The following is a 124,801-nucleotide window of genomic DNA, read 5'->3' as shown; positions in this document are numbered from 1 at the left end:
CCCAGGGGTGGCCCCGGCCAATTAGAGGAGGGGGACAACACCTTCCTGAGACGGCAGAGGAGACTCTGCCGAGGGAAAGACACGGGCTCGCCGTAGGGAGCCGTACCATGGAAGAATACCAACCCGATCTCACGGCAATTCGTACATATTATATGAGGTGGCTAATTCGTACGAATTTGTACGACCTCACTCGTACGAATGTGTACGATTTTTGCTAATTCGTACGTATTTGACCAGTTGCCAAGAGTTGACAAATTCGTATGAATTCGTACGAATGACCTACCTCAAACTCCGCCCCTAAACCTACCCGTCACTGGGGTTTAGACAAAACGTACAAATTCGTACGAGTGAGGTCGTACAAATTCATACGAATTAGCCACCTCGTAAAATATGTACGAATTGGTCGTGAGATAGCGTTGAAGAATACACATATGGGACCACCGTGGGGGTCACAACATATGGAACCCAGCCTAACACAAGTTCCACCAATGCATACGAGTGTTAGACCTGGCGTCGAATGCTCCGCCACGTCCGACTGCCGCGGGTTGCGGAGGACACAACAGGGTTCGCCGTTCTGGGGAACTCGACTGGAGCAGATAAGCGCACATATCAGTACCATAGGGGAGGGAAAGGCGCAGCAAGCCGACACTAGAACGGGCACTTCGGTGTTACTGACTAGGGGAAGTGAGCACACAGGAAGATACCGGCTCTACACGGAGGCTATAGAATCTAGCGAACGTGTTAGGTGTCGCCCAGCCCGCAGCTCTAAAATATCTGTCAGCGAGGCGCCAAGAGCCAGCGCCCAGGAAGAAGCAACATCCCTAGTGGAGTGGACTCTTAACAGACGAAGAGCTGCTCTGAGGTCCTGAAGCTTTGCGTTCTGTCCACGTAAGTCCGGAGAGCACGGACGGGACAGAGAAAAGCTAGGGCTGGGTCTGCCTCCTCCGAAGGCTCACCACTTGGTCCCGGAAGGGAGTAGTGGGAACCTTGGGCACATATCCAGGCCGGGGTCTCATGATCACACGAGAGTTACCAGGCCCGAATTCCAGGCACGATTCGTCGACCGAAAATGCCTGCAGGTCCCCTACCCTCTTGATGGAGGCCAACGCAGTCAGGAGTATTGTCTTTAACGACAAGATTTTCAACTCTGCTGACTGCAAAGGCTCAAAGGGCGCTCTCTGTAGTGCAGTTAGCACCAGAGTTAAGTCCCAAGAGGGTAGAGAGGGAGGAACCTGACAATCAGATCGTGCTTACCTAGAGATTTTCCATCTACTAGCACATGATTAGCGGCAACATATACCTTGGGGGGTAGGGTGGAGAGAGACAGCCTTCGCTCCAACCCATTTTGTAGAAAGGAAAGCACAGACCCGATCGAACATCTTCGGGGGTCTTCTCGGCGAGAAGAGCACCAATCGACGAACAGGTTCCACTTCAACGCATAGAGGCGCCTCGTAGAGGGGGCTCTAGCGGAAGTGATGGTGTCAACTACCGCTTCCGGTAGGTCACCTAGAACCTGTGCCATAGGGTGCCCCGTCTCTGAGTCAGGAGGTCCTTCCTCAGAGGAATGGGCCAAGGAGGTGCTGTCGCGAGGAACCGCTGCGCCACGCCCATCTCAGGACTCGGTCGTGTAGCCAGCGTTGAAGCGGTCTCATATGAAGCAATCCCAACGGCGTTACTGCGGCTGCGGATGCCATATGCCCAGGAGCCTCTGAAAGTGTTTCAGTGGTGCCGCCCTCTGAACGAATTCAATCAGTTCAACACTGACTGGACGCGCTCCTTGGTGAGGCGCGCTGTCATCATGGCGACCGAGTCTATCTCCATACTGAGAAAAGAGATCATCTGTGTGGGACAGAGTTTGCTCTGCTCCCAGTTGACCCGAAGTCCCAACTGGCTTAGGTGACTGAGCACCATGTCCCTGTGTTCGCACAACTGCTCCCGCGACTGGGCAAGGATCAGCCAGTCGTCGAGATAGTTGAGAATGCGAACACCACGCTCTCTCATGGGAGCAATGGCCGCCTCCGCAACCTTCGTAAAGACAGGGAGAGGCCGAAGGGTAAGACATGGTACTGATATGCCCGTCCCTCGAATGCAAAGTGCAGAAAGGGCCTGTCGAGGGAGAATCGAGACATGAAAGTACACGTCCTTCAGGTCGATCGCTGCAAACCAATCTTGGGGATGGATGCACCTGAGGATGCGTTTCTGCGTTAGCATTCTGAACGGCAGCCTGTGAAGGGACCGGTTCAAGAACCGCAGATCCAAGATCGGCCATAACCTGCCACCTTTCTTGGGTACAATGAAGTACGGGCTGTAGAACCCGGACCTCATATCGGCTGGAGGGGCCGGATCTATCGCGTCCTTTGTCATTAGGACTGCGATCTCCGCCCGGAGCACGGGGGCGTTCTCCTTCGCTACTGTCGTGAAGTGAATGCCCCCGAACTTAGGGGGACGCTGGGCGAATTGAATCGCATAGCCGAGTCTGATGGTACGGCACCGAGACGGGCTGGGAAGTGATAGCCAGGCTCCCAGACACCAAGCAAGGCAGCGACGCGGAATGCAGGGATCCGACTCAGACGGCATGGGAGCGGCCCGAAGTGGGATCTGAGTGTGCTGTGCAACACTTACCTGCGTCCGCGGAGGGGGCGTGCGAGTGTGGGGAGGCCGCTTGAGTGCATTCCCACAGCCGGCCCCCCCTGCTGGTGAAGGGAGAGGCGTCTGAGGGTGGCGAGGCATGGGAGTGTCGACCACCGCCAAGCGTGCTCTCCAAATGAAGGAGGGGCTGAGCGTGGCAAGGCTTTGTGGCGTTGAGCACGGTCTGCCTCACCTCCTTCCTCAGCGGGGAACAAGAGTGGCGAGGCATAGCGTCGGGCACTGTTGTCCACGCACCGCTGAGAAGAGGGGAATGAGAGTGGCGTGGCTTTGTAGCGTCACACACTGCCATTCTCGCCCTCTTGTGGGGAGGGGAATGAGAGCGGCGAGGCTTTGTAGCATCACACGCTGCCATTCCTGAACTCCCGAGACCAAGAGGTATTGGAACTGCTCTTATTATTATTTTTTATTTATTTATTTAATTTGGGTACCACTGGCTACTTTTAACACCAGTGGCGGAACAGAATTACTAATGGTTTTCCACCCGGCCCTCCTCCGGGGAAAGAACAGTTCCAGACCAAATCCGAGTCAATGGTGTTTCTGGACCAGGGTGGACATCGTCTGGCCAAGGGCCAGCGCTATGCGCTGCTCAACCTCGGCTCAGAACTACCCTCGTGCACTAAGCAGGGCGGAGGTGGCCTGCCAGTGGCACTGCCACCCCACCGATGAGGGTAGTGAGAGAAAGGAAAACTTTATATAGATTATGGCCCTTAGGCCCTATTGGTGTTCCATATTTAGCCACCAATAGTTCCACAATGCCAAAGCCTTCCAATGCACATCCGAGAAAAGGCAAGGGGCAGGCAAGGCGATTTATGCGTTGCACTATGCCTCAGCCACCTGGGAAAGCATGGCTGTCAAGTATGAATCTAATTCAGCACGAGCGCCCAATCTTACGGTGGGAATCTCAGCATCATCTTCATTTTCACACATAACAGCCCTCTCTCTGCTGCAGCGATTGACATCTGTCCTCTGCTAGAGCCCCAAATGAAACGTTAGGTCCCCTTTTAAGGACCAGCAATCCCATCTGTAAGCTACCAGCAGACATGTGAGATAGTGAGCGTGGCCGTGAGACGGCACACGGCGCGCTGAACACTTAAGCCCTTATGAAAAAGGCAAGATGAACAACGTGCCGACTTTGCTATGGTCTCATGAGAGAGCATAGACCACCCACGAACACAGTCTCAACATGCTTGCAATGCGATAGAGGAGTGAGGGGCCCACAGAGGTGTACGCGGCGGGGAAGCCTCACTGTAATCCTCAGGTCACCCAGGCTTATCAGACAAAATAGCCTCCTTTCTGGTGCACCAGAAAAGAGACTAGATCGGTGTATAAGCGAAGGGACTCATCCCCGCTTGAGGTATCATAGTCTCGACCGCGCATTGGAGGCGCCGAGTGACGCACGCTGAGTTGCTGTGGCAACCCGCACGGTCACCCGGCAGCTAGACGGCACACGGCGCGCTGAACACTCAAACCCTCACGCGGAAAGTGAGATGACCAGCGCGCCGATGTGATCCCGTTCCCCTGAGAGAACACGGATCACCCACGAACACAGTCTCAACATGTTTATGCGAGAGGGATCGTGGCCTTCAGGACAGGAAACAACCGCATCCAGAAACGCACGAGTGGAAGGACGTCTTGAAAAAGATGCAGTGTCACACCCGTGTTGCTCTTTTATGAGGAAACGCTCTTTCAACAGTGCTGAAGCACCCAGGGGAAGACCGCGGCAGCACACAGGCGGTAAGTGCAGTCCTGTGTTTGCACTCACTGAAACAACTCCCTCACCAAACCGACAGTTGCTGTGAGAACAGCAGTTTGTTATGCTGATGCAGCGGTGAGCATGGGGTCGCGCTGATTGTGCCTTTTCGCCAACACAGAGCGTCCTTCTCGTTCTCTGGAGCATCTCTCTTGCAGATAGGCTCTCTTTTAGAAAAGCAGTCTTGCTTCATCAACGCCGTTCGGCTCCGAAGTGAATGACAGCGTGCATTCGCTCTCGCTTCCTGTTTATAACCGCGGCGTGTTTATACCCAATGGCCCATTGGCCTGTTCTCTATATCTCGAAGCTGATAGGGGCTCCCTAAAGTGATCCCAATTCGTCGGTACGTCCAACGTACGTCGAACGTGACCGACTGAAAGGAAACCCCAAATTCAAAATCTCCGAAAATTTGAGTATTGTGAAAAGTTTCAGTATTGTAGGCTCAAAGTGTCACACTTTAATCAGCTAATTAATCCAAGACATCTGCAAAGGGTTCCTGAGCCTTTAAATGGTCTCTCAGTCTGGTTCAGTAGAATTCACAATCATGGGGAAGACTGCTGACCTGACAGTTGTGCAGAAAACCACCATTGACACCCTCTATAAGGAGGGAAAGCCTCAAAAGGTAATTGCATAAGAAGTTGGATGTTTTCAAATTGCTGTATCAAAACACATTAATAGAAAGTTAAGTGGAAGTGAAAAGTGCGGAAGAAAAAGGTGCACAAGCTGCAGGGATGACCGCAGCCTGGAGAAGATTGTCAGGAAAAGGACATGCAAATGTGTGGGGGAGCTTCACAAGGAGTGGACTGAGGCTGGAGTTACTGCATCAAGAGCCACCACAGTGAAGCCACACAGACGGATCCTGGACATGGGCTTCAAATGTCGCATTCCTCTTGTCAAGCCTAAAGAAAAAAAGAACTGGTCTGTTTCTCAGTGGTCCAGCTCTCTCTTCTGATGAGAGCAAATTTTGCAATCTCATTTGGAAACCAAATTGCCAGAGTCTGGATAAAGAATGGAGAGGCACACAGTCCAAGATGCTTGAAGTCCAGTGTGAAGTTTCAACAGTCTGTGTTGGTTTGGGGAGCCATGTCATCGGCTGGTGTTGGTCCACTGTGCTTTATTAAGTCCAGAGTTAAGGCACCCGTCTAGTCTACTGACACATTGAGGCAGTAATTCATGCAAAAGGGGCCCAAACCAAGTACTGAGTACATGTACATGATTATGCTTTTCAGAGGGCTGACATTTCTGTTTTTAAAATCCTTTTTTTTATTGATTTCATGTAATATTTAAATTTTCAGAGATGTGTTTTCATAAGCTGTAAGCCATAATCATCAAAATTATAACAAATAAAGGCTTGAAATATCTCACTTTGCATGCAATGAGTCTATATAATATATTAGTTTCACCTTTTAAGTTGAATTACTGAAATAAATTAACTTTTTCACGACATTCTAATTTATTGAGATGCACCTGTATATATGAAATGTTGTACCTCAGATCAGTTGATGTGTGTTTTCCCTCAAAGTGCACTGGCTTGTCCATAGACCGGTCACTCTTCATTGACACACAACTGGGCTCCGGTGAGATTGATCCGTCACCCTCAAACTGACTTTAATAGAATACAGACATCAGAACAAAGAGACAAAAATAAATTTGGTTGTCAACAAGACACTTGATGAGTGCTGAAGAGTGATGAGACTGTCCAAGGATATTGTCATACTGTATATCATATAGCTGTCTACTGTCTCTGTGTGTCTTTGGACAGTGTTTAAAGACCCAGAGTGGCTCCAAATACTGTATATCCGGCACCAGAATTTGATAGAGACAACAGATCACTATACCAACCCTGGCAAACACCCTGTTATGAGCAGAAAATGTGTATTCTATAACATTAAGATCATATGAAGATTGAAGTACCTGCATCCTGGAGAAGAATCTCCATCTCTGAATGTGTGTGTGTCGTCCATGATTCATTCAGTCTTCATGAGCTGCTCGGGTACAGAAACACATTCACATACACTCAAATCTTGATGATTTTGTATGTTATATAAATCTAAAAATAACACTAAAGTCTCATATTTGCATTCTCTTTCCATCATGGCATTTTCTCCCATTATGTTATAGGTAAATAGTAAATTAAAATAATAAATAATAAAATAAATAAAAATAAAGACGTGGTAATGAAGTTAAAATGTGTCATAAAGCAGGGGGGAGACACAGAGATGAACTGAGCAGGATCTTTATTCACAGATAGGTTTGTGATCTTTTGGACCACCAAGCTGGTAAGTGAAGAATGATAGTTCAACGGACAGTCACACTTAACTTAGCAAACTGAAGGGTCGATGGCTTGAGTAATCACAGGTTGGTAGCCAGGTAAGGATCACTCTCATGTTGAGACTAACAATACTGGACAACTGGTGAGTGTGTGCTGTGTGCTTATGAATATTTTTTTAAAATCTTATTTTTATTATAAAATATTACAGCTGGTGGATTTTTTTAAAGCACACTCACAAACTGGTGGAAATACGAATTTGCAGGACATTTTACTTCTGGTTTATAAGTTGATTTGGGATCATGTAAATGGATGTTCAAATGACAAAACCTGCAGGTTCCCAGTTTAATTTGATTTATCAATAAAGAATTTTCACAGGATTTTTGACTAAATTTCCTGCATTTTTTTCCAAAAGATTGTTTGGGCTATACATTACGATTAGATAATGTCACTTTCCCCCCTTAACATTGTAGTATTATTTTATTTCTATAAGCAATATATTACGGCAGAGCAGACGGGTGGGTTGGAACACGACTGGACAATGGACTTCTACTGGACACACAAATACTGCACTGAATGGACTTATAAAATCACAAACTGTTGGCAAGTCAAGTCAAGACACCTTTATTTGTATAGCGCATTTTACAATGCTGATTGTTTCAAAGCAGCCTCACAGTGTTAAAAAGGAACATAATGCAACAGAATTTGATTCGGCTGTACAGCCGCTCTGGAGAAAACAGTGATGTCATCAGCTCATTTCAATTATCATACAGTGACAATCTGGGCAGATCAGTAATTTAGTTGATGCATTTAATTTAGTTTAGTAATTAAATTTATTTGGATATTTAGTTGAAAATTTTGTGTCCCCAACTGAGCAAGCCAATAACAATAGCATAAATAACAAACATTGCAACACGCAATGTTTGTTATTTACTTTAAAAGAAAATGTTTCGGTAACACTATACAATAAGGTTCGTTAGTTAACATAGTTAACTACATTAGTTAACATGAACTTATGATGAACTGCACTTATAAAGCATTTATTTATCTTTGTTAATGATAATTTCAACATTTACTAATACTTTATTAAAATCTTGCTAACATTAGTTAATGCACTGTGAACTAACATAAACAAACCATGAACAGCTGGATTTTTATTAACTAACGTTAACAAAAGATTATGAACAGAGGTGTTGTTCATGGTTAATTCATGTTAACTAAAGCATTAAACTAATGTTAACTAATACAACCTTATTGTAAAGTGTTACCAATGTTTCCTATTTCTTTACATGTTCTTTAAATGTTTAATGAAAAAGTTTTTTTACTTTAAATCATTAACAGAATAAATTCAAAAAATGTAAAGTGTTTGCTATTTCTAGAAAACCCTCCTCACCTGATGTTATTTTGGTACTGAGGCAGATTGTAACAGAACTCCTTATACTTGACATTACATTTACACAGACAATTGTATTGAACTATGTATCCAAAAAATACTTTTAGTATTTGAAAAATAAGATCAAGAACTTTATATTACATTATGAACTTTAGTATTTCCTGGTTACTTCATGTAATGCAGAAATCTCATCTGAAGACTCACCTTGATCAAACTCTAAGGTTTTTTTCTTCAAGAGCACGTAAATCCCGGCATAAGAGACTGCAAACATCACTATTAGACACTTTGATTCTAATTTTATTCAGATTCAAAGAATATTAGCTCAGAGAGTAAAATGGAACCGTAAACTGTATATGCCGTATATGTGTATATACTTTCACTTTGGAAGCAAATCATGGTTGCCAGATCTGCTCGAGCTCATATCCTCTGTTTCACACACAGTTCAGTTGAGAGAGGCTATAGGGCACCAGTTTTGAAAATATAAACATTTAAAAAAAAAATTAAAGTAGCTTGGAGTGAAAAATCTAGCTCATTTTATCCTTTTCATACTCACAAAATTGTGGCTGTTTGAATTGAAAAGCGGCATTTGTCATGATGACCAATTTATACCCCAATATACAATATCATGACAAAACAAATTTCATATGGTTAGACGTTAAAGGTTTCTCATTAAACGCAAGGGTACTGGTTTGGCGTTAGTTTTAGTTTAGTCAGTATGAGCTCATTTCTCTTGCACATATCGGTCGCTTGGAGAGTGAGAATGGCTTGACTTTTGAAGAGCAAGAGGGGAACAGCCGGCCCGTCAGCATGTTGAGACAGGAGCTCTGCAATGCCAGTCTCAAACCCAGCTCTTGTATCACCTCTCTGTGTGATTCACAGACATTACTCTAGTTCCCTTTCAGTCGGTCACGTTCGACGTACGTTGGAACTGACCGACGAATTGGGAGCTGTCTTCAGAGACCAAACTACTTTGAGTGTATTAGAAACGAGCCAATCCGTATTGGCATGCGGTCCACGCACCGCCCCTCACTGCGGGTATAAATACGGAAGTGGAATACTTCATATTACTTTTCAACTTCGGAGCCGAACAGTTTATGAAAAAGAGTGTTCTGATGAGTCTCTAAGAGAAGCTGCTCTTACCTGGTGCTGGCGTGACGGTGCAGTTAGCGAGTGGTCGCTTCAACACTGTTTCCTGTGTGTCGGTTTGCTGGGCGTTTCGTCCCCTTTGAGTGCTCACACGCGGGCTTGCACTATATAACCACTGTGAGCCGCAGCCATCTCCCTGAGTGCTTCAGCACTATAAAAGAGCAAATTTCTTCTAAAAGAGCAACACGGTTTGACCCTGCTTCTTTTTCAAGATGTCATTCAAACCGTGTGTTTCTGGATGCCGTCGTTTTCTGTCCCCAGTTGACGGTCATGATCGTTGTCTCACTTGTTTGGGCGTTCAGCACGCTGAGGCAGCGTTCATGAATGACTCATGTTCCCACTGCGGGAGCATGACCATCGCAGTGCTTAGATCTAGGCTCGAATACCTCAGACGGGGTGGAGTCCCATTGCGCATCCCCCGATCTAGTGGTCCCCCCGCTGCAAAGCAGAGGGCTGCTACTATGGCTGATGCCTTTGGTGGAGGTCTAAGGGTGACGGTCAGGGCTTCCCAGACGGGCCAAAAAGCCCCTTGGGCCCCTCCCACCCTCCGCTGCACCGGTGGAGCTTCCGGTGGAGCTTCCGTTGGAGCTTCCGGAGGAGCGCGCTGGTCCTTCCCATGGGGGGCCAGCCGTTTCCTTTGGGGCTCCGGCTGAGGATATGATTTCGATAGCTGCATTGGAGGACGAGCTAATGGGTTCCGGAGATGAGGATTCAGCTGCGTTACCCCCTTCGGGTGTGATAGCGTTGCCCGAGTCTGATCCAGAACTTATGGCTATGCTTTCCCGGGCCGCCGCGAGTGTCGGGCTTGAGTGGAACCCTCCACCGTGTCCCGAACCCTCGTGGTTGGATGATTGGTTTCTCGGGACGGCCCGTGCTGGTTCTCAGCACCCCGCCATTCTTCCCGGAGGTGCATCAGGAGCTTACGAAATTGTGGTCGGTGCCCTACAGCGGCCGCCACCGATCTAGTGCTCTCTCGTCAGTCCACACTTCCGGGAGAGTGGCGACTCCACCCCCGGAGCGTCCAGCTGATATGGGACCTTTTCGGAGCCGCGCAGGTAGACCTGTTTGCCTCTCCGGACTCGACCCATTGCCAGTTGTACTATTCCCTGACCAGGGGCACCCTCGGCACGGATGCACTGGTGCACAGCTGGCCCTGGGACCTACGCAAATATGCGTTTCCTCCAGTGAGCCTTCTAGCACAGATTCTGTGCAAGGTCAGGGAGGACGAGGAGCAGGTCTTGCTAGTTGCGCCCTACTGGCCCAACCGGACCTGGTTCTCCGAACTCACACTCCTCTCGACAGCCCCTCCCTGGCCGATTCCCCTGAGGAAGGACCTTCTTTCTCAGGGACGGGGCACCCTCTGGCACCCGCGTCCAGCCCCCTCTACGAGGCGCCTCTATGCTCTGAAGTGGAACCTGTTCGTTGACTGGTGTTCTTCCCACTGCGAAGACCCCCGAAGGTGTTCGATTAACATTGTGCTTTCCTTCCTGCAGGATGGGCTGGAGCGAAGGCTGTCTCCCTCCACCCTCAAAGTGTACATCGCAGCGATAGCGGCGTATCACGATGCAGTAGCTGGTAAGTCCATTGGGAAGCACGACTTGGTCGTCAGGTTCCTTAGAGGTGCGAGGAGACTAAATCCTCCTCGTTCATCCTCGGTACCCTCTTGGGATTTAGCCCTGGTGCTCAGAGCACTTTAGGGTCCTCCATTCGAGCCTTTGCAGTCTGTAGAGCTAAACATCCTGTCCATGAAGACAGTTCTCCTGATTGCATTGGCCTCAATCAAGAGGGTAGGGGACCTGCATGCACTTTCGGTCAACAAATCGTGCCTAGAATTCGGACCGGCTGATTCTCACGTCATCCGTCATCCGGATATGTGCCCAAGGTTCCTACCACTCCCTTTCGAGAACAGGTAGTGAACCTGCAAGCGCTGCCCTCGGAGGAGGCAGACCCAGCCCTGGCTTTGTTGTGTTCCGTCCACGCTCTTTGCGCTTACATCGACCGGACTCAAAGCTTTAGGACCTTAGAGCAGCTCTTCGTCTGTTACTGAGGCCAGCAGAAGGGAAAGGCTGTCTCCAAGCAGAGGTTAGCCCACTGGAAGTGGATGCTATCGTCTTAGCGTACCAATCGCAAGACGTGCCTTGCCGGTTCGGGTTGCGAGCGCACTCCACAAGGAGTGTAGCTTCCTCCTGGGCGCTGGCTCAAGGCACCTTGCTGACAGATATATGTAGAGCTGCGGGCTGGGCGACACCTAACACGTTCGCTAGATTCTATAGCCTCCGTGTGGAGCCGGTTTCTTCCCATGTACTCGCCTCCAATGGCCGGTAGACACGAAGTACCCGTTCCTGTGTCGGCTTGCAACGCCACTCCCGCCTCTGGCCGGATACGTGCGTTTATCTTCTCCAGTTGTGTTCCCCGGAAACGGCTAACCCTGTCGAGCTCCACCCTCACCCCTTCGGTGTCAGACGTTGTGGTCGTCTGACGCCCGGCCTGCACCCGTATGCTTGGGAAACGTGTGTGTAGGCTGGGTTCCATATGCATTGGTTCCCTCACGGCGACCCCATATGTGTATTCTCCACGGTACCAGCTACCCTACTCGGCTAGCCCCGTGTCTTTCCCTTGACAGAGCCCGCTCTGTCGTATCTGGGTGTGTTCTTTCCCCCCTGGGATCAGGTTGGATCCACCCCAGAGACTGTCATATGTTGCACTACCCTGCTAGGTTAGTCCTTATGTGTATTCTCCACCTCTCCTCCCCTGGAGGACGTGGCTCTGCAGCATTCCGTCTCCCTCGAGACGGGCATGCTTTCCCTGCATTATCCAATAGTTACACTGTATGAGTCTTGCAGAAAACCGCAGTGACTGACCTTCCCTGCTTCAGCCCTGACTCCTGCTCCAGCTGGAGCACTCCAGTAAGCGCAAGCAGGGCGCTGGAAGGGCCAGCATCTCTGGCGTGTTGGTAGGGACCCCAATTCGCTGGTCATTTACGACGTACGTCGAACGTGACCGACTGAAAGGGAACGTCTCGGTTACGTATGTAACCCTCGTTCCCTGAAGGAGGGAACAGAGACCTACGTCCCGTTGCCAGTTGCTGTGCTTCCGCTGAAGGGCCGAGTCACTTCTTTGGCTCCTCAGTTAGAAAAGCAATTTGCGGTATTCCACTTCCGTATTTATACCCGCAGTGCGAGGCAGTGCGTGGACCGCATGCCAATACGGATTGGCTCAATTCTAATACACTCGAAGTAGATTGGTCTCTGAAGACAGATCCCAATTCAGTTCCGACGTACGTCTCCATTCCGTCCTTCAGGGAACGAGGGTTACATACGTAAACGAGACATTTTCATTCCAAAGTGCGGGTCAAACATTTATCATTTGGCCCAAGAAAACTGACATTTTTAGATATTCATTTGTGCATTTTTAATGTAAAATTTGAATATATATATACATTTTTGTGCATGTTAAATAAATGTGCAAAACGTCAAACAAGAAGAAAAGAAAATAAGTCAATATTTTATTTTCTGTGTATTATGATTATGAGTTTAAGATAATTATAATTAATACAAAATAAGATCAAAACATCTTATATTTCTGAGATCAGTAGTATCATACAAAGTCAAAACTTAAATTAAATAATAACATTACAATTAAAAAATACCCAGAAATTGTTTATCCTCTGTAACAAATTGAGTTGCTATTTCCGACATCTAGTTATCAGTGTGTTGATGTGAGGGATCAATCGTTCTCATTTATGAACTTGTGACACTCAGATATGCTGTTTTTTTTATTTTCTACAGTATTTGTGTAAAGTGTCTAATATCTGAGCTTTTCTCAAACTGTGTGGTGTTCTGAACAGGACATAGAGGCAGTAGAGTCGAGCGATGGTGTCCTCCTGAACCATGTCATCCAGGGACAAAACATCATCTACAGAAAGAGCAAACATCCCAACATCACTATCAGCATCAGAGAAGCTCAGAGCAGCAGTAGTCAGCTGATGACACATGGGGGCGCTGTTCTACAGCAAAACACATCAGCATTAACATAGAGAAACACTGGAGCTGACAGCCAGTCCAGCATTAAAGAAATATGATGTTTCACTCAGATATTTTTCAGCAGCTTCAACTCTGTTTGAGAGCTCAAGATTGCAGGAACAGGCCAATGATCTAACTGGACAGAAAGAGAGAGACCTGCGGTCAGTGTGTGATAGTGACGCTTGTTCTTACCGTTATAATGGAGAAACACATGAGGAAATGAACATCAGAGATAAGCTGTTGTGATACCACTTCTCTCCAGGAAACCTTTAAAGATCTTTATGTGAGGTGATGTTAAAGTCACCAAAGTACCATAAAGGCAGCAGACAGGTCCAGTAGGATAATGACGGATGATCTGTGTGTGAGTGTGGTAGAGAAGTGGATGATGATGCTTCACACTTTATCAGTCAAATAAGTGGCCGTCATCAGCAGTCAGAGAAGAAGTGGGAGAAGATGGAGGAGGATAGAGAGGAGAATGTGGTGAAGAGTTTTCAGCTGTCTGAAGTGTGTCTGATTGTGTTCTGGTAGTAAGAGACCTTTGGCAGCAGAAACACTATATATAGTTGCCGCATGAGGATGGTCGTATTTGGGGCTCTGTGGATCTGAAAGATTGAGATGTGCTGATCTAGAGTTTCAGAGGAGATCTCAACTCTATTATTTATAGAGCACATTTGGAACAAAAATGCTTTAAAACACACAATCACAACATAATAAAGCTTAATATAGACTTGAGAATGAAAGCATGAAAGAGTCAGCAGTGAACCAGACGTCACCATCAGACGATATATTACACAAGTATTGCATCATGTTTATTGCACTAGTCAGTGTCAGTAATCAGCCTTACACACTTCATCACACACACACACGAGCTGATTCATGACTGCTGTTTGTGTGTGTGATCTGTGTTTGTTAGGATTGTGTGTCCTCTAAAAAACGCTGGGTTGCCAAATAACCCAAATTGAGTTAATTTTAACCCTGTATTTTTTTGAGTGTACCATTCAGATTGCCTTTAAAAGTCCAATTCAGTACTGCAAGCTAGACACAGGAATAATATGCAGAATTATAATTGGATTAATTTCATTGTGGTTGGATGATCATAGCACCCCTCCAAATTGGCTCCAAATAGTCTGTGATCAGTGTTATCCCTACAATACAGGAGCAGTGATTCTTTCCCCTATAACATTAAGCCACTCAACCTTCAATAATAGTATTGTAACTCGAAATATACTGCGTATCTGGAAACAGATAAAAAAAACACTTCAAGGCTTTCCCTTTCGTTTTTAACCCCCATCACTAAGAATCCATCATTTAAACCTTCAACATTGGACAGGACCTTTATGCAATGGAAAGAAATGGGTCTATGTACTATTGTGGACCTTTTCATCGATGGAGTTCTGGCATCCTTTAGTCAGCTGCAAAAGAAATTTAAACTTCCCCAAAATAATTTTTTTAGATTTCCACAGATTAGGAATTATATACATGCGCATATACCTTCTTCGGATAATACGTCACCCTCAATTATTGATAAGTGTCTTGATCAATGTAAAGGAAGTAAAAAAGCATAACCAATAATTTATGATCTGCTGCAATCTTGTAATTCCCCCTCTACTAGATTTATTAAGGAAGACTGGGAGAAAGAACTCGGAGTGGAAATTTCTGAGGAAATATGGCAAAAGAGTCTAAAGGATATTAATGAACATTCTATCAATTCTAGACACTGCCTTATTCAGTTTAAGGTCATTCACAGACTACATTATTCAAAAAAAGAAACTGCACAGAATTTTTCCAAATGTCTCACCTCTTTGTGACAAATGTAATTCTGTAGATCCAAATGTGTCCCATTGTTTTATTTTTTGCTCAAGAACACAGAGTTACTGGAATGGAATTTTTGATGAGCTTTCAGAAATTTTTAGGGTACAAATGCAGCCTGACCCAGCATTGATCATTCTTGGACTTTCTGAACATGGGCATCCATTATCAAGAGGACAACACAAACTGCTTGCATCCAGTGTAACTACAGCTAAGAAATTACTACTATTGTTCTGGAAGAAGGAGGAGGTACCTACGGTCAAGTTATGGCTTAGAGAGATGACTTCCAAAATTTGCTACTGTTTGAATGGCAAAATTGAGCAGTTTGACAAAATCTGGCGCTCTTTTCTGTTATCTTGATGGAAACCTTATGGACTAACGCATCATTTCATATTGTAATATGTCATATTCTTTCACCATATTTAACAATTTAATGTAAACAGGTCTGGTAAGGGATGGTTATGTGTTTTTTTGTTTTTGTTTTTTTTACTCTTGTATCCTTGTATTTGCAATCCTTCTTTAAAATCTGTCTTTAATAAAACTTATTCGATACAGAATTATAATTGAATTGAATTGACATGTTCTTCATACAGACACTGAAACTTCAGCAGATTTGATCTGATCTGCTTTGGACCAGTTGAACGTCACAAGTGAAATATTAACAGAGTCATGAACAGAAGATTAAAATAATAATTAAAGAGGTAAAGCTATAAGAGCTGGTACAAAGAATAGAATAAAACCGAGATCATAGAATTGAGACAGTAGATCATATACTGTAGTTAGTTTGAAATAGATAAACATCACATATAAACATCAATCTAGTTATTTCGATCTACTGTAGTTAATCTTGACACATAGATAAACCTCACATAGAAAGATCAATCTATCTAGTTATTTCTTTCTATCTATCCATCCAGACAGAAATGTTTCTAAGATCAGTTGATGTGTGTTTTCCTTAAGTTTCACTGGTTTGTCCAGAACAGTCACTCTTCATGATTTGATCTCTGACTGTTGAATTGACTTATAATAGAATACAGTCAATAATTTATATAGAAGATTTAATTTGGAGTTACCAACACTGCATGAAAAGTGGGATTTTCGACCCCGTAAATGCCTGTAGACTCCCGGAAATCTCCCTAATTTTCGGCAGTTTTCGACAATTTAGAGGCAGCGAACGTCGCGTATTTAGCATATGAATAGCAGCGAAACCAGAGAGTCAACGGCCTGACTTGAATTTACTCACTCAGTATTGGCTGAGGCCACTACTTTTAAACAAGAAAAATTCCTCGTGATTGGTTGGCAGATCATTGCAAACCAATCATTATTGGTCCCCCTGGGGCCTGTTTCAGAAAGGAGGTTCAACCAACTCTGAGTTTAAAGCTGAACTCTGAGTTGACTTACTCTGAGATGGGAAACTTTGAGTTTTGGGTTTCAGAACAGCTGAATTGAGGTTGTTCAATTAACTCTTGAGTAGACTGACTCTGAGTTAAGCTCATGCACTCCAACTATGAAAAGCCACGATCAATGGAGCTCCGAAATTACGATTCACCATGGCAACAGCACCCAACAAAAAGACGTTTGCATACTTCCGGGTCAATACACAAGTTTAATTCTTAATTATTTTAATTAAGTTTAATTTTCATGGTATCCAAAAGGCAAACAAAGAATGTGGCAGCAGCTAAAAAAAATAATTAAAAAAAACATAATTCAATCAGGAAAAGCTTTAAGCATAAAATGTTCATGGGTGTTGGTTTAATGACTTTACAAACATTTGACATATTAATTAAATATCATTCAGTGTCCAATGTGCACCAGCTTTTCCCACATAGACCCTTTTCACAGTGATGACGTGTTTTAATGGTCATCAATATCGTAAATCCTGCAACGTTTTTAAAAAAAATTTTTTTATGTATGTACATTTATAACACTAATACTTTGTATTATATTACTTTTGCATCAAATTACAAAAATCAAGTTACCGCTGCTGTGAGAGTGTTTCTAATACAGTGTCTATGGCAGTGATAGTTAAAATTAACACCTTTCTCTCTTTTCACTGCAGTTATCAATCTTAATTTTTCCATCTTGTTGAAAGTTGTTAAATCACTATTGTGGAGTTTTTCTTTTGCTATTGGAGCAAATGGGGACACAAAAATATATATTTAATGTATTCTCTCATTCACCGCTATAAAAGTTAACCCTATGACGACTTCAGCTTCGGAAACCCAGAAATGTGAAAAGGGTCTATGCTCTTTTCACATAATGAAATGTTCTCTGATCCCACTTGTTACATTTATTAATCAGGGTAATAACATTAAACAGTTTACTTCTACTCAGGCCAGCCAAACACCAGCACCACTGACAGATGAAGAGGAGATGGAGGAAGAATATTAACATCCAACAGGAAAAAGAATAAAGTATTTGTAGGAAATAAAGATGACTATAAAATTGTAAATAAATGTATTTAACAGCTGTGGTGGTGGTTATGGCATATATCTCGTATACCATCTGGCATTCTTCCATTCCATACAGTAATCAGTTTTCAGAAAGTGTGATGATGGGTATATGAGTGTCATCAATGCATCCAACCACTGGAAATCCTAAAGGAAATTCTAATTATTAGGATACTTCTAGAGGATTATCAAGTGAACGTCAGGATCCTGTATAAAAGGACATGCCATTTTTGTCACTTTGACAGTGTCCTCATGATGAAAATACGAGCAATGAATGTTCCTGCAAAGAATGCTTTTCTTACTTTGTATTTTTGTCAAGTGGCAGATAATTTAATTTGTTTTAAGTAAACTTTGCTTACTTTAGATTTAGATTCAATTTATAATTTTTTTTATATTTATACTTGAAATAAGACCAAAATACTAAGTAAGAAAAGCATTTGTGGCGTTTGAATGAATGAATAAAGTATTTAAACACTGCTGGTGCTTTAAAAAGGGGGAGGAGAACGAAACAAACTCTGGGTTTACCAAAGAAAACCTGCTCCTGACCAGGTTAGGTTCACAGAGTAAGTGACCCTGGTAACTGACTCTGAGTATAAGTTACCTCTCTTTCAGAAACGGGCTTGACTTACCCTGCTTTCTCAGGTTTGACATACCTCCCATTCTGAAACAGAAAACCCAGAGTTTCCCTTATTTCAGGGTTAACCTACTCAGAGTTTTCACTTAACCTCCTTTCTGAAACGGGCCCCAGGCTCATTATAAATGTAAACCCCAATAATAATAATAATAATAATAATAAATATATATATAATAAATATATAATTTATGTTGTAATAATTTATGTTTTATATTAATGTTATTGTGCTATGAAGTATTCATACCATCAAGGAATATATGGGAAAATGATACGGACCGTGCCGTTTATTCAAAGAAAGAGCTTCATTTATAAACACAGCTGTTCATTCAAAGAAAGAGCTTAATTTATAAACACACAGCTGTTCATTCAAAGAAAGAGCTTAATTTATAAACACACAGCTGTTCATTCAAAGAAAGAGCTTAATTTATAAACACACAGCTGTTCATTCAAAGAAAGAGCTTAATTTATAAACATACAGCTGTTTATTCAAAGAAAGAGCTTTATTGTTAAACACACAACAACAGTGCAGCAGTAATGTCTCGAAATGTAATGTAAAGTTCGGAGAGCTCCAGGCTGCGAGAGGGCGGTGATCGCACAATCCATCCAGACACAACGTCAACAAAGCCGTCTTCCTCGTCAGACATGAGTTCAATGGTCGCGGACTTCCAAATGTCCACCTCATCCTCAGCCAGCACACTCTCGCTTCCAGCAACTGTAATACAATCCATAAAGACAATAAGCAACCTGAAAAATACTCACATTGACAAAAAACGGATCTAATATAATAAATCTTACCCTTTTTCTTCTTGATCGACTCCGAGCTAAACTTTCTGCCTGCTATGTAAGTTCAGGTTGTTTGTATCTGAAGCTCCGGCGTGTCGATTCATAATACGTCTTACAGGCAGCTGGAAAACAATTACATGAGACTGGTATTAATAAAAACAGTCACGGTAAAATTAAACAAGGAATGAGAAAAACATTAGAAGTTATACTTACACACAATTTCATCGTGATCAGCGGTTAAATCTGGACTCGCGGAAATCGTTCCAAGCAGATAAGAGCTCACGGCTTCGTTATGAGGCGAGGATAGTCTGTGTAAACAAAATGTGCAGTTTTAAGCTCGGATCTATTAACGCATCCATTTCCTTATACAGCTGAATAAAAGCATATTCTTTAAATCGTAACGTTACATTACCCATGCTGTGGTTCATAGCGCCTGCAGTTTGCCTCAGAGTTGTGAAGACGAAGACAGCCTCCTGAAAATGAGTCCAAAAAGTTGGTCACGTCCATGCAGAGATTGAGTTGAAGACGGCGTCCTGTCATTGTTGATCACGAAAAAGGAAAGCAGCAAAAACATAGGAAATGTAAAAAAAAAAAAAAAGTTTAAAGCTCGTCTTCTACGCGTCATGGCCATGACCTCGCATGTTATTGGACTAGGGCTCTACTATGGAACGCGCCCGGTGCCAAATCTCTTTATACGAAATTTATACGTGACTTTTGACCGTGTCCACACGCACTGTTTGTCCGTGTCAATGCAGCAATTTTTTACGTGTTTCTTTTGTATGTGTAGACACGCACATTCTGGTCATGTAACAGGCATACACGCACAGTTTTAACATGTTAAGAAGACACATTTGAATGTGTTTCTTAACGCGCACATTCTGTACATGTCGAAGTGTAATATTTTTTTTTTTAAAGCAGACTTACCTTTAGATGTAGCCTAGGCTACATACATATTAATATAAGATATTAATTAATTGCTTAACTGACTACTGTGCTAGAGTAAAGTAGCCTAATGTTACAATGTATATTAAGTAAATGCTTAATATTATACAATTATTATAATTTATCTATATGGGTTATTGTTTGTTTTTTAAAGTTAGGCTATATATAATTTCTAAAAGTATATATAGGCTAATTTACACAGCACATATTTATAACTGAAAACACACACACACACAACTTTATTCACTTTCACATAATAATGTTTTTGTAATTTGGTGTTTAGTTTGTTGTATAGTTTGTTTATACTGTTCTGTCTCTGTTTTGTTCCCAGGAACATCTGATGAGTGCGATAATAAAATGACTTCATTATATTTAATATATGTTTTGATATTCATTTTATTTATATTATTAATATTTTATTTACCCATAAACGTGTCTTTAGGAAGCCATAAGTTATAGAGACAAGAATAACTTTTGCCATTTAAATGCCACATTAATTTACTGAGGACCCATACAGCCAATGATCATGTGTGAAAACACTTATAAATAAATTGATCACTTAGAAATCAAAACTAAGGTTTGAGAAAGAAAGAATATGCATACAACAAAATATATTGTTTCATAGCAGCTTCAGTAACAAGTTCAAAACAAATTCTGCTGTAAACCGGCTCTAACAAGCCAATATAGTGTCAATATTCAGCTCACGTGACTTCAGTGTTGATTCAGTTCAGTTGATTTCAGTTCAACTGTAAAATTCCTCAGTTGTGCATATTTGTGTGTAGTTAGATATATGCAAAAACAACATTTTTGGAAGAGTTAAAATAGTTTTGCACAAAGTGTTGCTTTTGCAAGCGATGTCTGATGTTTTGCATGTTGTGTGTTTTGTGTGTAGAGTTACAAGAAATGGAGTCATATTTTCAGAAATTGTGTGTAAGCAATTAGATAAAACTGTAAATGAATCCAGTTTATTTTAGTTCAGGACTCATAGTCCAGGTGTTAGTAATATGTGCTTAATCTTTGTTCCAGGCAACAATTTTTTAACTCACGATTAACTAGATTAAGGCCTACTCTTGGCATAATTTAAACCCTGTCCAGGAAACCACCTCTTGAAAATCTGCATTGATAATTCATAAAATGTGGTGTGAGCTCAATTTAAATGACAATTACAGAAAAACCCAATCTGACTTAACTATTAACACACAAACTTGTACTTTTCACATTTATGATTAATAGCCATTTAGAAATCGTTCAATTTTTCATTATCAAATCATTAATTTTGGTATGTAAACTGTATGCTTTACTTGATTTATTTGTGTGCTTTGGTTCATTGTCTTGTTGCATCACATAACCTCTCTAAAGGTTGAAGACATGAACTGCTGTCCTGTATTTTTTTTTACATAACATTGGTTATTGCTAATGACATACAGAGTAATTAATCTACACTGTGAGCCCGGACAAGTTGAAACTACTTAAAAAATTGGAGCAAACTGGTTGCCCTAAAAATGTAGTAATGTGAACTAAAACGAGTACATTTAACTTAAATTTAAGTTAACATTTTAACTTAAACTTTAAACTTGTTTTAGTCAAAAAAATTCAGAACCTAGATAAAACTCCCCCTGCAGCTACTCTGATTTGCATTTGTGTAGCTCACAGCATGTTCATTTACATGATAAAGCCTCCCCTAGAATTAAGGGGAGGGGGGGTCATGGGGGGACAACTGCCAAGCAAGGCCCACGTCAATTTCCGACAATTTACGGCAGTTTTCGGTGTTGCCTGCAAATTGCCGTGCACAGTCGTAAACCTGAAGTTTCACGGCAATCTACAGTGCCACATACTGACGAAAGTCCCACTTTTCATGCAGTGCAATAAATGAAAGACAACATATGGAATGTATATTCTGCCACTCTAAATGAAAATAAAAACTTTATAAACTGAAAAAACTCCAGAGAAGAATGAATTGAATAAGAGAAGAATTAATTGAATAAGAGAAGAATGATTTTAATTAGAGAAGAATGAATTGGAGGAGAATAATTAGAAAATATTAATTGAATTAGAGATGAATTAGAGAAGAGCGCTCCTGCGATGGCTTCATTGGTGTATTTATTATGAATGAATAATAAAAGCATATGCATATAACTAATGCTCAGCACATTACATTATCAACACATGTACACTTTTTTGTACAGTAATGATTGGCAGTAAACATAAGAGACTTCAAACTGTTTTCATCACATAAAATAAATGCTCAGAACACTTTTTTTACATAATGTACAAATAAGCAATTAAACATTTTTTAGCAATATTAAGCTGGGCATACACGGTGCAATTTTCGTCCGATTTCGAGCCGAATTCTGACTTGTGCGACTCTTTTTTTGGGTCGGGCCGATTTTCAGCTTTATTGTGCGTCGTTTGTCGTGAGGTGTTCGTGCAGTGTACAGGGGGAAATTAGACGTGATAAACCTCTCACGATCGGCAGTCGGATGGTCGAATGAATTACTGGCATGTCAGAAATTCTGGTTGCTCCTCGTGAGGTTATTAAACAACTGAAGCAGAGCTACGAACTGATTGCCATATTTCTCATCACTGCGCCTGCGTAAAAGCAGAAGTTGAACCATTTCATCTTTAATGCAGCAAGAAAGAAAACGAAAAGAGGGAGATCTTTAAGTTCTGTAGGCAGTTATCAAATAGCAGCAATTTAGCAAACTGTTGCTTGCCTCCAGTTCGTGTTGTAAAATGGATAATCTAAGACATTCAAACCACCGTGTTTAGCCTATCAGTGCCTCTTTTATTCATTTAACTTTGAACATTAATTTACTTGTTTTACTTTCATAAATTATTTTATTTACTATTATTTAATTTTATTATCATGGGAAAAATGTGAACCGTTGTCCATCATTTGACAAAAAAAAGAATGACAAAATGTCACAGCACAATATAGATTTTTTTTCTTTTCGTTTTAAATCATGAAGGCGAGTCAGTGGATATCACGCAAAAACGCAATGTGTGCGAAAGTCGTTGAAAGTGAAAGTAAAATCTGACGAGCTCTCTGCGCATATTCTCACAGAGACAAGATACATCTTCTTTAAAATATGCTGATTGTATGTCTTAATTTATACTCTTAATATTTCTCTTGTGTCCCATATTGTGAAACAAATTAGAAGAGAAGTATAGGCCCATTTTGTGTTAAACAAGTTGTTTTTGAAATAAAGCTGCATATACTTTCTGATAATAATACTGATATTATTGCAGTGTTCTGACATATTATAGACTGGTAATCATTTTAATTATAGGCCTATAATTCCTTGTTTAATTGGGCAAAATGTATTTAAATAATGAGGAGTAAGCTAATCTATCTATTATTTTATTATGCAGAGTATCATGCATTGATGCGTTATAAAATTAGCGCGGGGGCAAATTAAATATAATATCATTTTAATAATAAAAGTAGGCCTACCCTAATTATAATGTTCATTTATATACATAAATTGTAAATGCTAAATGCTCTTGATATCGATAGCTGATGCATTTGATAGGCTATCTCTCTATTATAGGTTTTTTCGCGCATATTTCACTCGTACAGTGTGAGCAGACAAGTCGCGCTCGACGATCGGACCGCACAGTGTGAGCACATAAATTGTGAGCTTTGGCTTTACATCGCATGCGATCTACTCGTACAGTGTGAGTAGATAACCTTGCTGAAATCACACAGAAATCGCACAGTGTATGCCCAGCTTTAAACAAACACATGTGTGTGTGATGATCACTATGGGTTTGTGTCTGTTGATTCTGTTGAATGTGATGTGTCTGTAGTGGCTCTTTATTCTCCATCAGCTGATCCAGAGAAGGTCAGACTAACATCTAAAACCTGTAAGTAAAATACAGACAGTCAAATGTGTGTGACATTATTGCATTATACACTTTATAACAACTAAAAGAAACTACATTTACTATTAAGTGAGAGATTATAATATAACACTGTGACACAAGATTGTTAAAGCGGTTTTTAAAAATTCAGATTTTAATTTTGCATCCAAATCACCATGAATGATGACCCTTGACCCTTATCTATAATCCTGTATGAATGTCCTCATTCTGTCATTGGGTCAGTTTTATTTATGACAAAGAAAGTAGTGATAAATAGTTATTTATTCAATTGAATTAAATATTTATTTGTTAAAGGTCCCGTTTTTCGTGTTTTTTTGAAGCTTTGATTGTGTTTACAGTGTGCAATATAACATGTGTTCATGTTTTGCGTGTAAAAAAAACACAGTATTTTTCACACAATTTACTCATCTGTATTCCGCTGTTTTCACTGTCCTCAAAACGGCTTGAAAGATTTCCCTGTTCTATGAAGTCCCTCCTTCAGAAATACGTAACGAGTTCTGATTGTGCCAGCGGTTCCCGTGTTGTGATTGGACAGCAGGTTAGCGCACGCAGAGCGCACGTTACCGGAAAGGTCACGCCTCTCACCATAACGGGGATGCATGCGCTCAATGATCTCTCAGTGCAGCGGCCCTGGGAAAGCCAAACAAAGGTGACTTGACTCCGGGATGAAAATAACAGCGTCTCGACGACATGGCAACAAACAAACTATACGAACGCAACCGAACGCAACACTTCCTATTCTCCACGCGGGAGCAGCAAGACCACGCCCCCTTTTTCGCGTGTTCTTGTGGGCGGAGGTTAGCCGACAAACTGCTCTACTGACGTCATTAAAGCAGGAAATACAGGATGTAGAACAAACCGGCCGTTCGCTGTAGGCTTTGAAAGGGAACTTCTGTTAAATAAAATATCTCGCTTGGCATTGAACTTTGAGCTTTATAATTTTACAGGTATTATAAATGCTCTAACAGCAACATTACACACTAACTAAAGTTTGAAAAATGGGATCACGAAGAACAGGACCTTTAATATACTATAAACTATTATATTAAATAAATAAATGAATATAACTCTTATTAAACATGTTTATAGTGTGTAAGTCACCATTAGCAGTAAAGTAACCTCAGAAGAAGAAACTAAATTAACTTTCAATTAAAATATTAAAGCTGCAAGAAGCGATGAAAGGGCCCTCGCACATGCACCACCACCCAGTGGCCTCAGGAAAACAGCGAATAGTGGGCGACATGCATTTAAGTGGGTCAATATAGGAGAAATATGGCAAACTCGCTTCAATGTGCCACACTTCCTGCTGCCAGCAGGTGGAGCTTTGACTATAACTGAATATTGGCATGTAGATGTCTTCAGGCCAGGACTCTTATCAAACATGTGAAGTTTGGGGCAGATTGGACATTGTATGCCTGAGTTACAACAATTTCCTGTTTCTTGGCGAAACATCGAACTTTGTCAGGCCACCACGGACACGGCCTACAGGGAAAACTCAAGATCTTCGCAATTTAACGTTGCAAAGGCCTTTAGATTAGACTGACAAAATTTGATGATGATCTGATTAAATCTCTAGGCAGCTGTTACATGTGTCTACCGAATTTCATACCTGTATGTGGAACGTAGCGGGAGGGGCACTTCGTTGAAATTTTGTAGGTGGCGCTATCGAGCCATTTTGCCAAATGTAAATGTAAATGTACAAATGTAAATTTTCGCCACTTCTGATGCATGTGCAAAGTTTTGTGAGTTTTCTAGTGTGTTTAGGCCACAAAAAAGCGATTCATTTGGGAGACTAATAATAATAATAATAAACAAAGCAATTCCAATAGGGTCCTCACACCATCGGTGCTCAGGCCCTAATGAACAGTTTTAATCATCACTACTCACCAAATCTTCTCCAGTTTATAATGTGGATCTTCCTTCAGATCAGAGACTAGCTTCACACCTGAGTCTCTTAGATTATTTCCAGACAGATCCAGTTCTCTCAGGTGTGAGGGGTTTGATCTCAGAGCTGATGCCAGAGCAGCACAACCGTCATCTGTAACACCACAATCACTCAACCTGTAGAGAAAAATGACACTCTTTAGTCTCTTAGTTCAGGATCTACAGCTCAGATAAGCAGGAACTTCACAATCAGAAAGAGAGACTTAATCCACAGCACCATTAACAAGTCCAGTCTAAGGTTCAGACCCGCTTCTACATGATGCTTGGGTGGGTTAGTTTGAAAAATGGAAGAATCTTATTTTATCTGGGTACCTCAAAGCGATAGAGCCAGTCCTAGACCTATTATGATCAAGCTCCTTAATTTCCAGGACAAAGTGAAAATTATTCGCATTGCGAGAGAGAAAAAGAAGCTCGAGTACAACGGGACATGCGTATATATCTATCCGGACTTCAGCGCTGACCTGATGAAGAAGCGCAGGAGCTTTGATCCTGTTAAACGGAAGCTTCGCGAACTTAATATGAAATACTATCTTAGATATCCTTGCACGTTGTGTGTTTTTGTTGATGGCAAACAGCAGCGTTTTAGCTGCCACAAAGATGCTGAAGCTGTCTACATGTCACCTTAGACTTCACCAGAATAATTTAATGTTTGTCTGATGAGAGGCTTGATTTTTCGGATAACTGAAGTTTGTCAGTAGCATGATTATTATTATTGTGTGGAGGTAGTTTTTGTGATGTGAAATACTCTTTTGGAGCATTGGATTCTGTATTACCTCACACAGAGCTACTGTGTTTAATTTATTATTATTGCTGTTTGAGTTGAGTTGATGAGACGGTTTTTGACCTATATTATTTGGTTTACTCACTGGAATGCCCTGGAACATGGTCTCTGGGGCAGCTGGGTTAGTCTTGAAGGGTGTCATGTTTTTATGTTTATATGTTTTGTATTTAAATGTCCTGTCTGTTTGTTTTGTTGTGATCAGTTTATTTGATGAATTCTTGGATTCAGTTATTTTTGTTCTTATATTTGACCAGTGACAGTATCATTGTTAGTTATTTTCCAAGCTGGATAAAGTTAAGGGATTAAAAATCATTCACTTGAATATTAGAAGTCTGGTGTGTAAAATTGACTTACTTTGTGTATGGGTTGATTTAAATAAGCCTGATATTATCACTCTTTCCGAAACATGGCTCAATAGCAATGTTTCGGATAATGAAATTAACTTAACCAATTATGTTGTTTACAGATCGGATAGGTGCTCCAGGGGTGGAGGTGTGGCTGTATATGTTTCTACAGGTCTTGTTTCTGAATTAATTATACCTTCGATTGATCCTTTATATTTTGAATGTATTTTTGTTAAGGTGGTTTTCCACTTAAATAAATGTATAACCATCGGGAGCATATACAGGCCACCCTCTTCACCAGTGGAGTCCTTTAACTGCCTGATATCCACTATTAATTCAGTTTTTGGTAAAAATGAGTTAATCTTATTAGGTGATTTCAATAAGAATTTGTTGGATATGTCATGTAATAAAGAGAAAAAATATATTTAATAATTTAAATCTTACCCAATTAATTACTGAGCCTACTAGAATTACTTCTCGTACACAATCTCTTCTTGATTGGATACTTGTCTCACACCCAAATAGATTTTTAAGGTCCGGTGTGTTGTCTGACTGCTTTAGTGATCATTCAATTATATTTTGTGTATGGAAAATTAAAGTACCTAAATTGCCACCAAAATTAATTAAAATCAGACAATATAAAAAACTGAATTTAGATTTATTTATTCATGATCTGATTTCTATAAATTGGAATAGATTTAATTTAATTCCTAATGTACAAGACGCTTGGGATTTTTTTTATACTGAGTTTATAAATGTTGTAGACAAACATGCACCTTGGAAAATTGTTAGGGTTAAGGGCAATCATCTTCCTTGGATTAATTCTGAACTTATTAGTCTCTTTAGGCAAAGGGACAAAGCATGGACAACATTTCGTCAGACAAGAAGTGATGTTGATTGGGAAGTCTATAGGCATTTAAGAAATTTGAGCAAAACAAAAACTCGAAATGCAAAGTCTAATTATTATAAAGAATGTCTTTCTTTCCATTATAAAAATCCTAAACAATTCTGGAATAAAATTAAAAACATTATTAATACATCGAATAAACATTCAGTTAATCAAATTAGAGTTAATAATAATAATAATATAATACTTCATGACTCCTTATCTATTGCGCAATAATTTAATCAGCATTTTTCTTCAGTTTCGTCTACTTTAGTGTCTGCCTCTTACTTGAATACTGATATTTGTAATGAGACTGCATCATGTAATAGCTTATTTTCATTTGAGAAAATTGCTCCTACTGATGTTCAGAGTGCTATTGATGAATTAAAAGTGACTAGTGGTGAAGGATTAGATGGAATTGAAAATAGGTATCTTAAATTAACTTCACATATTCTTATGTATCCATTAGCTGATTTATTTAATCTTTCTTTGTTACATGTGAGTTGCCGGTGATCTGGAAATGCGCACGCATTACTCCGCTTTATAAGGGAGGTGATGTACTTGATATTAATAATTATAGACCAATATCTATTATATGTTCCATATCTAAAGTTTTTGAAAAATTTATTTATAAACAACTTTCAAATTATTTATCTATCAATAATATTCTATCCTCATCTCAATCTGGTTTTAGGTCTAATCATTCCACAACTACTGCATTAATTAAGTTTACAAATGATGTGTTTTCAGCCTCAGATAATGGAAAGCTCACAGGTGCTATTTTTCTTGATTTGACTAAAGCTTTTGATTTGGTTGATCGTTACTTGCTTTTAGATAAACTTCATGCTATTGGTTGTTCAAAAAATACAATTTTGTGGTTTAATTCATATCTGCACAACAGGAAACAATGCGTTGTCCTAAATGGGAATAAATCTGATTTTCTGACTCTCCAGAGAGGTGTGCCTCAAGGTTCAGTTCTGGGACCACTTCTTTTTTCTATTTATGTTAATAATTTACCATTACTTCTTAAAAATTGTCAGGTTCAACTTTATGCGGATGATACTGTCATATATACATGTAATTCTGATCCTATACAAATTCAATTATCTCTTCAATTGGATTTTAATAGTTTACAAGACTGGCTTTTGGCTAATAAATTAGTGCTTAATAAGACCAAGTCATATACTATGATTTTTGGCTCCAGATATAAACTTAATTCTAAAAGCTGTTCTTGTGTTATATCATTTAAAGATGGTACTCCCCTGCATAGAGTTGACACTATTAAGTATCTTGGTTTATGGCTTGATTCTAAACTCTCCTTTAAACCCCACATTAATCATGTTTTACGAAAAGTCAATGTTGGAATGAGTATTTTGCATCGGTCTCGAAATTGCTTCACTTATAGTGTTCGTAAGAAACTAGTTGTTCAATTAATTTTTCCGTTTTTTGATTACTGTGATGTGGTTTATCAGACGGCATTAAAATCTGATCTTGTCTTACTTAATTCGGCATATAATAGAATTTGTAGATTCGTTTTAGGATGTTCTTTTTCCACTCACCACTGTACAATGTATGATGCACTCCAGTGGCCATCTTTGAATGTGAGAAGGCAGACTCACTGGCTCCAATTTATATTTAAATGTATTTACTTTCATTATCCTACTTATCTACAACAATACTTTGTACTCTTTTCTTCAAACTACCAAGTGAGGCATTCTGTCCAGACTTACTTTTTAGTTCCTTGTGTTAAAAAAACAATTGGTAAGAGAGCATTTATGTTTAAAGCTGTACTAGACTGGAATAATTTGCCTGTAGATATTAGATCCATTACTTCTTTTCGGTTGTTCAAACAATCTTTATTATCTTACTTTAAAGTAGATTGCACGTGCTATCATTGAAACTGTCGTTGTTATGTGTACTGTTGTTGTTGTTGTTTTTTTCCTCTCTTTTTTATTTTTTATTTTTTTATTTTTATGTATGTATTGTTAATAGTTTTGTTAATTGTAATCTTATGTTTTCTAAGTTGTAATTGTATTTCATTGTAAGGACCCCCTCGAAAACGAGATGATACATCTCAAGGGGTTAATCCTAATAAATTCAAATAACCTCAAAATCCTAAACACATCTGTATGATATAAGCACAGTTGTCACATCTTTACATCATCCAATCGTGTTTATATTATCATTAATATTGTAAAATTATGTCAAACTTTGGAAACAATCTAATGAAGATCATCTTCAATAATCTGACAGGTCATTTTTTCCGTCTTTAGTTTTTGTTTTAATTTTGTTAATTGTTTACCACAAGAGGAAAATGGAGGTGAATGTTGAAACATTTATACAATCTTACCTCAGTTTCTCCAGTTTACAGTGAGGATCCTTCAGTCCATCAGAGAGCAGCTTCACTACTGAGTCTCCTAGTTTATTTCCAGACAGAATCAGTTTTCTCAGGTGTGATGGGTTTGATCTCAGAGCTGAAGCCAGAGCAACACAACCTTTATCTGTAACACCACAATCAATCAACCTGTAGAGAACAATGACACTCTTCAGTCTTTCAGTTCGGGATCTTACAGTAATTTTTCAGTCTCTACAATGGTAAGGCCTTTGTTTACAGCCCCGCGTGACATATTTTTATGTAAAATGCTGTATTTGATGCGATGTGTCTCCCTCTTTTGGAATCATCTCTGATCAATCTGACATCATTTTTTTTTATTGTTTCATGTACTCTATTTTGCTCTGTGTTCACAAATAGATTTACCAAATGATTCACTGATTAACCATTAAGATCAGTTGAATTAAATCATAGACAAACATATTAAGCAAGAGGCGAATTTAAAATATGATAGTAACAGGATTAGATGAGGCAGTTACTGTGAATAAAAAAATTTGTAGATGAAACACTTATTTTGTGTTTTATACTTACACAATTGAAAACACTTTTCAGAGACCAATCTACTTTGAGTGTTTAAAAAACGAGGCAAGCGGTTCACGCATTCCACGCTCCACCCCGCAGCGCAGGTATAAATAAGGAAGTGGATGCACCGCATCTTTGCTTTCTACTTCGGAGCCGAACACTGCTGTTATTCATTTTGTTGTTTTTCTACGAAGAGTGCTTATAATCAGCGTGTCTGCTCTGAAGAGGTGAGACAGCACGTGACAGCAACTTTGTCCCAAGACCACTACCACTTGGCGGGGTAATCTGCGTCTCCCCTCCCAGGCGTGTAAGTTCTCGTCCGCTCTCGCGGGCAAGATTTCACAGTCTGTGGAGAAGCTGTGTCGTCTTGGCATGCCATGGCACTCCTGCAGGTCTACCAGGCCAACGCACTCAAGGAATTACACACGGGTAGTTCCGACCCAGGGGTTATGCAGGAACTGCATACGACGACGGCCCTCGCTCTCGGGCAACGAAAGTAACCGCATGCTCCCTGGGTCAAGGGAAGTGAACACTAGTGGTCCAGAAGTGCCCCCTGTTGCTAAACCTGGCGAATGTGCGTGAGCCAAACAAAGTTCAGTTCCTCAACGCCCCTGTCTGCCAGACTGGCCTCTTTGGCAACGCCATCGAGAACTTCGCCCAGCAGTTTTAGGTGGCTCAGAAGCAGACGGAGGCGATTAAGAACATCCTGCCCCGACGACCAGCTGCTGTCTTCACTTATTCGTCGGCCACAGCGATTCCGCATACCAATGTTCATTAGCTCGTTTTTAAACACTCAAAATAGATTGGTCTCTGAAAATGGTTCATTATTGACCATATGAAGAAAATGGAGGAGGATATTGATATATTTATACAATCTTACCACAGTTTTTCCAGTTTACAGTGAGGATCCTTCAGTCCACCCGAGAGCAGCTTCGCTCCTGAGTCTCTTAGATTATTCCATGTCAGATTCAGTTCTCTCAGGTGTGAGGGGTTTGATCTCAGAGCTGAAGCCAGAGCAGCACAACCTTCATCTGTAACACCACAATCCTTTAACCTGTAGAGAAAAATGACACTCTTCAGTCTCCCAGTTCCGGCTCTACAGCTCAGATAAGCAGGAACTCTGTACCACTGTTAGGGCTGCTCGATTATGGAAAAAATCATAATCACGATTATTTTGGTCAATATTGAAATCACGATTATGTAACACGATTATTTCACATGACTTTGGGAATGTGTTGCATTTATTAAAAATACACCTTTCAACAATTCAATTGAAATTGTAACATTTGTTGTACTTTTTGAACTATTAAAATAAATAATATAACATGTATTCAAATCAAAGTATAAAAGTATTCACGTAAAAATGATAACCACAAATAAATAAGATCAACAATATGGTTCGGCTAGATATGCTTTTCAGGTACGCCTAACATTAGTTTTCAGGTACAGAAATGTATCAAATGTAAAATAACATTGCATATTTGAGTGCATAAATTAAAGATTAATCCTATTAAACTTACAAAAGCTATTCAATCAAGAGCAGTGAGTGATGTCCTTGTCTTTTGTTGTTTGACATTAAACAGACAGCAGTAAAGGCTACTGCCCCTTTAAGCGTAAAGCATGGATATGCGTCGTCTTTATCGACTGTATAAAGTTTACTCAAGGCATATACAGACTATGTCTGCTAGGATGCTCATCAAGATGGACATGTTGACATACGTTTTGTGTGAGTTTGTCCGTTCAAGAGCAAGACTTGAAAGATAACTCAATATTTGCGCACTGTGAGATGTGTGCGCGCTCTCGGATGAGTGAACACAGACACATTTTCTCACAGCGAGCGCTACTTCTCATTCGCGTCTTCTGGCACTAAACCCGGGTGATGACGTGAAAACGACTGGTCATATTCGAAAATATGGCAGCACTCGCATGCATTGAACAAAGTTTACAAAGAGAGAATTATTTGAAAAATATGAAGGAAAAAAAGGACGTTTACACGGCACCCCTGCTCTCGTCAGTTTTTGTTTCTTTATTAGATTGTCATAGGTCACTCTGTGTTTAATTTTCAAGTGGTTAAACAAATTTGTGGTGTTCCCTTGCGTTGCAGCCACTACCATGTAGCAAATCTTGCACTTAGCATGTTTCTGCTCGTCGTCTGATTCCTCGAAGCCAAACTGTTCCCAGACAACGGAGTTGGTTTTGCCTTTTTTGCTCACCAAACGCTGCTGAAACTGCCTTCCTTCTGCCATCTTTACTCGCGCCGAGTTTTTACATTCCAGCAGATGATATGCACACGAAACTCACGAACTGAGAGAGAGTTTGTGGCTTCGGGAGGAGCGGATGTGCGCGTTTCATTCAGAACGCAAGACAAAATGAGAGTGTTCTTGCAAAACTGAACATGGCAAAATAATTGTTTTTTCTCGATTGTACTATTTTGGTGATCGTTGGGAGGAAAAATCGAAATTCGATTAATTGCACAGCCCTAACCACTGTACAGAACCACTGTACCATTAACAGGTCAAGCCTAAGGTTCAGACCCGCTTCTACATGCTGATTGAGCGGGTTAGTTTCAATATCATATACATTATGATTATGCAGATTAAAATAGTTTTAGGGCTGTGTCATAATTTGTGTGCTTCGTTCATAAAATAATTCTGATTCATTGAATCCTTTGTTCTACATCACTATAGAATATCTATACATCAGTGTTTGTTTATCTGTAAAACACAATCCACTAAAAACACGCTTCTACATGCTGATTGAGCGGGTTAGTTTCAATATCATATACATTACGATTATGCAGATTAAATGTCAGTTTTAGGGCTGTGTCATAATTTGTGTGCTTCATTCATAAAATAATTCTGATTCATTGAATCCTTTGTTCTACATCACTATAGAATATCTATACATCAGTGTTTGTTTATTTGTAAAACACAATCCACTAAAAACACACTACTTCATTATACAAATGAATAACAAGATATAATCCTAAACTAAGGCAAAAATATATTAAACTAGATGACCGTATAATTCAGCAACAAAAAGCTAAATCCTTGGTGCACAGTAAATTTATAAAATCTAAAAATGTTTTATTAAATTACTATTTGTATTCTTATAAAATACATTCATGAAAAACTATTTATTTTATTATATTTAAATGTATATATGAATGTAATTAATTATACATAGGCCTACACAAATAATATAAAATTTAAAGTATATTTAAATGTATTGAGCTTTTTAATGGGGAAACACCAGATGATAGATATGACAGTTAAAGATGCATGGTGAACTGATACCAGCAGCAATTATAGAGTAAAATGTGTAAACTACAAATGTGATTTCTGTCACATTCAATCCTTCATTACGTCTCACACACTGACCTCTACAATCATCAGCTCTCACACAGACACACAAACCTCCTCAGCTGCTTTAGTAAGTGTGTCTCACACACTCTCCTGCTCACTGAAAGTTATGGGATTATGCACATGCTAAAATCATATATGTGGTGTTACATTATAGTCCACTGGAGGGAAGTTGCAGAACCCAAGTGCAGTTTATTAACAAAATCCAAACAAAAAAAAAAACACTTGGCAAAACAATAAACAAAAGACTTAGCTTTACTAAACTAAACTTGACAACAGACTTGACTGCAACAGAAACTCACCAACAGTGGTTACATTAAACAATCATTCAATACTAGAACAAGACAAATCATCTTCTTCTTCTAGTTTTACGGCGGTTGGCAACCAGCTTATTGGTGCATTACCGCCACCTTCTGCTCCTGAGTGTGAATCAGATAATAGATTTACAATAAACTTTTTCCTTACCATCATTCCCCCTTTATACATTCAAATTACCCATTCACTCATAGACATGCCCACAAACAAACAAACAAAAAAACTATTCAATTTTCCAAAATACCTAGCTCTGTTATTCTATACTCTACTTATATCCCTGTACAATACCTCTCACATTCTACCAATTCTTCTTCAAATCCTATTGAAAACCCCTTGTAGCGACTGAGACAATTCAGACACAATAATTTGTCCAATTTAACAAGTAATCCGTAGAGCTCACTCTGAAAGTCTATGGACCCATCCCCCGAAAGGGCCCTCTGGTTACAGGACACCTAGAAACTGAAAAGGTTTTACGACACCAAAGGAATGTGGCCACATGGAAAGTCCACAGGGGAAAGACACAGCCTGTGAAAGACACAGCCTGTAAAACACACGCTTTTGCCTCAAGTTATAGACAAACCGTCTATAAATGAACAAGCACCCTAGGACCTTCTATGTACACACATAACTGTCTTGTAAAGGGTCGGTTGCATTGTATGTAACTTAAAGGCCTGTTCACACCGGGACGATTTTCGCGTGCGTTTATCGCCGACGTTTAACGCCTCGTGACTAAACAATGGGCGCCAATGTGAGTGTGCACACCGACGCGTAAAACGGCAGGCATAAAAGCGTCATTTAAAAAAAAACGCCTCGGGTTCGTTTTTTTATTTTGACGCGGCACGTTAAAAACTGACAGACCAATGAGATCAGCGCTTTTGTTCACGTGCCTGGAGCTGCTGAAGTGACACTAAAACACGACTTGGTGGCGCTCAAGCACAAAATCGGTCTTGCTGAGCACACATTGATACGAAGAAGAAGTAGTAAGTAGACAAAGAAGAAGATGGGCTGCTAATGCTGCTTGCCAGTTAGCAAAGAGTGTGTGAATGGTTTTGCCATAGACATAATATATCTGTGGTTTTGGCAAGCACGTAAATACTGTCTCTCCTTTTCTTCTGTGTGACAAGCGAGTGTCAGAAGCATAAGTGCCACAGCACCATCTTGTGTACCGGGAGCGCATCTACTGAATGTGCACGTTCACTCTGCGCATCGCCAATGGAAATCGCTTGGGTGTGAACACTCAAGATGCGCCGAAAAACGTCACGAAAAACGCTGGCGATAAGCGCGTGCGATATTCGTCCCGGTGTGTACAGGCCTTAAGAATGTCTTATGAACAACTTACTATTTCAGGTAACCTTATATATGTCGTGTCTCCTATCAAATTAATGCTCGCTTCACAACTTACACTTTCATGTATGTCACGTTCTCGTAAGAGGCAATATGTGTTTGTTGCACTAATTAGAGTATAAATGAGCACAGACCCTTTTGAATCCGGTTTGAAACAAAGACCCGTAAATCTCCAGAGGAGATTTTCCCCGCTTGGAAATCCCAACAAACTCATTGGTCAAGTCTACTTCAGGAGGTGGTGACCTCCTGCAGACTTCTTAAGGAGCAAGGCACTCGTCCCTCCTCTCTCTTCTCCTGCTTCACGGACAACACGCTGTGTCTGTGGGCTCCCGCCCCGCAGGCCGTGCACATGGCAGGCCTCTACCCACACCGAGCCAAAGGCCTCACAAGGCCATGGACCAGAAGGCCCAAACTCTGCACGCCATGTGCAATTTTCTCATCCTCAATGAATTCGAAGCAACCACACAAGCTCATCATTCAAAGAAATAATTATTTTTCTGTGGCCATGAAAAATATCCTTTTCATAAGAATTAAATTAATAATCAATACTGAACGTCCTTAGGACAAACTGATTGAATGATTGTAATGTAAATGTAGCTACATCAAGTTAATCTAGTTAAATTATTCAAATATTCATAATTAATCATAATGAATAATCATAATGAGTTATGAATAATTATTAATATTTCTCCTCAGAGCTAATTCGTTACACCCTGATTCTCTTAAAAAACAAATCTGTATTCTGATCTGTGCCCCATCTTTTTGTGCTCAGTAACCTTTTTAATATGAACTCCTGCACCCCTATACCCCTCAAATTTTCTCTCTGAGTTTCATATCTTCTACAAATCATGACTGCATGCTCTTCTGATTTCTCTTCTTGACATCCCTCGCACCTTGATACAATTTTCTCCCTTTCTCCTCTCTTTTCCACCGTTCTTGCCACCATTTATTTTCTCCCATATTTTGCTTTTAACCTCTGCTTTACTAATTTTTATTTGCATTTCTGTGTTATCTTTCAATAATGTGGAAAGATAACTCTCTTTGCTAGTTTATCTGCCACCTCATTTCCCCTAATCCCTACCCCTACATGTGCTGGAACCCACATAAATATTACCTGACTTCCTTTATTAACTATATTTGTAATTAGCTGAAGTACTTCATACAGAATATCTTGTCGGCTTTATGAAAGAAATGATCTTAAGATAGCTAAAGCTGATGAAGAATCAGAGCATAGCAATGTTTTGTCCTGTCCCGTCTTTTCCACCCACCTTAATGCAATTAACATTGCCAACATTTCTACAGTATATACTCCTAATTTATCCGATGTTCTTCTATTTATACCAATTCCTTTTCCTGGTATTACCACCCCAAACCCTGTTATCTCTGTCTCTGGTTGTTTAGCACCATCCGTATAAATTGGTGTAAATTCATTATATTTTTCTCCTACTCAATAATTAAAAACTGATATTTGGCTGCAGATCCAACCACTATGCTACCATAATCCAAAACCGATCTAATCAATGCCACATATACAGGTGCAGGTCATATAATTAGAATATCATCAAAACGTTGATTTATTTCACTAATTCCATTAAAAAAGTGAAACTTGTATATTATATTCATTCATTACACACAGACTGATATATTTCAAACGTTTATTTAATTTAATTTTGATGATCAATACAGACAACTAAGGAAAATTCCAAATTCAGTACCTCAGAAAATTTGAATATTGTGAAAAGGTTCAATATTGAAGACACCTGGTGCCACACTCTAATCAGCTAACCAGCTAATCACCTGTATACTCTTTAGAGATGAGCGACTAGCTCCCCATTCTCTTTCTGTCAGACATCTAATCATATTTATTACTTTTTGCACTTAACCTCCATTTTCTTAATTTGCTCTACAAATGTCAGTCTTGCATCAAATGTCACTCCCAAAAATGTAAATGTACTGACTTTCTCTAACTCTTTCCCGTACATCCTTAGCCTCATACCGTCATTAATTATTTTCCTTGTAAAGAAGACTGACTGCGTCTTTTCTACTGAAAACCTAAACCCCCAATCATAACCCTATTCTACCACCTTATCAATTGCCTCCTGTACCTTCCATACAACATATTCCACATTCCTTCCACTTTTCCACATCGCCCCATCATCTGCAAACAAAGACCTTCTTATGTCTTCTGGGTTTGACATTTCTGCCCCAATTTTCACTTAAATTTTCCTTCCAATCAGAAAGTATTTTATCCAATTAAATGTTCTCCCACCGACCCCCCCATCTTATTCAGCTTGATTAATAATCCCTCCTTCCACATCATGTCGTAAGCCTTTTTAATATAAAAAAATACTGCAACTACACTCTCTTTATTTGCTTGCGCTTTTCTTATCTCAGTCTCTTATCTTAAAACCAAATCCATAGTATTCCTTCCCCTCCTAAAACCACTCTAACAACTTACAAGTAAACATCTTATGTCAAGTTCATATGACATCCTATCTGTTATTATTTTTTCCATTATTTACCACAAGTTTGATGTTAGAGCTATTGGCCTATAACTCGTGGGAATAGTTGGATCCTAGCCATATTTCCTAATCTGAATCACTATTGCTTATTTCCATGCATTTGGTAATATTCCCTCCTTCCAGACTTTATTGAATACCTCAAGCAACTTTAAAAGTGATCTTTTCCCTATTTGTTTTAACATTGCAGAACATATTCGATCTTTCCCTGGAGATGTAGGTTTTGCTCTCTTAATTGCGCTTACCATCTCTGCCAGAGTGAATGGTTCATCTATTCATCTATTGCTTAACTGTATTTTTCTAAATCTATATCTGTAAATGCTGATTCAAAGTTATTGCCCTTATCATTCTCTCTTCTTCTGACAGATTTTCTGAACCGGAGTTGTTTTTCCTATCTCACTACAAAAGTTTCTCCAACTTCTCCTCATTGCCTGTCTTATCGTTCACCTCACCACTACCTGTGCTATCTTATATTGGATTAGATTCTGTAGATTGTGGGTTCTTTTAAATAGTCTGAATTAGGGCTGCACGATTCTTGCTAAAATGTGAATCACGATTTTTCTCCATGGGAATTGAGATCACGATTCTCTTACACGATTCTAATTTTTTCTTATACTTAAAAAAAAAGAATCAATTTTAAATAAAAGTAATTAGTTACAATTAAATTAAAATGTAGAAACAACAAATGTAGACAGACTAGATGTAAATATATGCTTATTACTGTTTATTTCTATTTTTATGATTATTTAATATCTTGCCTTGTGGAGAGAGGGTTTTTGTTGTCTTATTTCGTTGTTTTGTTTTGTTTTTGTAAAAAATGAAAACTATAAATAAAATTGTTATAAGAAAACGCTTAACGTAATGTACTAAGACAGCGTTATTAGGAGACCAAACTCAGGAAACATGACAAAAATACTGTTCGATAGAACTGCGTGTGCTTGGTTTGTTACCACAGTTATCTGCGTGCTTCAGCGATGAACTTCCACATTTGCGGCTATTTTTTTCTTCAACTCCTCAGGATCCATCTCGACGACTGCAGTGCAGGCAGATCGCGCACGCGATTGTGATTCTCCTGGGAGGGTGCGCGCGCTGTGCGGGCACAAATAAACTAATATGGATTTGAAATTATTTTATCATCTTGAAATACAGGTGGAGAGAGCATTTTCTTGTGGTGCCCCCCTCAGCACTTGGTGCCCGACGCGCAGCGCATGATGCACGTAATGGGAGCGGCGACACTGTACATGCATATATTTTTTATATATATTCGTTTGCACGTGACTGTTTAAAACCCGTGTTCTCCCTTGTCCGACCCGACCCGCACCCGTATCCGACACAGTTGGGATGTTTTTCACCCATTTCAGCAATATTCGCAGTACCCGCTCTGCATGGCACTTTAAAAACTGGATAGTTTATTTATAGTTCGATTAAGGATATTTCACATCATGTTCGAATGCATATTCGAATATCGAATAAAAAGTGACAGCCCTAATGGCTTTTGTTATATCTTTGTGCCGTACAACGTCTGAGTTATGGAAGTTTGCGTGGTCTGGCGGCTGGTATTTTGTGGTGTGGCTCCCTTGTCTCTCATGGCTAACTCGTACTGTATTTTGTGGTGACGTTTGAGGTGATTGTATAGATTAGTGATGTTACTTGCTGTGCTGCGACGATGCAAAAGCACTGTTTGCAAATAACTATTTGCGCATCGTCTTTAGGTTTAAACCCGAAAAAGCTCCACACGGTGGAATGTGCTCCTTTTTTCTGTACCAATGTTGTTACAACATCCTCACTCTCACCGTCGCCACCGGGATTTTCCACACTGGGGTTCATTTTTACCTCTTACCGCTACAAATCTGACTCCGTTTAGGTCTGCCGCCTTCTTACACGTCAGTAAGAGCGGAACTTGGCCAATGAGGGAGAGGAGAGAAGTGGAGATTTATGATTGATTGGTTAGTGTTTTGTTTTTGTGTGAATGTGACAAGCTCTGGTGGGACCAATAACGCGTGAACGCAGCATGATCTGAGGGAAATACACGGAAGTGAATCACCAACATCAAGAAATGAGATCGCATTTATGTTTGAATCGAGATCGTGAATTTTTTCAGATTAATCGTGCAGCCCTAGTCTGAATGCTTTATTTCTATTTCTTACTGCCTGATGACACTCACCAAGGAACCAATTTCTGATTACCTCTGATTTTCCCCATTGGAAAAGATTCCACTGCTGCTTTAATAATTGCTGATGTAACCTGATTATTTACATCATCTATACTTCCAGACACATCAATCCTAGCCACCGTTGCATCACTTATTTCCTGAAATGTATGTGCGCTAAACATGCTGATTGGTTGAGCTAATGCAGCATTTTATTTAAACCGGCATGTTTAAAAGTCTTTTGCTAGGTTTGTTCTGTGTTCAGTAAATATCAGTCTTGCTCTTTCTGTTCGATGGCGCGCGTTGTCTCAGCAATCGCACGGTCAATGTCCAAAATAGCGGATAATAGCATGTGTTGTCTTATTTTAAATATAGCTTTATGAGCTTTCAGAATACGCTTTAGTATCGGTGCTAGACTCTTTTCCGCCGTTTTGTTAATTACCTCTTTAGTAAACCAATACATAACCAGCAAAAGCAGCGCTGCTTGAATCCCCTCCATACTTGTTATTGTTGCAGACAGTGTCGCACAAAAATGATTACTGTCCGTCGCTGACTGGGAGGAACAGTCGCGCGCAGTCCCACGTCTCTGGACTAATTTGCCTAAGCTTCACTGTATTTTAGACCGCGGTGGAAACGCAGAGAGTAGCAGGTCTGGGGGGGGAAAGTTCCTGTAAAAAAAAGTTCCTGGTACAAATTTTTCCGGGTAATTTCGGTGGAAACGGGGCTTAAGAAACATGAAAAAAAAAAAAAAAACACCTGTGACGTGATCATGCTTTATCAGTGTAATGATTGCTGTCAGTGTGACTTACTGAACTGATCTGGATTCTTTAACCACAGGAAGCAGCTTCTGAAGAACTTCATCTGCTGTATTTTGTGCTCCAATAAACTGTTTTATATCAAAAACATCCATCTTCTGCTCGGATGTCAGTAACACATAAACCAGAGCTGACCACTGTGAAGAGGAGAGTTTGGTTTCTCCTATTTCTCCAGATTTCAGATAATGTTGGATCTCCTGCATCAGTGAATTGTCACCCAGTTCATTCAGACAGTGGAACAGATTGATGGATCTCTCTGGAGAGCGATTCTCCCTGATCTTCTGTTTGATGTACTGAACTGTTTCCTCTTTGTTGTAGGAGCAGCTTCCTGTCTGTGTCAGTAGTTCTCGTAAGAGAGTCTGATTGGACTCCAATGAGAGACCCAGAAGGAAACGCAGGAAAAGGTCCAGATGTCCATTCTTACTCTTGAAGGCCTTATTTACAGCTCTCTGATGCAGCTCAGATAATGAAACCGATTTCATCTGGTTTAAAACCTTAGACAACAGACGGTGTTTGGTTTTGTCAAACACATTTCTGTTCTTGTTTGTACAGGAGATGTGTGCATATAGAGCTGCTAGATGTTCCTGAATGCTCAGATGAACAAAGCAGAAGACTTTCCCGTGATACAAGCCCAACTCCTCTCTGAAGATCTGAGTGCACAATCCTGAGTACACTGATGCTTCTGTCACATCAATGCCACACTCTCTCAGGTCTTCCTCATAGAAGATCAGGTTGCCTTTCACAAGCTGCTGGAAAGCCAGTTTCCCCAGTTTGAGAATCATGTCTTCATCTTTCACTTTCTTCTCATAGTCCTTCTCATGTTTGATGTTGGTCTGAATGATCAGGAAGTGTGTGTACATTTGAGTGAGAGTCTTGGGAATCTCTCCTCTCTCTGCTTCACTCAACATCTTCTCTAGAACAGTGGCTGAGATCCAGCAGAACACTGGGATGTGGCACATGATGTGGAGGCTCCTTGATGACTTCAGGTGTGTGATGATTGTATTGGCCAGACTCTGATCACTGGTTCTCTTCCTGAAGTATTCCTCCTTCTGTGGGTCATTGAAGCCTCGTACCTCTGTCACTCGATGGACACACTCAGAGGGGACGAGATCAGCTGCTGCTGGTCTGGAGGTGATCCAGATGAGAGCAGAGGGAAGCAGATTCCCCTCAATGAGGTTCATCAGCAGCACGTCCACTGAGGCTGATTCAGATATATTAAACAGTTTCACTTTTCTCTTAAAGTTCAGAGGCAGACGACACTCATCCAGACCATCAAAGATGAACAACACTTTATATTCACCACTGGATATTTCCATTTCTTTTGTTTCAGGGAAAAAGACATGAAGAAGATCTGAAAGACTGAGTGTTTTGTCCTTCATCAAGTTGAGCTCTCTGAAAGGAAGTGGAAATATGAGCTGGATGTCCTGATTTTCTTTCCCTTTAGCCCAGTCCACAATGAACTTCTGCACTGAGACTGTTTTTCCAATGCCAGCGACTCCCTTTGTCAGCACAGTTCTGATGGGTTTGTCTTGTCCAGGTAAAGGTCTAAAGATGTCATTGCATTTGATTGGTGTGTCCTCTGTTGCTGCTCTCCTGGATTGTGTCTCAATCTGTCTCACCTCATGCTCATTATTGATCTCTCCACTTTCACTCTCTGTGATGTAGAGCTCTGTGTAGATCTCATTCAGGAGTGTTAGGTTTCCCTGCTTTGCTGTTCCTTCATACAGACACTGAAACTTCTTCAGCAGATTTGATTTAAATGTGCTTTGGACCAGTTGAGAATCAAGACTGAAATAATAAATCATTAGATTACAACATAAAGGAGTAAAAGTGGTAATTAAAAATCTTTATGACTAGACAGAAATGCTGTACCTCCGATTAGATGGCATATGTCTTCCCTTAAATCTTCCTTGAGTGTCCATAGACTGGTCACTGATTATAGACAAACATGGACAGAACAGAGACAATACAATTGAGAAGAGAAAACAGAGACAAGAATTCATACCGTCATTCCGTGTCAACTCAACCAGAGATTCCCTGGACAAAATGTTTCAATATGATTTATTTTTCTGGTGAAAGAAATTCATAAATGAATAACTAAATTTGTATATCTACGTGTCTATCTATGAAACGTTGTACCTCAGATCATTTGATGTGTGTTTCCCCTCTATCATAGACGCAGCTGTACATCAGCCGGCTACATGGAGTTTGTGAGTTCTTTGTAGCAGCTGTGTCTCAATTGACCTCACGATAGCAGTTAATTAACCAAGCTCAGCACTTTTCAAAGGCGGTTCTGTGTCTGTCCCTCAAACATCAGGACTGAAGCTCTGGAGCTGCTGGGGTTCTCAGTAAAGACAGTATCGTTCTCCCCCGTGCCCTCGCACTTGCACTTCATCTTAAATCTGACGTTGCCTCCATAATATAGTTGATTAAAAATACACATAACAGACAGACAAAGTTTGGCTCATTTTATGTTAATGGATGCATTCTGGCTTCCCAATAAGTTAGTTATATCTGTGACATCTCTCTGTCTGTCTAAAGAAAAGTTTTGTACCTAAGATCTATCAAATGTAAATGTTGCACCTCAGATCAGTTGATGTGTTTTTCATCATAGACTCCATCATAGACCGGTCACTCTTCATGGACCAACAGCTGGGCTCCGGTGAGATTGATCTGTCACCCTCACATTGACTTTAATTGAATAGAGATAATAGTGAACAATAATACATGTGAGTTTATGTAGATTTCACATTAATATAAATACAACATATGGAAGGTATAGTGAATATTTGTAAGTGGATATATGCCGAAATCCACTATACATGCAATATTTGTGTGTGGTCTCTCTGTGTGTCTAAAGAAAAATGTTGTACCTCAGATCAGTTGATGTGTGTTTTCCCTTAAACTTTATTGGCTCTATCATAGACCAGTCACTCTTCATGGACACACAGCTGGGCTCCGGTGAGATTGATCTGTCACCCTTAAATTGACTTTAATAGAATAGAGATAATAGTGAACAATCATACATGTGAGTTTATGTAGATTTTACATTAATATAAAGACAACATATGGAAGGTATAGTGAATATTTGTAAGTGATATATGCCGAATTCCACTATACATGCAATATTTGTGTGTGGTCTCTCTGTGTGTCTAAAGAAAAATGTTGTACCTCAGATCAGTTGATGTGTGTTTTCCCTTAAACTTTATTGGCTCTATCATAGACCAGTCACTCTTCATGGACACACAGCTGGGCTCCGGTGAGATTGATCTGTCACCCTCACATTGACTTTAATAGAATAGAGATACAGAGAGAATAAGAAAAGTGTGAGCCGGTAAATAAGGTTTTAAAAAAGAAAAAGAAAATGAATTACCTCTTTCACTCTCTCTCAGCCATTAGAAGCAAAGTGGGCAGATTTAATGCAAGCGCACAGTAATAATTTACTTATATTTAAATAATACATTTCAAATCAGCAACACAATCTCAGGCGAACTGTTACATAAATGTTTTCTATGACACTTAAATTGCGTAAAAAAAAGCTTATATTTGAAAAGCTTCAAATATTTCAGGTTCAGCACGTGTCATGTTTCTATGGCAACCCGAGCTTCCGCAGTGACTGTAATGACTTTAAAAATAATATGAATGAACCGTCTTGTTTAATCTTAAAGTTTTGGTGGTCAGACTCGGCTCACAGTCTCAAAAGGATATCACAATATTTCAAGAATATTTAAGATAACGATATTTATGACGATATATAAAAAAAAATGTATGGAACAAAGTTTTATTGGTTATTGCAGCTGGTAGGCAGCAGCATTTATTAGTGCAAACACAACCATAACATAACATTTAAGTTTAACAATAATGTAATTTATGCCATGGTCTGTCTGAATATTTGATTCTGATTGGCTGGAAGGTGTGCAATAAAATCGTTTAATGCACAGGTAGTTCCAAGTCAGATGAATCCTTGTTCTATATTAATGCGCTGTTTTCATTTCAGGTGTGTTTAGATGGAGCACTGTAATCTTTCATAAAGGATACGCTAATATTTCTGAAGTGTAAAACTTTTTATTTTGTAACAAGTTATGAAGATGTTGGAATAATGACACAGACATAGCCTGGCTATGCCATCTCATCTGACAGCGTTTGTCTACTTCAACACCAGATCGGTTTAGATAACGTATCGTGTAAACTGTCCACAGAATCGTTCAATCGGAATGATTTTAATCGGAATGACATAAAAGTGTGCATGTAAACGGGACTATTGAAGCGCAAGCACACACACACACACACGCGCGCGCGTCACTCGCATTCAGAGAGCAGAGATCGCGCCGCACATTCATGAGCACAGAAGCTTGTTATTAACGCCACCCTGCGACTTAGCAATAAAATAGCTAAGTCGGACAGAGACTGAACAGACGCAGTCACACAGGTACGTCTCTCTCTCTCTCTCTCTCTCTCTCTCTCTCTCTCTCTCTCTCAAATAAATGCTATAATCCATTCATTCAAATAAATGTAATCTTACGCACTACTTTATCTCTGTGTCTGTTTCAAAGAAGGCAGAATGCTAGATCTAACGAGCCGTGACTGATGAAAATAACTGTCAATGTTACCCTTCCGGTCAAATATTGCGCTGCAAACATCAATAGCAGCTTTAAGTTGTCAATGTTTAGTCAGTTGTCAAGAGGGCTGACCTCTTGTAACCAAGTAGCTCCCTTTTTAGGTGCTAAGTCGTTATCGGAGGCTGACATGCTGCTCTTCGTGTATACTCTGACAGGTGTTGTTGTTGTGCGCGCTAGGGAACGTAAATGCGCCATACGCATATCATTGATATCGCGATATGACACTTTTTTATCATGTAAAAATGTATACCTGTATTATCGTGGACGGTATGATATGGCTCCAAATACTGTATATCCGGCACCAGAATATGATAGAGACAACAGATCACTATACCAACCCTGGCAAACACCCACAAGCATAAACAACATCTGTAAAGTTACAACGTTCAAAGTTTAAAGCAAAGGGAGATATTTGCTTTTAAATAAATCAGTTTCTAAGAACTACAGCAAACGGCCAGTAGGCGACTACAGACATTCCTCCAGGGTTGGTGACATCAACAGGCTCAATATTTACATAAACCCCCTCCTCCGAGAATATTAAATAAGGGGGGGTGAGGCCATTTTGTATCGCGGCGCTGTTGTGGTATAGTTAGGCTGGAGTGGTGTTGCTGCAATGCCGACGAAACGCTGTTATTTTCATCCGGATTGCAGGTCTGGGGTACTTGCTCTGTTCAGCCTTCCTTGTGGGACGGGGGTGCGTTGCAGAGCGTTTAACATACAGCATGTTATATGCACATGTGTGTTTGAGACTGAGGGGAACAGGCGCGCGCGGGGCTCCCGCAGCACATCTCACAGAGGAAAACTTCCACAATCTTCGCGAGTTCAATACAGGATTCGCACAACGTCAGCTGCGTGAGACAAACACGGCCAGTGTGAATCATGCACAACGCGTGCGGGGCTCCCTCCCGCAGCACATTTCACGGAGGAAAACTTCCACAAACTTTGCGAGTTCAATGCAGGATTTGCACAACGGCTTGTCCTGAAAGCTCGATTTACAAACAGAAGCTGTTTACGGGCCACAACCTGTAAGTCTGATTTATTTTTCATCGATGTGTTTTCCTGTAATGGGTTGTAGCAAGGAAGTAAACAGATGACAACGCTGTTCTGCAAACCAGTCTGTTAAATGCTCATTCATACTTAACGTTATCCGACGAACACCTAACGTTACAAACACTAACGTTAAAATCTCAACAGCGAACTTGGCATTAGTGTAAATTATTCTTTGAATAATTGTTTGTATTGTTGTATTGTTTATCTACAGGCATGCTAAACATGGTTCTGTGTGTGATTTGGCTAACTTACTAGTAAAGCCAGTGCTTAGTGTTCGTTTTGGGTTAATAGTTCATGCGACAGATATTTGGCTATAATCGTTCTAAAAATACAAAAGTAACAGTGCCATTCAGTAGCGATCACTTTAGATCCGCAGTCTTTACTCTTGAGGAATGAACAGGTTCTGCTCGATCATCTTCACTAAAATGTTCTGGGTCTGATTCGGGCTCAGATTGGTATAGTTTTATTGATACCATTGTTTCTACTGACCAAAGCACAGTCTACCGGTAAAGGTAAGGGGCGTGGCGTTTCCGATAAACGTGCACTGCGGTTAACGAATCAGAACACACTGGGCCAGCTAACCAATCTGAGCCCATCGCGTATTTTTGAGGGACTGGCTTCATACAACCCGGAAACCATCAGACCGTTATACAAGGAGGGACAGAGCAGTGTAGAATAAAGGTCAAATATATGACAAATAAATGCAATTTTTTTTTTAAACGAAGCATGAACACATGTTACAATGCACCCCACAAACACAATCAAGCCTTCAAACGAATGTGTTTTACCACCCCTTTAATACATCTGTGAAACTGACTAACATGCACAGATATCTGATCAAGATTTTTCCAACTTTTAAAATAAAATGTTTTTGCTCTGGTCCCCTTCCTGTTCGTCGAAGTCATTAAATAGTTAGCAGACTATCATCACTCAATGGCTGGTTGTCTAAGTAGTGTCAGCAGAATAACATAGGGTTCATAGACAATTACCCTCCTAGGGTGGTGCCGCTCTTCTCTCTAGTAATCTGGCACATAGTCTTAGAGTTGAAACTTGAATAACTGGGGCCCAGGTCAGGAAGCAGACGCACTGGCTAAACTGACCGTCTGCTAGTTGTCTCACATTACAGAGGTCACAGAAGTCAGAACCTGGATATTATCACATAGAGACTGTGTCTGTTCCTCGAATTAGTAAATACACTCACCTAAAGGATTATTAGGAACACATACTAATACTGTGTTTGACCCCATTTCGCCTTCAGAACTGCCTTAATTCTACGTGGCATTGATTCAACAAGGTGCTGAAAGCATTCTTTAGAAATGTTGGCCCATATTGATAGGAGAGCATCTTGCAGATGATGGAGATTTGTGGGATGCACATCCAGGGCACGAAGCTCCCGTTCCACCACATCCCAAAGATGCTCTATTGGGTTGAGATCTGGAGACTGTGGCGGCCATTTTAGTTCAGTGAACTCATTGTCATGTTCAAGAAACCAATTTGAAATGATTCGAGCTTTGTGACGGTGCATTATCCTGCTGGAAGTAGCCATCAGAGGATGGGGACATGGTGCTCATAAAGGGATGGACATGGGCAGAAACAATGCTCAGGTAGGCCATGGCATTTAAACCATGCCCAATTGGCACTAAGGGGCCTAAAGTGTGCCAAGAAAACATCCCCCACACCATTACACCACCACCAGCAGCCTGCACAGTGGGAACAAGGCATGATGGATCCATGTTCTCATTCGGTTTACGCCAAATTCTGACTCTACCATCTGAATGTCTCAACAGAAATCCAGACTCATCAGACCAGGCAACAACTTGTCTTCAACTGTCCAATTTTGGTGACCTCGTGCAAATTGTCGCCTCTTTTTCCTCTTTGTAGTGGAGATGAGTGGTACCCGGTGGGGTCTTCTGCTGTTGTAGCCCATCCGCCTCAAGGTTGTGTGTGTTGTGGCTTCACAAATGCTTTGCTGCATACCTCGGTTGTAACGAGTGGTTATTTCAGTCAAAGTTGCTCTTCTATCAGCTTGAATCAGTCGGCCCATTCTCCTCTGACCTCTAGCATCAACAAGGCATTTTCTCCCACAGGACTGCCGCATACTGGATGCTTTTCCCTTTTCACACCATTCTTTGTAAATCCTAGAAATGGTTGTGCGTGAAAATCCCTGTAACTGAGCAGATTGTGAAATACTCAGACCGGCCCGTCTGGCACCAACAACCATGCCACGCTCAACATTGCTTAAATCACCTTTCTTTCCCATTCCGACATTCAGTTTGGAGTTCAGGAGATTGTCTTGACCAGGACCACACCCCTAAATGCATTGAAGCAACTGCCATGTGATTGGTTGATTAGATAATTGCATTAATGAGAAATTGAACAGGTGTTCCTAATAATCCTTTAGGTGAGTGTACAAAAATATCTTGAAGGGAAAAAATGCAATTGATGAATATTCAATCCCTTTCTCCAAAATCGCTTATTGTTAATGATATGATTACAGATAATAATCTAGATGTGCTGTGTTTGACAGAAACCTGGCTAAAACCTGACGACTACTAGCCTGACAAGCCAGAGCCACATCAAGATGTTGGGTCTGGGAACTCACCGTTGGCAGGGCTCAATCCGAGGGGCGGGATAAACGGTTGTCTTTCAAATTCCCTCTGCACGCAATAGGATAGCGCTACAACCAACCAGAGCAACGAAGAAGGTGAAGGGGAGCTAGTTGATGGATTAAACTTTCGCTGTATCCAGTCGGCAAAACGCTGAACACATCTTCCTTTCTTAAGAATGACTTCAGTGCCGTTCTTTGTTAATTTCTCAAAGAAAAGCTTAACTCCAAGTCTTCCAGAGTCGCGGCCAAAGCCGACTGGAAAGACCGCTGTTCGCCAGCTTCATTTTTCTATTATTTTATAATGTTTCCTGAGGTGTACTTATATTGTTAGTATGATTTTTACATCAAAAAATTTCATAATTTAGAAATAAAAGGCATTTTTTCTATACTGATGTTTGCCCTGTGGCTGAATGCCCTGTTTCAAGGGGCGTGTCTGCGGTTAGACTTCAGTGAAAACGCCCACTGTTGTGATTGGCTGACATCTTTACATTTGAAATGAGTGTTAGATTATGTTGCGGAGGGGGCGTGGTTTAGCGAGGCACTGCATGCATGAGAGAGAGAGCGACTGACTGGGCACTCGTGAACCACGGAGAGCTGGAGGAAGTTTTATTGTAACAGACTTCATTATAATATATCTAATTTGTTTTTGTGTACATTTTTGACACATCTGTGTGTTTAAATAGGTTTTAGATCTGAATTATCTGTGTAAATCAGTAGGGACTTTTATTTTGACGGGTGTTGCAGTAGTGTTGGGCGATATGCCTAATTTTCCAATCGCCATATCGTCAGCCTGTGAGATCGTGATATACGATCTTATCGCGTGGGGGCGGAGCAATTAGTTTACTTATTTGCTCATTTATTTAATAATTTATAAAATTATTTATTTACTTGTCTGCATATTTTACTTTTGTTATAATTTACTAATTATATATTTAATGTACATTTACATTACTTTTTATCTTGGGAAATTACACACCGTAAATTGTAGGCTAATCGTTGTTCACAAAAGTGTTAATAGCAAAGATGGAGTTGGTTAACAAGAAAAACGTGACATCACCTATTTGGCAGTTTTTTGGATTTAAACCAGATGAGAAAGGAGAGCCCAAGGACATAAGTCAAGCAATCTGCAAAGTTTGCATGAACGTTGTGTCTGTAAAAGAGTCTCAAACGACAAACTTGTTCGTACATTTGCGAACTCACCAACCTGCCGAGGCTGCTAAACTAGCACCAAAAGAAGCTGCTGCAGTAACGTTCAGCAAAGTTCCGACTCAGCAATCCATCGTTGGAGCTTTTGCGAAAAGCACCAAGTACAAGCGAAACAGTGAAAGATGGGCCCGATGCACGGCATATATCGCGAAGGAGATGGTTTCCTATCATACCGTAGAAAAGGAACGTTTTAAAGAACTACTTCAGACATTTGACAAACAGTACGAGTTGCCGGGCCGCAAGTACTTTGCTAAAACTGCTATCCCTGATCTGTACAATAAAACGAGGGAGATCATCGCAAAAGATTTGAAAGTGGTTGATTTTGTCGCTTTGACAACAGACATGTGGTCAAGCATAAATATGACCCCCTACATGGCTGTTACAGTCCATTATACTCGAAACCACATTCATCCCGGAGAACCACACTGCATGTGTACTGTTCGAGGTGCTGAAAGTGGTTGCGCTCGATTGGGACATAGAAGAAAGTAAAATTTCCTGCATCACAACTGACAACGGGGCCAATATTGTTGTGGCCATACGAGGCCTCAAATGGCCATGGCTAAACTGTTTTGGCCATAACTTGAATGTGGCAGTGAATTATTCACTACAAAAGGAAAAACCAAAAACTGACCGTGCTTTTGGCATCTGTCGTTCAATTAATGGCGCATTCTCTCACAGCTGGCAGAGAAGACAAGAGCTCCGCAAGGCGCAGGAACAGCTCAATCTACCTCAAACTATGCTGATAACGGTGAGTCAACAAGCAAATCTTAATTCATTGGTTTAATGTTTCCCTAGAAATATCATAATAAATAGCCTAATCCTAATGATTAGGCTAAATAATAAAAACTTTAATAGCTAATAGATTAATTCTTCTTTATTATTATTATTAGGGGCCAAGCACCGAAGGTGCGAAGGCACCTATTGAAACCGTTCCCGTTCTTATTATTATTATTAGGGGCCAAGCACCGAAGGTGCGAAGGCACCTATTGAAACCGTTCCCGTTCCTATTATTATTAGGGGCCAAGCACCGAAGGTGCGAAGGCACCTATTGAAACCGTTCCCGTTCCTATTATTATTATTATTCATCTTCTTCTTCTTCTTCTTCCGCCACGAAGTCTATGGCAACCCATAGAACCGTATGGTAAAAAGTTATGAAATTTGGCACACTAATAGAGGACAGTCTGAAATGTCACCATAGCAAATTTTGAGTCTCTAACTCAATCCCTCTAGCGCCACCATCAGTCCAAAATTAGACTCATGTTTATGCTAATAACTTTTGAACCATAAGGGCTAGAAACGAAATTCTTTTTCCCTCTGATTCCTTGGCTCAAGACAATTCGATTGCACCCTATGACGTCATTTTCCGTCATAATAATTTTCCCGCCATTTTTAATTAACCGAAAAACCTACTTTTGCGAACTCGTCCTAGACGGTTCATCCGATTTGCACGAAAATTGAACCAGATCATCTTCAGACCATGCTGACAAAAAATCTTGCAAATCAAGTTGATTCGTCAAATCATTTGCGATAAACGCGCAAACAAATTTTACGTAGCGGTTGCAAAAGCACTCTTAAGGCAATATCTCCGCAACGCTTTATCGTATTCAAACCAAACTTGGTACATGTCATCACAAGCATGACTTGAGGCAACATGCAGTGTCTCGGCGCAGCGCCACCTGCTGGTCCGGAGATACAAAAAATGGCTGTTTTTGCTTATAACTTTTGAACCGTTTGTCCAAAAATCATAAAAGTGGTCTCGTTAGATTCAGGACGGCATGCCAAGTCGTCTGATATTCAATTTTACCATATCGGCCATTTTGACTGTCGGCCATTTTGAATTATGTGCTAAAATGCTATATTTTACAAATGCATTAGTGTATTGTTACTAAACTCGGTATGTGACTTCCACTCCATGCCCTGAAGGTACTCAAAAAGTTTTGGGGCAGTGCCACCTTGTGGTCAAAAGTTATAACAAACTTGACAAAAATGCTAATAACTTTTGATTTAATTAGCTTAGTATAATGAAACTGGTCATAATACATTCATTGGCTCATGCCGATTCAATTGCATCCTATGACGTCATTTTCGGTCATGATAATTTCCCCGCCATATTTAATTTTCCAAAAAACCTACTTTTGCGAACTCGTCCTAGACGGTTTGTCCGATTTGCACGAAAATTGAACCAGATCATCTTCAGACCATGCTGACAAAAAATCTTGCAAATCAAGTTGATTCGTCAAATCGTTTTTGATAAACGTGCACACAAATTTTACGTAGCGGTTGCAAAAACACTCATAAGGCTATATCTCCACAATGCTTTATCGTGTTCAATCCAAACTTGGTACATGTCATCACAAGCATGACTTGAGGCAACTTGCAGCGTTTCGGCGCAGCGCCACCTACTGGTCCGGAGATACAAAAAATGGCTATTTTTGCTTATAACTTTTGAACTGTTTGTCCAAAAATCATAAAAGTTGTCTCGTTAGATTCAGGACGGTATTCAGAGTTGTCTGATATTCAATTTTACCATATCGGCCATTTTGGCTCTCGGCCATTTTGAATTATGTGCTAAAATATTATATTTTACAAACGCATTAGTCTATCGTTACGGAACTTGGTATGTGTCTTCCGCACCATGCTTTGAAGGTACTCAAAAAGTTTTGGGGTAGTGCCACCTTGTGGTCAAAGGTTATAACAACATTTACGAAAATGCTAATAACTTTTGGTTAAATTAGCCTAGTTTAATGAAACTGGTCATAATACATTTATTGGCTCATGCCAAGAATATAGATACTAATTTTGACATATTTGGTCAAACATCCTGTCCGCAATGTTCTTATTTGATCAAAATCTACTTTTTCAAACTCATCCTAGACCGTTTGTCCAATTTCCACCAAAATCGAATCGTATCATCTTCAGACTGTGTCAACAAAATGTTAGGGATTTTGCATCAATAGATGAAACCGTTTTTGTAAACCTCAGTGACGAAGTTGAGGCATGATGCCAAAATGACTCTTGAGGCTGTATCTCTGCAATGCTTTGACATATTGGCATCAAACTTTGCATGTGTCATTGTTCCCTTATTCTGACCACACCACATCAATTTCGTAACTGTGCCACCTATTGGTCAAAAGTGATAAACCATTAACTTATATTATCAGTGACTCTATATATGATATTTCAGCCATTTTGCCTAATCTTCTTAAACTGTATAATTAGGGGCCAAGCACCGAAGGTGCGAAGGCACCTATTGAAACCGTTCCCGTTCTTATTATTATTATTCATCTTCTTCTTCTTCTTCTTCTTCTTCTTCTTCCGCCACGAAGTCTATGGCAGCCCATAGAACCGTATGGTAAAAAGTTGTGAAATTTGGCACACTAATAGAGGACAGTCTGAAATGTCACCGTAGCAAATTTGGAGTCTCAAACTCAATCCCTCTAGCGCCACCATCAGTCCAAAATTTGACTCATGTTTATGCTAATAACTTTTGAACCATAAGGGCTAGAAACAAAAATCTTGTTTCCTCTGATTCCTTGGCTCAAGACGATTCCATTGCACCCTATGACGTCATTTTCCGTCATAAAAATTTTCCCGCCATTTTGAATTTTCCGAAAAACCTACTTTTACGAACTCGTCCTAGACGGTTCATCCGATTTGCACGAAAATTGAACCAGATCATCTTCAGACCATGCTGACAAAAAATCTTGCAAATCAAGTTGATTCGTCAAATCATTTGCGATAAACGCGCAAACAAATTTTACGTAGCGGTTGCAAAAACACTCTTAAGGCAATATCTCCGCAACGCTTTATCGTATTCAAACCAAACTTGGTACATGTCATCACAAGCATGACTTGAGGCAACATACAGCGTTTCGGCGCAGCGCCACCTACTGGTCCGGAGATACGAAAAATTGCAATTTTTGCTTATAACTTCTGAACTGTTTGTCCAAAAATTATAAAAGTGGTCTCGTTACATTCAGGACGGCATGCCGAGTCGTCTGATATTCAATTTTACCATATCGGCCATTTTGGCTGTCGGCCATTTTGAATTTTGTCAAAAAATGCTATATTTTACAAATGCATTAGTGTATTGTTACTAAACTCGGTATGTGACTTCCATGCCATGCCCTGAAGGTACTCAAAAAGTTTTAGGGCAGTGCCACCTAGTGGTCAAAAGATATAACAAACTTGACAAAAATGCTAATAACTTTTGATTAAATTAGCCTAGTATAATGAAACTGGTCATAATAGAGTCATTGGCTCATGCCGATTCAATTGCACCCTATGATGTCATTTTCGGTTATGATAATTTCCCCGCCATTTTTAATTTTCCAAAAAACCTACTTTTGCGAACTCGTCCTAGACGGTTCATCCGATTTGCACGAAAATTGAACCATATCATCTTCAGACCATGCTGACAAAAAATCTTGAAAATCAAGTTGATTTGTCAAATCGTTTTTGATAAACGCGCACACAAATTTTGCGTAGCGGTTGCAAAAACACTCATAAGCCTATATCTCCACAACGCTTTATCATATTCAAACCAATCTTGGTATATGTCATCACAAGCATGACCTGAGGCAACATGCAGCGTTTCGGCGCAGCGCCACCTACTGGTCCGGAGATACAAAAAATGGCTATTTTTGCTTATAACTTTTGAACTGTTTGTCCAAAAATCATGTCTTCCGCACCATGCTTTGAAGGTACTCAAAAAGTTTTGGGGCAGTGCCACCTTGTGGTCAGAGGTTATAACAAAATTTACAAACATGCTAATAACATTTGATTAAATTAGCCTAGTTTAATGAAACTGGTCATAATACATTTATTGGCTCATGCCGAGAACATAGATACTAATTTTGCCATATTTGGTCAAACATCCTGTCCTCAATGTTCTTATTTGATCAAAATCTACTTTTTCAAACTCATCCTAGACCGTTTGTCCAATTTCCACCAAAATTGAATCGTATCATCTTCAGACTGTGTCAACAAAAAGTTAGGGATTTTGCATCAATAGATGAAACTGTTTTTGTAAACCGCAGCGACAAATTTGAGGCATGATGCCAAAATGACTCTTGAGGCTGTATCTCTGCAATGCTTTGACATATTGGCATCAAACTTTGCATGTGTCATTGTTCCCTTATTCTGACCACACCACATCAATTTCGTAACTGTGCCACCTATTGGTCAAAAGTGATAAACCATTAACTTATATTATCAGTGACTCTGTATATGATATTTCAGCCATTTTGCCTAATCTTCTTAAACTGTATAATTGTTCATTGATGCAGTTGGTCTGACACTCTCAGACTACAATGCATTTTTCAGCCTTTTGCCTAAAATCATCTTAAAACGTGATTAATTGCTCATTGCTCCAGTTGATCTGACACTGCCAGCCATTTTGGCATGTCTTGTCTTCTTCTTTGCGCTTGGCCCCGGTATTGCTGCTTGCAGCTATATTTGTTCATTGTTGCAGTTGGTCTGACACTCTCAGACTACAATGCATTTTTCAGCCTTTTGCCTAAAATCATCTTAAAAGGTGATTAATTGCTCATTGCTCCAGTTGATCTGACACTGCCAGCCATTTTGGCATGTCTTGTCTTCTTCTTTGCGCTTGGCCCCGGTATTGCTGCTTGCAGCTATATTTCATCTTCTTCTTCTTCTTCTTCCGCCACGAAGTCTATGGCAGCCCATAGAACCGTATGGTAAAAAGTTATGAAATTTGGCACACTAATAGAGGACAGTCTGAAATGTCACCATAGCAAATTTTGAGTCTCTAACTCAATCCCTCTAGCGCCACCATCAGTCCAAAATTAGACTCATGTTTATGCTAATAACTTTTGAACTATAAGGGCTAGAAACAAATTTCTTTTTTCCTCTGATTCCTTGGCTCAAGACAATTCGATTGCACCCTATGACGTCATTTTCCGTCATAATAATTTTCCCGCCATTTTTAATTAACCGAAAAACCTACTTTTGCGAACTCGTCCTAGACGGTTCATCCGATTTGCACGAAAATTGAACCAGATCATCTTCAGACCATGCTGACAAAAAATCTTGCAAATCAAGTTGATTCGTCAAATCATTTGCGATAAACGCGCAAACAAATTTTACGTAGCGGTTGCAAAAGCACACTTAAGGCAATATCTCCGCAACGCTTTATCGTATTCAAACCAAACTTGGTACATATCATCACAAGCATGACTTGAGGCAACATGCAGTGTTTCGGCGCAGCGCCACCTACTGGTCCGGAGATACAAAAAATGGCTGTTTTTGCTTATAACTTTTGAACCGTTTGTCCAAAAATCATAAAAGTGGTCTCGTTAGATTCAGGACGGCATGCCGAGTCGTCTGATATTCAATTTTACCATATCGGCCATTTTGGCTGTCGGCCATTTTGAATTTTGTCAAAAAATGCTATATTTTACAAATGCATTAGTATATTGTTACTAAACTCGGTATGTGACTTCCTTTCTATGCCCTGAAGGTACTCAAAAAGTTTTAGGGCAGTGCCACCTTGTGGTCAAAAGATATAACAAACTTGACAAAAATGCTAATAACTTTTGATTAAATTAGCCTAGTATATTGAAACTGGTCATAATAGAGTCATTGGCTCATGCCGATTCAATTGCAACCTATGATGTCATTTTCGGTCATGATAATTTCCCCGCCATTTTTAATTTTCCAAAAAACCTACTTTTACGAACTCGTCCTAGACGGTTTGTCCGATTTGCACGAAAATTGAACCAGATCATCTTCAGACCATGCTGACAAAAAATCTTGCAAATCAAGTTGATTTGTCAAATCGTTTTCGATAAACGCGCACACAAATTTTGCGTAGCTGTTGCAAAAACACTCATAAGCCTATATCTCCACAACGCTTTATCGTATTGAAACCAATCTTGGTATATGTCATCACAAGCATGACCTGAAGCAACATGCAGCGTTTCGGCGCAGCGCCACCTACTGGTCCGGAGATACAAAAAATGGCTATTTTTGCTTATAACTTTTGAACTCTTTGTCCAAAAATCATGTCTTCTGCACCATGCTTTGAAGGTACTCAAAACGTTTTGGGGCAGTGCCACCTTGTGGTCAGAGGTTATAACAAAATTTACAAACATGCTAATAACTTTTGATTAAATTAGCCTAGTTTAATGAAACTGGTCATAATACAGTCATTGGCTCATGCCGAGAACAGTGAAACAAATTTTTCCATATTTGGTCAAACATCCTGTCCTCAATGTTCTTATTTGATCAAAACCTACTTTTTCAAACTCATCCTAGACCGTTTGTCCAATTTCCACCAAAATTGAATCGTATCATCTTCAGACTGTGTCAACAAAAAGTTAGGGATTTTGCATCAATAGGTGAAACCGTTTTTGTAAACCGCAGCGACGAAGTTGAGCCATTATGCCAAAATTACTCTTGAGGCTGTATCTCTGCAATGCTTTGACATATTGGCATCAAACTTTGCATGTGTCATTGTTCCCTTATTCTGACCACACCACATCAATTTCGTATCTGTGCCACCTATTGGTCAAAAGTGATAAACCATTAACTTACATTATCAGTGACTCAATATATGAAGAGTTTCGTTGCAAAACGAGATATATCCATTTTGAGAAATGTTGGTTATTTGACATTATTATTTAAGACATCAACAGTCAAGTTCATTCACAATTTTTTGTACATTAAACTATTACTTGAGCTCAGTGAAGGCCGGGACACAATATTCTTCAAATCCAGGATATTTTTTATTTAATTTTATGTCCATAAATAAGTCAAAAACCATGCCAAAATGCAACATATCTATCTTAACATTGTCAAACATCTTAAATTGGTTAAAAAAACAATACATCATAAATATATGGAATAGTATATACAAAGATTGATTAATAATAATACGATTCCGAGTTAGTTTTGGTCAGAACATACACAACATAACGTTTTTTTTTTTTTTTTTTGCAAAACGCTATATATCCACCTTAGGCTATATTCTACTACTGTAATACCATTAAGAAAAGCTAGTGAATCAATGTTTTCTGTGTGTGTGTGTGTGTGTGTGTGTGTGTGTGTGTGTGTGTGTGTGTGTGTGTGTGTGTGTGTGTGTGTGTGTGTGTGTGTGTGTGTCGGCATGACAGACCAACATTACTCGCAGTCGCACGATGACAACAATTAATCTTTGGATGTTTTCCCTCCCCTGAATGCCTTGCCCGTTTGTCTTCTCCCTTTGATGATTTTCTTAAGATGCCTTCCTCTTTCTCCCAACAGCAGCTGGAATGACCGGCTCCAATCCGTCATCGAAATCCATAACGTTAGCTTGACTCTGAAGCTTTGATTCTCTGACTGACAGACAGCTGTTGATCAGTGACGTAGCCTACGTGACTGACAGCTCGCCTACAGTATAAACTGGTAAACGTTTTTTAGTTAGCCTATTGAATCCTCTTTTTAAAAATATGTTTTTTTGTTTTGATATTATCGTTAAATCACTGAGCAAACTCGGAGCACTTCACCGGCGGTGACTCTCTCCTCGCGTGACATCCTGAGCTTGCGCGGCATCCTGAACGTTCTATATCGCACTTTGTAAAGAAACTGGGCTGGCGGATATCGCGTTTTGTGAAAAAATACATTTTGTAGTTGGCTTAAAATGTACATTTTCAAATCTTATTAATGGCAGCAATTCACACATAGATTAAGGTACATCTAAACAGTGATTTCCAATAATAAAATCCAAATGTCAAAAAATGGCGTTTATCGCGTTTTGCAACCAAACTCTTCATATGATATTTCAGCCATTTTGCCTAATCTTCTTAAACTGTATAATTGTTAATTGTTGCAGTTGGTCTGACACTCTCAGACTACAATGCATTTTCAGCCTTTTGCTTAAAATCATCTTAAAACGTGATTAATTGCTCATTGCTCCAGTTGATCTGACACTGCCAGCCATTTTGGCATGTCTTGTCTTCTTCTTTGCGCTTGGCCCCGGTATTGCTGCTTGCAGCTATATTTATTATTCATCTTCTTCTTCTTCTTCTTCCGCCACGAAGTCTATGGCAGCCCATAGAACCGTATGGTAAAAAGTTATGAAATTTGGCACACTAATAGAGGACAGTCTGAAATGTCACCATAGCAAATTTTGAGTCTCTAACTCAATCCCTCTAGCGCCACCATCAGTCCAAAATTAGACTCATGTTTATGCTAATAACTTTTGAACCATAAGGGCTAGAAACGAAATTCTTTTTTCCTCTGATTCCTTGGCTCAAGACAATTCGATTGCACCCTATGACGTCATTTTCCGTCATAATAATTTTCCCGCCATTTTTAATTAACCGAAAAACCTACTTTTGCGAACTCGTCCTAGACGGTTCATCCGATTTGCACGAAAATTGAACCAGATCATCTTCAGACCATGCTGACAAAAAATCTTGCAAATCAAGTTGATTCGTCAAATCATTTGCGATAAACGCGCAAACAAATTTTACGTAGCGGTTGCAAAAGCACTCTTAAGGCAATATCTCCGCAACGCTTTATCGTATTCAAACCAAACTTGGTATATGTCATCACAAGCATGACTTGAGGCAACATGCAGTGTTTCGGCGCAGCGCCACCTACTGGTCCGGAGATACAAAAAATGGCTGTTTTTGCTTATAACTTTTGAACCGTTTGTCCAAAAATCATAAAAGTGGTCTCGTTAGATTCAGGACGGCATGCCGAGTCGTCTGATATTCAATTTTACCATATCGGCCATTTTGGCTGTCGCCCATTTTGAATTATGTGCTAAAATTCTATATTTTACAAATGCATTAGTGTATTGTTACTAAACTCGGTATGTGACTTCCACTCCATGCCCTGAAGGTACTCAAAAAGTTTTGGGGCAGTGCCACCTTGTGGTCAAAAGTTATAACAAACTTGACAAAAATGCTAATAACTTTTGATTTAATTAGCTTAGTATAATGAAACTGGTCATAATACATTCATTGGCTCATGCCGATTCAATTGCATCCTATGACGTCATTTTCGGTTATGATAATTTCCCCGCCATATTTAATTTTCCAAAAAACCTACTTTTGCGAACTCGTCCTAGACGGTTTGTCCGATTTGCACGAAAATTGAACCAGATCATCTTCAGACCATGCTGACAAAAAATCTTGCAAATCAAGTTGATTCGTCAAATCGTTTTTGATAAACGTGCACACAAATTTTACGTAGCGGTTGCAAAAACACACTTAAGGCTATATCTCTACAATGCTTTATCGTGTTCAATCCAAACTTGGTACATGTCATCACAAGCATGACTTGAGGCAACATGCAGTGTTTCGGCGCAGCGCCACCTACTGGTCCGGAGATACAAAAAATGGCTGTTTTTGCTTATAACTTTTAAACTGTTTGTACAAAAATCATAAAAGTTGTCTCGTTAGATTCAGGACGGTATTCAGAGTTGTCTGATATTCAATTTTACCATATCGGCCATTTTGGCTCTCGGCCATTTTGAATTATGTGCTAAAATACTATATTTTACAAATGCATTAGTGTATTGTTACTAAACTCGGTATGTGACTTCCACTCCATGCCCTGAAGGTACTCAAAAAGTTTTGGGGCAGTGCCACCTTGTGGTCAAAAGTTATAACAAACTTGACAAAAATGCTAATAACTTTTGATTTAATTAGCTTAGTATAATGAAACTGGTCATAATACATTCATTGGCTCATGCCGATTCAATTGCATCCTATGACGTCATTTTCGGTTATGATAATTTCCCCGCCATATTTAATTTTCCAAAAAACCTACTTTTGCGAACTCGTCCTAGACGGTTTGTCCGATTTGCACGAAAATTGAACCAGATCATCTTCAGACCATGCTGACAAAAAATCTTGCAAATCAAGTTGATTCGTCAAATCGTTTTTGATAAACGTGCACACAAATTTTACGTAGCGGTTGCAAAAACACACTTAAGGCTATATCTCTACAATGCTTTATCGTGTTCAATCCAAACTTGGTACATGTCATCACAAGCATGACTTGAGGCAACATGCAGTGTTTCGGCGCAGCGCCACCTACTGGTCCGGAGATACAAAAAATGGCTGTTTTTGCTTATAACTTTTAAACTGTTTGTACAAAAATCATAAAAGTTGTCTCGTTAGATTCAGGACGGTATTCAGAGTTGTCTGATATTCAATTTTACCATATCGGCCATTTTGGCTCTCGGCCATTTTGAATTATGTGCTAAAATACTATATTTTACAAACGCATTAGTCTATTGTTACGAAACTTGGTATGGGTCTTCCGCACCATGCTTTGAAGGTACTCAAAAAGTTTTGGGGCAGTACCACCTTGTGGTCAGAGGTTATAACAAAATTTATAAACATGCTAATAACTTTTGATTAAATTAGCCTAGTTTAATGAAACTGGTCATAATACATTTATTGGCTCATGCCGAGAACATAGATACTAATTTTGCCATATTTGGTCAAACATCCTGTCCTCAATGTTCTTATTTGATCAAAACCTACTTTTTCAAACTCATCCTAGACCGTTTATCCAATTTCCACCAAAATCGAATCGTATCATCTTCAGACTGTGTCAACTAAAAGTTAGGGATTTTGCATCAATAGATGAAACCGTTTTTGTAAACCGCAGCGACGAAATTGAGCCATGATGCCAAAATGACTCTTGAGGCTGTATCTCTGCAATGCTTTGACATATTGGCATCAAACTTTGCATGTGTCATTGTTCCCTTATTCTGACCACAGCACATCAATTTCGTAACTGTGCCACCTATTGGTCAAAAGTGATTAACCATTAACTTATATTATCAGTGACTCTATATATGATATTTCAGCCATTTTGCCTAATCTTCTTAAACTGTATAATTGTTAATTGTTGCAGTTGGTCTGACACTCTCAGACTACAATGCATTTTTCAGCCTTTTGCCTAAAATCATCTTAAAACGTGATTAATTGCTCATTGCTCCAGTTGATCTGACACTGCCAGCCATTTTGGCATGTCTTGTCTTCTTCTTTGCGCTTGGCCCCGTTATTGCTGCTTGCAGCTATATTTCATCTTCTTCTTCTTCTTCTTCTTCTTCTTCTTCTTCCGCCACGAAGTCTATGGCAGCCCATAGAACCGTATGGTAAAAAGTTGTGAAATTTGGCACACTAATAGAGGACAGTCTGAAATGTCACCGTAGCAAATTTGGAGTCTCTAACTCAATCCCTCTAGCGCCACCATCAGTCCAAAATTTGACTCATGTTTATGCTAATAACTTTTGAACCATAAGGGCTAGAAACAAAATTCTTTGTTCCTCTGATTCCTTGGCTCAAGACGATTCCATTGCAACCTATGACGTCATTTTCCGTCATAAAAATTTTCCCGCCATTTTGAATTTTCCGAAAAACCTACTTTTACAAACTCGTCCTAGACGGTTCATCCGATTTGCACGAAAATTGAACCAGATCATCTTCAGACCATGCTGACAAAAAATCTTGCAAATCAAGTTGATTCGTCAAATCATTTGCGATAAACGCGCAAACAAATTTTACGTAGCGGTTGCAAAAACACACTTAAGGCAATATCTCCGCAACGCTTTATCGTATTCAAACCAAACTTGGTACATGTCATCACAAGCATGACTTGAGGCAACATACAGCGTTTCGGCGCAGCGCCACCTACTGGTCCGGAGATACGAAAAATTGCTATTTTTGCTTATAACTTCTGAACTGTTTGTCCAAAAATCATAAAAGTGGTCTCGTTACATTCAGGACGGCATGCCGAGTCGTCTGATATTCAATTTTACCATATCGGCCATTTTGGCTGTCGGCCATTTTGAATTTTGTCAAAAAATACTATATTTTACAAATGCATTAGTATATTGTTACTAAACTCGGTATGTGACTTCCTTGCTATGCCCTGAAGGTACTCAAAAAGTTTTAGGGCAGTGCCACCTTGTGGTCAAAAGATATAACAAACTTGACAAAAATGCTAATAACTTTTGATTAAATTAGCCTAGTATATTGAAACTGGTCATAATAGAGTCATTGGCTCATGCCGATTCAATTGCAACCTATGATGTCATTTTCGGTCATGATAATTTCCCCGCCATTTTTAATTTTCCAAAAAACCTACTTTTACAAACTCGTCCTAGACGGTTTGTCCGATTTGCACGAAAATTGAACCAGATCATCTTCAGACCATGCTGACAAAAAATCTTGCAAATCAAGTTGATTTGTCAAATCGTTTTCGATAAACGCGCACACAAATTTTGCGTAGCGGTTGCAAAAACACTCATAAGCCTATATCTCCACAACGCTTTATCGTATTCAAACCAATCTTGGTATATGTCATCAAAAGCATGACTTGAAGCAACATGCAGCGTTTCGGCGCAGCGCCACCTACTGGTCCGGAGATACAAAAAATGGCTATTTTTGCGTATAACTTTTGAACTGTTTGTCCAAAAATCATGTCTTCCGCACCATGCTTTGAAGGTACTCAAAACGTTTTGGGGCAGTGCCACCTTGTGGTCAGAGGTTATAACAAAATTTACAAACATGCTAATAACTTTTGATTAAATTAGCCTAGTTTAATGAAACTGGTCATAATACAGTCATTGGCTCATGCCGAGAACAGAGATACTAATTTTTCCATATTTGGTCAAACATCCTGTCCTCAATGTTCTTATTTGATCAAAACCTACTTTTTCAAACTCATCCTAGACCGTTTGTCCAATTTCCACCAAAATCGAATCGTATCATCTTCAGACAGTGTCAACAAAAAGTTAGGGATTTTGCATCAATAGATGAAACCGTTTTTGTAAACCGCAGCGACGAAGTTGAGCCATCATGCCAAAATTACTCTTGAGGCTGTATCTCTGCAATGCTTATACATATTGGCATCAAACTTTGCATGTGTCATTGTTCCCTTATTCTGACCACACCACATCAATTTCGTATCTGTGCCACCTATTGGTCAAAAGTGATAAACCATTAACTTACATTATCAGTGACTCAATATATGATATTTCAGCCATTTTGCCTAATCTTCTTAAACTGTATAATTGTTAATTGTTGCAGTTGGTCTGACACTCTCAGACTACAATGCATTTTCAGCCTTTTGCTTAAAATCATCTTAAAACGTGATTAATTGCTCATTGCTCCAGTTGATCTGACACTGCCAGCCATTTTGGCATGTCTTGTCTTCTTCTTTGCGCTTGGCCCCGGTATTGCTGCTTGCAGCTATATTTATTATTATTATTATTATTAAAATTATATTATTGTTATTATTATTGTAGGATTGTGCAACTCGTCTGGGATTAACATATGCCATGATAATACAAATCCTGGAACAACTCAATCAAACGGGTTTTTGCTGATGACAAGAGTTGTCGGACACTCCCAAACGTAACTTGGCAGGACATTGCGGTACTAGAGGTTGTCAAAGATGGTTTGAAGCCTGTAGCAGAATTTACTGATATTTTATCAGCTGAGAATTACGTGACCGTATCATCTCTGCTGCCGATGCTGCGTCTAATGACGAATATTCTGAAGGAGGAGATGACTGATGTAAAGATGACGGCAGAAATTAAAAGTGGAATCTTACAGAAACTTGATTCGAAATATGATGACAGCACACTTCAGTTGTTGCGCAAAGCCACCCTCCTTGACCCACGCTATAAGGTGGACCATATTGATGCCGAACACCTTGATGTGCTCAAAAGTCAGCTTGAGGTTGAGATGGTAACATTCTGGAAAGAAAAAAACAAGCCACCTGTACGCATCAGAGTGGAGGAGGAGGAGGAGGAAGAAAAAGAAGTAGATGGTGCAGCAGCTGAGATGCAGCCGGCTAAGCGGCCCAAAACACTGGGACGTCTTCTGGGCAAAGTAAAGCAGTCTACGACCACAATACCCGCAGACAAGCGAGCAAAATTGGAGATCACATCCTACTTGCAAGAGGAAGTCATTGATGGGGATGACAAGCCACTAGAATGGTAGAAAGAAAACAGAAGCCGCTTTCCTTTAATGGCAAACATGGCTAGAAAATACCTGTGCATTATCGCAACCAGCACTCCATCGGAACGCGTGTTCAGTGCAGCGGGCAACATAGTAACTCCCCACCGCAACCTTCTCAAACCTGAGAGAGTAAACTAGCTGGTTTTCTAATCAAAAAATCTGTAGGCAACTAGGCATAGATACCTGAACTGCATAACAATAATTGTTGTCTTAATTGTTTCTGGCCTTGTGTTTGTTTTAGCAATAAGTTTATTCGAGTAGCCTACATTTGAGGTGATTTAATTGTTTTGCTGTTTTATTTTAGTTCTTTCATTGTGTTTTTTTATTTATTAAAGCCTATTTTGTTATGTATTATTTTTAGGATACCGTCAACCTGGTGTCGCAGCCTGTCTATTTTAATGGACTATTTATTTCTGTAGCCCATACAGCGGGCAAGGGCTAAAACAAATATTTTTACTATAAAAATACATTGTCTGCTGACATTTAAGTATTTCACTGCACTTTAACAAGAAATCTTATCTTAACGGCCTATGTGCAATATTTTTTGTTCATTGTTGTTCAGTTGTTAAGTCGTTTGAAATAAAGCTGCTTTTACTTTTTGACTGATTGTTCTGTTCGGATCTATATAGCCAATAATTATAATATAGCAATTTGTTATTGTATTATTATAAGTATAAAATAAATGTACATTTATGAAAAAAAAACAAAATGCTTTAGCCTGATGATGATAGCCCGTTTTCGCCATGGCTCATGTGAATTTGTGAATGTAGGGCTAGGTTGATCACCTTGCAATTAAATTCTGAAACTACACGTAGTTTTGTAGTCTTTAAAAAACATTTTTTCACTGAAGAGTAACGCAGTATGCGGCACATAGCCTGCGAGTGCAACACCACACGCTTTGATGTTGATGTGAATAAGGCTAAGCAAAATAAGTACAATTAATAATAATAATAATATTATTTTTATTTAATAATGAAAAATAAATTTTTTAAATTACATTCATGGGGAGCGAGCCAAATATCGTCTTGAAATCGCCAACAGCTTTCGGCGATCTCTCTGCCTATCGTCGATACACGATACTATCGTCTATCGGCACAACCCTAGTCCCCGAACCCCAGTTTGAAAACCCCTGGGCTATACAATGAGTGATACAATTAGGGATGAAAAGATTACCGGTTTCACGATAAACCACAATAAAATTTAGTGACGGTTAGTAATATCGTTTAAAATGTAATTATCATTAAAACCGCGTGTGATTATCACGATTTTGAAAACTTGCGGTAAATCTTGTCCAGTCAGTCTGGCGCAGGTGCAGCGCACCGCTGCCTTTTGAATGAGAAGAAATGGCAGAAGGCAGTGACAGCGCCGGGAGATTTTTCAGCCTCTAAAAGGACCAAATCTGAGACGTTGTCATATTTTGGCTTTTACAAAAGTTCTGAGGGAAACTTAATCGAAGATCGTCACCCTGTCTGCAGAACATGCAAGTAGAAAGTCGCTGTAATAGGGGGAACACTTCAAAACTACGAACACAAGGCAAGTGGACTTTGACCTCAATACCAAAACTATGTCTGGGAAATAATAACGTGAAGCGAACGAACAAGTTCAGACAAGACTAGGGTGACATTAAGGGATAATAATCAGGGCTTGACATTAACAACCGCCATTTGCGGGTGTAACGTTTTTTCGGCTGCACACTATAGCCACTTTGGCGGTTGAACTTATTATAGTCTTCTCAAAAGCCATCTGTTATAATCGCGTTGCGCATTATAACCACTCACACGTGTTTCTATTGAGTTTATGAATGCAATGTCTCATAATCAGAGGCGTTCATTAGCCAGAGTTATGTTCAGAGCGCGCTCTCACTGAAATCTACACTCAAAGCAGAGATAAACGTGGGATGTACGCAGGAGATTCACTCATCATACCATGATTGACTGTTTTTGTTCTATTTCAGCAGCGAAAATAGTTTCAAACAAACACAGCAGAGCCACAGCACATCTGATATGACTGGCATAAAGTTGGTGAATTTAGGGACCGTCTCTAAAGTTACATACAACATTGGTAACGTTATACACATTTCAAACTTCAATAGCATTTGAAGAGAATGACAGTCATAAAACTGACTGTAAAGTGTTCATCTAGGTGTCAGGTATGATGCACACATTTTGATATTTAATAAAATAAACTGTCAAATCATATGGAAATATGGATATGCATTATTTCACTAGGATACAGTTTGGGCTCTTACACAAAATATGCTAGATTTAAATGCATCATTGCTGAACACTGATGAGAATATTGCTTGAGAATATATTTACAGATATAATATTAGAGATTATATTTACACCAAATTATTATTATTTATGCATTGCTATTGACGACGGCCATTATAAGGAAGGAAATCCTACAGAATAGAAGCTAGTTTTTAAAAAAAAAGTGCATAGAGCTGCTTGATTTATTTGTTGTTTGTTGATTTTCAAATATAAAACTTGTTGAAATGTTTTAAGTGTGTGCATCTGTTCTTTTTGAACACTTTCATCTCATTTTAACAAAACCGTGATAATATTGATAACCATGATAATTTGGGTCACTATAATCGTGATGTGAAATTTCCATACCGTTTCATCCCTAGATACAATGTGGTAAACAAACAGTTACTTAGACTGATGATTAAAATGGCATCTTAAAGATGCACAATAAGGTGCAAACAGAATACACTGACATCAAAATGAGTTAAACAGTAAATTTAGTATCACACCAACGCTATAGGCCTTTATCATACTTCCTATTTCCGGTAAGTGAAGCAGTGCACTGCTACTTCCGGTCCCATCGCAACGCAATCAAAACGCGGGTGTAGCTGCAGCGATCCGGTGCTCTAATACTAAATAATGACATCCTTACCTCAGATTTGACCATTTCCTGACACTAAAAGAATAGAGGAGAGCATGGGTAGGGCTGCTCGATTATGGAAAAAAAAATCATAATCACGATTATTTTGGTCAATATTGAAATCACGATTATGTAACACGATTATTTCACATGACTTTGGGAATGTGTTGCATTTATTAAAAAGACACCTTTCAACAATTCAATTGAAATTGTAACATTTGTTGTACTTTTTGAACTATTAAAATAAATAATATAACATATATTCAAATCAAAGTATTCAAGTAAAAATGATAACCACAAATAAATAAGATCAACAATATGGTTCGGCTAGATATGCTTTTCATGTACGCCTAACATTAGTTTTCAGGTACAGAAATGTATCAAATGTAAAATAACATTGCATATTTGAGTGCATAAATTAAAGATTAATCCTATTAAACTAACAAAAGCTATTCAATCAAGAGCAGTGAGTGATGTCCTTGTCTTTTGTTGTTTGACATTAAACAGACAGCAGTAAAGGCTACTGCCCCTTTAAGACCTAATGCTCTGCGTCGTCTTTATCGACTGTATAAGTTTACTCAAGGCATATACAGACTATGTCTGCTAGGATACTCATCAAGATGGACGTTGACATACCTTTTGTGTGAGTTTGTCCGTTCAAGAGCGAGACTAGTTGCGCGCTGTGAGACGTGTGCGCATTTACTGTGAGACGTGTACACATTTTCTCACAGCGCGCGCGACTTCTCATTCGCGTCTTCTGGCACTACACCCGGGTGATGACGGCGAAAACGACTGGACATATTCGAAAATATGGCAGCACTCGCATGCATTGAACAAAGTTTACAAAGAGAGAATTATTTGAAAAATATGAAGGAAAAAAAGGACGTTTACACGGCACCCCTGCTCTCGTCAGTTTTTGTTTCTTTATTAGATTGTCATAGGTCACTCTGTGTTTAATTTTCAATCTGTGTCAAATTCGTGGTGTTCTCTTGCGTTGCAGCCACTACCATGTAGCAAATCTTGCACGTAGCATGTTTCTGCTCGTCGTCTGATTCCTTGAAGCCAAACTGTTCCCAGACAACGGAGTTGGTTTTGCCTTTTTTGCTCACCAAACGCTGCTGTAACTGCCCTCCTTCTGCCATCTTTACTCACGCCGAGTTTTTAAATTCCAGCGGATGATATGCACACGAGTCACGAGACTCACGACCTGAGAGAGAGTTTGTGGCTTCGGGAGGGGCGGATGTGCGCGTGCGCGTTTCATTCAGAACGCAAGACAAGATAAGAGTGTTCTTGCAAAACTGAACATGGCAAAATAATCTTTTTTTTCTCGATTGTACTATTTTGGTGATCGTTGGGAGCCAAAATCGAAATCGAAATCGAAACTCAATTAATTGCACAGCCCTAAGCATGGGTGAGACTGATATGGCGGGATGAAGTTGTATGTTTGTGTGTTGTATGCCAAACTTGTATTTGTTGTATTTCCAAACTGCGGATGTTTACGTGTCTCATATCGTCAGCCTGCTGAAATGTTCCCATCCAAATGTGCATTCTGAATATATAAATTTCATTCTGAAATAATCACGTATGTTTACGACCGGTCGGATTAAAAAACCACAAGTTCAGCAGAGTTTGGAAAATCCTGTACAGTAATGATCAGTTTATCTCTTCTCCTGTCTCGGAAAATGTCCGGATTTTTAAATCATCCTCCAGATGCTTATTTTAATTGTCGTTTGTTCAGCTAGGTGTTCACAGCACATTGAAAACATGCATAACCGGAAGAATCAGCACTGCTTCGACGTGCACTTCCGGTATTCAATTCCTCTGTGATAAAGGCCTATTGCGGTAGTGAAGCTGTGATGAGTTGTGCACCTACGGATACACTTTCAAGCAAACTGATCTCTAGGGCTGTAATCAACCAAAGAAAATCTTGGTCGACTGAAGTCCTGAAATTTTCGACTAAAGATCGACTAAAAATTACGTTAGGAAAAAAAAACGTTAATTAGCTGCGCATTGTGCGCAGTACTTGGTAGCCTTGTTGTCTACCTAAATTAATTATAAATAATAATAAAAAACTAGTAGGCTATTTGCAGTATATTAAATCATTTTTGAGCTGATTATTTTGCACTGAAATGAGTCTGACACACAAGTCTGTCGGCTCTGACAGCATTGCATCACGTGCACCTGCGCAATATCATAGCCTATGATTTCCAAAAAGTCTTGTCACACAGGAAATGATGATATAAAAATTTACTATTTGAGGAAATATTGATGAATTAATCTCTTTAACTGTGTAGGTGAAATGTGTAGTTCTTTTACAACTATATGAGAGCCTGGCAGATATTCTGTGATTTTGTCTACTCCAGTTGACCGAAATGTTGCTTATATTTCTTATAGGAATTACAAAACCATGTTAGATACAATCAGGGACATATGTGACAAGTAGAAAATGCTAGTAATATCAAAGACATTCGTTAGGAAACCATTCTAACACATACTTTGTCTGTGACAGGGCCTGACATTTTAGCAATGTGAATAAAATGTTATTTTATTCAATCATAAAACATTATGAGATGGTATGATATGTTTCTCTCATAGTTTGACGTGTCCTCCATATGACTCAACGTTCAGATTTAAGAATAAGATCTTTTATAAGTGGAAATGTACGTTTCTGGTAGAATGTCCCTTTTATAATTGCTATTATTGATCATTAAAACTGACATGTGGCCTAACGAAAAGAGACATGGTTGTGTTTTGTCACATTTCATTTTATTACAGTAAAGAGTATATGCACATATGAACCAGATATAAATGTTATTTGTTTAAATGAACAGAGGCAGGGTTGTGTTTTCACAGATCATCAAGTAGGCCTATGCGTTGCCTGAACAACATTTTTGAGGCTGTTATGTTTGAGGTTTTTTTATGAAAACGAATAGACACAGGCTGGTGTTTTAGATCATATTTCGGTTTATAGTTAACATACAGTCAGGATAAGGCGAGCTGAGTGACTATCAGGAACGCTGTTCCGTTAGGACAATCACTTTCGTCATCGGAAGTTCTAGAAGGACTTATGAGAAACGATCATTATACTTTGACTTTCATGTGGGCAGCAAAATATGTTCGATCAGCTTCACTAAAACGACATAACTCTTTAAATAACAACTGCGCTGTTTGTCAGTATGAGGAGTCGAAACGTTTAAATACTTTGTTTTGTGATTTGACTATAACGGAAAAGCAGGAGAGTGGTGCGCATGCGCACCAGAGAAAACAACTTAGTTACTTTATCAGACTTTTAGCGACTTTCTGGACAAACCTTAGCATGTTTCCGAATGTCACCAGTGCTGTCCTGCGAGCTCGAGGTCTTGCTGTCCCGCTGAAGTCTCTCTCTCTCTCTCTCTGGTCAGGGAGTCCATGTGAGTCTCAGTTTCCCGTGGAAAACTACTCCAGTGGGGAGTAGCCTGGGAGTAGCATCTGCGTAATGTGAGACACACCATAGACATAATAAATACATAGACGCCCTATTGCCCTAACGCGTCCGCCATATTGCTGAGGGCAAGACTGCACTGTAAACAAATGCAAGTAAACGGGTGAGCTGCGGTTTTTCAGGATAAAAACAAAAACAACGTTTACATTATCCTATTTCAGTGATTTATGATGTACGTGGTATACTAAAAGTTCTATTCTATAGTTACTTAAAATCTTGATAGTTAGACTTATAAAATATATATTTTAATAAGGAATTCTTCATTTCGTTGCATTGTACATGTGTAATGACAATAAACTTGAATCTCATCTCAATTGTCAAAGGCTTGTAATGCGTTTGGCTTTTTATACTTGAATAAGAATTATGAAGACGCCCATACTGAGATATAATTTAATTTTCACATTAAATTAAATTAAGTTTTCTTATAGTGGAAAAGGAATTTTCTGTATTTAACCGATTTTTGCTTTTCTTGTGCTTAGAATTGACCGTCATTGAGAAAATTAAACATCTGCAAATACAAATCACAATGGCAGGCTGCTTTCGGTTTTTTTTATAGCACTAAAATGATAGATATTTACAGATACTCTAAATATACAATAACAAAGATAACTCATGGATCCTTTATACATATGATATGGTACAACTACACTGCAATGCAAATAGTAAATACATGATAAAGTGAGAAGTAATAGTAAATAGTGTATAGTCAATAAAAAAAAATAGTCAAAGAAATAAACAAACAGTATACAGCAAATAAAATAATGAATAGTAATTATATAATATCAAAAATACAATAATATAATGATAATAGCATAGTTTGTATAATACTATAATAATAGCAATAGAATATGAAATATCAATTACAGAATAGAGACAATAATAAAACATAGTTAAATAGTGACTAGTGAAAAGTACAATAATTTACCATCATAACTATAATAGATTGATAATCGCAAGTGGTATAATATAATAACGATAATAATAATAATAGCAGATACAATGTAATATCAATTGCAGAATAATATAGACAATAATAAAAATAGTAAATTAAATAGTGACTGGTAGGTACAATAATAGTATTGGTATAATAATAATAACAACAATAACAAAAGGCTGTATATTAACCATCAATCATCTATAATCAGTCATCCTTTGTAGGGTCACCAGGGGTTAGAGCTAAAACCCTTGAAAAGCTAGCATGGCACACATCACAGAAAAACACAAAACCTGATATGTACACCAGGGCATTGTCCACAAGGCTACCAAAGCGGGTTGGCAGGAAGCTGTGGTCACACACAAGTGCAGAAACATTTACAAAAGGGAATGGAAGCTCCTCAGATTCTTCTACTGCTAGAGATTACATTTCAACAGCTGGGGTCGGTTCTTCGTACCTCGCTTAATACATCTGAGATGATTTGACAGATCCCAGATCTTTTAATCGTGATCACTGGATAATTTGGTTCTTCAAACAAATTTGCGGATTGGATTAAAATATCTGGATTAAATTATCTGAGATTACTGCACGTTCTTGTGTTCCCTGAAGAGGGCAGATACTCGAAACCACGATCAGCAATGCAGCGATTGGCTGGTGGCAAGACAGCAACGTAATGACATCATATAATTAAAAAAGCCACCTGGCTTTTAACTGTACGTGTGTAAACCTCTGATAAAATGATAATATATTCCATCACAAATAAATCTCTAAATCAAGTGGCTGTGTGTATAGTACTATACACAACATTATAGTATTATAATATTATTTTCAAATATAATAATATTCAAAATGTTTATATTATTTTTATATTTTTATTATTTAAAATTATTGTTGCCCCAGGTTCAGTAATGAACTCTTGAAATAAAGTAGCAGTGGCTGGGACAGATTTTAAGTATGCAACCTAATCCTGTTTACATGAAATAAACCACTCCTGAGCAGGTTTGAGTTTACGGACCTGTTGCTATAACAGCAAGTCCAGGATGAGCTTCGAAGAACCAAACAATCCAAGATCATGCCAAATCGTCAACAATCAAGTCCAGCTATACTGAGTTAGCCACATACGAAGAACAGACCCCTGATAGCGACAGGGTCTCATCCTGTGGTTCCACTTTCCCTGAAGTGCTTGGAGAGACACCGCACCGGACCATGAGACACCGGAAAATGCCCTGGAACTGGCCTGCAGTTGGATGTTTATTCCATCCCCCTAAAAACCACACACACACACACACTTAATTAAGATATAGTTCACACAAAAATTAAAATGAGCTGATAATGAATTCACCCTAAGGCCATCCAATATGTATGTCATATAAACATAGATATATATCATATCTTGGCCAGCAGAGTTTCAAATTTGGGTGAACTAGAACTGCATAATTCTGGATGAATCACGATTTTTTGCTGTAATCCTACTTGTCAAAGGTTTTAATAGAAATAGCCGAATAATTGTAATTTAAGAATAAGATGATGTAGGTGTTTGAATTAATATTATTTTTACAATTAATCATGCAGCTCTTCCTTTAATACAGATATTGCCTCTTTTCAGATTATATTTTAATATCTGAAATCCGTACCTGATGCTCGAATTCGAGCTCTGAAATTGTAGTTGTTCAGAATCATCAACTTCCCACTGTCACCTCTTTGTCTGGGAAACCTTCAATGTGTGATAAAAGTTAGCTAGCCAACTAACTTAAGTTAACTAACGTTAAGAGTCACAATATGTCAGTCGCCTGTCAGAAAAAATATATAGATCAATATTTCGATTTCAGGAAATTTAATTTATAATATAAAATATAATATACGCTAAAACTATAATATAAATCATGTCAACTCATGTCTCAACTTTCACAGCTAAGTAGCGACATCGCTAGCTATTTTAGTCTGACTGACTCTGGTGGCCAACTATTACTAATTATATTATAATATAACGACCAAATACAACCAGAAACAAATGTTCAGTCTTACTTGTGAAAGGTAATTCCCCGAGAACTGTTTCCAATTGTGCGGTGATTTGTACAGCCCCGAGCAGCACACGAAGCAGGCATTTTTCTCAATTCCAGTTATAAGAGTTATTGGAAAGTTGCCCTCCGCAATATGGCGGCGTCGTTGACGTGCGGTCCAGCGGCCAATAGGGCGTCTATGTATTTATTATGTCTATGAGACACACCCCCTGTATCTGGTCAACAGAACACGTTTGTGGTCATATGACCATTATGTTTTCAAAAATATGTTTTTTGCATATAAAAGTACATTTTCTTGCTGTCAACTTAATCAACTGTTGTGCCAAAGCAAATTGATTCAGGTAGAAAAACTTATATCACACATGTTGATGAACTACCAACATATAAAACCATGTGATGATGCTAGCTGAAGATTATCCTGAATTGCTAAGAGAGATCGTTTTTCTAAAAATGTGGTGGTGGGGTAAAGTGAGAGATGAGGCACAAGTTAAGTTTAGTCTTAAAAATATTTCAATGTAATATTAAATTGCATATTTTGTATTTTTAATGTCATAAATATTGTAGAAAAGCCATCATGCCAAGGCAATACACCAGGAAGACAACCTGGGGCACATGTTCCTAAAAGTGATGATTTGAAAAAGCTGCCTCAACCTAAAAGACCAGGGGTCGTATGTATAAAGTCGCTCAGAGTAAATTTTTTGTCTTAAGTGTGTCAAAATTCTAAAAATGACATCATTTTACTCTTATTCTAATTCTTAAGAATAAGTGTGATTCATAAAGGTTCCTAAGTGTTAAGGCTGGGTCTCAGCTCCTAAATTATTTAAGACAGCTGGAGAAGTCTCCTAACCAGTTAGGAGCAACAAGATGGCAGCAGAGAGGAGGAGGCCGCGCAGTTTCCAACAACGTAAGAATGTGTTGGAATTATATGATGACAGAGAGTTGATCAAACGATACAGGCTTGATCGTCAGGGTATTCTTTTTTGTTACTGACCTAGTCAGAAATTCAATAACTTCTCCCACTCTAAGAAACAATGCTTTAACTGCAGAAATGATAGTTATAATGACTCAATGCATTATAACTTTTTTTATAACATTATAACGAAAAATGCAGCAATGCACCATTGATGACTTAGGGCCATCACAGTCCACAGTTAGCAGGGTCTTAAATACCACTGTTGCTGCACTAACCACACCAGACATAGTAAGGCAGTTCATTGACTTCCCAACTGACCTTCAAACTATACGGCAAAAGCAAGCAGATTTTATGAGGATTGCGGGTTTCCCTGGAGTTGTTGGAACCATCGATGGCACCCATGGACGCATCATTGCTCCAACTGTAAATGATGAGACATACATCAATTGAAAAGGATTCCACAGAATCAATGTTCAAGTCGTATTTGATGCCAATTACAAGATCCTCGATGTTGTGCCAAAATGGCCAGGGTCAACACATGATGCTCGGGTTCTTTCCCAGAGTGGCCTCACTGGGTTATTCGGACAAAATTATGTTCGCCCTGGATGTCATCATCTGGGAGACTCGGGTTACCCTTTAAAACACTGGCTTCTCCCCCCTTACAGAAGACCTCAAGGAGAACAGCAGCTCAATTATAACAGGTATTGTACTGGACTGAACTGTAGACAAGATACCAATTTTGTTCAATGAGTGCATTCTTGACTTATCTGACCTATGTTCTTTTATTGTTTTTGCGTCATGAAGAGCACACAAAGTAACAAGAGCCGTGGTGGAGAGAGGAATTGGACAGCTGAAAAGAAGATTCCATGTCCTTCATGGAGAGATTCGACATTCACCTGAGCGTACTTGTCGCATTATTATGGCTTGTGGCATTTTGCACAATATTTGCAAAGCTCGTAACCTCCCATTGCTTGAGGATGATGATGACGATGAAAATGACGATCATGGTGATGATGACAGTGATCATGATTATGATGAGAATGATGACAATACCACCGAACACACATTACAAAGCATTTCGGGGAGAGCATCACTAAGGGACTGCTTTGCTAACTCACATTTTGGGTAAGCAAACTTATAGACAATAAGTAACAACAAACACATTTTTCCTTACACAATTTTATTACACAAAGCATATGTACAATCATTGAGTATTCTTAATTCTTTTCAGTTTTAGTGGATAATATTCATTTTGAATTTCCAGCAACTTAATTTGCAATTTGAGCTTTTTTCTTTTAAGGGACTCAATGTGATCCTCAGTGGCTGCGCCCTGTGCAAATCCAGTGTGTTGTGAGGCAGAAGGCTCATCTGGAGGACACAGGGAGACGTCCTGAGATGATACAGGAGAAGATGCATCTGATGTCCCGGCTCCAGAATTATCCACACTACATTCACATGCAGAAAAAATTCAACAGTGCAAACATGTTTATTCAATTCGATGTGGTGATTGAAATACTATCAATTTATTAAAAAGGCACATTACATGCACACATCATTACATGCATAATTTTCTTCTTACCATCTTTGTAACTTCTTCAATATGAGAAGTGTTCCAGCATCTGGAATGCCACAAATAGAGGAATTGGCCATTCCAAGTATCTCCTCTACTATTCCACCAATCTCAGACAGAGGTTTACATGGAGGACCCTCAACTGTTTGACAAGAACTCAGCTGCTGACCACATGGAGACAATCATTTAATATAAAATGGTTTAATAAGCTAAAATAAAATGTACCAGTGGCTCGCATGCTTTCTTTATATGCTGCAATTTCCTTGCGTGTTGTTGCCAACACATTGTACCCCCTTTTCTCACAGTCCTCTGCTGAACGTCTTGTCCGAGGAAATGCTGCATTTACTGTCAGTACAATCTGTTGCCATGCGTTTTTTTTTGTCCTTGCTTGTTAAAGTTGGACTGAATTTTCCTCTTATCACGTCCTTCCATTTAACCCTTGTGTGGTGTTCATATTTTTGTTATTCAGCCAGTGTTCGTGGGTCTGGTGGACCCGCTGCATTTTTGGGTTTTTAATTCAACACAATCAAAAATGTTTGGTTAAAATACTCAACAGATGTTTACTTCATCCCAATTACAATCAATATAAACAGCATATATGGTTAATATTTTCTCTTTACCTTTGTTTGATCACATTTTAGAATTGCCGTGTGGGAACGGCAGGGGTAGAAACAAAACTCACTCTTGCACTCTCTCACACTTACACACAATCTCTCTCTCTCACATGCATGCATGCACACACGCACACGCACACACACACACACACACACCCATAACACGCACACACACACACACACACGCGCGCACACACACCACACACACACGCACACACACACCACACACATACACACACACACACACACACACACACTCACTCACTTGGATATGTGGTGTATGGTTACTCTCCATAGGCATAATGGTTTTTCTAATGTACAAACTGTATAATCTATCCCCTACACCAGGGGTGGCGAACTCCGGTCCTGGAGGGCCACTGTCCTGCAGAGTTCAGCTCCAACCCTGATCAAACTCTCCTGCCTGTAGCTTTCTAGTAACCCTTCAGACCATGATTAGCTTGTTCAGGTGTGTTTGATTAGGGTTGAAGCAAAACTATGCAGGACAGTGGCCCTCCAGGACCGGAGTTCGCCACCCCTGCCCTACACTAACCCTACCCCTAAACCCACCAATCACAGAAAACGTTTGGCATTTTTTGAATTTCAAAAAACACCATTTAGTACGTTTTAGTATGAGGACACAGATGTCGTCATAAACCATGTTTACGTTGTAATACCCATGTCATTACACACAGTTTTGTCCTCATAAACCATATACATGAACATACACACACTAACAGCAGGCCCTGACAGGAGGAGCACAGAGTAAAGGTACACAGGACCTACAATTTCCACACTTTTATTAGCCCCGGGTCCAGTGGACCCGAACATCCTGTGTGTAATATAAATGTGTAGTGTGTGGTCATTGAAAATGTGTTCAGATATATATTCTTCACAGAAAATGAGCCAAGGCCAATGAGTCTCAGTTTGAAAAAATTATTAATCGTATTATTTTTCTTTTGATAAAAAATGAAAACGGGTCCAACAGACCCGAACACCATACAAGGGTTAAGGACTGACTGCCCTAGAAGAAGATTTTCTTCCTTGGACCAGTTTGGTTTTCTTTTTGCATCCATTTTTTAACAATTTGCAACTTTTGTCTTTCCTTTATATACAGCTGTGAGTGAAATTGTGAATTATGTGATTCATCAGCTTAATTACTTAAATAGCATCACATTTGTCCATTTCATTAATGTGTTGAAACTCAATTAAAATTGTGTGAAATAAATGCACTTATTTGTAATTTTTTTGCACAAAGCAAAAACTAATTATTCTAAATAAATTTAAATATTGAAATAATTGTTATGTCTTGATTAAATAATGAGTTAATTGTGTCATGCTGCTGTGACTTCACCCTTGCAGGCTCACTATTGGCTGATTCAGAGGTTCAGGGCGGCCATTTTGGGTTCACATCATTGTAGTCCTTAGTTCACAGCACTTAAGTCCCACTTCAGTCAGCACTTAAGAATCAGTCTTATACTTTACTGAAAGTTGCTTTTAGCTGCTTTATAAAAGTCTCATACTCTTAGAAAAGTCCTACTCTTTACTAAGTATTTTTTGACACTTAAGTCAAAGCTTAAGACTATTCTAAAGAGCATTTCTTAGAAGTTTTATACATACGGGCCCTGGGCCCGTATTCATAAAGAATCTTAATGCAAAGAGTAGCTCCTAGTGACAAACTTCTAAGAAAATTCTTAGAAATGTGGGCGTTTACTCTTAAAATTAACTAAAAAATCCTAGTAAAGAAAAAAGTAATTCAGAAAGCATCTTAACCCTTAAAAGAGGTCTTAAGGTCAAATTTGTTAGGAGCACGGACGAGGACTTTTAAGAGGCTTAAGAGTTTCTTTAGCAGCGGAGAAAATGGCAGAAAGACGAAGAGGGAGAAGAAATGTGTTGAAGACAATGGATGACAGTGACTTAATAAGACGCTATAGATTAGATTGTGCAGGGATCATGTTTGTTGCATTAAATCCAAATTTCAAACCACCAATTAAATAGACATGCCAGCAATTGGAAAGAGTGGAACAATGTTTATAATTCTAAGCCAGGGGTAGGCAAGTTCGGTCCTAGAGAGCCGCTGCCCTGCAGAGTTTGACTCCAACCCTGAAAAACCCTCACCTGCCTGTAGCTTTAGTAATCCTGAAGACACTGATGAGCTGGTTCAGGTGTGTTTAATTAGGGTTGGAGCTAAACTCTGCAGGACAGCGGCTCTCTAGGACGGAACTTGCCTACCCCTGTTCTAAGCCAATCAAATACCTTATAGGAAATTAACAGCATGGTAAATAATAAAAGGATTTATATACATATATATAATGTGTGTGTGAGTGAGAGAGAACGGTAAAATAGGACAATTTGCGCTTGTAATTTCAAAGTAAAGGCTTAGAATAGACCCTATACTTAAAAGCGCTCCTTTTTTCCCCTTTTTGGACAACCAACTAATCACAGTCGTCAAAAGACTGTGTCATGCGTAGCAACAGGGTCAGCCCCGCCTCTTCACTAAGATAAAGGTATTTGTATTTTCCTTGCTCAGAGTTGCTCTCAGATCAGTCCCGAATAGCTCTTAAGCTAAGACTCCTACGTAAAAGTTTTTAAACTAAATTAGGAGTTTTCTGAGAGGACTCCTAGAATCTTTATGAATACGGGCCCTGGGCTCGTATTCATAAAGAATCTTAATGCGAAGAGTAGCTCCTAGTGACAAAATTCTAAGAAAATTCTTAGAAATGTGGGCGTTTACTCTTAAAATTAACTAAAAAATCCTAGTAAAGAAAAAAGTAATTCATAAAGCATCTTAACCCTTAAAAGAGGTCTTAAGGTCAAATTTGTTAGGAGCACGGACGAGGACTTTTAAGAGGCTTAAGAGTTTCTTTAGCAGCGGAGAAAATGGCAGAAAGACGAAGAGGGAGAAGAAATGTGTTGCAGACAATGGATAACAGTGACTTAATAAGACGCTAAAGATTAGATCGTGCAGGGATCATGTTTGTTGCATTAAATCCAACTTTCAAACCACCAATTAAATAGACATGCCAGCAATCAGTGTAATTGTAAAGAGTGGAACAATGTTTATAATTCTAAGCCAACCAAATACCTTATAGGAAATTAACAGCATGGTAAATAATAAAAGGATTTATATACACTGAAAAAAATTATTTGTTGAATTCACAAAAAAAATTTATCGTAAGTGGTCGCAATCAATTTATTTGATCTCAATTTAAACAAAAACACATGCAATTCCCATAAAACCAATTCATTTTTTAAAATTAAAATCAAAAAACTAAATTTAAATTATTTAAACGAGCACAAATTAATTATGCTTAATTTAATTTTTCAGTGTACATATATATAATGTGTGTGTGTATGTGTGTGTGACTGAGAGAGAACGGTAAAATAGGACAATTTTGTACTTGTAAATTCAAAGTAAAGGCTTAGAATAGACCCTATACTTAAAAGCACTCCTTTTCCCCCCTTTTTGGACAACCAACCAATCGCAGTCTTCAAAAGACTGTGTCATACGTAGCAACAGGGTCAGCCCCGCCTCTTCACGAAGATAAAAGTTTTTGTATTTTCCTTGCTCAGAGTTGCTCTCAGATCGGTCCCGAATAGCTCTTAAGCTAAGACTCCTACGTAAAAGTTTTTAAGCTAAATTAGGAGTTTTCTGAGAGGACTCTTAGAATCTTTATGAATACGGGCCCAGGAGTGTAGAGTAGGCCTAGTTGTAGAGTATGACAGAAGGCTGATGGGTCTAGTCCTGTGTTCTGAGTTCCAGGCTGTTCTAGCTGGTTCTGATTGACCTTTGCTCTGACCCCCAGACACTAGCTGGCTCTAAGGGTCCTGTATTCTGACCCCCAGACGGTGCTCTAATCTAACTGGTTCTATCGGTCATTTGAATGTTAATTAAAACATTTTGAATTATATTATGTTGTATTTGATTTTGTTCAGAGTTACTTTCAAGTGTTTAGAAAAAAAATTAGCTTATTGACCAATCTGTTACTTGTCCGACATTAGTTCTGGAATGTGTGGTTGTCAAGCTAGCTGTGAGGATTTTAACTGTTACAACATGTGTTGTTATAGTAGTTTCAGAGTGGAAAAGGTAAGTGGTTCACTTTACCCCCTTGATTTCTCTGGTCTGTCTCAGTTTACCCCTAAGCTGGGGTAAAGTGAGACACAAGACGTCTTTTTTTTAAACAATCATATTTTCACTGACTTTCATCCTGAATACATTCTGATAATTTCCATTGCTAGGAAACATCCTGAATTAATGGGAAATGTGTCAATTTTACTGATATATAATTTTAGCTCGCTTAGAGGGGAGCAAATGTAAAAAATGTCTCCCTTTACCCCACTTTCCCCTACTCTAAATTAAGTGCTTTCAAGGACACAGCTCAGGGCAGGCAGAAGTATGACAAAAGATTAATTAATTGGTCAAGTTGTAGACTTAGCCCTAATTTATGTCTATTTATTTATATAAAATGAACTTAAAATGAAAGAGGGGAGAGGATTCAGTTGGTAGATAGTGCTGCTGCATACATCACAATGTGTATATTTAAAGGACAGGAAAAGTCATATTATTGTAGAAATAACATGTTATTTCTATTCAGATTTCTTGCATCTTTCTCTATTATTATTTTTTTCTCGGTTCAGATGCGCTTTATTGACATGAATGTTTCAAGAACCTGTTCACCCAAATCTTTGAACAGTTTGCAATAACAGTAATATGAACATTATTTGGTATGAAGATTGATATAATTTTGTATTGTATATAATGTGTGCTCTGTGGTGACTAACGATTTGAAAAATTAAAATTTGAAATTAAAAATTAGAGAGTTGAACAAGTTCAACTCAATGTTCCTTATTTCATTAACTTCTCTATCTTTCTCTCTCTTAGGAGTCAGTGAAGACGTCCATGAAGTTCTTCCTATGTGGTTCACGTCATGAACAAATTTGTTTTTGTGTGTGTTCAAATTCAACTGTTGCAATATATTATTTTATAAAATATACACAATCTTAAATCTACCCCAGAGTCATCCTTGTGTATTCCCTCTGTACTTGAAAATGTGATTGACTGAAAAGGCTATACCATTCCTTGTTTATTTTACTTGATAAGTTATTAAATTATGCAACTTGGACCCAATTAATTACTCAACATTCCTAGAAACCAGATTTAATTGCAATAAAGAAAGCAGTATTTGGGTGTATTTAACCTTTAAAAACCTCTTTTAAAAAAAGGGTTAAAATACTGCCTTGGTGGCACTTGTTTCGGATCTCCAAAACTAGGGTCCTGGAAATGCGTTTCTGGAATTGCGGTTCTCCGATTCGGTAGGTGGCACTGTCACAAAAAAATAGGGTCCTAGAAATGCGGTCCTGAAAGTGCAGCCTTCGGTATTGCAGACGGATAATGTTGCCAGTGGGAGGAGTGCTCATGAATATTCATGAGGTTCCCCCTGTTGTGTGTGTGTGTGTGTGTGTGTGTGTGTGTGTGTGTGTGTGTGTGTGTGTGTGTGTGTGTGTGTGTGTGTGTCCTTGAGGTAATAAAGTTCCAATGTTAATCGTTAAAGGGTTAGTTCACCCAAAAATGAAAATTCTGTCATTAATTACTTACCCTCATGTCGTTGGACACCCGTCAGACCTCCGTTCATCTTCGGAACAGAAATGAAGATATTTTAGTGTAAATCTGATGGCTCTGAAAGGCCTCCATTGGCTCAATGCACGGTTCACTCTCAAGACCCTTAAAAGGTAGGGGAGAACCGGGGCGAAAGTAACACGGGACGAAAGTAACAACGCGATTTTCTCCGAGCCCTGAATACATTTGCATTTCAAGCTATGACAGCACGTTCAGCACACAACCCATGACGGATCTGCCAAATATCATGTATCGTTTCCCGCGGTTAGGTCCGAAATGCAGTTTTCAAGTACGGCAAGTAAATTAATGAAGCGGTACTTTTTTTCTAATTACAAGTTGTGTTTCTTGTTTTATGTGTCACAGTAATGATCAATCTACGGGTTATTTAGTGCTGTTACACACCCTGAAGGTTTGTCTTTTCAGAGTTTTTCAGTATAAAAGTAAATCGTGTTTAAATGTCAGGACTTCCTGTCGGGACGAAAGTAACGTCTCGGTTACGAATGTAACCCTCGTTCCCTGAGGAGGGAACGGAGACGTAACGTTAGTGACTAACGAATGGGGTTTCGCTTAGAAGCCTATCATCTTCGAGCTTAGAGAAAACGGCCAATGGCGTGCCAATGCCATGGGGCATGCGGAATTTGCATACGTAACTCCGCCTCACCGCGTGAGTATATAAGGAAGTACGAGGCAATATCGCATTATGTTACCTGCTTGAGGAGCCAAGACTGAACTCCTGCGTTCCAGGTAGCACAGCTGAAGTGGCAACGGGACGTTACGTCTCCGTTCCCTCCTCAGGGAACGAGGGTTACATCCGTAACCGAGAAGTTCCCTTTCGTTCAGTCACTACGACGTAACGTTAGTGACTAACGAATGGGGGTCCCAATATAATCCCGCCACTCAGCTGTCTTCCAGCGCCCTGCGTAAGTGTGAGTACCCTGTCGTAAGACTAATACGGACGAAGGACTCCCACTTAACACAGGAATACCAAGGTACACTGGGAAGCATATCCCAGTGAGGGAAATGCCAAGATGCCTACCCGTGGGGAGGACTTAAGAGACACATATGAGCCGGTAGGGGCTGCATATGGAAGATCTCTAGGGTACCAGCCGAAGGTGGATTTTTAACCCTAGGGGTGGTGGGGACACGCCAAGGGAAGAAACCCGCTCACTGCGGAGGCTTACGGTGAAATACACATGTGGGGGTCGCCAGAGGGAACCATGCACACGGAGCACCTGGCCGGACATGAGGGTCTGGGCTCGAAAGGGCAGACTGAACTGATGTCGGCGTCGACAGTGCTGGAGGAGCTCAGGGCTCTCGGGGAGCTCACCTGAGGAAAAATCGCACGTATCCAGTCCGTGGAGTGGAGTGGCGAGCAAGCGAAGACACCTGAGCCTGGCCCATTACCGGCCCCTCGGGGGGGCGAGTACATAGTCGGACACTGGCTCCACTCGGAGATTGTAGAATCTGGCGAATGTGTTGGGTGTCGCCCAGCCTGCAGCTCTGCAGATGTCTGCTAGCGAGGCGCCATGCGCTAAAGCCCAAGAGGAGGCCACACTCCTAGTGGAGTGCGCCCTCACACCAAGGGGACATGGGCGACCTTGCTGCTGGTAAGCCAAAACAATGGTGTCCACTATCCAGTGAGACAGCCTTTGCTTTGAGAGAGCACTTCCCTTCCGCTCTCCACCATAACAGACAAAGAGCTGGTCTGAGGTCCTGAAACACTGCATCATGTCTACGTAGGCGCGGAGGGCGCGTACTGGACAGAGCAATGCCAAGGCTGGGTCTGCCTCCTCCAAAGGCAGCGCTTGCAGGTTCACCACCTGGTCCTTAAACGGAGTGGTGGGAACCTTGGGCACATATCCAGGCCGGGGTCTCAGGATCACGTGAGAGTTGGCCAGCCCGAACTCCAGGCACGCTTCATCAACCGAAAATGCCTGCAGGTCCCCGACCCTCTTAACGGAGGCCAATGCGGTCAGCAGAGCCGTCTGCATAGACAGTAACTTAATATCAACCGACCGCAAAGGCTCAAAGGGAGGTCTCTGCAGAGCACTTAGCACTACTGCGAGGTCCCAAGAGGGTACGAGAGGAGAGCGAGGAGGATTCAGTCTCCTCGCTCCCCTCAGGAACCTGATCGTGCTGACTTACCTTCTTGTTCTCCAAGAGATCGTGGTGGGCAGATATTGCGGCCACATATACCTTGAGGGTGGAGGGAGACAGCCTTCGCTCCAGCCCCTCTTGGAGAAATTCAAGCACGGACCCGATCGGGCATTTCCAGAGGTCTTCTTGGCGGGAAGAGCACCAGGTGACGAAGAGGTTCCACTTCAACGCATAGGCATGCCGAGTGGACTCTGCCCTAGCGGAAGTGATGGTTGCGACCACCGTAGGTGGTAGGCCACTCAAACCTGCCGCATCCCATCTAGGAGCCACACGTGGAGGCTCCAGAGGTCGGGACGCGGGTGCCATAGGGTGCCCCGTCTCTGAGTAAGGAGGTCCGGTCTCAGAGGAATAGGCCAGGGAGGGGCTGTCGCAAGGAGTATGAGTTCGGGGAACCAGGTCCGGCCGTGCCAGTACGGGGCGACCAAAAGGACCTACTCCTATTCCTCCCTGATCTTGCACAGGAGCTGTGCGAGTAGGCTCACTGGGGGGAACGCATATTTGCCAGTGCATCCGTGCCGAGCGTGCCCTCGGTCAGGGAATAGTACAGGCTGCAGTGGGAAGAGTCGTGGGAGGCAAACAGATCTACCTGTGCGTCGCCGAACTGTTCCCAAATCAGCTGAACCGTCTGGGGATGGAGTCTCCATTCTCCCGGGAGAGGCTGAAACCGCGAGAGCTCGTCGGCTGCGTGGTTCAGGACTCCCGAAATATGGACAGCACGAAGGGACCTCAGGCGCTTCTGACTCCATAGGATGAGATGGCGGGCGAGTTGAGACATACGGCGGGAGCGTAGACCGCCCTGGTGGTTGATGTACGCTACTACGGCCGTGTTGTCTGACCGGACAAGCACATGTTGACCCTTCAGCAGCGCTCGGAAGCGGTGCAGGGCGAACCGTACTGCCAGCAACTCGAGGCAATTGACATGCAGGAGGCGCTGGGGTCCTGTCCAGGAGCCCGCGGCTGCTTGTCCATTGCACATGGCACCCCAGCCCATGGCAGAGGCATCCGTCGATACGACAACATGCCTGGAAACTCGTTCTAAGGGCACACCGGCCCGTAGAAAACTGAGGTTCGACCACGGGGTGAGCGTCTGTAAGCAGGCCCGAGTCACTTGGACCCGGAGCGTGCCAGACTGCCATGCCCATCTCGGGACTCGATCGCGAAGCCAGTGCTGAAGCGGTCTCATATGAAGCAATCCGAGCGGCGTTACCGCGGCTGCAGATGCCATATGCCCCAGGAGCCTCTGAAATAGTTTCAGTGGAACCGCACTCTTGCTCTCGATTTGACGGAGGCAAGTCAGCAGAGACTGCGCGCGCGCGCTCGTAAGCTGCGCGCACATGGCGACCGAGTCGATCTCCATACCGAGAAAAGAGATCCTCTGCACGGGGCAAAGTTTGCTCTTCTCCCAGTTGACCCGAAGGCCCAGACGGGCTAAGTGGTGGAGAACCAGATCTCTGTGTCCGCACACCTGCTCTCGAGAGTGGCCTAGTATGAGCCAGTCGTCGAGGTAGTTCAGGATGCGAACCCCGTGCTGCCGGAGGGGCGCAAGGGCTGCCTCGGCGATCTTCGTGAAGACGCGAGGGGACAGAGATAGCCTGAATGGGAGAACTGCGTACTGATATGCCTGCCCCTCGAAAGCAAACCGTAGGAACGGTCTGTGTCGAGGAAGGATGGAGACATGGAAGTAGGCGTCCTTCAGGTCGATCGCTGCAAACCAATCGTGAGGACGAACGCATTCGAAAAGGCATTTCGCAGTCAACATCTTGAACGGAAGCCGGTGAAGGGATCGGTTCAAGATGCGAAGGTCCAGGACTGGTCGTAACCCACCGGTTTTCTTGGGTACAATGAAGTAGGGGCTGTAGAACCCCGACTTCATCTCGACCGGAGGGACAGGCTCGATCGCACCCTTCGCCAGTAGAGTGGCAATATCCGCACGCATGACGGGGGCATGGGCCCCGGTCACGGTATAGCGGACTCCCCTGTAACGGGGAGGAGCCTGCGCGAACTGAATCCCGTAGCCGAGCCTGACGGTCCGCGCAACCCAGCGGGACAGCCCCGGAAGCTGAAGCCACGCTTCCAGAGACTGCACCAACGGGGTCATGCGGACGGCAGACGTACCCTGGGTGGGGCAGCGAGGCAGCGTTACCGGCCCGGACAGGGGAGGCTGTTGGGCGTCCCGGGGTCGGGGCGCGGTTAACGGCTGCGCCCTGACAGAGGAGACCAGGGAAGGACTCGCATTCCACTGGGGTCTGCTCTGCCAGGGGGCTGGCGACAGAGAGGGACGAGAGTGGCGAGACCCGAGGGTGGCGCGCACTGCCGTCACCGATCTCTGGGGGCTCAGGGATGGGGTTGTCAGTTCTTTCTTTAACCACATTAGGGTGCTGCTGACCCGGGGGCCAGCAGCTGAACAAAAGATTCTCCTCCGGCCCTCCACCGGGGGAAGGAGCGGCCCTGCCGCCGTCTCCTGGAAAGAACTGCCCATCCCTGAGCCGTCCGCATCAGGAGCGCCGCCTAGCCTGGCGTTTCTTCGCGGGCTGCGGGGCTGGAGCGGACTGGGACGCCTTCCTGCGGCTGCCTCTGCGCGGCCCGGGTGGAGGCTGCTGCTTGGGTGGCGCAGAGGTAGAGGGAGCCGCGGGAGGGCGCCCTCGGCGGCGAGCAGGCTGAGGCACCTGCGCGGGCGGTGGGGTAGAGGCAGCAGCTGACCGCCGGGGCAGGATATATTTTATAGCCTCAGTCTGCTTCTGAGTGGCCGAGAACTGTTGGGCGAAGCTCTCGACCGCTCCGCCGAATAGCCCATCCTGGGATATGGGGGCGTTGAGGAAACAGGTTCGCTCAGCGTCGCGCATATCGGCCAGGGTGAGCCATAGGTGTCGCTCCTATCTCATCCTGAATGGCAGGATTAAGACCCTCGAGGAATTGAGCCCGTAGTGCAGCGTCATTCCAGCCGCTGGTGATGGCTAGCGTCTTGAACGCAATGGCATAATCGGTGACGGAAGAGGTCTGTTGCAATAGTCTTACCAGCTCGGCGGCTGCCATATCCCCACGAAGTGAGCGATCAAACAAGCTCAGCATCTCCGTCTCGAGAGCCTCAAACGACGCCGTGCACGGAGCCTTGGCCCCCCATACAGCCATTCCCCACTGTCTCGCCCTTCCGGTGAGAAGTGTCAACACATATGCCACTTTAGACGTTGAAGCGGCGAAGCGCCGTGGCTGGAGAGCGAAGACCAGGGAACACTGCTGTAGGAAAGCCCGGCAGGTGTTGGGGTCGCCGTCGAAGGACGGAGGTGTCGCCGCGTGTGGCTCACGGTCTGCAGGTGCAGTCTCAACAGGTGCAGAAGGAGAAGGAAAACGTTCACCGACCGAGGAGACAATCTGGTCTACTCTGGTATTGAGCTCAGTGAATTGTTCAGACAGAACACGGAAATCTCGGGAAGCCTCAGTCAACAGGGATGAATGCTGTTCTATGACCACTCCCTGCTGATGAAGTGCGGCGTACACCGATTCCGAATCCTCCGAACTCGCTGACTCCATCATTGGCGCGCTCATTCTGTCAGAGTGAGTCTCGGAGTCAAATGCAAGTTCAATGTTTATTTGGAAGAACAAAGAGAAGTCTAGGCAAGGCACATATCACACTCCACAGAAATGAGTCCACACGCGGTGTCCCACGACGTAATCCACTCTGGTGGGTAACCGGAGAGAAATCCTCACTTTGAATGACTGACGAAATACTCCATGCACTGGACAGAAGACGAGGCAGCGTCTGGTAGAAAAGACAGCTCGCCGAACTCAGGATGAGACTGGATCTCGCCTAAAAACGAAGCGTACCAGTCACACCGACAAAGCAGGGTGGAGTTCTCTCAAGGACAAGTTCACGGATACCACAAGCGTGTGAATTCCGGGCATTGACAAGCCTCCGGATGCCTGCGACCGAACCTGCGAGAAACTGAAGAGAGACAGAAACCAGGACCTCCAACTGGACAGGACAGAGACTGAGACCAACCAAAAACAATGAGCGCGCGACGAGAGACAGGACAGCGTGCTATAAAAAGAAAACAACTGATGAGACACGACAGGTGAACAATTAGTGAAACGAGTGGGAGGGACCAGTGAACCCGTGAGGAACCACCACCAACAGGTAAGAATTACATACACACAAACACGATCACCCAGGAATCCTGACATCTTCAAGAATATTATTGGGACAGAAAATTATGCATATTTCATCATCATCAACAATTTCTGTGACATCAAACGGAAGGAATATTGATATTCATATGACTGATACTGGGGTAAATGGGTAAGAGTCTGCAATCGTTCTCTCGACGTGCCAAGCTCTGGATCAGTAGATCTGTTCATTTTAGTGTTTCAGCGTAATTTTGGTTATTGCATTGTATGTAGTGCGTCTGCTTTACAGATGTTGGTGCACGACTAAAAGATTTTTTAATATATATATATATATATATATATATATATATATATATATATATATATATATATATATATATATATATATATATATATATATATATATATTTTTTTTTTTTTTTTTTTTTTTTTTTTTTTTTTCTCTTTTGTGTCTTCTTTTAAAATTGAAAAGTGTTTAGAAGCATCTAATTTAAAACACATTTAAAACACCCAAGAAGAGTGGATGGATCTTCAAGTGCTTTTCTACTTTGACAGGTATGATATGAACAGGCTATGAGATGGACCAACATTGGATGGAAAAAAGAAGAAATGTGATGATTTTATCTGTTTTTCAGGACAAAAACATTTTACCAGGGAAAGAGTTGAAAAGTGAGTTTATGTTTCATCCTAAATCTCATAATAATACATTTCTTCGACTCTTTTGCAATATACAGTCCCAAAGACGTCTCTCTTTCACCAAAGTATCTGTGATAAACCTAATAGCAGTGCACTCCTCTTTCCTTCTCACGATGCCCTTTCGCATGTACTATTATGCTTCTGATGAAACCTGGATTCTGGGCGTGTATTTCTGCAGAATGGTCAGTATTATGATCTATGCCCACATGTATCTTGCGTTCATCTTTTATGTCTTTTTTCTTATTGTGCGTTATGTGGCTTACTCTGATCAGCAGCACAGGCTAGAGTTTCATCGCATCCTTCATGCCTCGATTGCTAGTGCGACCGTCTGGTTGGTCATATTCGGCTCTTTGTTCCCAACTATGGCGAAATACGGAAATGCACAGAATGATTCGACTCAGTGCTTTCATTTCGGTCCGGCTCTCCAGAAGCCGGCTGTTAAGAGGTTAAACTATGTTATTTGCATACTAGTGATTCTGATTTGGAGTGTGCTGGCATTTTTCCAGCTGTATTTTATGCTGTTGAGTAAGACATTTGAGGCCACACGTCAACGTCAAGAACATCGAAGTGAAAAACATCGCTCTCCTGTCCGTCATGTTTTTGTGTTTTGTGCCTTATCAAGGATTCAGAGTTTATTATGTGAGTGAATATGGTAAGACTGAAGAAATGAATCATTTAAATGAAGTGTTTCTTGCTGTCACTGCTTTCAGCTGCTTTGATATGATTGTTTTTGATGGTATATATGTGAACATAAACTCAAGGGGATGGTTTTTCTGTTTATAACAACTATGTTGACTTTATTTGGTTTCTGTATTGTTATTGATATAGTGAGTTGCAGAGCTGCCAACTTTTGAAAAAAACTTAGAGTGAGATTTGGTAGGGCCAACCAAAATTTTGCCGCGAACAAAGCAAAAATTGCAACAAAAAATAAAATAAATAATAATATTATAATAATAGCTATATATATATATATATATATATATATATATATATATATATATATATATATATATATATATATATATATATATATATATATATATATATATATATATGTATATAATAGCTATATACACACACACATCACAGAAAACACTCTCTCTGCATCAGCATTTGAATGGGGTAGTATTGGCTTTTGTTGTTGATTTCTTTTTTGCCTTTGATAGATAAGGTTGATAATTAATTATTTCTATCAAGACAAAATGCATCTATATGACGCTTTGTATACAGTATATCCTATAGACACACACACACACACACACACACACACACACACACACACACACACACACACACACACACACACACACACATAATTTTAAAGCACTATGTAGAGGCATGGTTTTGTCTAAATAGAACAAATTGATTATACATCAACCTACAGCATACTTTTACAGGGAAGAAAAAGGAAAATAACTGTCCTGTCTGTTGCTCTTCTGTCTATTCTGTGGTTCTTTTTTTGCTGTGGCTGATCTAAAAAAACAGTGTTGTAGTAAAAACTACTTTGAGTAGTTAAGTTATATTCATTTTTGAAAATAGCTACACTACAAGTTACTATCAAAAAGTAGCTGGCTACATTGAAACCATGTTTCTTTTTCTTCTTCTTTTTTACAATGAGATTGTATACAAATAACTGAATAATTGTTCATGAAGAATGTTGTAAAATTTGGGGTTTCAAGCTTCATAATGCAATAATTATGATTTCAAAGAGTAAAGGCATTCAGGGTTATTGGGACACTTTTCCCCAGTCATTTCAATGGAAAAAACTGTCAGAATCATTACACACAATACTCAAATATAGCCTATATCTCAAACTGGCTGCCCAGGTGCAAAATGGCTACAAATTTAACATCAGTGCAAGAACAAAATGTATGCAAATCAACTTTGCGATACTGTTTGCGAACGTTCGTTGGAACTATGGTTTCGGGAAACACGACTCGTTTAACTATGCTTATAATGACGGAACTTGTGACCATAGTTAGCGAGCGACACTTTCGGGAAACGCACCCCTGAGCGTCACAGCTCCACTTCGCTCATTACAGGCTCGTTCTCGTCAGAACCCAAAACGGAATGTAGCTTTAGGTCGCGCAACACCGTATTTATTTGCCCATTTATCTTGAACCTCACCGAAAGCATGATCGGCTCAACATGTAGATATAGATATATAGATAAACTCATCTTTCAGGCATTTGACAGACCGGGTTGGCACTTCAGCGTGAGAAATCGGGGGTGTGGCGTGTGAGCGTGTGAAACCAATCAAATGCGTGTGTCTCACGGCCAATGCGTGAGAGTTGGCAGCTCTGGAGTTGATTTACATTTCTCTTTTCTTTGTTTTTGATGCTTTAAGTACCTTATAAGCTTAAAACAATTGTCTTGCATGACAGAATGTTTGGAAAATAACACACACACACACACACACACATTAGTTTTATATAGATTTTTTCCCCGTTTGTACTTGAGAAGAACTATTTTGTTTGTAAGAATCCTGAATAAAACAGTCAAATGCCACTGATCCAGCCAGTTCAATAGAGTGATAATGTTTGGGTGTAAGTTCCTCATAACAGTATATTAATAGTGCTAACCATAAAGTTTACAACAGATCCATCACTGTTTAGTGAAGGCCATGGCTTTAAGCGTTTTCAAATAATCAAATAACACGATGAAATAAGTCAAAGCAATGAAAATACAGTGCATGACACTGACCGTATGTGTGTTGGGTAGCCTTTAGGGGTGATAGAGTTCAACAACTGTGATGTTCATACTCATTTCTGCAAAAGAAGAATCATTTTTGTATTTTAGCTCCCTCTAAAGGACTTTGAAATACTTGCGTGAGTGTTTTAACTACATCCTACTTTTAATACTTTAACTACTACTTTTCAGAACTGCTTCATGCCAAAAGTAACCAGACATCGGGATATTAAACACTTTCTCCTCCTCTTACTTTAAATGTGTCTCTTTTATGGTGAACAGAAAGACTCTCTTTATAACTGGTGAATGTTTATGACAGTTATTGTTTTTTTTTAAAGTTAGTAAACAGTTCGAAAAACAAATAAATTACACACACTATCCTGAAACACACTGTTGGTTGGGTGATTCTGATCACTAAAAATGACATCCTTGCACTGGTGTGTTGAACACTTGGAGAACACAGAAGCCACTATCAGTAAACGATGACTAATTCAGGGCTCTCAATGCGTGAGAGACACACATTTAAACCCGTTCACACCCTCACACACCACACCTTGTATTTCTCACGCAGAGAAATTTCCAGGATAACGCCCACCGAGTTGCGCCGCTATTAGAGGAATCAAGCGAGTTCCCCAGAGAGTTCAGAAGGCCCTGCCAGGCGGCCACCATAGACTGTAAAAAAATATGGACGTAGTGTCCGTGACGTCAACCATAGGATTCTGATGAGCAGTTTTGAAGCGTAAAGTAGGGACGAGATGGCCGTTGCCATCTTGGCAGTGTTTTAGATGCAATATTGACTGTTTTTGTTTCAGCAGCGAAAATAGTTCCAAACAAAGATCGCAGCAGAAGCGTAACACATCTCACAGCAACGGTGTGTTACTGAATGATTCAGCGTTTTGAATGAATCGGTTGAGTCAAAGATTCAGTTACCTATTCGGCCCTATCCCAAATGGCACACTTCATATGCACTTTCTGTCTTTTGGACTTGCAATGGCTGCGGCGTGCGCGTGTCCGTGTGTCTGTAGATTCTGTTGAATGTGATGTGTCTGTAGTGGCTTTATTCTCCATCAGCCAGAGGTGGGAGTAAGTCACACATGTGCAAGTCACAAGCAAGTCTCAAGTCTTAACCTTCAAGTCTCAAGCAAGTCCAAGTCAATTTTTGTGAGAATCAAGCAAGTCAAGTCATAGCCTGGGTCAAGCAAGTCAAGTCATAGCCTGGGTCAAGCAAGTCAATGGCACGTCATACAAATGTTTGATGATTGAACTGAATGTATATATTAAAATAAGCTAAAACTACAGTAGTTATGGAGTTTTATTTGCATTTCTACTCCAAAGGTGTCCACATACAGCTTAGTTGTTATAACAATAAAAATCAATAAATATAAAAATAAATAACAATTAAAACTACATAGCCTTAAATGTAAATGGAACTGAAATTAGGTTAGTATATTGGGTGAGATACGTTCTCTTTGTATTATTAAAATATTCTCTCTCCTGCTAGTCCTATCCAGCATGGCCAGGTGATTGTTATATGACTAATAAACTTAAGAGAACTCAGATTGTGTTTGTTGCTCACACCCTGATGAAGAATCATTAGCCACAACACGTAGGTGTGCAGTAATTGTCACCTGTTTTTTAAATATTAAAGCCATGATGAAATAAAGGCTTTTTATATTTCTTAAATAATAGTTTATTGATTTTAGGGGCGTAGCCATCATTTCAAAAGTGATGGGGACAGAATGTCGTGTTATACCAGTTTTTTTTCTGACCTGTGTCTAATTGATGGTTTTATTTTTTATTTTATATATTTTTTCTTAATTGGCTTAAAATGCTATTTATGTAAGCCCCAATTTGACCCCAAATTAAGTTTACTGAAGAAAAAGAAAAAAAAATAGTCCAAATGTAATTTTACTCACTTTAATCATGTTTTACTAAAATGTTTTACATTTGTGCAGTGTTGGGGGGATTTAAGCAGTTTTTATTTAATTTCAATCAATGGGAGACTATAAAAATTACTTTTTGTTACATAATTTGTCAAAAATCAGCTCCATTGCAGAACACGCACAGAAATGGTGATTAAATACTAAGAAAATAAAAAAGAAATACTGACTTTAACCCAGCCGTCCAATCACAAATACAACACTGACCAACCGCCAGTACAATGTCAACAGTTGACAACAACAAGCATAAAAACAGAGCAAAATGATTGAAAACAAGTGCCAGATCAAATACTTTACATTGTATTGACATTTTTATATAGAAACAATCTGTGAACTGAAATACTAGTAACACTTCCACGGATATTCGTGTAACACACACACACACAAAACGCTACGCTGTCGAAACGCTCACAGTAAGCGTCATCACCAAAACTGGTTAATTATTTGTTGTGGTCGTGGTCAAGAACAGGCAGGACAGGTAGTGACGAGACGGAAATGTATTTCTTCCAACAAAAAGACAAAAAAATTGTTTTCAGGGTATTCAGGGTCAGATTTCAAACAAAGTCATACAAAAAGTAAAACTTGAGATGTGTGTTAACTTAAATTAACACAAATTAAATAGGCTTAAAAATAAATCTCCTCTGTTAACAAAGTATTGTTTATTATATAATGTTTAATACTAACTAACCTGTGCTCTTCCCCATGATGCAATAAATACCCATTAAGCCTCTACCAAACAATCATAAAAGGTGAATATCAAAATAATACCTTTACTAAATAAACTCAAACAAAATAACATTTACAACACAATATCCAATATAATGCCTAACATAACACATACATATAACCAAACATATGAAAAGAAAATACTCAAATCAAACAAATAACTGAATAAAATAAACTTAAAGATCCCTCCTAAATCAACACATGATGGTATAGTCCAACTTCCTCTGGAAGAGCATAAGTTGGGAGGCTTAAGCCCCGCCTCTTTCTTTGTCTGCTGCCACTCCATGGACCAGGGTAATCTAGTACTCAGGTAAAGTTAAACAGCAAAGAGAAATATAAAATAGTGAGCATCCTTCTGTATATTCAAGATTATAATAAACTTTTAACTAATTTCCTTGTCCTTTGTTGTTCTCATAATACAGGGATTTAAATAAAAGTAACAAACATTAAATTAAGCACCAAAATAACTCCGTCAACTATTGTATAGGCCAAATATGTCATATCCTGGGCTACGCACCCGTCACATTATTCAACAAGAGAAATATGCAGTTATCCATCATTGTGCAACACTAGTCAGATACCACATTTCAACTTACAGTGCTTGACGGTTTCGTAGTAAAGGTTTTTTTTGTGCAATTTTGAACTATCATCGCAACCTCATTGTATGAAAATGATGGATAGAGCATGGCCGGAACCCGCTAAATCTGGCAACACTGAGCGCAGGTGTTAGCATGTGCATGCCGTGATCTGTGAGTGACTGATTACCATGGAAACTTGGTGTAGCACCTTTCATTTTCATTCACTTCTATCTCTTACGTTAACTCTCTCTACTTGGTGTGTTAAAAAACAGATATTTATTAAACAAAAACAAGTTATTTAGAGTCATTTAACTCAAGTCCGATTCAAATCTCAAGTCATGAATATCAAGTCAAAGTCAAGTCTTTTATTAATATTTGTCAAGCAAGTCTCAAGTCCTAAAAGTGCGACTTAAGTCTGACTCGAGTCCCCCACTTCTGCCATCAGCTTATCCAGAGAAGATCAGACTATAATCTAAACCTGTAAGTAAAACACAGACAGTCAAATGTGTGTGGCATTATTGCATTTTACACTTTAGAACGACTAAAAGAAACTACTTAGACTATTAAGTGGGAGATTATAATATAACAATGTGACACAAGATTGTTAAAGCTGGTTTTTAAACATTCAGATTTTGATTTTTGCATCCAAATCACAGTGAATGATGATCCTTGACCCTTATCTATAAACTTGTATGACTGTCCTCTTTCTGTCATTGGGTCAGTTTTATTTTTACGACAAAAATTTGTCATAAATAGTTATTTAATAAATTAAATTAAAATTAATTGTTACTATTAATACTAAAATAAATAAATGAATCAAACTCTTATTAAGCATGTTTATAGTGTGTAAGTCACCATTAGCAGAAAGTAACCTCGGAAGTAGATAATAAATTAACTTTCAATCAAAACAATGTTTTAATCATCACTACTCACCAAAGCTTCTCCAGTTTATAATGTGGATCCTCCTTCAGATCAGAGAGCAGCTTCACATCTGAGTCTCTTAGTTTATTCCATGACAGATCCAGTTCTCTCAGGTGTGAGGGGTTTGATCTCAGAGCTGAAGCCAGAGCAGCACAACCTTCATCTGTGACACCACATTCCTTCAACCTGTAGAGAACAATGACACTCTTCAGTCTCTCAGTTCAGGATCTACAGCTCAGATAATCAGGAACTTCACAATCAGAAAGAGAGACTTTATATACGGCACCATTAACAGGTCCAGTCTAAGGATCAGCTTCTACATGCTGCTTGATGGGGTTAGTTTCAATTTTTTTTATCTGAGTACCTTAAACGCATCTTTAAACACATCATCCAATCGTTTATATTATCATTAATATTGTAAAATTATGTCACACTTTGGAAACAATCTAATGACGATTAAATCATCTTCAATAATTTGGCAGGTCCTTTTGTCTTGTTTAGTTTTTGTTTAATTTTGTTCATTGTTCACCATAAGAGGAAAATTGAGGTTAATGTTGAAACATTTATATAATCTTACCACAGTGTCTCCAGTTTACAATGAGGATCCTTCAGTCCATCAGAGATCAGCTTCACTCCTTGGTCTCCTAGTTTATTAAATGACAGACTCAGTTCTCTCAGTTGTGAGGGTTTTGATCTCAGAGCTGAAGCCAGAGCAACACAACCTTCATCTGTAACTCCACAATCACTCAACCTGTAGAGAACAATGACACTATTCTCAGTTGTCTATGATGTCATTAATAATCAAACAACAGTAAAGCTGAGAAAGAGAAATATCACTCACTGCTCTTGAATGGAAAATGTTCAGATACTCTTAAATACTGAAAGCACTCTTTGTTCATTGCTTTTAATATGTTTTTTGTTCCTCTTTATTATTTACTAGCTTTCATGTTTTGAAGCTATATTAGTTTATATATTTAAAATTCTTAACATGCAATTGTTTTTAATTTAATTTGTGTAATTATTTCAAAAATTACTTATAATTACATATATAATAAAAAAAATAAAGATTTTAAGGTTTATTAATAAGATTAATAAGAAAAAAGTTCAAGAATTGTTTTGGAATCGGATTGCTACTCCCAGAATCGGAACCGGATCGCGAGGTGCCTAAAAATTCCCACTATTACTATACAATTATTTATTGCTCATCTTTGTTGAATCTACATAATCTATATCTATAGAAATGTATAGCCTAGATTTACCAAAGGATTCACTGATTAACCATTAAGATCAGTTGGATAAAATCATAGACAAACATATTAAACAAGGCAAATTAAATATTTGATAGTAATCGGATTATGAAAGGCAGTTACTGTGAATGAAATGTTTTTAAAGATGAAACATTTATTTTGTGATTTTGTGTCTTTTATACTAACACAATTGAAAACAGTCAAATGTGTGAAATTCATTTTTGATGATCTGTTATTAAATGAGTACTAAGAGTTTTGAAAATGTACAACTTGCTTGTGAAAACTACACCAAAATCAATAAAAACTCTAACACACATGTCCGACTTTGAAATGGTTTCTACTTATAAATATATTTAATGTCCAAACAATTATTAATTTTATTAATGTAATAAGTGTTATGACTGTACATTATCACTTAAATGTTCGTCCTGTTTGAGGTTGTTTGTTCGTCTTGGTTTAAATCTGTTTGATAGGGACATTTTTACTTTGTGGAAGCCTTGAGTTTTGTGATAAAATATATAAACTCAAATCAATATTTTGTGTCCAGTTATTTACTTCAAGTAGGTGTACAATAGTCAAGCCACCTTTATATAGAGCTTTATACTGTACAATACATATGGTTTCAAAGCAGCTTTACAGTGATAAGAAAATGATTCAATAATGCAAACAGAGTTAATTTAAGCTGTACAGCAGCTCTAGAATAAAACAGTGTCAGTGTTCAGCTGAAGTCAATTCAGTGATGATTCAGTTCTGTTGTAAAGATCTAGTTTAGTTCATCTATAAAGCAGCTCTAGAGAAAACAGTGTTTGTCTTGTTTAGTTTTTGTCTATTTTGTTCCTTATTTACCATATGAAGAAAAGGGAGGAGAATGTTTACATACACAATCTTACCTCAGTTTCTCCAGTTTACAGTGAGGATCCTTCAGTCCATCAGAGAGCAGCTTCACTACTAGGGCGCTAAGTTTATTCTGTGTCAGATCCAGTTCTCTCAGGTGTGAGGGGTTTGATCTCAGAGCTGAAGCCAGAGCAGCACAACCTTTATCTGTAACACCACAATCACTCAACCTGTAGAGAAAAATGAGACTCTTCAGTCTCTCAGTTCAGGATCTACAGCTCAGAAAAGTAGGAACTTCACAATCAGAAAGAGAGACTTACACCCGGGACCATTAACAGGTCCAGTCTAAGGTTCAGACCCACTTCTACATGCTGCTTGAGCAGGTTAATTTCAATATCATAAAAAAATACAGTTATGCCAATTAAATGTCAATTTTAGGGATTTATCATACATTTTTTGTGTGCTTCATTCATTAAATAATTCTGATGAATTTAATGCTTTGTAAGTTATCATTTTGCAGTGTAAGATTAGAGTTAACACCTTTAAATATTAAAGTAATTTATTTAATTCAGTAAATATATTCAATCACAGAAAAGGCCATAAATGTATCATTATATATTTTTCTACATCACTGTAGAATATCTATACATCTGAGTTTGTTTATTTGTAAAACACAATCCAGAATCCACCAAATACACACTACTTCATTATACACATGAATAACAAGATACAATCATAAGCTATGACAAAAAATATTTTAAACTAGCTGAGTGCCTTTGTTTACAGTGCCACGAGGCAAACTGTAAAATGCAGTATTTGATGCCATCTGTCTCCCTCTCTTGTAATCATCTCTGATCAATCTGACAATTTTTTTTTATTGTTTCATCTCTCTTGTACTCCTGTCTCTCTTTATCACACACACACACACACACACACACACACACACACACACACACACACACACACACACACACACACACACACACACTGAACATTGTGGTTATCTGATTTAAATTGCTTATACTGTAACAATAATTCATTATATTTAGTTATCCATTTCGGAAATTACAAACCATGCAGTTCTACAGAATCTATATCTATAGAAATGTATAGATTTACCAAATGATTCACTGATTAACCATTAAGATCAGTTGGATTAAATCATATACAAACATATTAAACAAGAGGCAAATTAAAAATGTGATATTAATATGATTATGAAAGGCAGTTACTGTGATTGAAATGTTTTTATAAATGAAACATTTATTTTGTGATTTCGTGTTTTATACTAGCATGGAGTTTTGGTTCCTTGAAGGAGTTTTGGTTCCTTTGATGGAGTTTTGGTTCCTTGCCACTGTCACCTTTGGCTTGGCTTGCTCAGTTGGAGACACTACATTTTCAACTAAATACCCAAATAAATCTAATCGGTAAATTAAATTAACTATATAAACTAAATGACTGATAATGTTTCAAAACAGCTTTACAGTGATAACAAGAAAATTATTCAATAAAACAGAGTTCATTTCAGCTATACAGCAGCACTAGAATAAAATAGTGTCAGTGTTCAGCTGAAGTCAGTTCAGTGTTGCTGCAGTTCTGTTGTACAGATCATCAATAATTAAACTAGTTAATTTAATCTATAAAGCAGCTCTGGAGAAAACAGTGATGTCATCGTCCAGCTCAGTTCAGTTTTCATACAAAAGTGTCAGTACAGGCAGATCAATAATATTGTTGAATATTAAATGTCCCCAACTAAGCAATCCAGAAGAGACAGTGGGAAAATCCCAAACTCCATCAGGAGACAGATTGGAGAAAAAAAACCTAATGACTGTGTCATTATGATTCAGGCTGCATTACAGGTCAGAATCAGATTGTGGATCGGTACAATAAGCAGGATAATATACATTAAAACGGCTCTCATCACAAAATAAACTTGACAGGGTGATCAGGACCCCGGCTCGAAACAGAGGAGTCTTGTATTAGTTATAAAAACTGTCAAAAACTTTGGAAAGAATCTAATGATGATTAAGCAACAAAATCATCTGTCAGGACAATTTTTGTCTTGTTTAGTTTTGTTTTAGTTTTAGTTTTTGTATTTATATATGTGACCACCGATGTGTTGTCGTTATCTTTAATGAACAAGCACATGTTGGCCCATGAGGTCTGGCAAAAAGTGCTTCAGAGCCTAAAACACCACCATCATTTCTATGTAAGTATGCCACCGTATGCCATCGTAACGCGATGAACACCGGCCTTTGAGACATACACCAAGGATCTTTACACATGACTAAAGGCATCGCCGCGGCACTTTGATCATGTGGAGCGGGTATCCCCTCAGGGAAACCCCTTGGTTTTGAGCCACCACTGCCACTGTCTTATACTCAGCAGACCAAAAGAAAATCATCTATCAGGACAATTTTTGTCTTGTTTAGTTTTTGTATATATTTTTTGTTATTGATCATTTGAAGAAAATGGATGAGGATATTGATATATTTATACAATCTTACCTCAGTTTCTCCAGTTTACAGTGAGGATCCATCAGTCCACCAGAGAGCAGCTTCACTCCTGAGTCTCTTAGATTATTCCGTGTCAGAATCAGTTCTCTCAGGTGTGAGGGGTTTGATCTCAGAGCTGAAGCCAGAGCAGCACAACCTTCATCTGAAACTCCACAATCCCTCAACCTGTAGAGAACAATGACACTCTTAAGTCTCTCAGTTCAGGATCTTACAGTAGTCTCTACTATGGTCAGGCCTTTGTTTATAGTCCCACATGGCATACTGTAATGTAAAATGGCGTATTTGATGTCATCTGTCTCCCTCTTTTGGAATCATCTCTGATCAATCTGACAGACACATTTTTTGATAGTTTCATCTCTTTTGTACTCTTGTCTCTCTTCACACACACACACACACACACACATAACATTGTGGTTATTATCTGTTTTAAATTGCTTATACTCTAACAATAATTCATTGTACTTAGTTGTCCATTTCGGAAATTACTAATCATGCAGTTCTGCAGAATCTATATCTGTAGAAATGTATAGATTTACCAAATGATTCACTGATTAACCCTTAAGATCAATTGGATTAAATCATAGACAAACATTTTACATTTATGCATTTGACAGACACTTTTATCCAAAGCAACTTACATAGCATTCGAGGTACACATTTTACATTTTGTCAGCTCTTGCTTTCCCTGGGAATCGAACCCATGACCTTGGCGTTGCTAGCGCCACGCTCTACTGTTTGAGCTACAGGAAAACGTCAAACATATTAAACTGAACGAGAAGAGATGCAAATGAAAAATGTGATAGTAATAGGATTATGAAAGACAGTTACTGAGAATGAAATGCTTTTATAGATGAATTTTTTTTTTGGTGATTTTGTGTTTTATACTAACACAATTGAAAACACTCATATGTTGTTAAATTAGTACCAAGAGTTTTGAAAATGTACTACTTGCTTGTGAAAACTACACCAAAATCAATAAAAACAGTAACACACATGTAAGACTTTGAAACAATTTCAACTTACAAATATTTCATGTCCAAAAAGTATTAATTTTGTGAAAATCCATGTAATAAAAGTTATGACTGTATATTATCACTTAAATGGTCAATGTTTGAGGTTGTTTGTTCATCTTGGTTTAAATCTGCTTGATAGGAAAAAAATTTACTTTGAGGAAGCTTTTAGTTTCGTGATAAAATATTTAAACTCAAATCAATATTTTGTGTCCAGTTATTTACTTATATGGCAAGTAGGTGTACAATAGTCAATCCACCTTTATTTAGCGCTTTATACAATACATATGGTTTCAAAGCAGCTTTACAGTGATAACAAGAAAATTATTCAATAATACAGAATTAATTTCAGCTGTACAGCAGCTCTAGAAGAAAATAGTGTCAGTGTTCAGATGAAGCCAGTTCAGTGTTGATTCAGTTCTGTTTTATAGATCTTCAATAATTCAACTAGTTAATTTAATCTATAAAGCAGCACTGGAGAAAACAGTGATGTCATCGTCCAGCTCAGTTCAGTTCTTATACAGCAGCATCAGTACATGCAGATCAATAATATTGTTGAATATTAAATGTCCCCAACTAAGCAATCCAGAGGCGACGGTGGCAAGATCCCAAACTCCATCAGGAGACAGATTGGAGAGAAAAAAACCTACTGACGGTGTCATTATGATTCAGGCAGCATTACAGGTCAGAATCAGATTGTGGATCGGTACAATAAGCAGGATAATATACATTCAAATGGTAATCATCACAAAATAAACCTGACAGGGTGACCAGGACCCCGGCTCGAAACAGAGGAGACTTGTATTAGTAATAAAAACTGTCTTAAACTTTGGAAAGAATCTAATGACGATTAAACAACAAAATCATCTGTCAGGACAATTTTGTCTTGTTTAGTTTTTGTCTATTTTGTTCATTATTGACCATATGAAGAAAATGGAGGAGGATGTTGATATATTTATACAATCTTACCACAGTTTCTCCAGTTTACAGTGAGGATCCTTCAATCCACCAGAGATCAGCTTCACTCCTGAGTATGTTATTTTATTCATTGACAGATCCAGTTCTTTCAAGTGTGAGGGGTTTGATCTCAGAGCTGAAGCCAGAGCACCACAACCTTCATCTGTAACACCACAATCCCTCAACCTGTAGAGAACAATGACACTTTAATATCTCAGTTCAAGATCTTACAGTAATTTGTCAGTCTCTACTATGGTCAGGTCTTTGTTTACAGTCACACATGGCATACTGTAATGTAAAATGCTGTATTTGATGCCATCTGTCTCCCACTTTTGGAATCAACTCTGATCAATCTGACAGACACATTTTTTGTATTGTTTCATCTCGCTTGTTCTCTATCTTGCTCTGTTTTCAAAATATTGCAAATGTTCTCAATTTCTCTTTATCACACACACACACACACACACACACACACACACACACACACACACACACACACACACACACACACATTGAACACTGTGGTTATTGTGTGTTTTAAATTGCTTTAACTGTAACAATAATTAATTATATTTAGTTCATTACATTTCGGAAACTACGAATCATGTGATTCAACAGAATCTATATCTATAGAAATGTATAGATTTACCAAATAATTCACTGATTAACCATTAATATCAGTTGGATTAAATCATAGAAAAATGTGTTAAACTGAACACAATTTTTTATAATAATAGGATTATGAAAGGCAGTTACTGTGAATTAAATGTTTTTATAGATATAAATATTTATTGTGATTTTGTGTTTTATACTAACACAATTGAAAACGTCTTGGTTACGTATATAAACTTAGTTCCCTGAATAGGGAACGAGATGCTGCGTCACCGCTGTGGAAACGTCTCTGCGTGATTGTGTCGTGAACCGCATATGTAACCAGTCCAATAAAGTGACAGAACGTCCTAGGCGGGTGACATCATAGACCCGGAAACTATAAAGCACCCGTGAACACAAACAGATACTAGCATCTGAAAAGCCTGAAGTCGGTGCTCACGGGCACGCAGGGAGTATGGCCGGGTGACGCAACGTCTCGTTGTCACTTGTATAAGGGGCACTTCCTCTGCCTGCCTCTGCGCTGCCTCAGCAAATGCGTGATCCGAGCCACCAGATTCTTTATAGCAGAGTGAAATCCACACGCTGCCTCTGCAAATGCGTGATCCGAGCCACCAGATTCTTTATAGCAGAGTGAAATCCACACGCTGCCTCTGCAAATGCGTAATCCGAGCCACCAGATTCTTTATAGCAGACTGTAATCAATGCGCTGCCTCGGCAAACACGCGAACCAAGCCATAGATTCTTTATTGCAGTCTGTAATCTACACGCGACTCAGCAAATGCGAGATCCACCACTGGAATCTTTATTTCAGACTGTAATCTATGCGCTGCCTGCAGCAAACACGTGATTCACTATGTGCTTATTCACTATGTGCTTATCTTACCCATATGGGAAATTTATAAATGAACAATGTCAGTCCAACGAGAGCGGATGCACATACATAAGATTACTGCCTCTAAGCTTCACTCAGGGCAGAAGAAACCGCAAAGCGTGCTTTCAACCCTGAGATGAAACACTGGACAAGGCAGGTGAAGGTAGAGAAAGGGCGATGCCCGTCTCTAACCCCTCTGCCATATCCATTCGCAATCCCCACGACTGAAGCCGCCTCGGCAGAAGCAGGGAACCGAGCTATGGGGAACACGAGCCGAAGCGCCCTTCTCAAAGAGCACTCGCCGGGAAGGCAGCGTTATCGTGGGCAGAAGCTCACAATGCTCACAACCAGCTCCCTCGAAAGTTGCCTGAGCGTGCTGCGCTCCCATACAAACAACACACATGGAATGTGTATCCCCACCCCTGATGTAGCGTAGGCAGGGATGAACACACTTTGTAAACTGCTGTGGTTGTTCGCTCGCCATTTTAACTTAAATGTGTGTGTACTCTTTGTCAGTAAATCTATTATTTTTGTGTGAGGTGAAAAACTCCCAGTATTCTCAAATATAACGGACAAAAACACCAATCTGACAGACAATGGTACAACATAGAGCGCTACTGAAGGCACTGGAGCTAATATCTGTTTGTGTTCATGGGTGCTTTATAGTTTCTGGGTCTAGGACATCACCTGCCTATGCCAATCTCTCACTCTATTGGACTGCTTACATACGTGCTTCAGGAAGCAATCACGCAGAGGCCCTTGAAAGGGAACACTAAAATGTTTGAAAAAGTCATTTTTCATGATCTGTTGTTAAATTAGTACTAAGAGTTTTGAAAATTTACAACTTGCTTGTGAAAACTACACCAAATTCAATAACTAATACACATGTAAGACACATGTTTTGACTGTATATTAACACTCAAATGAACGTCTTGTTTGAGCTTGTTTGTTCGTCTTGGTTTTAATCTGCTTGCCAGGGACATTTTTACTTTGTGGAAGCTTTGAGTTTTGTGATAATAAAATATTTAAACTCAAATCAATATTTTGTGTCCAGTTATTTACTTATGAGGCAAGTAAGTGTACCTTTATAGTAAAGCCACCTTTATATAGAGCTTTATACAATACATATGGTTTCAAAGTATCTTTACAGGGATAACAAGAAAATGATTCAATAATACAGAGTTCATTTCAGCTGTACAGTAGCTCTAGAATAAAATAGTGTCAGTGTTCAGCTGAAGTCAGTTCAGTGTTCAATAATTTAAAATAGTTCATTTCACTTTAATCTATAAAGCAGCTCTGGAGAAAACGTCTCAGGTTACAAATGTAACCATTGTTCCCTGAGAACAGGGAACGAGACGCTGCGTCAGCTTCGACGCTACGGGGAACGCCTCCAGCGTGACTGGTGCCTGAAATCACATTGAATCACGTCAATCCTATTGACCGGCGACAGCCTATGATGTCATCAAGGTGCGACCAGGAAGTATATAAGGGCGCCTTGCCAACATGACAGTATCTATCGTCTGAAGGGACTGTTTCGGCAGGCAGGCCCTGCGGCATGGCACAGCGACGCAGCGTCTCGTTCCCTGTTCTCAGGGAACAATGGTTACATTTGTAACCTGAGACGTTCCCTTTCGAAAGGGAACTCGCGCTGCGTCAGCTTCGACGCTACGGGGAACGATATACCAACGCCGCCATGCCGACGGGAGTGCATGCCCACTGGCAGTGACAACTGTCAAGACAAGCAAATCTTGCTGAAAAGCCTGAACCACTCCCCTTCTGGTCACGTTAGGCTGTCAGTGACAGCGCTCCCTACGGTCAAAGCCCAAGCTTATCGCCTGAGAAGGAAAACTTCACACGTATGAGTTCCTTCCCAGGCCTTGCTCAAAGGCCTGGAACCAACCCATTCGACTCAGAAGGGGTTCCTTTAAGGGAACGTGGCAAGGGAACTACGAGGGAACCCTATGCCAATCACTATTCGGGAGATTATCACCGAATGCCACCAGGGAGACCTGACCAGGTGACCCAGTCTAGTATGGGACACGTAATACGGTCAACCCTGTCTGTACAGTACAGAGCCTCTGGTACTCGCCTCCGAAGAGACATCCCGCTAGGGTGCTGCAAGAAAGGGCAGCATCACCGACTAGCCGGACCTCAGGGACGGGTTATCCCGGAGAGCAGCGCTCAGCGAAGTGCTTTTCAAACCTTTGCTAGCGAGGGGCCGCTCGATCCTCGGATCTACCAAGCACTTATTTTAAAACGTGCTTAGGAGGCCAAAGGCCTTATAGGCTGAATATATCGAGAGGGGCCCCTCGGGACCTACCACCAATAGAACAGCCCCAGGAGGCTGTAAGCTCACAATAGACCCTCGTTTGAGAGGAGCTCATAAGCCTGCCCGGTAGGCAACCATGCCGTAGGCCTACTATGCAGGTCCCGTCCTGTCGGGACCACATAGCCGCAGTGACACTTCATCGTGCTAGGGTAAGAACACCGCCTTCAGGTCTCGCAAACGGCCAGAGGCCGGTGCCTGATAGCGGGTAGCCACTAGCTGTCAGCAAAAAAGCCAGTTGTGTGTTCCCGCCTAGGGAACTCGTCCCCCAGGAAGGCCGAGAGAGGCCTCCACCTGGTAACCTGATAGACCGCTCGCGCATCCAAAGCAGCGCTCGTCCTCAGGGAGGCCAACGGGCCTGATACCTGATCGCAGTCGTGCTAGCCCTCGAGGTAGCTGGGAAGACCAGGGACTCGCTTAATCAGGAAGGCCAAGCGGACCTACCAACTGCAAGACATCGGGCACTCATAGCCAAACTGAGTGTGCTACTCATAGCGCCTCAAGCTCACCACAGCGGCTGGGGACCGGGAGCTCGCTTTCAGGGAGGTACCATGCCTACCACCTGATAGCAAAAAAGTGCCACTTATAGCACTTTATGCACACCACAGCGGCCGGGGAGCCGGCCTCTGCTCATTGACTGGATTTATCCAGGAACCACGAGACCAGAGCGTGCCCTCAGAGGAGGCCACGTGGGCCTACTACTCCAAAGCGAATCCCCTCAGGGAAGCCCGTGCAGCTTTGCCTGATAGCAACCCATGCTACGATCCGTTACCAAAACTGGGGACCGGGGAACGATTCCAGGGAGGCGCAATGCCTCCACCTGGTAGCAGAGCATGCCGTCCGTCGTGCTTCTCTCGCACATCACGCTCATTACCACAGTGACTGGGAACCGGAACCGTGAGCTCATCGTCAGGGAGGCCACCATGCCTACCACCTGATAGCAGAAGCTGCTACTCATAGTACTTCATTTCCGGGAGTTTGCCTCCAGGGAGGTCACTCAGGGAGGCCGGATGAGGCCTACTACCTGCTAACACTCGTGCTAGCCATCCAGTGACTGGGGCCCAGGAACGCCATCCGCAGAGGAGGTCAAGTGGGCCTGCTTACCCCACAGCAGGCCCATAGGGAGGCCCAGTAGCGCCTACCACCTATTCAGCAGCTCGTACCAGCCGTCGAGGGACTTAATGCCTATGGTGCCCCCTCAGGGGAGACCAAACAGTGCCTGCTGACCACAGCAGGCTCTCAGGGAGGCCAAACAGGGCCTAACTCCTGAGCGAAGGAAACCCAGACTGGGAGCCTTACTCTAAGAATGCTGGCTGCTGCTACCTGGGCTGACGGCAGCTGTCTACTGCTGACGAAGGCCTGGAAAACCAGTTAACACCTGGGGACTCATCCCCAGGGCCAATGACGGGTCACTGCTGACGTCGACACCAGTGGAGAAGAGCCTCCGAGGCCCACTCGTGGGCCATAGTGTCGGGACTTTCCTGCAAGGAGGCCGGTTAGCGCCTACTACCTGTCCTGAAGTCCAACTGCCCAGACCGTCCAAGCTGGCCCCTCAGAGCCAGCTGGCTCCTATACCCGCACCTGGGGCTGGCTCCATCCCAGAGGCAGCTAGGGACAACCTGCTTCGTCGTGTCCTAGGGCCCCCAGGACGGCGCAGTCTCTTGGGCAGGGCCTACAAACATGGACCTAATCACATTGCCAACAGCAGTGTACTCAGCAGAAGTGCTCAGCAAAGACCCTCTAAAGCGAGGGGAGTACAGCTTACGTCACCTGCATCGGGGCGGCTGTCTTTCTTTCCATGCAGCGGCCAACCTTGATTGCGAGGGCGTCAGTCATTGGCAATGCTCGGGCCTCAGGGGAGCATCCGACCAGAACCATACCGACAGAAGGATTATCCGATGTTCTGCTCAACCCGGGCCCTAAAGGAGGTGAAGCAGAGACATAAAGCAAAGGAACAATATCACAGAAATGTGAAAAACCACCGGCCGTACCATCCTCCAGGAAGAGGCCGGGGGCCGCCAGCAGATGGCGGCCACCAAGCTCCGAAAGGCGGAAACAGCAGATAAAGTCTAACCGCAAACCGGCGAAAGACGCTTAATTCCACCCCACGACTACTGACAAAGTCGCTGTCTCCTGCAACATCCTCGTCTGCATTGCACGTGACCCCAGAACGCAGAGAAGGGGGCGGGCCTTGGCCTGACGACTCTGTAACAGAGGAGGCTAAAACAAGGATGCATAAACAACGCCATGTTTTTAAATGAAAAGACAGGCCAGGGGCGAACACCTTTATTAAAAGGGAAACGCCCCCATCCTTGACAAAGCCTAGGCCAAGTGGTGCGACATAAGTCCGCACTAGATCTACTCAGGGCCCGGGAAAGAAATATTATCACCTCTAAAAAACCCCTTTTTCAAAGCTCCGCAGAGCTGGGCGCAGATCTCACTACAGCTTGTGCATTAGCGCGTACCCGGTCTTCAGCTACTTTTCACTTTACGCTAGGAAAAAACACAGCTCACCCCTTACACTACAAGCCCTCAGGCGAGAGCGCGATTCAGTTACCCAAACAATGGGGAAAAAATATAGCACGGAGAGGCAGCAAACTCTCTAGCAGAAAGTGAAGTATTCACACACAACCATCATAATGTTGCAAAGAAGATCGTTCTTAGCTTACTCACGGGGAGCTGCAGGCCCTGCGAAGATCCAGCGGCGATCCAAATTTCCCCAGAAAACCTCTCAGGCGAGCGAAGGTATAGGAGTTCTGAAAAACATAGTTTTGAAAATGTTTCACCCTCAGAGAGGGGGACTCACCGATCGCTCCCAGCGGTGCTTCCAGCCAGCCATAAGGCTAGTATCCGCCCGCCATCCTGAGGGGGGCGCTTTCACCAAACAAGCCAGGCGAGCCGGCAGAATCTTACATTTTCTGCTCATCATAGGCCACCGGCCTGATGTAAAAGCGCCCGGGGGAAAAACCAGAGGAAGGGAAAAAAGGCAGCGTTCATCTCCGCGCTCCTCGGGGGGTGGAGTCCGCTGCCTGCGCTGGTTCCGGTTACCAGCCCCGGCTTCCTTCCTCTTCCTGTCGCGGGTGTCCCGCCTCCCCTGCGCCCCAGTCCTCCGCGGCGGGGCGCTCGAGAGGCGACGTTGGCTCGCTATTCCCGTCTCCAGCCCTCAGACTGGGACGGGCCGGGGACACCCGACTGCCTGGGCGCGGTCCCGGACCTCAGCGGAATGCATCTGAATGCCGCCGAGCGCGCCTTCGCCTCTCCGAACCTCCCCACCACCGCCTCTACGGAGGTGCGAAAAGTTCAGATGGCGAAACCGGGGCATCAGGGAGAAAGAATTTTTTCCTTCTCCCCGATGTCCAAACGGTTTAACCACAGATGTCTCTCCGTGGCCACCCTCGCCGCCATCGGCGCTATCTGAACGGTGGCCTGGAGAGCAAAAACCGCGGTCCGGCGCGACTCGACTACCGCCTCAGGGGGTCCCTCCCCCCTGATCGAGGTCCCTCAGCAGGTCTGCCTGCAACACAGCCTGCAACACAGCTGTGGTGTGCAAAGCCGCTGCAGCGCGACCCACTGACATGTACGCCCTGCCATTCAGCGTTTAGACCGGCAGGGTGGGAGCCACAGTGTCGCCGGCCGCCCAAAGGCGAGATTAACATAATATCTCGTCCACGGGCGGCATCGACACATACCCAGCCAGGCAGTCCCTAGACATCAGCGACATCTAGCTCGCCGATGTCGACAGATGCGGGGCTGAGTAAGGTTTCTTCCATTCCCTCGAGATCTGCTGATGGAGATCTGGAAGGAATGGAAGACTCCCAGGAGTTGGGAGGTCATGGGCGGAGAGAAACCGATCGTCCGAACTGTTTGGACGCTCAGCCTTTCTCCTCACGCACCGCAAAGGCAGCTGCAGTCTACCCGCAGCGCGTTCCATGACTTCCAGCAACTCCCGTACATGGGACAGGATGGTAAGAAAAGCGGAGGAACATAAATCCAGCTCCTTCCCCCGAGGTCCGCCTCTTGTGATCTGGATCGTCCTCAAGAGCCATAACTGTCTCCAAGCGACGAGCCCGATCCATCTGGGAAGCGCTTTTGGTATTTGGACGCCGCTCAGCCTCAGCTCGAGCGTGGCCGTTCCCAGATGCTGAAACCTCTCCTCTCGAGAAGAGGTCCCACCGAGAGCGGAGCGTTTCCAGAGGACAACGCTCACAAATACTTTCACAAGTACTTTCACAAGAGGTTCGCAAACCTCTCATGTATGCTCTTCTCCCAGACAGTAAACGCAAAGTGTGTGTGTATCCAAAGCGCAAGATACACATTCAAAACACACCTGCAGAAGTGGCACACTTCATTGTTATCCTTCTTGTAGACGTTTCACGTGAAGACAGGCAAAACAGTCCCTGAAGACGAAAAGATACTGTCATGTTGGCAAGGCGCCCTTATATACTTCCTGGTCGCACCTTGATGACATCATAGGCTGTCGCCGGTCAATAGGATTGACGTGATTCAATGTGATTTCAGGCACCAGTCACGCTGGAAGCGTTCCCCGTAGCGTCGAAGCTGACGCAGCGCGAGTTCCCTTTCGAAAGGGAACAGTGATGTCATTGTCCAGCTCAGGTATAATAGGCATTAAAACGGTTCTCATCACAAAATAAACCTGACAGGGTGAAGAAAATTTTGACACAGTCTTACCACAGTTTCTCCAGTTTATAGGGATGATCTTTCAGTCCATCAGAGAGCAGCTTCACTCCTGAGTCTCTTAATTTATTCTGTGTCAGATCCAGTTCTCTCAGGTGTGAGGATTTTGATCTCAGAGCTGAAGCCAGAGCAGCACAACCTTCATCTGTAACACCACAATCACTCAACCTGTAGAGAACAATGACTCTTAAGTCTCTCAGTTCAGGATCTACAGCTCAGAAAAGCAGGAACTTTACAATCAGAAAGAGAGACTTAATCCTTGGCACCTTTAACAGGTCCATGGTTCAGACTCGCTACCAGCAGCAATTATAGAAAAAATGTGTAAACTACAAATGTTATTTAGAGGCAGTAAAACATTCACATAAACATCATTAGAGGACAAGCAGTCCTAGTCATACAGCATCAATATATGGAAAAGACACTGTTAAAGACACTGTTGGTGTTGGTTTTGATCTCTGTCACATTCAATTCTTTATCACATCTCACACATTGACCTTTACAGCTATCACACACACAAACACACACACACAAACCTCCTCAGCTGCTTTAGTAAGTGTCTCACACACTCTCCTGCTCATGATTTTGGGAAACCTTCCCCTTTTTTTTGCTTTGGTCGGAAAGCACATGTTAAAATCATACATGTGATCATGTTTTATCAGTGTTGTGATTGTTGTCAGTGTGACTTACTGAACTGATCTGGATTCTTTAACCACAGGCAGCAGCTTCTGAAGAACTTCATCTGCTGTATTTTGTGCTCCAATAAACTGCTTTAGATTAAAAACATCTATCTTCTGCTCGGATGTCAGCAACACAAAAACCAGAGCTGACCACTGTGAAGAGGAGAATATTTTTCCTCCTATTTCTCCAGATTTGAGATAATGTTGGATCTCCTGCATCAGTGAATTGTCACCCAGTTCATTCAGACCGTGAAACAGATTGATGGATCTCTCTGGAGAGCGATTCTTCCTGATCTTCTGTTTGATGTACTGAACTGTTTTCTTTTTGTTGTAGGAGCCTCTTCCTGTCTGTGTCAGTAGTTCTCGTAAGATAGTCTGATTGGACTCCAATGAGAGACCCAGAAGGAAACACAGGAAAAGGTCCAGATGTCCATTCTTACTCTGTAAAGCCTCATCCACAGCTCTCTGATGCAGCTCAGATAATGAATGATATTTAAACCAGTTACAGAATTTTGATAAGAACACATTTCTATGTTTTTTTCTTAGGGAAATGTGTGCATATAGAGCTGCTAGATGCTCCTGGATGCTCAGATGAACAAAGCGGAAGACTTTCCCCTGATACAAGACAAACTCCTCTCTGGAGATTTGAGTGCACAATCCTGAGTACACTGATGCTTCTGTCACATCAATGCCACACTCTCTCAGGTCTTTCTCATAGAAGATCAGGTTGCCTTTCAGAAGCTGCTGGAAAGCCAGTTTCCCCAGTTTGAGAATCATGTCTTCATCTTTCACTTTCTTCTTGTAGTCCTTCTCATGTTTGATGTTGGTCTGAATGATCAGGAAGTGTGTGTACATCTGAGTGAGAGTCTTGGGAATCTCTCCTCTCTCTGCTTGACTCAACATATTCTCTAGAACAGTGGCTGAGATCCAGCAGAACACTGGGATGTGGCACATGATGTGGAGGCTCCTTGATGACTTCAAGTGTCTGATGATTGTATTGGCCAGACTCTGATCACTGATTCTCTTCCGGAAGTATTCCTCCTTCTGTGGGTCATTGAAGCCTCGTACCTCTGTCACTCGATGGACACACTCAGAGGGGATGAGATCAGCTGCTGCTGGTCTGGAGGTGATCCAGATGAGAGCCGAGGGAAGCAGATTCCCCTCAATGAGGTTCATCAGCAGCACGTCCACTGAGGCTGATTCAGATATATTACACAGTTTCACTTTGCTCTTAAAGTTCAGAGACAGACGATACTCATCAAGACCATCAAAGATGAACAACACTTTATATTCTTCACTGGATATTTTCATTTCTTTTGTTTCAGGGAAAAAGACACGAAGAAGATCTGAAAGAAGACCTTTGCCCTTCATCAAGTTGAGCTCTCTGAAAGGAAGTGGAAATATGAGCTGGATGTCCTGATTCTCTTTCCCTTCAGCCCAGTCCACAATGAACTTCTGCACAGAGACTGTTTTTCCAATGCCAGCGACTCCCTTTGTCAGCACAGTTCTGATGGGTTTGTCTTGTCCAGGTAAAGGTCTAAAGATGTCATTGCATTTGATTGGTGTGCCCTCTGTTGCCGCTCTCCTGGATTGTGTCTCAATCTGTCTCACCTCATGCTCATTATTGATCTCTCCACTTTCACTCTCTGTGATGTAGAGCTCTGTGTAGATCTCATTCAGGAGTGTTGGGTTTCCCTGCTTTGCTGTTCCTTCATTCAGACACTGAAACTTCTTCAGCAGATTTGATTTGAATCTTATTTGGAAAATAACAGAATAAAACACGAATTAAAGAGGTAAACGTAGTGGTAAAATAAATGAATGCTAGTTAATCAAATAATTACACAATATCATGAAAGTAACAGTGCTGTTGGTATGAAGATGAGCACAAGCCATTAGAGCTGTCCATGAGCACTGATATAGATTTCATGATTCAATTCTGTTCTCAATTTGATTTTGTTAATTCATTTGGAAATACTTCAGGTACATGTAAAAAAAACAACAACTCAGAACTAATGCTGTAAAATAAGAATAAAAAAATGTCCATCTCCGGTGTTCCTGTTCTCGTTTACTAATGTACTATGAAGGATGGATAACTCCTGGGGTAATCACACAAGCTGTTTAACATCACACAAGCTGTTTAATTTACATGTTTCCACTGATTCATCAATTATAAAAGAGATGATACATTTCATACATTTGTACTCTATCCTTCAACATACTTTCTAAAGTTAATTTATGTTCATTATGTTTTCATGCTACAACTTGTAGAGAAGAAGAAGAGATGACTGGCTCAAGATTTCAAACACATATAGTTAGTCTTTCTAGACAGAAATATTGTACCTCAGATCAGCTGATGTGTGTGTTTCCTCAAATGTTACTTTCTCTCTCATAGACTGGTCACTCTTCATGGACACACAGCTGGGCTTCTGTGGGTTTGATCTTTGCCTGTTGATGGAGAAATAAAATGTGTAGTGACAGGACCTTCAGAATAAGACTGAGTTTACATTTTCCTCAGAAGAAGAGCGGGACTCTGACGATGAGCGACTTGATCCAGCCGTGGATAAAATTTTGGATGAGTAAGTCATGTAGTTTTATTTACGTTAGTTGACATGCTATTTCATATAAACGTACATATTTTTCTAGCCAGACAGTATTCAGAGTATTGAAATTTGAAGTAGGCCTATGTCCTAATAGGCAACTTTTAGTTAGCTACATTTAAATGCTGGGTTATTTTTATAAGCTAATGCTGGTATTTAAATTGTATGCAGTATATGAAATAAATATGATGTTAATTTTTAGATTATATTTTGACTATAGTGTTTATGCTGCCTCATTATCATTAACGAAGCTTGTGCTCACAAATATCTTTTTGGATGTAAATGTGTAAAATCTGCTGTATGCGCGATCAATGACATGAATGTGTAAATGTTTGTGGTGCGCTATCTTCTGTAATGGCCCATTGACACGCATACAGCACGCATCTATAGGCCTACCCATTAATTCCCCATCAGTTATCCATGTAGCTACTGATATTATACTTTGGAATATATATGTAATAATAGTTTTCGACTTTTTTTGAAAGGAATGCAGCTGCATCACTCTCGCCTTCACCCGCAACTCGCACTAGGAGGGCACGCAGCAAACATCAGAACGAGTAAGTGCACATTTACCCACAATTTTTTACAGATGTCAGTTTAATTGTGTTTATATAATTAGTGAGTACAATATGAGCCTGTATGACTTTACTATTTATTTATTCATTTATTTATTTGGGGGTGTGGCTGAGCGATATTAGTAGGCTTTTAGCGGTTGGTAATGTTACATATATGTTTTCTTTGTGTTATCAGCATGCTAATACCAATCAGTTATGCATGTTCTGGTATAGTACTCTGTAAAATATATGATAATAATAGTTTTCACCTTTTTTGAAAGGAATGTAGCTACATCGCTCTCGTCTTCAGCAACTCGCACTAGGAGGGCACGCAGCAACACAATCAAAAAGTAAGTACACATTTACCCACTATTTTACTGATGTTTGTTTCATTTTGTTTTTATACTTAGTGAAAATACAATATGTGCATGTGCCTTTGTGGCTTTACAAAAAATGTTTTGTTGTTATGCATGCACAATATTATAATTATAATGTTAATATAATATAGTTTAGTTTTTGTTGTTGTTGGCCTGCTGGTTGTCCATTAATTATGCATGTGCTGGCATAGCACTTTGTTCAAATTTTTATTTTATTTTAGGAATGTGGTAGCATCACTCTCACCTTCACCTGCTACTCGCACATGGAGAGCATGCAACAGGTGTCGTTCAGTTTTCAAAACAATTGAAAATGATAAGAGTAAGTACACCATTACTCTTTCTTTCAGATATTATAATTATGTTTACATACTCTGGTTTGACATAATCCATACAAAAATGATGTGTCTGTATGGCTTTACGAAAATGTTGTTTTTTGCTATGCATGGGCAATATTACTTTTAGTGATTTATAATGCTAATAATACAGTTATTTGTGTAATAAAGGTCTAAAGTCTTTATGTAAAGAAAATGTATAGTCAGATTACTGCTTTTAAATTAAACAGGATTTTGTGAATAAGCTACAAACAATACATTCAATCATTAAGTCTCCTCACATTCATTATAGTTCCCTCTGTCACATTCCTCACTGATATTCCATGGGGAGGAGTCGTTGACACCTTGGTGTGAATCACTGCATTATTCATGATGATCCACACCCTCCCCGCATGCAGCCATTCTGACAATAGGTGTCTTACAAAAGTTAAATGACTGTATTGTTGTGTATGAATGAGTGATCAAAATGGCTTTCACATCGTTTTGAAGAAAAAACTCTAGGCAACAACTTCCTGTTCAGAAAAGCCTTGTGAACAAATGTTTAAAGTGTGTTAGACGGCCTTATTTCAGAGACTTAACATTTTAGTTTTTTCAAAAACTATGCATAAACATAATTTTCTCAAAACTACAAACTGTTATGTACATGTTGCTCACATATTACTGTAGCCCTGTTTGTGCTGAATACAGTGTACTTAGACTTTAGCCAATAATGTGTTAATAAGCAACTGAAAAAAAAAAACACAAATATCAGAGCATGTCAAAACTTCTTCAGGGCCACAAAATAGCCTTAGGGTCCTAAGGGTTAACAACCCTGGCAAACACCCATACACCCTGATATGTAAAATACATTACATTAATATAATTTGAAGATTTTGAAGTACCTGCATCCTGGAGAAAAATCTCTGTCTCTGAATGTTTGTGTGTCGTCCATTATTCATTCAGTCTTCATGAGCTGCTCAGGTTTGTCTGAGGAGTCAGAATTTACATTTCATTTGCAATTTACATGAAGTTTACACTGTGACTTACTGTGACTTATTCAAACTTGTTTACAAAAAATCACTTTCCCCAATTTGTTTTGTCCTTCCTTTGTTTCAATAAAATAATAAAAATGAATTGAATATGTGTGATTCATATTTTTATACAATCTCCCAAGTAAATTTAAAGAACAAAATAAATGCATGTCAGTGTTTTGTATTTCTATCATTACAACCCACCGTACTCGATGTTGCCCTGGTAGTGAGGTATACTGTAACAACAGAACTCTTAATTTACTGACATTAATTTACACAGAATCAAATTTTAAAAGTACCAATACAGTACCAGTAATGACACAGTGTAATTTAAGAGTATGTACCAAAAAGAGAATTCAATATAATAATAATTTCAAGAAATTCATGTTTTCTTAAGTATGTGTAGGTACTTTAATGAGGAAGTAACTCACAATCAGCTCACCTGACTAAAGCTCACACACCTTGATCAGAAACGCAGGTCATTGCAGGTTCCCAACATGTTTATGATTTCCATAATGTACTGTCGTGAATGAACATGAACATTTTGATGAACATGGCATGTAATTATAAAAATTGAGAATATTAAGGAAGAAAGAAGAAATAAAGACTTCTGTGTAGCCTTCAGTACCTTACCTGTGTCTCGGTGGACTCTCAGGTCTTTACCAGAGTAGATCTTCACTCAAGGGCTGCTGCTAGTTCAGTACTGCTTGCTGAGTACTACTTCACTGATTGCTTCACTGCTAAATACACCTCCTTAATTAGTTAGCTCAAATACTTAAAAGTGTCAACTATAACAGCAACGGGACAGCTCTAAACTACAGCAGCACTGAACAAATCTTACCCTAGTACTGTATTCTTAGAAGGGCAGTTCAAACCCTTTACTGGCTACTAATCCAGTTTAACAAACACAGCAAGCATTAAAGCTACTGTTCACTCTGACAGACAACATGACCAGACATGCAGTGCAAGGCAAGGCAAGGCAAGGCAAGGCAAGGCAAGTTTATTTGTATAGCACATTTCAAACACAGTGGCAATTCAAAGTACTTTACACAGAAATATAATTAAAATATTCGAAAGTGAATAAAATTATATATATATATATATATATATATATATATATATATATATATATATATATATATATATATATATATATATATATATATATAGTATATTTCTAGTGGATGAAAATGGAGAGTCAGGTTTGCTTTAAAAATATTTGTCAGGTTTCAGTGCGTTTAAACAGTTTGACCGTCAGAGCGGAATCTACACGGTCGGTGCAGGTGAAACACCCTCAGAAAAACTGCTGAACTAGATTCTGTGAAGAGAGGAGGATAGAAAGACTTTTAGCAAGACAGAAGAAACATTTAGAAGCTGTTACTAAGTACTGACTGAATGAATTACAAACTGAAAGTGTGTTCCAAGAATGTGCAACAGTACCGCGTTTTTATCTGAAACACACAGAGTTCACAATTAAAGCAAATCCTTTTGATCATCACATACATCCGTATCACGATTCTTGTTTTTCTGTCCACAAATTTAAGACCTCTTGAAATTATAATTTAGCCTTTTCGTATATAATTTAAGATATTTTAGACTTTTTATAAAATTTGATACAACTGAATTTCAGACACGGGGACCTTGAATACAGAACCTTATTCCCAGCTAACAATTATTGGTTCCGAGAACGTTCTCAGAAAGTTTTTGTTGGAAATAGGTTTTTAGGTTTGCAGAACGCTCCCCTAACCTTCCCATAACGTTCTACTAACCTCTTTTCATCATATTTATTTGACATATTCTCCTGTATCTCATATGGTAAGTGCAGTATGTATTAATTATTTTATTTAATGATAATGCGTTTTGACTGATCTAATCCAGGCTTTAATAAACTGTATCTGCAAAATGTACTTTGTTCATGAAAAATTACACATGTCAGCTGTAAAAATAAAACCTAATAATAACCTGTAGGGAACATTCTGGGAAGGTTGCAAAAAACCTATGTACCTAGAAGGATATTGTTTGGTTCCCAAAAAAACAAACGTTAGGGGAACATTCTGTGTTTGCTGGGTTGAACCTTTTTTCCCTCTTTTTTATGTGTACAGCTAATTATAAATGCTATAAACTCTAAACCCCACAACAAAACCTCACAGAGAACTCTTAATAGCATTTTCTAATTGAAAATAATATTGTTTACTTCATATATTGTTTACATACAATATATTGCCGTCAGGACGAGGACTTTTTTGTGCAAATTTGCCCCCAAAATATAGTTAAATATTATTAATTACATTTCTCATCTTCTTAAATGACTTTATGTGAAGCATTGTGAATCACCACTGTGTGTGAAATGTGCAGTATAAAGCTTGTATTAGCCAGGACATAATTTAATATAACTCGTCAGAAAGAGGTCCGTCATGGCCCCACTTTATATTAGGTGGCCTTAACTACTATGTACTTACATAAAAAAATAAGTACAATGTACTTACTGTGTTCAAATTGTATTGCGAAACACCTTTGCTGATATTGAGGTGGGATATGGGTAGAGTTAGGGACAGGTTTGGTGGTTTGTGTAAGTTTAAGGGTAGGGTTAGGTGTAAGGGAAGTGTCAACTGTGTAATTACAAATGTAACTACAGAAATTAATTACAGACGTAATTACATGCAGGTATTTTTTTAAATATAAGTACAATGTAAAAACATGTATGTACACAATAAGTGGATTGTATCAAATGATTAATTAAAATGTCATTACATAGTAGTTAAGGCCACCTAATATAAAGTGGGTCCAATGTCATATACACCCAGGATGACTTGAGGGAGAGTAAATCATGGGGTCATTTTCATTTTGGGGTGAACTAATTGCAGTGTGAGCTCTGTGTCCTGTAGGGGGCAGCACACACATAAACGTGTTTGTTACACTGCCACAAGAGGGAGCAATTCCCTTTAAATGTTTCTGCATAAATACATGAACATATATTGTGTATATATGACAAGATACAAGTGTGAAGCATATTTTCCTTTATTTTTATGTATGATGTGTTATTTGAGGACCCATGTCCTCACTTATCAAAATGCTTATAAATCACACAGAACAAGGTTTTTTTCACAGAAAGTGAACTGCACAGTCTCCTGTGATGGGTAGGTTTAGGGGCAGGGGCAGTGTGTGTGTGTGTGTGTGTGTGTGTGTGTGTGTGTGTGTGTGTGTGTGTGTGTGATGGGTAGGTTTAGGGGCAGGGGCAGTGTAAGGGGATAGAAAATACGGTTTATACGGTATAAAAACCATTACGCCTATGGAATGTCCTCACATTTCACAAAAACAAACATGTGTGTCTGTGTGTGTGTCTGTGTGTGTGTGTGTGTGTGTGTGTGTGTGTGTGTGTGTGTGTGTGTGTGTGTGTGTGTGTGTGTGTGTGTGTGTGTGTGTGTGTGTGTGTGTGTTTGAGTGTGAGTGTGTGTGTTTGAGTGTGTGACTTCTGAACATAAGCATGTAATTTTATAAATAATATAAAATTGGTTTATTTAGTCGCACTGTGTCGCTAAACTCTTCAAAATCATAAAGGCGTGGATTGATGACTCAGTGAATGAGTGTGGAATCATGGGACTTTCGTCATACCGATGGATCTAATAATGTTTATGTATGAGTGAATGCATTCATGTTTTTTAACATGACCTTTGTATGAAGCAGGGATTACTAATAAGAAGAAATTCAGTGATGTGCTGTCGAGGATTGTAAATCTTGAATCTCTTCTGTGGTGAATAACAGTCGAGAGGTGTTTCCTGAAGGCTCTGGAGGCGGTTTGACACTGACAGAAGATTTACACACAAACATCACATTCATCTTCAGCTCTCTGACCGTGAATGGATGAACCGTTTCTGTGACATCAAACTGTCTGAAGGAATATTGATATCATATGATTGATACTGGGGTAAATGGGTAAGAGTCTGCAATCGTTCTCTCGACGTGCCAAGCTCTGGATCAGTAGATCTCTTCAAAATAGTGTTTCAGTGTAATTTTGGTTATTGCATTGTATGTAGTGTGTCTGCTTTACAAATATAGGTGTAGGTTAGCCTTAATAAAATATTTTTTTAAATATATATTTTGCAGTTTTTTCACCTTCTTTTAAAATTGAAAGGTGTTTAGAAGCATCACAAGGGAAGTGTTTGAAACTTCTGCTTCTGCTAATATTACCTCATGTGAAAGAACCGTCACATTTAAAACACCCTAGAAGAGAAGACGGATCTTCAAGTGCTTTTCTACTTTGACAGGTATGATATGAACAGGCTATTGGATGAACCAACAGGTGTTTCAAAATGTTAGGGGATAAAAAAAGAAATGTGATGATTTTATCTATTTTTCAGGGGAAAACATTTTACCAGGGAAAGAGTTGAAAAGTGAGTTTATGTTTCATCTTAAATCTCATAATAACAGATTTCTTAGACTCTTTTGCAATATGTTTAGCATTGAATACGGTATAACTTGTTTAACTTTATGAGTGCAGGTAAAACCATAAATGTCTTGTTTTTTTAAAGCACAGTGTCATGATCATGAACACCATGAACCACACTGGCCTTCCGCAGGACTTCAGAATTGCTCTTCTGGTCTTATACACATTCATCTTTCTTGCTGGGACTCTGAATGTTTTACTAATGTCCCGTATGCTACAGTCCCAAAGACGTCTCTCTTTCACCAAAGTATCTGTGATAAACCTAATAGCAGTGCACTCCTCTTTCCTTCTCACGATGCCATTTCGCATGTACTATTATGCTTCTGATGAAACCTGGATTCTGGGCGTGTATTTCTGCAGAATGGTCAGTATTATGATCTATGCCCACATGTATCTTGCGTTCATCTTTTATGTCTTTCTTCTTATTGTGCGTTATGTGGCTTACTCTGATCAGCAGCACAGGCTAGAGTTTCATCGCATCCTTCATGCCTCGATTGCTAGTGCGACCGTCTGGTTGGTCATATTCGGCTCTTTATTCCCAACTATGGCGAACTACGGAAATGCACAGAATGATTCGACTCAGTGCTTTCATTTTGGTCCGGCTCTCCAGAAGCCGGCTGTTAAGAGGTTAAACTATGTTATTTGCATACTAGTGATTCTGATTTGGAGTGTGCTGGCATTTTTCCAGCTGTATTTTCTGCTGTTGAGTAAGACATTTGAGGCCACACGTCAACGCCAAGAGTTCTGGGCACAAGTGAAAAACATCGCTCTCCTGTCCGTCATGTTTTTGTGTTTTGTGCCTTATCAAGGATTCAGAGTTTATTATGTGAGTGAATATGGTAAGACTGAAGAAATTAATCATTTAAATGAAGTGTTTCTTGCTGTCACTGCTTTCAGCTGCTTTGATATGATTGTTTTTGATGGTATATATGTGAACATAAACTCAAGGGGATGGTTTTTCTGTTTATAACAACTATGTTGACTTTATTTGGTTTCTGTATTGTTATTGATATAGTGAGTTGATTTCCATTTTTTCTTTTCTTTGTTTTCGATGCTTTAGTTAGCTTAAAACAATTTTCTTGCATGACAGAATGTTTGGAAAATAACACACACACACAAATTAGTTTCATATAGATTTTTTCCCCCTTTGTACTTGTGAAGAATTATTTTGTTTTAAGAATCTGGAATAAAACGGTCAAACGTCACTGATCCAGCCAGTTCAATAGAGTGATAATGTTTGTGTGTGAGTTCCTCATAACAGTATATTAATAGTGCTAACCATAAAGTTTACAACAGATCCATCACTGTTTAGTGAAGGCCATGGCTTTAAGTCGTTTCAAATAATCAAATAACACCATGAAATAAGTCAAAGCAATGAAAATACAGCGCATGACACTGACCGTATGTGTGTTGGGTAGCCTATAGGGGAGATAGAGTGATAGATATTTTAGCTCACTCTAAAGATCTTTGAAATACTTGCATGAGTGTTTTAACTACATCCTACTTGTAACACTTTAACTACTACTTTTCAGAACTGCATCATGCCAAAAGTAACCTGACGTTAGGATATTAAACACTTCCTCCTCCTCTTACTTTAAATGCGTCTCTTTTATGGTGAACAGAAAGACTCTCTTTCCAACTGGTGATTGTTTCTGACAGTTCTCAGTATTTATTTCTAAGTTAGTAAACCGTTCGAGGAACAAATAAATGACACACACTGTCCTGCCACCCACAGTTGGTTGGCGACTAAAAATGACATCCTTGCACTGGTGTGTTGAACACTTGGCGAATACAGAAGCCACTTCCAGTAAACTATGACTAATTATATACTGTCATACCATAAAAACATCATCATGTGGGACCGACCAGCAGCCGCCATACACTGCAAAACACAGCTCATATGATCTCTCTTGACACTTGACCATTTGACAGGGCTCAAAGTACACTCGTGCTTTCATTTAGCAGGTTAGGGTTTGGCACAGCAGGTTTGAGCTCCATAAAGGTCTCAGATGGGGATGGATTTATCATCTAGTGTCAAAGCTGCTCAGATCCTGGAGGAAATATTAGCTGTGCCCTTTTCTGCTGCTCTTCTTTACTGGAAAGATCTGCAGGTCTTTTATTTTCTACAGTATTTGTGTAAAGTGTCTAATATCTGAGCTTTTCTCAAACTGTGAGGTGTTCCTAACAGGACATAGAGACAGTCCAGTCGAGCGATAGTGTCCTCCTGAACCATGTCATCCAGGGACAAAACATCATCTACAGAAAGAGCAAACATCCCAACATCACTATCA

The 124,801-nt window shown here is 40.3% G+C and overlaps 3 protein-coding genes and 1 long non-coding RNA gene across 6 annotated transcripts; 1 reads left to right on the top strand and 3 right to left on the bottom strand.

The window, feature by feature from the left end:
* Positions 1-18,609: 18,609 nt before the first annotated feature.
* On the bottom strand, positions 18,610-19,450 carry LOC307133345. Its single transcript, XR_013817429.1, has 4 exons — positions 19,318-19,450; positions 19,119-19,213; positions 18,918-19,027; positions 18,610-18,834 (listed from the first exon to the last, which is right to left on the bottom strand). It is a non-coding gene; the product is annotated as an uncharacterized lncRNA (long non-coding RNA).
* A 2,607-nt stretch (positions 19,451-22,057) lies between these two features.
* LOC307133319 (NACHT, LRR and PYD domains-containing protein 3-like) lies at positions 22,058-119,003 on the bottom strand. Its single transcript, XM_079828324.1, has 14 exons — positions 118,700-119,003; positions 117,938-118,586; positions 115,537-115,641; positions 113,207-114,949; positions 112,514-112,687; positions 104,028-104,201; positions 102,040-102,213; positions 99,589-99,762; positions 98,029-98,202; positions 97,464-97,637; positions 31,482-31,655; positions 30,038-30,211; positions 25,620-25,793; positions 22,058-23,712 (listed from the first exon to the last, which is right to left on the bottom strand). The coding sequence occupies exons 2-14, from the start codon at positions 117,985-117,987 to the stop codon at positions 23,706-23,708; spliced, it is 3,471 nt and encodes a 1,156-aa protein (XP_079684450.1). The 5' UTR covers positions 117,988-118,586; positions 118,700-119,003; the 3' UTR covers positions 22,058-23,705.
* LOC307133342 (uncharacterized protein) lies at positions 43,375-71,922 on the bottom strand. Of its 2 annotated transcripts, XM_079828385.1 has the most exons (5): positions 71,787-71,922; positions 44,277-44,393; positions 43,979-44,095; positions 43,689-43,796; positions 43,375-43,517 (listed from the first exon to the last, which is right to left on the bottom strand). In XM_079828385.1, the coding sequence occupies exons 1-5, from the start codon at positions 71,792-71,794 to the stop codon at positions 43,502-43,504; spliced, it is 366 nt and encodes a 121-aa protein (XP_079684511.1). In that variant the 5' UTR covers positions 71,795-71,922; the 3' UTR covers positions 43,375-43,501. The 2 variants fall into 2 exon arrangements, with proteins under 2 accessions (XP_079684511.1, XP_079684510.1); XM_079828384.1 differs by lacking the exon at positions 43,375-43,517 and having other exon boundaries at positions 43,540-43,796.
* Positions 119,004-121,934: 2,931 nt separating the features above from the next.
* LOC307133335 (putative G-protein coupled receptor 141) lies at positions 121,935-123,732 on the top strand. 2 transcript variants are annotated; one of them, XM_079828353.1, is made up of 4 exons: positions 121,935-121,999; positions 122,207-122,331; positions 122,425-122,457; positions 122,601-123,732. In XM_079828353.1, the coding sequence occupies exon 4, from the start codon at positions 122,605-122,607 to the stop codon at positions 123,478-123,480; it is 876 nt and encodes a 291-aa protein (XP_079684479.1). In that variant the 5' UTR covers positions 121,935-121,999; positions 122,207-122,331; positions 122,425-122,457; positions 122,601-122,604; the 3' UTR covers positions 123,481-123,732. The 2 variants fall into 2 exon arrangements, with proteins under 2 accessions (XP_079684479.1, XP_079684478.1); XM_079828352.1 differs by having other exon boundaries at positions 122,596-123,732.
* The last annotated feature ends 1,069 nt before the right edge of the window (positions 123,733-124,801 follow it).

Source organism: Gobio gobio (genome assembly GCF_949357685.1).
Source record: "Gobio gobio genome assembly, chromosome: 11".
In the NCBI taxonomy this organism is placed as follows: Eukaryota; Metazoa; Chordata; class Actinopteri; order Cypriniformes; family Gobionidae; genus Gobio; species Gobio gobio.
This window is presented reverse-complemented; position numbering and strand designations above follow the sequence as displayed.

Excerpts from the sequence above, each read along its gene's own strand:
- LOC307133342 (XM_079828384.1), bottom strand. Across the intron at positions 44,096-44,276 it reads CACACATCAACTGATCTGAG|TCAATTTAAGGGTGACAGAT; the intron begins GTACAACATTTT and ends ATTCTATTAAAG. Across the intron at positions 43,797-43,978 it reads CACACATCAACTGATCTGAG|TCAATGTGAGGGTGACAGAT; the intron begins GTACAACATTTT and ends ATTCAATTAAAG.
- LOC307133319 (XM_079828324.1), bottom strand. The coding sequence starts at position 117,987 with ATGGACGACACACAAACATTCAGAGACAGAGATTTTTCTCCAGGATGC. Across the intron at positions 115,642-117,937 it reads GATTTTTCTCCAGGATGCAG|GCAAAGATCAAACCCACAGA; the intron begins GTACTTCAAAAT and ends CTCCATCAACAG. Across the intron at positions 99,763-102,039 it reads TGTAAACTGGAGAAACTGAG|GTTGAGTGATTGTGGTGTTA; the intron begins GTAAGATTGTAT and ends TTTTCTCTACAG.
- LOC307133335 (XM_079828353.1), top strand. The coding sequence starts at position 122,605 with ATGATCATGAACACCATGAACCACACTGGCCTTCCGCAGGACTTCAGA.